The sequence below is a fragment of the Elaeis guineensis genome, chromosome 4 (assembly GCF_000442705.2).
Source record: "Elaeis guineensis isolate ETL-2024a chromosome 4, EG11, whole genome shotgun sequence".
Classification (NCBI taxonomy): Eukaryota; Viridiplantae; Streptophyta; class Magnoliopsida; order Arecales; family Arecaceae; genus Elaeis; species Elaeis guineensis.
The window spans coordinates 832,748-976,475 of record NC_025996.2 but is presented as its reverse complement, the minus strand read 5'-3'; the positions used below and the strand labels follow the sequence as shown (position 1 = coordinate 976,475).

The following is a 143,728-nucleotide window of genomic DNA, read 5'->3' as shown; positions in this document are numbered from 1 at the left end:
TCTCGGCCATAAGCAACGATTGATCGGCTGCCGAGAGATGAGCTTCGGTCGATAAAGGAACTTCGGTCGGCACCTGCTCCGGGACGGCTCCCTCCACCACGATGACGCCTCCCGACGGCTGGTCGGCCATCTCTTCCGTTCCTTCTTCTTCGGCTCCTTCCTCGGCGAACAGCGGGACGACTCGGCTGACGTCCACCTCCGGGTACAAGGCATGGACGGCATCCCGACCATCCTCGAACCCGACCCGGTAGGAGGCGAAGCCCGACTCGAGCATCTTCTCCTTGTACCGGTCGGAGGCCCGGAAGTCCTCAACCGCACGATCGGCCGACTCCCTCGCCGACCGTGCCTCGTCCTCAGTGTGGGCCAGCTCCTCCTTCGCCAACTCCGCCTCGGCCCTGGCAATTTCGGTGTCGATTTGGGCGATGGACAAATCCTCTTCGGTTTCCGCGAGCTTCCCCAGGCTGGCCCGAAGTTGCTCGCATTCCCCTTGGAGTTCGGAGGTGGCACCGTCCCGTTCGCGTCGAAGACGACGCACGACCCGACCTTTGTGCTTGGCCTCCTTCTTGGCCGACTTTAGTTCGGCCATAAGCCGGGAGACCTCGTCCGTCAACTTGGCCTCCCAGTCGATCGACTCCTGCAGTTGGTCGACCAGCCTCCCTCTCTCGGCCTCGGCCGCTGCCGACCTTTCCTTGAAGGCTGCCCGAACGTCGCCGAACCTTCGGTATCCGGCCTCCAACTCGGACATGGTGAAGATCAACTGCCGACGGAAAGAAGCTTTGTCAGAATTATGTGGCAAGCGAAAATTCTTCTAAGGAAAAAGGTGACGCGAAGCTTACCTCCACCATCGACGGGTAGAACCGCGACAGCATTTCGGTCACTTGCCGAGACCGCAACGACTGAACGTCGGTAGGGAGGAGGATCCCCTGGCACAACCTCCTCGCAAGGTTGTGGTCGGCCAAGGCCGACGCACCCTCAGGGTAGTATGCGCTGGGGGGCATTGATCTCTCCTCCTCCGAGGGCTCCATCGGGGCTTTCCCCCGATCAGCTGCCCCGACCGACGGGGCTGGCAGCGATGGGACGCTGGAGTTCGACCCGACGCCCCCGTTGCGCCAGCGGACGCCTCCGGACGATGTTCGGCTTCCCGAACGACATCCGGCTCCACCCGCGGTGGCGAAACCGCCGACACTCCTTCGGCCACTTCCTCGGTCGGCCTCTCCTCGACTCGGACGGTCGGAGCCGCGAGGGCTATAATCGGCTCCGACCCCTCGGTCGCCGACGCTTCCACGGTTGGCGGGACTGGGGCTGGTCTCTTGGAAGGGCGCGAAGGGCCTGCCCCCGGCGCTGGCCTCTTCCTCGCGGCGGCAAATTGACGAATTTCGGCATCGGTCGGCCTCATCCTCGGCGGTGTCCCTGCAAAACCGACCAGTGTCAAAGGCCGGACCAGAACTACCCTAAAGCCGAACAAAAAGAAAAGCTAGGGGATCGGGCGATACCTATTCGGGGGACCAGACTCAGGCCGGCATCATAGAGAGCTTGCTCGGTAACAAGCTCCCTCTGCTTCGGGACCGACATATCTTTGAGTCGGTGGAAGTCCTCCCGGTCGTCCACGTCGACCCGACTGTTGTCGTTGGCCTCAGTTCGGGGTACACCCCAGCGAGAAGGAAAGCCCCAAGAGGAGGAAGAGGAAACAAAGAAAAACTGGTTCTTCCATCCATGAATGGACGATGGAAGACCGGTTATGAAGGCAAGACCCTTCCGGGGATTGAAGAGCCACCACCCTCGGGCTTTAGGGTGGGGTCGGAGCACAAAGAAGGCCCGGAAGAGGGAAACGCGAGGGTTGGTCGGCAAGAGCTGACACAACAGCGCGAAAGAAATGATTAGCCGGACAGAGTTCGGCGCCAGTTGCGCCGGACAGAGTCCGTAGTAATCCAGCAGATTCCGGACGAACTCCGGAATCGGAAGTCGAAGACCCGCACGAAGGTCCTCAACATACAGCGCCAGGTCGCCAGGCGGAGGGTTGTTGACCCGACCGCCGGCCCCTGGGGCGGAGAGCCGAAACTGCTCCGGGATGCGATAGTGCTCCCGAAGCTGATCGACGTTCGGCCCCGAAAGCGAGGAGGCCTCATCTTCCGGAGCCGATCGGGTGTCGTCGGTCGGGTTCCCCGACCGAGCTCCCTGAGTCGGTTTCCTGGTCATTGTGCAGGGACCGAAAGAAGAGAAAGAAGAGAAAGAAGAGAAGAAAGCAAGAAGGGGAAGGAGGACCACGAACCCGATGGACCCTCCGGAGGTAGAGAAGAGCTCTGCCCGCGACGACCGAGAAATCGCCCGGACAGAGTTTCCCCCAGCAAATGGCAAATGTAGGTCGAGGTCCGGGAGGTCCTATATATATAGGACCGACCGACGGCCGCGATCCTTCCGCGCCGACCGAAGACCTCCAGATGCGCGACGCGTGGCGCCCGCCGGTTGGCCGAAGATTCGGCGCGCTTCGTCCCGGGACGCCCGCACCGCCCTCATTAAATGCCGGAGCGGACGCCGGCCAACCACCACGACACGCGGCGCGCGGGGGTTGGCTCCGCAGTCGGCCGCCCGCGCCGGTCCACGTTCCCGATGGGACGCTCCACCCGCGATCGGCGCCGAATGTCCGATCGACTGACGCCGTATCGTCCGGCTCTGGCACCGACGTGACGGCTGACAACGACAAGACGTGGCGTCTGACACCTGACGCCGGCGCGACTCCCGGCATCGACTAGACGTTCGGATCACTTGGGATTCGTGAGATGTCTGACGACGGATCAGCCGGCGGTACGGTCGGATCGGCACATGCGACAAATCCACTCCCAGTCGTCCGGCCTTGCTACCCGAATGAAGGCATCGGCCAGCTCTCCACCCGACTTAGGAGTGGAGGGGGGCAACTGTTGGGGGATACCCACCGGCCGACTATCGGAGGGACCGACCGGCTGGCAGCCCGACCGACCGACCGACTGTCGGAGGGCCCGACCGGCTGGCGGCCCGACCGACCGACCGACTATCGGAGGGCCCGACGGACGGCTCTGACTGGCCGATCGTAAGTCGGGCGACAGGCCGACGGACGCCATCAGCGGCTAACTGCGGCCATTCCACGGTCCATTCCCGACCGACTAAACCCAGAGGTCCGGTAGCCGACCCACATGAAGCTCGCCGACCGACGGAGGAGTCCGACGCCACTCAGCTGGCCACCGACCCTGGGTCGGCCGACTCCACCAACCGCCGTACGGCCGCCAGACGTTGTCAGCTCTGACACGGACATGCGGCACAGTTACCTAGGGGCATTGTCCCGCCGAGAGCCGGGTCAACCCTGGTGATTAGACGGCTACACGGCGACATGACATTTTCACGGCAGCTCTGACAGCCTACAGTGAGTTGACAGTTCCTCACTTGTCCGCGCCATTAATGATGGCGCCATACCGTGCTCCACTATATATACCGGGGAAGGCAACAGTGCAAGGGATCGATCCGCCCGTCTCTTCCACATACGCAGGCTCGCTCCTCTCTCTCCCTCTCCCTCTCCTTCTCAGAGCTCTCTGTCTGCATTTCACTGTTGCCCAGTCACCTCTCTGACTTGACCGTCGGAGGGTCCCCGCCGGAGCCGCCTCCGGTCAGTGCGGACTTCTTTTTGCAGGTGCACGCTTCCCGGCGATCGGGCGACGAGGCGATTGGCCGCAACAGTACTAGCTGATAGGCTCCATCCCTTCCTAGAGAATCTGATTGATCCTGCCCAAACAGCATATATTAAAGGTAGATCAATTTTAGCCAATTTTTTATGTGCCAACGAAATTATTCATCACTCTAGGCAGAGCTTGGTTGAAGGGCTGCTCTGCAAGTTGGATTTCGCTAAAGTATTTGACTGTATATCTTATGCTTATATCTTAAAGATGTTAATCAAATGCAACTTTCCTCCTAAATGGATTGGGTGGATTCAAAACATCCTCTTATCATCTAAAGTGGCTGTGTTTGTGAATGGGGAGATTGGAAATTGGATCTTCTATAGGCGGGGGCTAAAGCAAGGCGATCCTTTATCACCTTTCCTCTTCATCCTAGCAGTTGATCCACTCTACAGAATGTTAGAAAGAGCTTCCTCAAATTGTATCTTCGAAGGCCTTGAAAATCCATGGAGGAGAGGAGGAACAAAAATACTTCAATATGCAGATGACACCTTGGTTTTTGCTCATGCCAAGAAAAATTATATTGCTGTTCTCAAGATTATTCTTTTCGGTTTTGAACAATCCTCGTGGCTTACCATCAATTTTCAAAAGAGTTTAATCTCCTTCTTGGGTGAGCCTTCTCCTCTTCAAAATGAATGTGCGGCATGGCTGAATTGCAAAGTTTCATCTCTTCCTATCAAGTACCTTGGACTTCCTTTGGGCTGCAAAAGACTCTCAAAATCTGAGTGGAACATTTTGCTACAATGCATCGAATCCAAACTTTCCACTTGGAAAGCAAAATTTCTTCCTCTTGCTAACCTCTTTGCCTATTTACTATATGTCACTGTTCAGATTAACGGCATGGGTCATAAAGAAAATTGATTCATACCGGCGATCCTTCCTCTGGAGTGGGACTTTGTCCACCAATAGCCTCTCTTGCAAAGTAAATTGGAGGACAGTGTTTATGCAACTTGATGAAGGTGGGCTCGGAGTAAAAGATATTGCTTAATTAAACATCTCACTTCTCTCTAAATGGGGTTGGCGGATGCTTTCTGAAGACAAAGGTCTCTAGAGCAAATAAGTACAATTTGCTTATTATAAAAAAGTGAGGCTCTCCCCCAGCTGGAAACCAATCAAACGTTGTTCTAGTTTGTGGCGCGATGTCATTCAATCTCTACCAGCTTTTTTGCAATAGGATTCAGCACATCACTGGGAATAGCCAAAAAATTTTTTTTGGTAGAGATAAATGGCTATGTGGTGCACCACTTCAAATCATCTTTCCCAATCTTTACGCGAGTAGCGGGAACAAGAACGTGACTGTCGCTCAGCTCTTCAATCAACGGAATGGTCGTTGGAAGATAAAATTTTCTCTTAGCTCCTGCTCGACAACCAGGTTTGAATTTATGCATCTTATTTTCACCCCTTGATACGCCCACCCAAAACCTTGAAATGATCGTGTTATAGCCCAAGCCTAATTTAAAAGACCCAAGTCCATTTAAAAAAAAAAAAACCAGAAGAAACAGGAGAATCGGAAAGAAGACTCCCGGTAGGAGTCTTCTTCTTCGATTAAACCATGATCGAGAGTCCTAAGACCACCAGGAGTCCTAGGACTCTCTATAAAAAGGCCCTCCCCTTCCTTAGAAGCCCTCCACCGGTCCTATTCCCCTCTCTTCCTCCCTGATTTTTCCGATTGGAGCCGCAGATACTTGTTTCGTTCTCGCCATGATTGCTCACCGTTGGGGTCACCGGAGGCCGAAGTAAGTTTTCCTCCTCTTCCTCTCTTCTTTCTCCTTCTTCCCGTGCCTCTGTGCATGACTGCCGGCGACGGGTGTCGTCGATTTTTGGTCGGAGAAGAGACCCATATTTGGTCTCTTCTTCCTTTTGGTTTTCCGGCATCGGCGATCACAACCGACCGCCGGCCTTGCCTCTCCAAACTCGAGAGAGATTGCCCCCTCTGCCGCCGGCCTTCGCCGTGTCAGTCATGGCCTGGACGGCCGATCAAGAGAGGGGACCTGTCGGTCCCTTGTTTCGGCCAGGAAAGAGCCCGAGAGAAAAGAAAAAAAGAAGAAAAAGAGAAAAGAAAAGAAAAGAAAAAGAGAAAAGAAAAAAAAAAGAGAGAAAAAGAAAAGGGAGAGAGAAATTTTCTCTCTCTGCTCTCTCTCTTAGATTTTTAGGATTTATGAAATTAAAAAAATATAATATAATAATAATAATTAAAAGAAATATAAGAAGAGTCTCCATGGATCAATCCGAAAATCCTGGATGCTGTCGTCAAGTTGATCCGTGTGGGGACATTGGATTTTAATAAATTTTAATTTTTTAATTCAATAAAATTTTGATTAAAAATATGGTATTTGACGTATCAGGTCCGGAGAAGGATTTTCAAGATTTCTAGAATTCCTAGTTTGGATTTTTTTTTGAGGTAAGTAGTGTTCACTTTTATTGAATTTATCTGGTAAATTATAAATTCTGAATTAAATAAGTTCATGGCATGCTTGTGATTGAAAATATTTATTAAAAATAATTGTTGAAATTATTTGCGATTGAAGTTAATTGTAGAAATTATTTATGATTGAAGTTATTTGTTGAAAAATTATTATGATGATGTATGATCATAAAGAATAATATGATTGATTTGACTCGAATATCATTTATTTATATTATTTTTGAAAATAATATATGAATTGGAAGATGATATGAATTTGACAACTTGATTATGTAAAGGACCCCGCCAATGGGGCATATACGTTGGCAATTGATTGTCCTGAGGGTTTATGTTGCCAGTGAGACCAGCGACATATCGCCAGAGAGACCAGCAACAAACCGTCAGCGAGACCAGCGGTTCCAAAAGACTTGGCTGCCAAATGATTCGCAGCCTACCGCAAGCAGATACGCGGTATTATGACCCTACCACAGAGAAAATATGGTCATAGTCATGGTTGGTAAGAAGAACTTAAGAAATTGATGAATTTAAGATGATAAGCATAATTTGAAATTATGATGAATTAAATTTTATATATGATTGATAGTATGATTATGATTTCATGAAATTACATATTGATTTTATTATTATCAGTAAATCGATATGTATAGTATTATTGCCTAATTCATTCAATTAAAGGTATACACTGCTTAGTAGGCTATTTAGCTCATAATGAGTTTTATATTTTTCTTTACAGATCCAGAAAAATTAGCATGATGTGGAATTTCAGTTGGGAGAGCGATTAGAGATGGAGTTAGCTCATTTGATTTAAGATTTTCTCAGAATTGATTCAAGACTTTTATTTTAAGTGTTGACTTTGTCAGACAATTATTTTTCTTTTGGACACTGAGTTTTTGATTGTTATTTGAACTAAGATTTGATTGTTAAAAATTGAAAAATTATTTAACTTTATGTGTAAGATATCATGATGAGATGCCTTGCATGCTTATGGAAAAAGTTTTCTATGAGTATGCGGTGGTTGCTATGACCCTCGATTCAAATCTCGGATCGGGGGCGTGACAATTAATATGGTATCAAAGCATAAGTAGATAGATAAAGACATGTAGAATAGAATGAGCGAGTGATGGGTAGATATTAGAAAATTTGAGAGGTTAGTTATGACGATTTTGATCTGACCTGTCTCAAGTAAGTTTATAACCGTATTAAGGATAAGTTATTATCTCAAATTTATCATAGGTCAAAATGCCTCCACGACGAACGAAGAATACTCAAGGAGCGGTAGGAGGGATATCAAATCCACTTGGTGATAACACTCTCCAATTGAATAGCGGCACATCTCAGCATGAGGGAATCCTTGATCCTATCGAAAATACTCCGACAGTACAGGAGGAGCCGAACATGACTCAACTAATGCAAACTCTGATAGGAGTAGTTCAAATACAATAATAGTTACTTCAACAACAATATGCACAGCCACGTCAGTATTTTCCACCGACACCTGGACATGGAGAACATCCGATGCAGAGAAACAATATCGTCGAGTTTAAGAAGCTAGCCCCTCCAGCCTTCAAAGGGACCATCGAGCCACTGGAAGCAGATAACTGGATTATGAAAATAGAGAAGGCATTCGCTGTGCAAGAATGCTACGATGAAGAGAAGATTCGCTACACAACATATCTGTTACAATGCGAGGCATACAACTGGTGACGTATACTTGAGCAAAAATATGAACACGATAGGATACCACTCACTTGGGAGAGATTCTGAGATGAATTCTTTGATAAGTACTTCCCTCGAAGTGTCAGAATATAGAAAGAGCAGGAGTTCATTCATCTGAAATAGGGGAACAGATCCGTTGCAGAATATGAAGCTAAATTCACAGAGTTAGCCAAGTTTGTTCCAAGATTAGTTGAGATTGAGCAAGACAGAGTACATAAATTTGAAATGAGACTGAAGACAGAAATTAGAAAATAAGTTGTACCCTATGAGTTAACTACTTATGCCTCAATTGTGAATAAAGCTCTAATAATTGAGAGGGAAGTTAATGAAGCACATGCAGAGAGAGAACGGAATCAGAAGAAGAGAAATAGGTTTGGTGGAACTCAAGGACGAAATCAGAACAATAAGAGTCCAGCAAAGAAGTCAGCAAATGATAAGAATCGTGAGAATGAGACAGCTAGATGTTCGAGATGTGGTCGAAGAGAGCATGAGTCTTCTAATTGCCCATGGAATACTGGTTCTTATTTTAGCTGTGGGCAGAAAGGACACAAAATTGCAGATTGCCCCCAGAGGGATGAGAATAGACCCACACAAACAAAGGATGGAGGTCAAAGATCGAAAATGCAAGGAAGGATTTATGCACTCATACAATAGAATGCTCAGGCTTCTAATGCTGTGGTAACAGGTATCATTCCTGTATCTGGTATTCATACTTCAGTTTTGTTTGATTCTGGTGCTACACACTTCTTTATATCCACTACTTTTATTAGACAACATGATATAGTATGTGAACCTATGAAAACCAAATTATATGTTGAGACACCAATAGGTGGTATTTTGAGTACCGAAAGTATATGCAAGTCATGTAATATCAGAATAGGAGAAAGAGAATTACCGACAGATTTGGTGATCCTAGATATGCATGATTTCGATGTCATTCTAGGAATGGATTGGCTTGCTACTTATCATGCCTCTGTAGATTGTTATGGAAAGAGAGTGAACTTTCACATATCGAAAGATTTAACATTCAATTTTGATGGAAGTACAAGAACCACCCCTCCACGTATTATTTCATTTGTGCAATCTAGACAGATGCTAAGAAAAGGATGTAGAGGTTACCTAGTATCAATAAAGAATAAAGAACATGATGAATTGAAGTTATAGGATATTTCTATCGTAAATGAATTTTTGGATGTATTCATTGATGATTTAATCGGACTACCATCAGACAGAAAAATTAAATTTACCATTGAGTTGGCACCTAATACCGGTCCGATTTCTAAAGCTCCATACCGAATGGCTCCTATGGAGTTAAAGAAATTAAAAGATCAATTACAGAATTTGTTGGATAAAGATTTTATAAGGCCTAGTATATCTCCTTGGGAAGCTCCAGTCTTATTTGTGAAGAAGAAAGATGGCAGTATGAGGCTTTGTATCGACTATAGAGAGTTGAATAAGAACACTATCAGAAATAAGTATCCTCTACCTCGAATCGATGATTTGTTTTATTAGCTGCAAGGTGCACAAGTCTTTTCTAAAATTGATCTTCATACAGGATATCATCAGTTAAAAATCAAAATAGAGGACATACCAAAGACTGCATTTAGAACTCATTATGGACATTATGAATTTTTAGTGATGCCATTTGGGTTAACTAATGCTCCAGCAGTCTTTATGGATTTAATGAACAAAATATTCAAATCCTATCTTGATAAGTTTGTTGTCGTATTTATTGACGATATCTTGATATATTCAAGGAGCAAATTGGAGCATGAAAAATATTTACGGTGTGTACTACAAATATTGAGGAAAGAAAAGCTTTATGCCAAATTTAAGAAGTGTGAATTTTGGTTAGACAAAATAGTCTTTTTAGGACACATCATGTCTAAAGATGAAATTTCTGTGGATCCAACAAAAGTGAAAGCTGTGATGCAGTGGAACAGACCTACAAATATTTCTGAGATTTGAAGCTTTCTGAGAATGGCAGGATATTACAGACGATTTGTAGAAAGATTCTCCCGCATAGCTGCACCTTTGACTCGTCTTACTCAAAAAGGGATTAAATTCGAGTGGACCAAAGATTGTGAACAGAGTTTTCAAGAGTTAAAACAACGATTAGTTTCAGCCCCTATCCTTACTATACCAACTGGAGATGAAGGATTCACAATATATAGTGATGCATCTAAAAAGGGACTCGACTATGTATTGATGCAACATGGTAAGGTAGTGGCCTACGCCTCAAGACAATTGAAATCATATGAACAGAATTATCCGACACATGATTTGAAATTAGCTGCAGTGATTTTTGTCCTAAAAATTTGGAGACATCACTTATATGGTGCGCAGTGTGAAGTGTTTACTGATCATAAGAGTTTGAAGTATATTTTTATGCAGAAAGAATTAAACATGAGACAGAGAAGGTGGTTAGAACTATTGAAAGATTATGATTTAACAATCCATTATCATCCCGAGAAAGCTAATGTCATTGCTGATGCCCTTAGTAGAAAATCCATGAAAAATTTGACGGTTTTAATCACACATCAAAGCCAATTATTGGAGGATATAAGAAAACTGAAATTAGACATTCGAATATATGACTCAACAGTACGATTAGCCAACATGAGGGTTCAGCCAACACTCATTGAAAGAATTATAGTTGCCCAGAATGATGATCCACAACTAATGAAAATAAAGAATTCAGTGAAAGCTGGTGTTCAATCTGAATTCAAGATACATGATGATGGTTCGTTGAGGTTCGAAAATAAAATTTGCGTACCCAATGATTCAGTACTCAAGCATGAAATACTTCAGGAAGCACATCAGACCGGTTATACAGTTCATCCGGGAGGTACTAAGATGTATAGAGACTTAAAGAAAATATACTGGTGGAATAATATGAAGAGAGAGATCGCTCAATTCGTGGCTCAATGTTTGGTGTGTCAACAAGTTAAAGCTGAACATCAAAGACCTGCGGGACTACTTCAACCTCTTGATATTCTAGTATGGAAGTGGGAACATATCACTATAAATTTTGTAACTGGACTACCTAAGACTCCAAGTAAAAATAATACAGCCTGGGTGATTGTGGATCGATTGACAAAGTCTGCACACTTTCTACCAATTAGAGTTGGATTTACTTTGGAAAGACTAGCAAAATTATATATGAAAGAAATTATAAAGCTACATGGAATTTCAGTGACCATCGTATCGGATCGAGACATCAGATTTGTATCACAGTTTTGGAAGAGCTTACACAAGGCATTAGGAACAAAATTGAACTTCAGTACAGCTTTTCATCCACAGACTGATGGTCAGTCAGAGAGAACTATTCAGATCTTAGAAGATATGTTGAGAACTTGTATTTTGGATATGAAAAGTTCATGGGATGAGCATCTACCTTTGATTAAGTTCGCTTACAATAACAGTTATCAAGCTAGCATTGGTATGGCACCTTATGAAGCGTTATATGGTAGAAGATGTCGATCACTGATTCACTGGGATGATGTTGGTGAGCGGAGAATATTGGGTCCCGAACTTGTTCAACAAGCAGTCGAGAAGATTCAATTAATTAAAGAACGACTTCGGGCAGCACAAAGCAGACAGAAAAGTTATGCAGATAACAAGAGACGAAAATTAGAATTTCAAATTGGTGACCATGTATTTCTCAAAGTATCTCCTTCAAAAGGAATTTTAAGATTTGATATTCGTGGCAAATTGAATCATAGATATGTGGGTCGTTTGAGATTTTGGAAAGAATTGGTGAGGTGGCTTATAGACTTGCCTTACCACCTTCACTTGCAGGAGTACATAATATTTTTCATGTTTCTATGTTAAAGAAATATTTACCATACCCAAGTCACATCGTAGAACTTGAACCATTGCAAGCTAGAAAAGATCTATCATATGAAGAATATACGATACGGATCATGGACCGTAAAGAACAAGTGCTGAGACGTCGCAACATTCCTTATGTCAAGGTACAGTGGAGTCGACATTCGGAAAGAGAAGCTACTTAGGAACTAGAGGAAGAAATGAAGCAAAAGTATCCCCAACTCTTCGAGACCACAGGTATAAAAAATTTCGAGGACGAAATTTCTTTTAGGGGTGAAGAATGTTATAGCCCAAGCCTAATTTAAAAGACCCAAGCCCATTTAAAAAAAAAAAAATAGAAGAAACAGGAGAATCGGGAAGAAGACTCCCGGTAGGAGTCTTCTTCTCTGATTAAACCATGATCGGGAGTCCTAGGACCACCAGGAGTCCTAGGGCTCTCTATAAAAAGGCCCTCCCCTTCCTTAGAAGCCCTCCATCGATCCTATTCCCCTCTCTTCCTCCCTGATTTTCCCAATTGGAGCCATGGATACTTGTTTCATTCTCGCCGTGATTGCTCACCGGAGGTCGAAGTAAGTTTTCCTCCTCTTCCTCTCTTCTTTCTCCTTCTTTCCGTGCCTCTATGCATGACTGCCGGTGACGGGTGTCGTCGATTTTTGGTCGGAGAAGAGACCCCTGTTTGGTCTCTTCTTCCCTTTGGTTTTTCGGTGTCGGCGATCACAACCGACCGCCAGCCTTGCCTCTCCGAACTCGAGAGAGATTGCCCCCTCTGCCGTCGGCCTTCGCCATGTCGGTCGTGGCCTGGACGACCGATCAAGGGAGGGGACTTGTCGGTCCCTGTTTCGGCCAGGAAGGAGCTCGAGAGAAAAGAAAAAAAGAAGAAAAAGAGAAAAGAAAAGAAAAGAAAAAGAAGAAAAAGAAGAAAAAGAGAAAAGAAAAGAAAAAAGAAAAAGAAGAAAAAAAGAAAAGAAAAGAAAAAAGAGAGAAAAAGAAAAGGGAGAGAGAAACTTTCTTTCTCTGCTCTCTCTCTCTTAGATTTTTAGGATTTATGGAATTAAAAAAAATATAATATAATAATAATAATTAAAAGAAATATAAGAAGAGTCTCCATGGATCAATCCGAAAATTCTGGATGCTGTCGTCAAGTTGATCCATGTGGGGACATTGGATTTTAATAAATTTTAATTTTTTAATTCGATAAAATTTTGATCAAAAATATGGTATTTGACGTACCAAGTCCGGAGAAGGATTTTCAAGATTTCTAGAATTTCTAGTTTGAATTTTCTTTTGAGGTAAGTAGTGTTTATTTTTATTGAATTTATCTGGTAAATTATAAATTCTGAATTAAATAAGTTCATGGCATGCTTGTGATTGAAAATATTTATTAAAAATAATTATTAAAATTATTTGTGATTGAAGTTAATTATAGAAATTATTTATGATTGAAGTTATTTGTTGAAAAATTATTATGATGATGTATGATCATAAAAAATAATATGATTGATTTGACTCGAATATCATTTATTTATATTATTTTTGAAAATAATATATGAATTGGAAGATGATATGAATTTGACAACCTGACTATGTAAAGGATCCCGCCAATGGAGGCATATACGTTGGCAATTGATTGTCCTGAGGATTTATGTCGCCAGCGAGATCAGCGACGTGTCACCAGAGAGACCAGCGACAAACCATCAGCGAGACCAGCAGTTCCAAAGAATTTGGCTGCCAGATGATTTGCAGCCTACCGCAAGCAGATACGCGGTATTATGACCCTGCCACAGAAAAAATATGGTCATAGTCATGGTTGGTAAGAAGAACTTAAGAAATTGATGAATTTAAGATGATAAGTATAATTTGAAATTATGATGAATTGAATTTTATATATGATTGATAGTATGATTATGATTTCATGAAATTACATATTTATTTTGTTATTATCAGTAAATCGATATGTATAGTATTATTGCCTGATTCATTCAGTTAAAGGTATACACTGCTTATTGGGCTATTTAGCTCATGATGAGTTTTATATTTTTCTTTAGAGATCCAGAAAAATTAGCATTGTTGCGGCCAATCCCCTCGTCGCCTGGTCGCCGGGAACGAGCGCCTGCAAAAGAAAGTCCGCACTGACCGGAGGCGGCTCCGGCGGGGACCCTCCGACGGTCAAGTCAGAGAGGAGACTAGGCAACAGTGAAAAGAAAACAAGGAGCTCAACGAGAGAGGGAAAGAGAGAGAGGGGGCAAGCCCAAGAGTTTCGAAGGGACCTCCTCCAGCACTGTTGCCTTCCCCGATATATATAGTGGAGCGTGGTATGGCGCCGTCATTAATGGTGCGGACAATTGAAGAATTGTCAATTCACTGTAGACTGTCAGAGTCACCGTAAAGGTGTCAAATCACCGTGGGGCTGTCAAATCTTTAGGGTTGACCCGTATCCTAGGTGGGATAATGCTCCTAGGCGGCAGTGCCGCATGCTGTTGTCGGGACTAACAGTTTCTGGTAGTAGTACGGTGATTGGAGGAGCCGACCGACCCTAAGTCGGCGGCTAGCTGAGGGGGGTCGGGTGGAGATTCAGATCCCTCCGACAGTCAATCGGACGCGTCGCCGGAGTCGGGCATCGGACCTCCTGGTGCAGTCGGTCGGGAGAGCGGAAAAGGTCTGCTCGATCGACATATCTTCGGTCGGTAGAGAGCCATCGATCGGTCGGTAATGGCACCCGACTATCGATCGGTCGGTCGGTCGGTCGGTCGATCGGGCATGCCCAAAAAACTTTGACTTTGATTTCATTGAAGATCAAAATAAGTTTACAAAGTTGGGCCAAAGCCCGAGTTCAAGCCAGAGCAAAAGGAAAAACAAAAGTTCAACAGCCTCCGGGCATTCTCCGACTCTCAGCTGATCGTGGGGCAGGTCAAAGGCGAATTCGAGGCGCGAGATCCAGCCATGGCAAAATATCTCCAGAAAGTGAAGGATCTCGTGATGCGCCTCGGGTATTTTGAAATCTCCCACATCCCAGGTCGGAGAACGCCCGAGCTGACGCACTCTCCAGGCTGGCGACCTCGGCTTTCGACTCTTTGGGCCAGACGTTCGTGGAGAATCTCGAGCAACTAAGCATCGACAAGGTCGACGAGGTGCTACAACTGACGGCCGAACCAAGCTGGATGGATCCGATTGTTTGGTGCCTGACCGACGGGATCAGCCCTGAAGATCCCATGGAGGCCAGGCGGCTCCGATGGTCGGCCTCCCAATATGTGATCATGGATGGCCGACTCTACAAAAGGTCGTTCTCCCTTTCCTTGCTCAGGTGCTTGGGACCGACCGACGCAGATTACGCACTCAGGGAAGTGCACGAAGGAATCTGCGGGAGTCACTTGGGAGGCAAATCCTTAGCCGACAAGGTCCTGCGACAGGGTTACTACTGGCCCACCATGAGGAAGGACGGGCTGAGTTAGTCCGAAAGTGCGAACCATGCCAGAAGTACGTCAACGTACAACACCGATCGGCCAGCCAAATCACTCTTATTGTCGCTCCATGGCCCTTCGCTCAATGGGGGGTCGACATTCTCGATCCTTTCCCTCCAGCATCGGGCCAAAGGAAGTTCATAGTCGTCGCCATCGACTACTTCACCAAGTGGGTGGAGGCCGAGCCCCTGGCGCAGATTACCGAACGGAAGATGGAGGACTTCGTCCAAAAATCCATCATCTTCAGGTTCGGATTGCCGCATACCATTATCACCGACAATGGGCGACAGTTCGACAACCAAGACTTCAGAGACTTCTGTGCGAGGTTTCACATCATGCACCGACTGACTTCAGTCGGGCACTCACGGTCCAATGGTGAAGTCGAGGTGACCAATCGGACCATACTACACGGGCTCAAAACCTAACTAAATGAAGCCAAAGGCCTTTGGGTCGACGAGCTGGGCTCCATTCTATGGGCTTACCGAACGACCCCCCGCATTTCGACCGAGGAGTCGTCTTTCAGTTTGGCCTATAGGACGGAGGCGATGATACCACTCGAGATTGGGCTGCCATCTACCAGAGTTGAGCGGTATCAAGAGTCGGACAACTCTGATTGCCGGAGAGCCGACCTAGACCTCCTCCCCGAACTACGGAACGAGGCTCAACTTCGCATGGCTTTATACCGATAGAGGGTAGCCCGATATTACAACGCCAAGGTCAAGCCAAAGCTTTTCAGGTCTGGGGACTTAGTTCTGAGAAAGGCAGAAGTCTCGAAGCCCCTGGACCAAGGGAAGCTGGCTCTGAATTGGGAAGGGCCCTACACGGTGGCGGACACCTACGGGCCAAGGGCTTATCGACTGAAAACTCTGGAAGGGAAACCGATTCTCCGAACTTGGAACGCTGACAACCTGAAGTTGTATCACCAATGAATTTGTACTTGTTCATTCGAAATGCAAACCCAGATCCCAATTTCGGAGTCTTAACTCTTCAACTGATGATCGGCGCTCGCCAAAAAGGACGAGACCCGACGTCCTGACTCGGACTTAATGTCCATGTGGGACCGACGGCCCGACCGCCGATAATGTATCGGGCGCTCACAAGGGCCGAACCGTCCACGGTAACGGGAGTTGACACTCCTTCTACGGTCGAACTTTCGGGCCAAACGATCGGCTAACTTACCGATTGAGCCCCGACCAAAGAAAGGCGAAATGCCTCTGCGACCGCCGTCGCGACTTACCGACCAAACTACGGCCGGTCGAAGAATATTCGGCTTACCACCGTCTATCACACGAAGCGATCGCTGTCGCATTCACGACTCACCGACCGAGCTACGGTCGGTCGGAAGATATTTGGCTTACCACCGTATATCATGTGGCGCAGTGCAAATACCCGACACAAGGGTATCGGGATTCGACTTATCATCGCTCCTCCGATTAAAATGCGTCGGACGACATCCGACTGAACACGTCGGAAGAGACCCGACTGCCAAGTCTTATCCGGCGGTCGGTCGGCTTTCGACTCAACGAGCACGCCTGACTCACAACCGAGCGAAGGATGCCCGACTCACAGCCGGGCGAAGGACGCCCGACTTAGGCTCTCGACCATCGAAAGGCCGATCCAAAGTCGGGACTTGTTCTACCTTCGTGGTGGCGTGAATTACCGATCGTCCTAACTGATCTATATGGGTTAGCGACTCACGTGTTCAAATGCGTTCCACAACACATAGAAAAAAGAAAGACATGCAGAGGGAAAAAGTTCAAGTCCAAAAAACTTTGACTTTGATTTCATTGAAGATCAAAATAAGTTTACAAAGTTGGGCCAAAGCCCGAGTTCAAGCCAGAGCAAAAGGAAAAACAAAAACAGAAAACCGACTAGTCCTCGGAGTCGGCCTCCTCCACTGGATAATGATGGGGGACGGTCGGCGAACTCGCTCTGGCTTCGGCAGTCGGGGCCGCTTGATCTTCGGTGGCTGGCTCTGCGTCTTCTTCGACTTCCGCCTTGGTGGAAAGGCCTTCCGATACTGGTTCGGCCGTCTCCTCCACAGCAAGGGCCTCCGACTCTGGCAGAACTATGCTGCTAAGATCAAGCTCCGGGTACAGACTTCGAACGACTTCCCGAGCATCCTCGTACCCGATCCGGTACGAAAGGAAGCCGCTCTCCAGAAGCTCTTCTCGGTACTCTTCCGAGTCATGAAAGTCTTCGACGGCCCGACCCATGGCCTCCTTCACCGACTCCGCTTCTGCCCTCGCGATGTCCGCGTCGGCCTGGGCGACGGATAGGCCTTCCTCGGCCTTAGCAAGATTTTTGAGACTTACTCGGAGCTGCTCGCGGTCGGCCTCCAGCTCCTTGGCGAAGCTGTCCCGCTCGTGCCGAAGCCGACGGACGGTCCGGGACTTCTTCTTCGCGTCATCCCGGGTAGACTGCAGCTCCGACTCCGACGTCGCCAGGGCTCCCTTGAGTCGGGAGACCTCCTCCGTAAGTCGGGAGACCTCCCCCTCGAGTCGGCCCTCTCGTTCGACCGACTGTTGCAGCTGGTCGACCAGGACGACCTTGTCGGCTTCAACGGCGGCGACCTTGTCTCTCCAAGCCACGCGCATGTCGCCGAACTTTCAGTATCCGGCCTCTAGCTCGGATATGTTGAAGACCAGCTGCACAAAATGAAACCGACCGTCAGGAAACCGAGCTTACGAAACTACATTGAAGGCAAAGAAGAGAGAAACTCACCCGGATCATCATCGGATAGAATGAAGACAGCATGTCGGAGACACGCTGGTTCTTCATCGCCTCGATGTCGGCAGGAAGAAGGAGCGCCTGGCACAGTCTCCTGGCCAAGTCGTGGTTGGCCAGGCCTGACGCACCTTCGGGGAGTGGGAAGTCGGTTGATCCTCCACCGGCCGATCGTCCTTCGTCGCCCGACGCCATGGGGGCCTTCCCTCGACTGGACGCCCAGGCCCTGACGTCGGAGATGGACGGCAGCTTGAGCCCGACCGAGTCTCGACCGACGGTGCAGCAGCAGCGGGTGCTGGTCGCTCGGGTTCGTGAGCCTCCTCCCGATCCTCCTCTGCCGGCTGGGCGGCCGACGCACCATCGACCGACTCAGCCACCCTTCTTTCAGGCGAAGCGGCGCCCTCGCCCGACGGTCCCTCGGACGGGACTTCGACAAGCAATGTCGGCGCCGACAGTGCGATGACGGGCTCCACCCCCGACCCAGTCGGTTCGCTCGGCGGAGCTACGTGGGGCCTCTTGGGAGGCTGCGATGGTCCGGCCCCTTGCGCCGGCCTCTTTCGGACGGCGTACTGACGTACGTCGGCTGCCGTCAGTCGTGATCTCGACGGCATATCTGCAAACAACGACGAACGGTCAGCACCATGAAGAAAAAATGAAAAGAAGAAAAAGGGGAAGAAAAATGAAGAACCGACCTAAGCGAGGGACCGGACTGAGGCCGGCGTTGTACAGGGCCTGCTCGGTGACGAGCTCCCTCTGCTTCGGCACCGAGATATCTTTTAGCCGGTGGAAGTCTTCCCGATCTTCGGCTTCCACCCGACTGTTCTCATTCGGTTTGGTTCGGGGATTCCCCCAACGGACAGGGAACCCCCAAGGAGTGGAAGACGACGCAGAGAAGAACTGGTTCTTCCATCCGTGAATGGACGACGGAAGACCAGTGATGAAGGAAAGCCCCTTCCGAGGATTGAAGTACCACCACCCTCGGGCTTTAGGGTGGGGTCGGAGGACGAAGAAGGCTCGAAAGAGGGAGATCCGAGGGTCAGTCGGCAAAAGCTGACACAGAAGAGCAAAGCTGACTATTAGCCGAACTGAGTTCGACGCGAGTTGTGCTGGGCACAGCCCGTAATAGTCGAGAATGTTTCGGACAAACTTCGGGACCGAAAAATGAAGGCCGGCCCGGAGGTCCTCCACGTAGAAGGCCACCTGGCCCTCAGGCGGGCTATTAACCCGACCGTCGGCACCAGGGGCGAACAGCCGAAACTGCCCCGGGATGCGATATTGCTCCCGGAGCCGATCGACGTTCGGCCCTGAAAGTGAAGAGACCTCCACCTCCGGGGTCGATCGAGTGTCGTCAGTCGGCTCTCCCGACCAACACCTCGTGGAGACGTTCTGGCCATGGACTGAGAAAAATGGCAGAAAATGAAGAAGGAGGAGATGGTAAAGGTGATGATGACCTATAGAAGAAAAAGACGGGACTCCTAAGAAGAGGAGAAGCGGAGAAGAGTACCTGAAATGAGGGATTACGCGGGCAGAGTCTCGACAGCAAAGTAATGGGGGGGGTAAAAACTGAATAGGGACGACCTTGTATATATAGTGCCCCCCGACGGTCGAGATGAAGGCACGACCAACGAGGAGTCCCCAGATCTCACCACGTGGCATCATCCGGACCGTCCGTCGATCCGACGGTTCGACGCACCTATCCTCAGATCGAGCCACGTCACCTCCATCCGCTCCAACGAACTCGTCCCAATGGCCGCACGCCACGTGGCGCAAAGTCCGTGACGTTTCGTATCCCCGAAGGGGCGGCGGGAACGACGGTTTTCCTTCCCGATGGGACGAGACGTCTGACACCGACAGGACGTCTGACACCGACAGGGCGTCCGACACCGGCAGGACGTCCGACACCGACATGACACCTGGCACCGACAGGACGTCTGACGCCGACGGGACGGGACATCTGACATCGACTGGACATCTGACGCCAGCGAATCACTCGGCATTCATGAGATGCCTGACATCATATCAATCCGCGGTACGGTCAGAACTCGATACACAGAGGATCCACTCCTTTTCGCCCGATGCTACTGCCTAAACGAAGACATCAGCCAGCGCACCGTCCGACTCAGGAGTGGAGGGGGGCAACTGTTGAAGAATACCGACCGACCCCGCTCATGCCGACTTATAATCGGGCATGCCCGCCGACCGACCGATCGATCGTCGGGTGCCATTACCGACCGATCGATGGCTCTCTACCGACCGAAGATATGTCGGTCGGGCAGGCCTTTTCCGCTCTTCCGACCGACTGCACCAGGGGGTCCGATGCCCGACTCCGACGACGCGCCCGACTGATCGTCGGAGGGATCCGAATCTCCACCCGACCCCCCTCAGCTGGCCGCCGACCTAGGGTCGGTCGGCTCCTCCAATCGCCGTACTACTACCAGGGACTGTCAGTCCTGACAACATCATGCAGCACTGCCGCCTAAGACCATTATCCCACCTAGGGTACGGGTCAACCCTAGAGATTTGATAGCCCCACGGCGATTTGACACATTTACGGCGACTCTGACAGTCTACAGTGAATTGACAATTCTTCAATTGTCCGCGCCATTAATGACGGCGCCATACCACGCTCCACTATATATATCGGGGAAGGCAACAGTGCTGGAGGAGGACCCTTCGAAACTCTTGGCTTGCCCCCTCTCTCTCTTTCCCTCTCTTGTTGAGCTCCTTGTTTTCTTTTCACTGTTGCCTAGTCTTCTCTCTGACTTGACCGTCGGAGGGTCCCCGCCGGAGCCGCTTCCGGTCAGTGCGGACTTTCTTTTGCAGGCGCTCGTTCCCGGCGACCAGGCGACGAGGGGATTGGCCGCAACAAGCATGATGCGGGATTTCGGTTGGGAGAGCGATTAGAGATGGAGTTAGCTCATTTGATTTAAGATTTTTTCAGAATTGATTCAAGACTTTTATTTTAAGTGTTGACTTTGTCAGATAATTATTTTTCTTTTGGACACTGAGTTTTTGATTGTTATTTGAACTAAGGTTTGATTGTTAAAAATTGAAAAATTATTTAACTTTATGTGTAAGATATAATGATGAGATGCCTTGCATGCTTATGGAAAAAGTTTTCTATGAGTATGCGGCGGTTGCCATGACCTTCGATTCAAATCTTGGATCGGAGGTGTGACAGATCGAGTTCTCTAGAAAATTGAATCAAATGGTACATTCACAACCTCTTCTATGTATTTCTTTTTCAACTCCAAAGGTATCAAATGCTGCTTTGCTCCATCTCTATGGAAGATCGCAGTCCGGCCCGCTGAAAATCAAATGCTTCATGTGGTTATATTAGAGAAATAAACTCAATACTAAAGAACTTTTGGGCAAAAAGCTTGGCCAATACTTAAGAAATTGTGCAATCTGTAAAGAAGCACCGAAAACTATTGATCATTTGTTCTCAAATTGCTCTAACATTTGAAAATTATTGTGCTTGTCACTTCAAGTTCTTCATCCTCAATCGTCGTTCAACTTCCTCTGCCATGAATGGATTCTTAAAACCTTCTCCAAGAGGTATGAGCCTATCATTCTAATGCCAATGGCAGCACTAGCATGGTTATGTTGGAGAGAGCGCAATACTAGAGCCTTCCTTCACAAAACGTCTTCTCCTACTTCCGTTGCATCGAATGCTTTAAATCACTTTAATGACTGGTCTATCCTATGTAAATCTAAGAAAGTTGTTGACTTTGAAAAGATTTGGACAGCAATCAAACGAAGTAATGTTTGCCTTTTGTAATTTTTTTTTCTAATTCTGTAAACTTTCTCCACACCTATAACTTTTTCAGAATTTGTTAATCTTTTCAGAATCTGTAAACCATTTAGAACTTGTAAACCTTCTGAATTTCTTTTCAATAAAAGACTGGTGGCTATCCCTTAGCCTCCATTATCATCAAAAAAAGATTTTCTTCTCTGTAATCTGTAAGGTATAAATGTCGAAACATCATACTAATCTGCTGCCAAAGTTACATCTCAGAAGTTAAACTATATTCTTGTCAGCCAGTCCAGCTTGGAGTGCTGGATACTTAGGTCAATTGTATTTACTCTACTGGCATTTTTCAGTACATTTGAATGTCAAGTGCCGATCGTTTTACATTTGAAACAGGTTTCAAACATAATGTTTAAGTAGTTTTAAAATTTACAAGCTATATATTTGGAATCCATGCTTCTCCTTTTCTCTTGCTTCACGAGTTCATGATCTCGGTGATAATATTGATGAGGCGGTAGAGGTCTCTCAGAGTGCGGCCGCATGAAATGATGGATTCAGCAGTGTAATCCATTGATGAAGGTCGAAGACGGCCAACAATGAGTACAGTGGTTAGAGAACTTCGATTGATCTGAGACCAGAAGATGGGTCACCAACCAGCATTTAGCCCTGGGGATGGATTGGTGCTGTGACTCCTGTCAAGCGAAACCCCTTTTCCTCTGTATCATGCGTTCCCCTGATTGTGGTTACCAACTATCCTTTCACTGGATTGTTTTACCGTATAGGAGCTTATTTGAGTCGACTAAAACTAGGTAGTTTCACACTAGCCATGCTCGAGTGCTAGAAGCGAAATTGTTCGTGTCACTCCAGGCTGGAATAAGTATTCTTATTTGCATATAATCATGCCAATATATACGTTTTGGAGTGGTCGCATTTGGTTGATTGTGTTTGTGTGCTTTTATTTTAACACTAATTGACACTCAGTGAACTGGAATTTTGGACCTTTGCAAGCATCGAGCAGATTGCAACATTGGAGCTGACCCAGGATTACGTACTCTGAAAGAAATTTGTTAAAGAATGCAAGATCACATGGAGGTTCATGTGCTGTGATCCAGTTTTTGATATTGTGTGTATTGGAATTTGGAGTATTTCCTCTCTCCGTGGGTGACTAACCTCCCAAAAAGGGCTATAAGTGCCCCAAGCTCCACCGCAACAGCTCAAACCAAAAAACTAATTTTAACCTTTAGGAGTTGCCAAGATGCTGAGCCAACATATCTTTATGACATGCGGCCCTTGATTCAGCTGACAGGAGGTGAAGAAGGAAAACCCAGGAGTTAAAAAGGACTTGAAGACACTGTTTGGTTTTCCGTTTATAAAATTATTTGATTTTCATGACATAGATTTTGCAGAAAAGGGTTTTAAATTTAGCAATTAGTAAACTAGTTCTATTTAATTTTATTTTTTGATTACAATTAATATATATATATATATTATATATATATATATATATATATATATAATAATATATATATATTAAAATGAAGGCTTCTGTGAGAGTCTCTATTTCACACGTATATCTATCTCGATCTCCTCTTTGATGCAAATGCAGCAGTGATCCTTGTCTCGCTTAAGGTTGCAAACGAGTCAAGTTACTCGTGAGCTACTTGAGCTCGATTTGACTTGGTTATTATCGAACTCAAGTAGCTTTTCGAGTTGAGCTCGAGCAGAAGGTTACTTGGCTCGAAAGTTCTCGAGTCTACTTGAGTTTATAATATATATTTTTAATAATATTATTTTTATTTATAATATATATATTAATACATATATTATTACTAGACTAAAGCTCGATTTTGAGCTCGAACTCGAGCTCGAGTATGGCTCGATCGATATATGAGTTGATCTCGAGTTTTATCTATTTTTCATTGAGCCGAGCTCGAAATTGGGATATTAAAGCTCGTTAATCTCGAGTCAAATTTTAAGCTCCAGTATTTTGAGTCAAGCTAAGCACAAGCTTCCAACTACTCGACTTGGCTCGACTTAATTGTACCCCTAGTCTCTCTCACTCCCATACTCCCACCAAGCCCGCCTCCAAGCCATCTCTCGGTCATGGAATGCCTTCCTCGCCCCCCACTTCCTCCTTCCTCTTCGCTCCTGCCTCCGCATCCTGCCATGCATCTTCTTTGCCTCTTCTCAGAGAATCCCTCCCTCGTCCCGTCGTACCTCTTCGACCCCACCGCCACTGCCTGGGCGTCGCTTCCCCCACTTGCTTGCAATCTCCACCTCTACAGTCTCTCCAACTTTGTCCTTATTTCCCTCGGCCCCCACCTTTATGTCTTCAACGACTCCCACTCCTACCCTCTCGGCATCCCCACCACTTAAGTTAGACTTGGCAATAGGTCGGATTGGGTACGGATTTGGATCGATCCGAACTCGACCCGATATCTTAGTATTTTGATCCGAATCCGACCCATGATCCAGTCGGTCAACACTTGCTTTACCTATATCCTATCTGATTGGATAACAGATTATCCGATCAGGTATCCATTCTATCTAAACGAGATTTTCTAGATGAAAATAGAAGCAATGAATAATAGTCTTCTATCACTTTTCAGCCCTTAAAGCCTTAATCAAGCTTAAATACTATAAGGCCCATATTTTATACAACCAACCCACATTTGAATAATATATATAAGATCGGATCGGGTTATGGGTCGGGATAGCCACTATTCAAACTTGATCTGACTCAAGATATTAATTTATCGGATTCGGATCGGGTTGGGTCGGAATCCATCTGGATCAAGTGTAATTACCAAATCTAGTCTTAGTCGTTGCCCATTGCAAGGTGGTTTTGACTGATGTTTATTACAGGGATGCCATGGTGCTTGGGATGAGGAACGGAAAGTGAAGAGAGATGGGGGAGATGTGGGAGGAAGGGCAGAGAAGAAAGCTTGGATCGATTGTGGTCATTAATGGAGAGGATAAGCAGATATTAGGAAATTTCATGCTCGATAAAAATGATATTTTGAGGTGATTTTTTTTAAACAAAAAAAATAAAAAATGGGATCTAAGAGCCTCAGATTTTTTGGGATGTTTTTGAGAAATAAAAATCAAATTGTATAAATTTGCTTCAAAAGAATTTCTATCATTTTTCTTTTTTGGTTGAAGTAGAGACTGTATTTGATCTTTTATTTTCAAAAATATCTTCAAAATTATTAAATTTATTTATTAGAAAAGAGACCTATTTTAAATGCTAAGAAATAGTTTTAATTAATGTTAGCTTAAATATTATTCATTAATGCTTATTTTATTAATGTCATCTTTCAAAAATAGGTCTATCTTAATTGCTAAGAAATAATTTTGATTAATGACAGCTTAAATACTATTTTATTAATACTTATTCTATTCATACGTTGTTTGTTTGGCTAACCCAACCATCTCTTATAATCCTTATAGTCTTAGGCCCTTTATTAATTATTGACCATTAAAATTCTGATCAAGTCGACTCTTGATAAAATTGAGAGCATTAATTGTCGGTTCTCTTTTAAAGTTATTGTATTTGGATTATGGGATTATCCTTCTTAATGATGGTATTCAGTACTCTAATATAGATTTAATCTTGATCCATATGTACATAGAATTAATTTTTATTTTCAAAATTTAGAAAGCTTGAAATGACAAATCTATCTATTTTTATATTATAAAAATGTTCATTTTAAAAACATGAGACAATGCTAATATATCTAATATATATATTAAAATGAAGGCTTCATATTGGTAAGCTCTCCTTTTATATGTATATTAAAATAAAGGCTTTGTATTGGTAAACTTTTCTTTTGTTATCTGTATAGGCTATGCTTTCGTCAGTACTAATAATTATCTTTAAAAAAAAAGTATTTATAATCATGATAGTTTTTCATAAAATTACCATTGTAGTTTAGCATTTTTTTTTTGTTTTCTAATATAGCATGCTCCTCATTTATTAGCTTTGTATAGAGAAATATAAAATAGAAAGGAAAGTAATATCACTTTAAATATTATTCCATTAATATTACAATTATAAATAGCATAAATATTTTTTTTGCTGCAACTAATTGCTGACATAATTAAAACTGATGTCAAAACTCCTGAGAAGGAAAGTGGGCTAAATCTCTCCACCTACTATATATATAGCATTTAATTGTATTTAAAAATTTTCTTGGATGGAGAAAAATTTAAGGGAGCATACACACACACAAACCCCCTTTTGATAAAGTGTTAGCATTTACTACTACTTATTAGCATCAAATATTATTATTATTATTATTTAGAACCAATATTAATAGGTTAAGAATTATAATCAAAACTGTTAACATTGAACTATAAAAGATTTTGAACTTATCAAATTTAGTAGGACTATAGATAAATATATTATGATATTTTATAATAATAATTAAGATTAATGTGTTAATATGGTAGACATCATATTGCATTACCAATTTTATTTTCATATTCATAAAATATCAACAATAAAATTATTTAAAAAATTAAACTAATTTCATATGAAAAAATTATGTACATACGGTGATTAAGCAAATAAATCAACCATCATGGATATATATTTTGTAAGACAAAAATAAATAAAAAAAGCAAGAATAGATGGATATGAATATGAATAAGTCCAACACAAATCAGTTGAGTTCAAGTATTTTTTCAATTTTTCAATAATAATATATAAAAATATTAAAAAATTAAATTAAAAATAACATATGTTGTCTAAAAGAATGAAGGTCTGCAAAAAAAACACGACCGAAAAATCCCAAATCTAGAAAAAAATAAAATAGATATTAATAAATCAATAAAATAAAATATTTTTTTAAGAAAAAATCAAATTTCATTCATGGCATGAGATTATAAGCTAGTTTTTCTTTATATAGGTTTTAATAAGAGCATAGCAGAATTTGAAACCAAAGCACGCATAACGGAAGATAGTCCTAAACTAGATGTAAGCCCATTGTATGGTCATAATTATTATAGCATCTTAGGGTTGTTATTACGAAAGGGTGGGACAAGAAGAGGATATAGAGGATCCTTACTATAATAAATGTGAGCATAACGTATATTTAGTTCCATATCAATTATTTATAAAAATTTTTTAAATATTTATATAAAATCAATAAATTCAAATAATATATTTCGATTAATCTTTTTAGATGAGGTCCTACATTACTATAAATAGTATTAAAGTCAATTCGATCTATAACTTATATAGATCAGAGGATACTGAAGCATGAATTTATTGGAGCTAACCACTAACCGATCGTGCTATTTATGAATGGATAGATGGATTTAGACCCTTGACCTAATGAGAATGTCAGGATTTAAATGAAGAAAATATATGAAAATTTGTACAGATATGTATTTAGTTTCATGTTGATTATTTACTGAAAAGATCTTAAGTATTTACATAGGATCAAAAAAATTTAAATAATATCTTTCGACTAATTTTTTTTAGATGAAGTTATAAATTATAAATTTTTTTTTATTAATAAAAAATCTGGGCATTAAGAATTACATAAGATAAGCTGAGAGGGCAATACCGGATATGCATTTCTTGCTTTTAGGAAAAACACGGTTCCTAAGGCTTTTTATGAAGCCTGATTTTCAAGTTTTATCAGGTATCGGGATCAACAAAAAGTGGATTTGACGCCTCATCCAAATACAAGTTTTTTGTTAAAAATATACTCATATTACTAGTTATTTGCTAGTACCAACCAACCAGACAACTTGGAAGCAGTCCGAGCGTTGCAGAAATTACCTTCCAAAATGCATTTTGTATCTTTTGCATGGAAATTGCTGGAGGCCGACATTATCTATTTTCATTTATATATATATATATATATATATATTTATTTTTTTTTTTTTTTTTTTTTTTTTTTTTCTTGAGATACAAGAGGCTATTCACACCCCACCTCACCCCATTCAATTTGGAGCTTAGGTCCCGAGCAGAATGAGCCACAGCTCGTAGAATTGAGACTAAATATAATAAGCAAGAAACGACCAATGCTTACAGCTACTATAGGACTCAATACATACATGGATTCTCATATTTTTCTTCTTTAAACTCAACCATTATCGTCATGCTGCTAATGTATATTCGATCCAATCGAATCATAAGATAATGATTGGCTTGCACTCAACTTCAAAAGAACTCATATTGTAGTGTCTCGCGGTCCATAGATTATGAGTCAGATCTACTATAATACCATTTATAATAATATAAAATTTTAGCCAAAATATCAGTCATAAAGGGCAATTTTAATTACTTGAGACTATAAAATATTTGTGATATTTTCAGCATATGGTCGTGGAACTAAATGGATGCTGGCATGGCATGAGCATGCGGAACCAAATCCCTTTCCCTTGCCTAAGGTGACAAGGCAGACATGAAACCAAAGTTCATCTTCCTGATACCCTATAGGTGTCCTATAACATGGTGGCTCTCTACCTAGTTTGGGATACTTTTAACACCTCTTCCCGGGTAAAATGAGTGAGAAGTTGGATATATAATTAAATGCATTGAACATAGACAAATCTCCAAACTAAGACATCTTTTGCTCAACTAAGTGCCTATTCCAATTTTCCATCTAGTTTAATGGTTAATTCCATATCGATGCAAGCATCAAAGACATCCCCAAGGAGTCACACGAGCCTGGTGCATCTTTGGCATGAATTCGATTATGAAAAGGAATGTGATGGACCGCTTTTTGAAAAGAGGCACCCCCCGCCGCCCCCCCCCCCCCCCCTACCCCAAAAGAAAAAAAAAAAAACTGTTTGTGTATTTAGAGACGGTAGATAAAGTTTGAAGCGAGTTCGAAATAAACGGACGGTCCAACTATTCTGTACTTATCAGCGGCGAAGGAACCAATTGGGACCTATTGGTAATTTTGATTCGGATTTGTTCTCACTACTGCTATACGGAGAATAAAAGTCGGTGGATATACTTATTCGATACGCTCTCTGGTTCGAACCAGGACCAGAAACGCCAGTGCCCGACCGTACACCGTCGATTGCACCACATTCGGTCGAACTCCAATTTTTTTTTTTTTTAATTCACTGAAAAACGCGAGGAGTTCGCCTTTTTTTTTTTTTTTTAATTTTTTAATAAAAAAAAAAGGCGGTCGAACTCCATTAGTATGAAAGTATAAAGTCCCCGTCGCCGGATTCTGAACGCAAGGCCACACCCACCCCACACCACACCCCACCCCCCCAAATGCCACGCGTCCATCCGTGAGTCGTCAGATCTTCATATCTACGTCACGTGTCCAATCGCTTTTCTCCACGAATTCAACCGGTCGGGTACATTGCAAAATTGCACAAGGCGAGGTTTGCAAAGGCAAGGAAAATTTGCCACGTACCAATTGTATCAATTTACTACATTCCGCACTGTGCCCCCACCTCCCCTCCGTCCTCCTACCTTTAAATGCACCGCTCTCACTCTCGTTTCCCAGGGAAAAGGAAGAGATGGCATCGTCACGGTCTCTTCTCCTCGCCCTAGCAGTCACAGCTCTCCTTTTCTTCCATGGCGTGTCCGCGAAAGGCGGCGCCGACCCCGACCTCGAGGAAGACCTGAGCTTCCTCGAGGAAGACGAAGATGACGTCGGTGGTCACGGCTTCCCCGAATCCGATGAGGCCTTCCCGGAATATACCGGAGACGAGGCCGACGATGATGAGGGGCTGGACCACGCGGGCTTCGCCGACTCGGACCATGATGGCCTGCCGGCGGTCGACGAGACGGACGTAGTGGTGCTTACGGATGCCAATTTCAGCGACTTCGTGGGGAAGCGCCGGCACGTGATGGTGGAGTTCTACGCGCCGTGGTGCGGCCACTGCCAGGCCCTGGCGCCGGAGTATGCGGCCGCAGCGACGGCGCTCCGTGGGGAGGACGTGGCGCTTGCCAAGGTGGACGCCACTGAGGAGAACGAGCTGGCCCAGAAGTACGAGGTTCAGGGCTTCCCCACCGTACTCTTCTTCGTCGATGGCGTCCACAAGGACTATCCCGGCCAGCGGACCAAGTAAAGACGTCTTCTCTCCCTCAGATCTGAAGATATCCTCTTGCTCGATCTGTTCTGATCGGACCTGATTTGATTTTATTTTTTTATTCATTTTCATCTTCTAATTTTGTCCGCTTGTTTTATCCCTTTCCTATTTCTCGCCTTGAAAATGTTTGTTCCCCCTAGGGTTTAGGGTTTTGTGGAAACTTTGTGACTTTTGAATCTGGATTTGTGGCTGGAAAGAACTATTTAATTCGGTAGCGAGTTTTGTGGATCTCAGGATCATAGATCTCTGGCTAAAAAGGTTGGGTACTTAGGTTGCGTCCAATGTATCAAAAAGAGAAACCCTAATCTAATACTTTCCCTAATAAGAATAAAGGATTAATGATTTTGAATGTAAATTATAATGTATCATATATGCTGACTGCTCCGTGTTTTATTTCCTCTGTAGAGATGCTATTGTAACCTGGATCAAGAAGAAGATTGGGCCTGGAATCCAGAACATAACAACGGTTGAAGAGGCAGAGAATATTCTGACTGCTGAGAATAAAGTTGTTTTGGGCTTTCTCAACTCACTGACGGTAATTGTTTACTTCTTTCTCTGGCTTGCTGCAACTCATGACATTTTATCGAACAAATTGAATAAATGAAAATTCAGGACTTTCTTATGATTTAGCTATATTTTTCAGGCAACAGAAATCCACTGAGTTTATCTTTGACTCTTATTTGGAGTTTTGTAATTGAGTTTTAGTGGCCGGAACTTGAACAAAGAATTGTTAAGAAGGTTTAGATATATGTCCCTTGTCTAAAACTTTACATGTCACAGCGCACCCTAATATTTTGCTGAACTTGGTATAGCATCACAAAACCTAGAATTTTAAACAGTCAGTTCTCTTCAAAATCTAATATTTGTGTTCATCTCCTTTTGGATTACTGTAGGGTGCGGATAGTCAGGAGCTTGCTGCTGCTTCCAAACTTGAAGATGATGTGAACTTTTACCAAACTGTTAGCCCTGCAGTTGCAAAGCTTTTTCATATCAATCCCGAAGCTAAACGTCCTTCTTTGGTGTTGCTGAAGAAGGAGGCAGAAAAGCTGTCCTACTTTGGTATGGTTATAATAATTGTTCTGATTTCTGAAAGAGTAAATGTTGGAATAATGCCTAGAGGCAGTTACTGGTTTTACTTTATGCAGATGGTCAGTTTACTAAGACAGCTATTGTTGATTTTATTTTTGCGAACAAGCTTCCTCTGGTTAACACATTTACCAGAGAAACTGCTCCACTTATTTTTGATAATCCAATTAAAAAACAGGTAGGTCATGCTGGCATGATGCTGATGTGTTATCATTTAATAAAAAAATTCTGTGCACCAAATATTCAATTTTCTGATGTCTGTCTCCTCTCTCTTGTATTTTGATAGATTTTGCTTTTTGCTGTGTCAAATGACACTGAGAAAGTCATGCCAGCCTTCCAAGAGGCAGCAAAACTGTTCAAGGGAAAGGTAAGAGTTAAATATTCCTGCACGGTGTTTTGTTGAGAGACTAGTTGTTAGATAATTTTGTGGACGGTGAGCATTTATTTGCTTTAGTTGGCGTATTTTTAATCCTCTTTTTGAGGTATCTATTGTTTTAATCCTTCTACTGGAGCTAAAGCAGTTGCTTACCTTAATTGAAGCATTTTCTACTGCAAGGTTGCTATGTACTGTTTTGTATATCTGGAAGGACACGTACAAAATCAATTTTGTGTAGTTAAACAGATACCTTTGTGGCAGGATATAAGAAAAGCATTTCTCTTAGAATTGGTTTTTCTTTTTTTCTTTTTTAGCTGTTTTTGGAGATGAAGATCTATGTCTAGCTGATTGAGGTTTACTTTTCTCATGAGAACATTTGCAAACTGAAATGAATGAAATTCACATGCTCTCCAGTTTGCAGCATATACCATGCCTTACTTTGCAGACTTTTTTTATTCATTTTTTTTCCAAATATAAGAAACAAATACCTGGCCCATTGGTGATATTTTTTTTATAATTGTCTATAATGTGTTTTTGCTTTCCTTCTCATCCTTTTAGGTTTGGTTAAGTTTTCCCTTTGTGTGTGTGTGGGGGAGGGGGGGGGGGAGGAAGGCTTTGTTGCCTTTTGTAGGATTACTGTCTATGCCAAATGCTGTTTGTTCTATGGAACTTAGCCTTAACATTTCATATATTTGTTGCAGCTCATCTTTGTATATGTGGAGAGGGATAATGAGGATGTTGGTAAACCAGTTTCGGATTACTTTGGAGTGACTGAACATGGTCCAAAAGTAAGTCCTCTGATTTTTTCCCACGACTATGTATGCATTGTAGATTACTGAAGGCATTGTCTTTACAGAAAACTTTGTTCTTCTTGTTGAAGAGATGCCTAAACATTGTAATTGTGGACTTATCAATTCTGTAATCATCCAATATTGACAGGTTTTGGCATATACAGGAAATGAAGATGCTAAGAAATACATACTTGATGGTGAAGTGACACTTGACAGTGTTGAGGTTTTGTTTCCCTTCATGCATCTCTAATATGCTCGAGTGCACCCATTAGATAATTCCATGCCCAAATGATGCTTATTTGATTTCTCAGCTGAAAATCATATATTTCAGATATCAATTTGGCTAGGTGAAGTGTCTAGGTGCCTTATAAACATCATTCTTCTCTGCTTTTCTTTAAATTTGGAGTTCTTGGTCTTTTGGTCTGTGCCAAAGGAAGAAATATTGCCAAAAGCAGGAATGCATCAGTATCAGAAATCACTTGGGTATTATTAAGTGTCGACGATGTTATACTATAGAAGTTTGCATGTGCTCAAAAATCATATCCACCCCAAAGTGTTTGAATAAAACATGTAGCTTAATGTTTATCTTGTGCATGTTGACAATGCTAACAAATTGGTGGGCTTGACAATACAGTTCATTGAGTGTATGCATCATGGATACCTTTTGTAACGTATGCTCTATGGTTCTGTTCAGATGCCTCTTTGGTAGGGTCAATAATCTTCAAAGAAGATTGTAAAAGAAATAGAAAAACTCCAGACTGAAGGTCGTTGGTGTGAATATGCAAACTCATAACGATTCTGAGTTGCTTTTTTAATGTTAGCTTCTTTTTTTTTTTGGTGAGTGTGGGGGGGTATGATTTTTCCCCTTCCTTTTTGGTCACTTTCAGCTATAATTACCTAACTGAAGTAATTCTGCAGATTTAAGTATTTAGTAGTCCTGAGCATACTTATGTCTCGAAGAGTTTGTATCAATTTTTACACATTGATAGTCTGCATGGAGCATTGGTATGATTTGCACAATCTATATCGGTTTTCTTACGAATACAATCTGCATAAATTAGCAACCTGCATAAATTACTATGTAAGATTAGCAATTAGTTTTCCTGAGATTTTTCATGTTATTTGAACTTTGAAGTAGGATATCTTGAACTTTATCTTCTGATATGCAATTCTTTTGTTTCAGAAATTTGCCGAGGGTTTCTTGGAAGATAAGCTGAAGCCCTTCTATAAATCAGACCCGATACCGGAAACTGTAAGTTGCAAAATTTTCTCTTTGTTTTGCATATTTGCCCTTATATCTCTGTTCTAAGCATAGATTATGTATTTAAGCAGAACGATGGGGATGTGAAAATTGTTGTTGGAAACAATTTTGATGAGATAGTCTTGGATGAATCCAAGGATGTTCTTCTTGAGGTAAATGACTTTTCTGCAGTAACAAATTAAGCCATTCTGTATATGCAACATGATCTAATCTTCAGGTTTGGACCAGATCTATGCACCATGGTGTGGGCATTGCCAAGCACTGGAGCCAACTTACAACAAGCTTGCCAAACATCTACGTGGGATTGAGTCTCTAGTCATAGCGAAAATGGATGGAACCTCGAATGAACACCCTCGGGCCAAGGTCTTGTTTCTGATTAATATTTGCTATAATAAGCTAGATACTTGGATCAATTGGAAATTGTTTTTGAATTTCCATTTCTTAGCCCTGAAAGCAATATACTTGTTCTAAGGTTGTGCGGTTGACTTGTTGCAAGTTAGTGGACCATCATTTAAATTTTGATTCCCAATTTCGTTGATTTATGCTAGCCTAGACTTGATTGAGTCAATGAACTTTCTTGGTGTATTTCATGGTCATGGTCAAATGATCTTTCTTTTCATCATTCGAAACTAGGCTCTGGCTTTCAAGCCGCACTGAGCTGATTTGACTGTTCTAATCTATTATGAGTTTAGGAGCTGAATTCTTTTTCTTTTCTTTCTTTTTTTTTTTTTTTTGCCGTTTATGTGTTTCAGGTTGATGGTTTTCCTACACTGCTCTTCTTTCCGGCGGGGAACAAGAGTTTTGATCCGGTTAGTGATGCATCCGCTTTCAATGTTCAGTGATATGATCTTTATGTGATTTTCTATGGATTCACATCCTTGCGTTTTTTCAACTCTATTATGGCATTTATTTCTCTTTTCTCTGGAATTGCATAGGTCACTGTTGATACAGACCGAACAGTGGTGGCATTCTACAAATTCATCAAAAAGCACGCTGCGATCCCTTTCAAGCTCCAGAGACCAGCCTCAGCAGCAAAAACTGACAGTGCTACTGATGGATCTGCTCCTGTGGGGGAGAAGAGCGCCAGCACAGGTGTGAAAGACGAATTGTAGAACCATGCATATGTTTAAACCTTTTGTTCTAATCCAGCAAATTGGTAGAGCTTATAATCCATTTCAGGATAGGCATCTCAGAAGCAACGTAGTGCCTGGCCTTTTGTTGGCATAGGTTTTTCGTTAGATGTCCCGAGCTTAAGATACCCGTGTAAGATTAGAGTGCATCTCATAAGAATAAAAGTCCTACCTTGAACCAATGGCTGACCCGGTGCAACTTGTTCCATTTCATGTTGTTTGTTAAACTAGCTAAAACTTGTTTTAATCAGTCCAGTGTTTGCCATCCACTCTGTGTGGCTAGAATTTGATCCTGTCTCTCTACTGTTTCTTTTTCTCTTTTTTTTTCTCCCTGTAAAATATTATTTTTTTGGTTTGCTTTATGGTGAGGGCTGGAAGTAGGATTGGGCTGACTTTAGGTCGGGGTAGGGTTAGGTTTGTAAGGTTTTAGGCTGAATTTGGGTTTAAATTGGGAGCTTATTTATTTTTCAGGGCGAGCGTCGGTACGTTATTGGCCTGGCTTGGGTTCAGCTCCAAATAGAGTCTGAACAAGTGTCAAACCTTTGGTCATTTTTTTTTTATATCTTGGAGTTCACAATCATTGAATATTAGTGTTTTCAAGCTTTTACAGAATCTTTTGAAGGCTTACGATTCAAGAAATGATTAGATTTTTGAATAATTAATGGGAGAATCGTTTGTGATTCAATGAATCTACTCCATAAATTTGGGACGGCCCAATCAGGTTCAGGTTGGGCTCAGGCCTAGGATCGGGCTAGGATTTTTCAAAAGCTTTAACATCTGAAACCAGGCACGGTCTAGTCTGGCCCATTTTCAGTCTTATTTACAATCTTTGACCGTGTTGTATGGGAAAGTGGTGAGCAGCCAACACCTGCTTCGCGTGAGACACAACACCTGCATGCTCTGGAATTATAAATTTCTTGTGAACGGAGGCTTTGCAGTTAAATCCCTTGGTCCAGATATCTTTCTTATGCAGCCTGGTATCAATTCGTTGACGATAGCTTCTTTTCGTTTTTAGTGAAACCTAGGCGATAGCTTCGACTTATATAACCAGTGATGAGCCTTTTAACTTCATTGATCATGTTTTTCTTTTTGAAAAAACAATGAAATAAAAAATATTTTGGAGATCTCTTGTTCATATAGACATAATTTGTTGTTTTTAGTGGAATTTGAATGCACAATTCGGACAGATAATTCAACTGTAATTAATGGTGGAATGGGTCCATTTGTCCGTCTGGGGGTTCCGGTTGTATAATTTCCCACATGATAGGGCGAAAAGGGTGGGGGGGAAAGGCCAAAATGGGTGTTATGGATCAAATCTCCTTTGAAAAGGATGATACTGCATGTTGACGGCAAAGATATCTAAGTTGGAACAGTGAATGTCGCAACGCTTTTGAATTAATGTTCTGCGGGTGTACATACATATACACGCACATTTGAGAGAAGAATAACATCTAACTGTTATTAACGGCTCCATTATTTGATGTACACGGTTGAGAGGCCTAGGGATCCTCGTCCGATTCGCACGAGATCCCACAACTTACTTTTATTATTATTATTATTAAAAATTAAAAGTCAAATGGCAATCGACCTCCGCAGTCCAAGTCCCTAGCTGGACATCAACACCACGCTCCATGGCAAGATTTCAATGCTGCCCGGAATTTTAAATAAAATAATGATTAATATACCAGCCATTGTTAACTTGTTGAGATTTCGGTAATACTATAGAAACTCAGGTTCAAATTTAGGTTGCGTTTGGTTAATTACGAAAAAATATATATATATTTTTTAATTTTTTAATTTTTTTAAAAATAAAAATTAGAAAGTAATGTTTGGTAACACCATAAAAAGTAAAAAATCAAAATCAAAAAATAAAAAATAATTACTTTTTATAGAAAGTAAATATTTTTTATTTTTTAAAATTTATTTTTATTTTAAAAAAATGAGTGAAAAATCCCGCGCCTTCTCCCTCTACTACGACCCCTCCTCCCAAGCGCTTGTCTGCCTCGCCTCCTTCGCCGCTCAGATCGCTCTCCAGGAGTCCTCCGCCACCTCTGTCGTTGCCCCTGCCACCATGGATCGCCTCTCCTACCTCCTCTCCATGTCCCTCCCCCGATCTCTTCCTCTCCGCGTCATCTTTTGAATGTGGAAGAAACTCGGCCTTCTCGACGACATTGAGGGTTCAATCATCGTTCGGAATTCTACTATCTTCTCACTTCGGGACAACCCACGGGAGCCCAATACCCATCCGTTGGAGCTCACCAAGGAAAACCCCAACCCTAATTTCACACCAATGGTGGAAGAGTGGCGGCACCAGGAGATGACCAGGGAGGGATCTAAGGGGGATGAGATGGAGCTCAGGTTTGGATTCAAGTACGAATTTTCTCTCAAGATGCAGCTCATGCGTCGGCGGGGATTGGAGGGAGGGCAGCTGGGAGTGGAACCGGCAGTGGAGCAGGAGGAGAAGTCTGATTCAGCTGCTGACAATGTCTAAGTGGTGGTTCAAAAAATGGGTGGAGATGCAGAGTATGGTAACAGCCAAAGCAATATCCGATAAAAAGGTACGTAGTTAATGAGTCACTCATTTTTTTTTAAGTTACATAATTTTTTAAAAAGTTAGATAACAACTAGTTACCAAACATATTTTTTACTTTTGCTCTTTAGCAAAAATCAAAAAAATAAAAAACAAATAGTGTAACCAAATATATTAGAAAAATAAAAAAGAAAAAAAAAGAAGAAAGAAGCAGCCCGGCTCGGCTCTAAGGACCATAACGCACAGTCGGCTTGAGCACAAAGAAGCCTCTCTCCTGCCCCAGCAACAGTTGTCACCTAGGTGGCAAAAGGTGGCGAGCGGAGACATATCCTGCATTACCCCTTCCTCACCTCTCCTCCCATTTATTGTGCTCACGATTCTCTAGTTTAGAATCCAGGGAGATCCGAATCTAGTCTTCTCCTTCTCCTTCTCCTCCACCCGCATCTTCCTTCTCCACCTGCATCTTCCAGATCTAGACTCTTCTCCTTCTCCTTCAAAACGAGGTCAGAAAAAGTCACGCTAAGGCCATAAAAATTCTGACCAAATTAGGACAACCTGATGTCAAACACCAGATCTTCAGATTAGATCTTACCAAAGAATGTGAGACACTCTATCTCCAGATTAGACCTCACCAAAGAATGTGAGATATCCGATCTCTGGATTGGACCTCACCAAAAGATGTGAGATATCCGATCTCTGAATTGGACCTCACCAAAGAATATGAGACATCCGATCTCCAAATTGGACTTCACCAAAAGATGTAAAACATCCAATTTTTGGATTGGACCTCCCAAAAGATGTGAGATATCCGATCTCTGAATTGGACCTCGCTAAAAGATACGAGACACATGATCTCCGAATTAGATCTCATCAAAAGATGTGAGACACCTGATCTCCGGATTGAATCTTATCAAAAATTGTAGGATACTTGATCTTCGAAGTGAATCTCACCAAGCAACTCGAGATGCTCGATCTTCAAATTGGACCTTATCAGATACTATGAAGGGGCGACATGGATCACAAATCTATAGATAATAAAATCCAATCTGCCGCCTTGACTTCGATTAAAGGTATTTTTGAACCTTTACAGTGGATTATTAAAGATTGATTTATATCCAAATTACGTGATTTGATTCAATTTAGTTCAATAATGAAGATTACTTCTTAAAGTTAGTCACATCGGCTTACTTTATTTCTCTGATCTGAGAACAGTCATTTGATCTATCTGATTAATCGATCTTAAATTGTATACAATCATCGTCATTTGATCGATGTCAGAAAATAACTTGTGTATTTCAAAACAAATGAAGACTCAGATCGGATTATCTGGGATCGGCTAAAAGAAACAAATAGAGACATTTAGCAAAAAAAGTTCTATTTCATTAATATGAAAACAATAATTACAAAAGCCCACATCAGGCTGATACAAAAGTTAAAAAGAAAAGAAGAAAATCAAATTCAGACTTTAGCCTGAGAATCTTCTGCTGGAGGAGCTGAGCTAGATTCTTAGCTTTTTCCTCTGGAGAGCTTCCGTGGCAACAACCTCAATCAGACTGGCTAGGACTTCGATCAGAGGGATCTCGAGAGAAGGAGTTGATGGAAGTTGGATGGCAGTGGTTTCAGAAGTCACCTCGGCTACTGCTTCCAAAGCTGTCTCTATTGTGACCTTGCTGAGGTCTAAGTTGGAAAATTGTTTGATAATCAAGCATCGATAGCTCTTGAAGCCACTATTGAAGGCTCCCTCTGAGGCTTCTATCACCTCATTTTGAAAAGTGTCTAAATTTTTATAATCTTCGATAATTCGAGACATCCACTCCTTATCCTTATCGAGCTGACATCAGTATGAGACCAAAATTTCATCACGCTTTTCAATTGTTTTTTCAACCTCCTTCAGCTTGCTCTATAGCTTGGAGATCTTCTTAACATTTTTCCATAGCTAGTTATCTTTTTCGATCAACGGATCATCCTTTTCATTGAGCTGATGCCGATTCTCTAGCAACTACTTATTTTTATCTTTTATTGAATCTATTTTTTCTTGTAGCTGCTTCTTCAGCCCCTCCGTCGTTTTCTTCTCTTGGGTAGCCTTCTTTTTTCCTGCCTTTTTAGCCTCCTTTTCGGCCTTGAGCCCCTCTTTCAGGGACTTTTTATTCTCATAAAATCATGCCATATGTTCATGCAGTAGCCTAAAGTACATGGTAGACTGCAAAAAGAATAGAAAAGAAAGATGGTTAAGTCGGCAAAAGCTGATGTAAAAAAAAAGAAAAAGAGAGATAAAAAAGAAAACAGAAGAAAGAAAAGAAAAACAGGATGAAAACATACGTCAATAATGCTATTGAACCCATAGTTCACCAGCTGATCCAAAGAAAAATCTCTTATCCAGGAGTCAAGATCTCTCTGAGGCATGATGATGCGGGACAACCCTAAAGAAGAGAGAAAAAGAAAATCAATCCTAATGATCAAGCTTTCTTCTGTTCATCAACAACAAATCACGTCTAGCCAGAGACTCATTATTCCTAGGACAGACAGTATAGTTGCCTATACTCTACTCAAGAGACGTGATTGATTAATACGAGACTAAAGTGAGGTCAATCTAAATGATACAGACGAATGCCATTCGAGAGATCAGTAAATAACTATCAATAGAGAATTTCATAAACAGATAGCAGAAATTAAACATGCTCACGAGTAAATGCAAAAAAAAAATGAATGGAACGAGAGAAAATAAAATATTAAACCTGTGAGAAATATCCAAGAAGATGATAAGAATCTGGATCGTGGTAGTTAAGAAACTACTCTGATTAGGACTCTTAATCTTTTAACCAAACAGATCCATCGATAAAGAACTAGGTCTTTACCAATATCGAATTAAAAAAAAAAATCAAAGATTAACTGATAAGGAACGAAGGTCTTTAACAGCATATAATCTGTAGAATAAGAAATCACTCCTTCTCTCAGCACGATAGATGAAAATTCTGGAGGAGACAAATTTTTTCTTGGCGGGATAGGCTTGCATGGGTAGATGGTAGAGTCGAATCAGAGTCGCAGGAACACTGGATCTTAAGTAGAAAGAGTAGGATAGAAAGTGAGCCTCACACCCTCCCCTTGTGGGATGATTTTGGGTCTCACACCCTCTCCCTCTCGGAGCGATTGATACAAGTATTTGTGGAGTTTGTAAAATCATTCATTGTCCTCTTCATGGAAGATACAAAGATTTATATAGGACTCTAAGGGTCTGTTTCTTTAGGAATCTCTTATCTTTTATAAAGAAAAAATCAGCCCTCCACAAAAAAATAAAGTATTATATGTGATAAAATAATCTATCATGAAAAAGAAATCAGCCTTCAACAAAATAAGTAGCCAAGAACTCTTAAAAAATTCTAGGAAAGAAATGGAACTCTATTTGGGTGCTTGATGTTGACACAATTTGGCATGAGCACAGCATATGCTGGCATGCATATTTCTTCTTTTGGCATGTGAAGAGTGGTGGCTCCAAAGATGACGTGGACATATCCAAGTATGGCCTATGGACACAAAGCTAAATGCATTAAAAATTTATCGACTAAAAATAAATAACTGAAGTAGAATCAATCTAATGAGGCTTCTTCGATCCAAATGAATTTAAATCATGTTGTCGATTTTTGATGGCTCTGGTGTCCACACCAATTCTTCCGAGGTGGGAAAAACTCGATCCTGTCGAATGTGGATCGATTTCGCTCTGGTGACGCTCAAGTAGATCGGGATCAATGCATTGCAGCTCTTCTCGAGTGATCAAATATTTTCAAACTCCGGTTGACCTCGCCATCTGATCAGATACCACTGATAGCCTCGACTCTGGGTGGAGAGGATCTACTCATGCAAAATTTTCTCAATCTGATCGTGTTTTGTTGACATTTTGGCTGGTGGACACTCAGGGATAGGTTCGCTCTCAAAGATTGGTTCAGGCTCAAATGGCTCACTAGGTATCCGAGTTGGTTCTTTATAGGCGACAAGATCTGTAATGTTAAAAGTAGAGCTAATCTCAAAATCAAAAGGTAGGTCCATAACATACGCATTTGATCCGATTTTATTTATGATCTTAAACGGACCTGCTCCTCGGGCATGTAACTTCTTCACAGTTTCGGATGGAAACCGTTCAGGTCTCAATCGAACCATCACATAGTCTCCCTCTGTAAACTCTTGAACACGTCGATGAGAATCTACATTCTGTTTATAAACTTTATTGCTCATACTAATTTTTTTACTGATCTCTTTATGCAGAGTCTTGACATGCTGTGCAAATGATTTGCAGATTCGAAAATCCTAGCATGCGTGGGTAGTGGGATGAGGTCTATTGATTTTCTAGGTTGATATCCATGAACTATTTCAAAAAGACTCATGCCAATGGACCTATTAACAAAGCTATTATATGCAAATTCGACTCGAGATAGCAAAAGATCCCAGTTACCCATATGTTCCCCAATCAAGCAACGCAAAAGATTTTCAGGACTCCTATTAACCACTTCGGTCTAACCGTCGGTTTGCAGATGATAGGTAGAAGAAAATTTTAGTTTTGTGCCTAAAAGGTGCCATAGGATTTTTCAAAAGTAGCTCATAAATCTAACATCCCTATCAGAAATAATGATTTTAAGCAATCCATGTAGTCTAACAATCTCATCAAAGTATATCCTTGCAACTTTTGACGCATCAGACGTTTAGCAACAGGACAAGAAATGAATCATTTTTGAAAATCTATCTACAACCACTAGAATAGAATCATGCTTCCTAGCTGTCCTAGGTAATCCCAAAACAAAATCCATACTAACATCTTGCCAAGGACAGTCTAGTATAGGTAAGGGTGTATATAGGCCGGTGTTTTATTTTCTCTGCTTGGCCACGGTACATGTTCTATATTGGACAACAATTCGGGTGACATCTCTTTTCAAACTTGGCCAAAAGAACTGGGCTTCTACCAACTCTATAGTTTTATTCCTACCAAAGTGTCCAGCTAATCCTCCAGCATGTAATTTTCAAACTAAAAAATCTCTTAAAGATGTACGGAGGATACACAGCCTAGTTTCTCTAAATAGGTAACCATCCTGAAGGGTATATTCACTATATTCTCTAGATGGCCCCTTACGTAAAACGGTAAGTATATCACCAAAATTTGGGCACTCCTCATAATTTTCTTTAACCTTATCAAAACTAACAACTTCTATACTAACGGTGGACAGCAAAGTATGACGATGACTCAGGACATCAGCAGCATGATTCTCTACACCTGCACGATCTTTTTGGGTGCAGCAGCAGGAGCAGGTTGATTGGCTTGGGTTTGCTTTCTTTTCTTGGCATCCGCCATCCTCTGCAGATTGAACTTCATTGTTTTTGTTACATAAAAGCAGAAGTTGTTCGTAGATGAAAATACTAATAGAAAATGATAAAATTTTAAAATAAATTGACATCAGACTTACTCTGAGGAGAGATCTGACTGATGTCGACTTTAAGCAGAGATTGGTCTGTCACCAGTAAGCTTATCTTGGATACTTTCATATCCAAAAGCTCTATAAAAGCCTCCTCATCCTGAGAAAGTACTTCGTTATGCGAGTTTCATTTGGTTTCGGAGTTACGCCATTTGCAGCTGAAACCTTATGGAACGTCGGAGGAAACAAAAAAGAAATGATTTTTCCAATTGTGGATAGAAGAAGGATAAGACCAAATTTACATTTCAACTAAGGTAAAAAATACCACCGGTCTTTTTCATATGGGTATTTCTTTAGGATAAAGAGTGCTCTAAAGAGAGAGATCTTAAGTTCTATGATGAAAAATTTACAGCAGATGATGAAAACTATGATTGCCCTAATAGCATTGGGGGTGACTTGAGCTGGATTGATTCAATAAAAGTTAAAAATATTATTGAAAAAAGGATGTAAAAAAAACCAAACATCAGACCGAAGTACCTCATTATAAAATACGACAGCTATCTGAAAGTTTAGTTATTCTACCATCTCGATCTGACTCTATCAGTTGGAATTCTTCAGAAATCGAGTATTTCTTCCTAAATTTTTGAATATTGAGATTGATCAGAATAGATTGTTCGGTGGTCAGTCCGAGATAATCCATGAGTCCCCCTATAGGAGACTCTGGGTCATTCCGATTTGAAGTGCCGACCTCAGCTGCTATCCGAGGTGAACTTTCTACCTCAAAATCGAGTAGCGACTGGGTCGACTGAGGTATCCGACTGCTCTGACACGTCTCGTTACCATTATTGAAAGATATTTTGATGAAAAAGAAAGCAAAAAAAAAAAAATCCAATAAAGAGCAGAAATGGAGAGGGAAAACTATCTGAAAGAAAGGAAGGCTTCAAAAACCCTAAAACCTAGATCCTTATGGAATGAGGATGGAAATGAATACCTAATGAATGGAGGATTTGAGGAAACTTTTGAAGAGCTTTTTCTCCGGCTCTGATGGTGTTGGGGGACTTTCTTCTTCGGCACCAACGGTGGAATAGCTTTGAAAAATTTTTTGATAGAGTTTCAGCAGAGGAAGAACAGTAAAGTGATTTTTAACTGCAGGACAGGCCTTTTTATAAAGCTATTCAATGATCAGAATCAATCTGGTATATCGTCAAATTGGTAACACTTGTCGGCCATCCAATGTTTTTACAGGAAGCTGTTTCGACGTACCTCTTTCTGATTCAACCATGTAAGCGAGATCTGCATGATAACTGAAGCCACCAATCATGTTTTGACACATGGCACGCACATCTCAGATGTCAGCTGCTTAGGCAATGATGGAATCCCAATTTTTTAGGCACCTATCATTACTCCATACGGCGGGTTATTTTTGAAGGACAGCGTACAACATCAAATGATTAAAAAATTAATATTTGTAGCTATTGACAGTATCAGGCATTTATTGTGACAATATAGATTGGATGAGGTCTCTGAAAGACTTTCCACACCGATGTGAAGCATTTCACTTCGGTCTAAAAACTTGAGGATATTTGTTGGTACATACTATCCGACCTCATCACTGTTTGGACAAGTGGTAATAGATTTTATCTGAGTTAACTGTTCCCTCATGATCACATCGGCTTATGACCGATCTACTTCTTCAGTACTATTTGTTAGTCGGCTTAATTCAGAACTGATGATAAGCAAGATCTTTACCTCGGTTTGTGACTGATCTGTGACATCTTACCTCGATTATCATCCGACATGATTATTGATACTAAAGATATGATACCTAATTCAGACGGTCACCGATATCAGCTATTTTACATCGATCTGTTACCGATGTGCTATCAAAAATACAAACGATTATCCAGCAGCTGTCATCTAGCTCAGCAATAGCTATCTTCTAGCTACGTGGGCAACCACCTCACGTTCTTTACACAGCTGGCTATTCTGTTATAACAACCTAATGGCCTAATAAATCTCTAACAACCTAACAAGATTTTTAACGGCCTAACAGATTTTTCTTAAGGCCTAAACAAGCTTCCTCTATATAAAGGGGGACAGGATACTCTCGGAGATAAGTCTGTATTTACAGGGATAAAACTCTATTACAATTTTCACTGAGAAAATCAGAATTCTCTTTACTTTTTTCTACTTTCAAACTCATACTTCTTGCTTTCTATTTCTCGATTCTCACTATTTGTTCTCAAGACTCCGGCTAACTTAAGCATCAGAGGATCCTAAATTGGAGGATACCCCATGATTTTAGGACTTCATTTGCAGGTTTGATCGCGGGCTACACCGGCTCAGCTCAGCTCTTCAGCTTGGTTCGAGGCCGAGATCATCCACTTCCCTCCAGAGCCTTGCAGCAACACCCACAAATATCAAGTGATCCGAGATCCCTGAGGTCCAATGATACTTAAATTACCAAAACCCAATTAATGCCACATTTATAAGTGTGATTAGCAGTCTAATCTGCGCCCTCGATCATTAATTCGCTTCTCTATGTGTACAGCATATCTTTGTTTGAGATCTTCAAATCCATCCATCAAATTAATACGAGTCACCAAGCAAGTTTTGGTATTGGGAAGGAAAGGACTCACCTCAGTCAAAAACATATGGCAATTTGACTTTCAGTGAAAAATCTCTTCTAGTTGCCTTTGGGAAGAGACTTGGAGGAGAGCCCTTGGCGTTGGTATATAGGTCAGGCTGATAGATGGGTGATCGCGCGGTCTTCTTTTTTCTGGCTTTGACGGAAGATGAAAAAGGAAACATGGGTAGTCTGATAGGCAAGGGATGGGAGATGGGGTTTGTCCAGGACTCCTATATTTACAGTTTTTCTTATTTCTGGTCGGACTTCAGAGGCTCTCCTAATTAAGCCGTAACACCTGTACTGCTATAAATACAACTCAGAAAAGCGTCTTTTCTCCCCATCTCTCTCTTGTTATTTCGGCGGTTCAGCCATGCATGGCATTGGCATCCAATTCTGAAAGAAGAGAAGAAAAACAACAATGGTCCAATTCCCCAGCAGACCTTTTAGAGCTTATTTTCAACAAGTTACGTCTCATCTCCGACTGCATCCGCTTCGGCGCCGTCTGCAAGTCATGGCGATTGGCCTCACAGCCGACCGCTGCCGGTAGTACTCTCCATCCTCAACTCCCACTTCTCTTACTCTCCTACCACCCCTTCACCGACTTCCGCTCCTTCTTCAGCCTCTCCACCAACAGCATCCGCACCCTCTCCCTCCCTGAGGCTCGCCGCAAGAAAATCCTCGCGTCATCCCACGGTTGGCTGCTGCTGGCCGATGTTACAACCAAGGTAATCTCCATCTCCTCGTTGAACCCCATAACCGAGGCACAAATTCAGCTTCCTCCACTACCAAAACACCCCACCGAAATTGATGGTAGAAGTTTACCCGTGGTCGTACCTGTTAAAGTTATCATATCCTCAAGCCCAATTTCAGATGAGCACGATTGCATCGTGATGATGATTATGTGCCGTCGATGGACATCTGGTACTAGTGATGCGAGACCGGGCCGAGATAATGACTGGACAAAGCTGAAAACATCTTCTATCCTTGATTCTAGGGGCGATATTATATGCTGAACCTCTTTGGAGTCGTTACTGTCTATGATGCTGCTAATCCTTCCGTGGAGATCCTTTCGCTGCCTAAACCTGCTTTCGCTCCCGAATATTAATTTCTTAGCGAAGGCATCAGAAAGAAACAGAGCTGTTTGTTCTCCGCCCATTCCGCTGGAATGCTTTTGCGACTTTTTAAGAGGACTTGAGTGGACGGCTGCTTGAATGGTCCGAGATAGACCGTATATATAGGTGATAAAGCAGTGATTTTGACACGAGAAAATTGCTAATGGTCTGTGCTAAGCGACATTCCCTGGATGCAAAGAAGATTGCATTTATTAAGAAACTCCTTTCGATGATGATGACGCACGCTGGAGAAGCCCCCAAAACGTCTATCAATTGCTCCTGTCTGGTTTGCCCGTAGCCTCTATTGAGGTTCCTTGCTGGCTCCAAAATTTATTACAATTATATTTTTGTGGCTCCTATCTAGTTTACTCCGAGCCTCTATTGAGGTACGTTGCTGGATCCAAAATTTATCACAACTACCTTATTACCCCGTGCTACACAGGGGGTATAATTTTTTTATCAAAAAATATTTTATTTTATTAATTTATAAATATTTATTATACATATATTTTAAAAATAATTAAAATAATAACAAATATATTATATATATAATATAGATTATAAGTTATTTTATTTTTTCTAAATTTAAGATCTTTTTCTTTATATATATATATATATATATATTTTTTTTTTCTTGATGGTACGGGCATAATGCAGTCGGTCCAGATCGGATGCGGGTCAATACCTGACCCATTAACATCACAGTCCAGTATTTACACGGGTAACGCTACTGAGCGGTGATCAGATCTCCGTCCCCCATGAGCTTTCCAGTGTCATGGGCGAAAACTTCCAAAATCTGAAAACAACTACAAAGAAGATCGATTCTTTCTCAGAATCTCTCTCCGTGATGGAGGAAGAGAAGAACGAAGTCCTCTCTCACATCATTTTCAAGCTCTAAGCCCTCCACCGTGACAACCCCAACACCTCTTCCTTTTTCTCCGAGTCCTTCCTTTTTTGACCTCCTCTCGCCCCTTGACGGTGGCGGCGACAGTGACGACGATAACCTATTAAAGTATAAGCTTGTTTATTATAATTTTTTTAATTTTTTTTATTAAAAAATTATATCTTTTCGTAAAATTATGTCCTTTAGATTAAAGGTACGTCACTTTTTAGGATTGTGTCCTTGATATATCTTTTCCTCGGTGATTTGCGTGAAGCGATGTATCTCTTTGTTCACTGTAAGAGTATGTATTTTTTATTTTATATTAAGATATCTTGTATTTGGGTTCGTTTCATATTAAAATAAATTTTATTTTTTTCAAATTATTATATTTAATAGTTTGGAAGCCCACCAACAGATGACCGCTCCTTTTTGAGACCACCTTGCCACCGGGAAGCTCCTTCTTGTCTCTCTCCTCAGCCCCCTCTCCGGCCGCTTCGCGATGCCGTCGGTTCACCGGTGGACCAACAATCGGATGCCAGAGATTTGTAACCTCAAGTTCTCCGCCGCAACCAGCAACGACTGAAACGCTGCCATTCGCGGCCTCACCGTCGGCCCCGACCCTGCCTCTGCCCTCCTCCTCTTCGCCCGTGAGATGCTCCCCCTCTCCCCCCTCGCCCCAACGCCCTTACCCTCCTCCACCTCAGCCTCACCGTCGGTGTCCGCCTCGCCACCACCCTCCTCGACGCCTATGCTAAGGCCCCCGACCTCCCCTCCGCCCATCAGATCTTCTCCGAGATGCCCCTCCCCGATATCGCCATCTGGAACGTCCTCAACTTAGGCCTCGCCCTCTCCGACCGATCGTCCGACGCCCTCGTCCTCTTCCGCCACCTCTCTTCCTCTCCCGATCCCTCCCACTCCACCCCCAATGATGGCACCATCGTCGCTGTCCTCTCCGCTTGCGCCCAGCTCGGCTCCCTCCGCAATGGCGTCGCCGTCCAAGACTATGCTCGCGCCCGCGGCCTCGATGCCGACATCCGCAACGTCCTCGTCGACGCATACGCTCGAACGAATGAACCAACAGGAAATTTGGTGATGTTTTTTTTTTTTTTTTTTTTCTGCATGCGCTTCTTCTCCTTTCCTTGAACCACGCATTAAACGGAGCTCCACCCATGTGGTGCCTCCATTTATATTATATATTAGATTAAATTAGATTATATTTTTGCTTACGTATGACTACACCGTGAGTCCCAGTTTTATTAGGATATATTGAGTTTTAGGATCATTAACTCAAATGTACGTGGGTTGTTTTGAACTTGTTGCATAGCACTTCACTCCTACATTGACTATCGTGTCCTCATTTTTTTTCTTGGGTATCTTTATGGTGTTCGGCTCTATGCAAAGTCTTGTTTTTTTTTTTATTAATAAAATTTATATTAGTAGAATGTTACCTATCAAAAGTTCATGCAGGTCCCCTGCGATCAATCGCAAAGCACTGATGATTCAGCATCACAGAATGTTGAAAAATAGATTATGTTTCTCTAATTAGATATTCTAATTAGAAATGATGATTATGGACTATAATATATTTTTCTAATTAGCTATTCTAATTAAAGATAGTTAAAGTAGCTATGAGCTGTGATATTTTTTTGTAAAAGATAAAATTATTGTATATAATGGAAACTACTCTACTCCATATAATATATGAAAAATAAAAATTCTTCTTCTTCTCTCTACTTTCAATATGGTACCAGCGCACCCAGGTTCTGATCCATGAATCTTTTTTTAGATTTTTAATTTTTTTCTTCTCTCCCTATCTTTCTCACCATTCCTCATCTCACCACCTCGGCACCACCCTGGCATCCGATTGTTCTCAATACCCGCCCATTCTATCCACCCATCCGCCTGTTCCTGGCACCACCTCAGCACCCGCGCATCATCCACCCCTCCGATCACGCCGTCTCCATCTCCATGCACGTCGCCACCGCTTCGATTCAGCACCCGAGCATCATCCGGCGCCCGTTCCCCTCCGCCGCTGTACATGCCATCATCCGCCCCTCCGATCACGCCGTTTCCACCTCCGTGCATGCTGTCGCCACTTCGATTCAACACCCGAGCATCATCCGTGCACGCCGCCGCTGCCACCGCTATCTCCGTGCACGCTGACATCTCCATACACGTCCTATCTCTGTGCACGCCATCTCCTACGCCGCATCTTTGTGCACACTGCCGCTGCCATCGCTGCCATCTCTACCGCCGCCGCTACCTCTATCCACACCGCTACCGCCGCCCCAACACCACCCTGTTCCCCATCCACCACCCATGGAATTAGTCCATGAAAGAGGAAAGGTCAGCTCTTTCCTCTTCCATTGATTCTTTTTTCCAAAAAAAAAACAAAAAAAAAAGCAAAAAAAAAAAAAAAAAAAAAAAAAGATTATTATCATTCAGTGATCTTTTTCTTGAGCTCTTTTGAAGATGTCAGACGGTTTCACTAAGGAGGAGTTGGAGAAAGCAATAAGTAAGGTGGTGACTCGTATCTCTACCTCTCGATTTGAAATGGATAATCCTTCTTTTCAAATCAGTTCTGTTCGATTGGATGGACCTTTCACTTATCTTTCGTGGGTCAAAAATGTACAGCTGTTCATCAAAGCCCACAGTTTGGAAGGTTTCCTCACCGGGGCTAAACCACAGCCACCAACAGGAGATACTGCTTTTGTACAGTGGGAGTCGGAGAACTCGCTTGTGATGGCCTGGCTAATCAACTCCATGGTGCTCTTAGTTGCTCAAGGCATGTTATTCTTTGAAGCCGCTCAAGAAATTTGGGAGACTGTTACCCGAACTTATTTCCAGTAGGGTAACACAACTCAAACTTTTGAGCTCAAACGTAAGTACGTACACTCAGGCAGGGCGAACTTTCTGTCACCATTTATATGGCAGAACTTTAACATTTATGGTTAGAGCTGAATTTTTATCGTCCCTTTAAAATCAGTTGTGCTACTGATGCTGCTGAATTCAAAAAATTTACAGATGTGGAGCGAATCTTTAATTTTCTTGCCGGCCTCAATGAAGAATTCGACCCAATTAGAGTTTAAATTTTGGGTCAAATTCTGATCTGCCTTCTCTCAATCAAGTCTTCTCACTAATTTTAAGTGAGGAAACTTGTCGACGTTTGATGATTGCCTCCTCTATTGATATAGTCCATTTTGCGATGATCGCTTAGCCACAATCGCAATCGTATAGTAGAGGTGATCGAGATACATGGATATCCTCCTATTGCAACAAATCGAGGCACATCCATGATATATGTTGGTAGTTACATGATCGTCCTTCATCTGACTAGGGACGTGGTAGAGGAGGCCGGCAAGGAGGTGGGCGCTCTGGAGGAGCAATCGGTCATGGTCAAGCTAATTTTTCTGATATCCACGATGCTACTTCATCTGTTACAACTCCTCTGTCTATTATGATTTTGTCTACTTCTGCTACTCCAACGACTGATGCTGGAGGTTCTTTGTCTATGGAGGAACTACAGACCTTACGTCACATTCTGACCAAGCTGAACACTTCTTCTAGCACTATCTCTTCATTTGCTACGAGTTTGCTTAGTGATTCTTCCAGTCTTTCTTCTATTTTTCATTCTTATTTTGCACAAACTAATTATTACACTTTTGATAGTAGTAGTGCACTTACTGCTTTAGATACTTCTCAATATTGGATTCTAAACTCAGGAGCTACTAGTCACGTGACAGGACAATCCAAATCTTTCATGTCATATTCACCTTACTCTGGTCGAAATAAAGTACGTATAGTTGATGGATTCTTTTCCACCGTATCAGGAAAAGAATCTGTCAACTGTACACCGACCATAACATTGTCCTCAGTTTTACATGTTCCTAATTTTTCCACTAATCTCCTCTCTATAAGCTCCATTACAGTTGCTTTAAATTGCAAAGTAACATTTTTTCCTACCTATTGTGTTTTGACAATAGGGGAGATGATTGGGTATGGTAGAATGCATGATGGGCTCTATTATCTGACTGGAAGAGGATAGAAAGGTAATTTGAAAACTGGCTTGATTGTATCTTCTTCTGAGAATGCTGTGCATGAACTCTAGTTACAACATCGTAGGCTTGGGCATCTATTTTTCTCTGTGTTAGCAAGACTCTTTTAGTTTATATAAAATTTATGACAAGCATAAATTGGTTTGTGATGCATGTGAGTTTGCTAAACACACACGAACTATTTATCCTATTTCTGGCACTCGAAGTATTAAGATCTTTGATGTTATTCACTCTGATGTGTGGGGACCGTGTAGTACTATTTCTCTTTTTGAACATCAGTACTTTATTACATTTATTGACTGTCATAGTAGAGTGATCTGGGTTTATCTGCTAAAGATGAAGGATGAGGTTTTCAGGTGTTTTAAGGAGTTCCACAAGTTTGTAAATACTCAATTTAATGCCACAATCAAAACTCTGAGATCTAACAATGGCACTGAGTACATGAATAGAAAATTTTGTGACTATTTAGCTGCTCATGGGATTGTCCATCAAACTACATATGTTGATACGCCTGCTCAGAATGATGTGGCTGAACGTAAAAATTGATATTTATTGGAAGTAGCTCGATCTTTGTCTTTCACTATGAGAGTTCCTAAGTACCTTTGGGGTGAGGCAGTTCTTACTGCAGCTTATCTTATTAACCGGATGTTTCTCCGAGCTTTAGAATATCGCATGCCACTTGAGTGCCTACAAGGAGTACCTTCTTTTATTATACATCTTCGGATATTTGGATGTGTGTGTTTTGTCCGAGATCATCGATCTATGATTGGTAAACTTGATCCTTGGGCTCTCAAATGTATTTTTGTTGGCTATTGTTACTCAGAAAGGATATAAATGCTATTACCCTTCCGAGTGACGTATGTTGGTCAGTATGGATGTGACATTCCGAGAGTCTGAGGCATTCTTTAGCAGTGATCCTATGGATGTGCCCATCAATCAACCTACTATGGTATCTGACTTTCTCTTCTCTCAGTGTTTCGTCTGATTTCAGCAATCGTGAGGGGGTCTAAAGAGAAGGAGCAATCAGATAGTAATTCTGTAGATAGTAGTTCTAATTGATAGGGAGAGCAGCAGTCTTCTCCATTTATTACAGAGCCTATTATAGAGCCTGATATGCATTCTCCTTTACCCAATAGTCTCCTTTAGAGTCGGCTCAGATATCTTCCTCCTCCAATAATAATGACGGTAACATTCCTTTAAGTAATTTACATCTTTTTATTACTCATAAAAAAGCTTCTCGTCCACATATTATTCCTTCTTGTTATCATCATGATATTACTAATTTTGTTTCCTATGAGTCTCTTTCACCTTCATATAGATCTTTTATTGCATCTCTGACTTCTATCTCTGTTCCCTCGCACTGGAAGGATGCTATAGTAGATCCAAAATGGAAGGAGGCAATGCTTGAGGAGATGAAAACCTTGGCCAAGAATAATACATGGGAGCTTGTTCCATTACCTGCTGAAAAACAAGCTGTTGGCTGCAGATGGATTTTTACAACGAAACAAACTCCAGAAGGGACTGTTGATCACTATAAAGCACGACTGATAGCAAAAGGTTATATTCAGATATATGGAATAGACTATGATGAAACTTTTGCTCCAGTTGCAAAGATTAACTCTGTGAGGACCCGTATTTCTTGTGCTGCTAATCTTGACAGGTGTCTTTTTCAATTAGATGTTAAGAACACCTTTTTACATAGGGATCTTCAGGAGGAGATGTACATGAAAATTTCTCTAGGTTTCTCTAGTGCTGCAACTGCTGGAAAGGTGTGTCGGCTACATCGCTCACTATATGGCTTGAAACAGTCACCTCGGGCTTGGTTTGATCGGTTCCGACGTGCAGTACTAGAAATGGATTATCAGCAAAGTACTGTTGATCATACCATATTTTTTCAACATAACAGTGGGAAAGTTGCAATTTTAATAGTATACGTTAATGATATAATTCTGACGGATGATGATCTTCCAGAGATTAATTGTCTAAAGACTCATTTAGCTCAATCATTTAAAGTCAAGAATCTTAATCCTTTGAGATACTTTCTTGGGATTGAAGTTGCTAGATCATCTCATGATATTTTTCTTTCTCAGCAAAAGTATGTGCTTGACTTACTAACAGAAACAGGCATATTGGGTTGTAGACCTGCGGCTCCTCTCATTGAGCAGAACCATCATCTTATGGCAAATGGTGGTACTCCAGTTGATCGGGAGAGGTATCAATGCCTATTGGGACGACTGATTTATCTTTCTCATACTCGTCCTGACATCATCTTTGTTGCTAGTGTCGTAAGTCAGTATATGCATGATCCTCGTAAGAGACATCAGGAAGCTGCCTATCGAATTGTGCGTTATCTTAAAGGGTGTCCTGGACGTGATCTTCTGATTTCTCATCATGGACACCTTAAGATCGAGGGATATACTGATGCTGACTGGACTGGAGCTTTGGGTGATAGAAAGTCTACCTCAGGTTATTGTACTTTCTTAGGTTGTAATCTTGTGATATGGTGCAGCAAAAAGTAGGATGTGGTTACTCGTTCTAGTACTGAAGCTGAATATCGAGCCTTAGCTCAAGGAGTCTGTGAAGTTATATATTTAAAACAACTCCTGACTAATAGGGCTGGAACTGGGCTGGGCCGGGCCGAGTTCTACCTCGGCCTGAGCCCTGCACGAAAAAATATTTCGAGCTTCAGGACGGGCCTAGGCCTGATTTTTTTGAAAAAATACAAGCCCGAGCCTGGGCCCGAGACCGGCCTGAACCCAATTAGACTGACCCGATTCCAAATTGGTATAAGGTGTAAGGTCCGAACCCAATCGGGCCTAGGTGAGACTGTTGCCATCCTTGCGGAGAAAGGGGATGAGCAGGGGAGGGGACAGTCGGAGGCAAAGGAGAGGAGGGAGGAGCGGAAGGGGGAGGTCGGCGGGGGGAATGGAGGAGTACCGGAGAACGCCGCCTACCAGAAGGCTCCCACTATCGTGCCGCCGAGCATCCCCTTCGTCGAGAGCTCCTACAGCGGCATCGCGGCTGACGACTTCGAATCGCCGCCCAACATGCTGACGAAGCCCATCTGAGACACCGTCCGACGGATCTGTCGCGGATCGCCAGCAATCTGAAGTGGATCGTCTTTTCGAACCCCTTCCGGGAGGATTCAGACAAAGTGCTCCGAGATTGGGACCTTTAGGGCTGATGATCGAAGAGCTCCGCCACCATCAATGCCTTCGACTCCCCTCCACCGCAGCCGCCATCTCCTGCAGCCAAGTCCGCCACCGCCTCCACCTCCGGAATCGGTGCGTCGTCTTTTTCCGACAGCGGCTCCCTCCGATCAAGAGGAAGACTTCCCACTCCATCAATTCTGATTTGATTGTACCAGAGTCCAGGCAAAGGTGGAGGAGGGGCTGGAGGGCGAAAGAAATATCGGGCTTGATTCGGGCTTGGGCCCGGGCCGGGCCAAAGGTCTGCCCGAGCCCGACCCGAAAGTAAATCGGGCCTAGTTTTTTGGGCCCGAGCCCAGCCCAAATAGTTTTGAGCCGAGACCGAAGCCTGGCCCGAAGCCGATCTGGCCCGATGGGCCTCGGGCCGGCCCGAGCCCACTTCCAGCCCTACTGACTGAGTTGCATTTTTTTCGGACTTCTCCTATGACTCTCTTCTGTGATAATAAGACATCCATTAATATTGCTAATAATCCTGTTTAGCATGATCAGATGAAGCATATTGAGATTGATCAATATTTTATTAAAAGAAAAGCTATATCAGCATATTATCTGCCTTTCATTTATCAAATCCTTCGAACAACTAGTTGATATTCATACGAAAAGGCTTAGCACTTCAGTTTTTATATTTATCTGTAACAAGATGAAACTCCATGATATCTTCGTCCCATCTTGAGGGGGAGTGTTGGAAAATAGATTGTGTTTCCTTAATTTTAGATACTCTAATTAGGGATGGTGACTATGAGCTGTAATATATTTTTCTAATTAGCTACTCTAATTAAGGATAGTTAAGGTGGCTATGAGCTGTGATATTTTTTTGTAAAAGACAAAATTATTATCTATAATGGAGACTACTACACCCTATACAATAGATAAAAAATAAAAATTCTTCTTCTTCTCTCTACTTTCAACACAGAGGGAATGGAACAGTGCACTAGAAGCTTGCCTATGGACAGGATTCAACATTAAGTTGTACATTGGGTGTTAAAATGTGTTGATGTTGCATGTCATGGGACCAGTGTGGAGATTGAATTCTGTGAGCTGGTGTTAAAGTGGAGGAGGACAGTATGTCACGCAAAAATGCAACTAGTCTGCCATCCCTGGTGAGCAAGAATTCTTCCCCTGTTTTAGCCTATTAGACTAATATGTTTGGTATGGAAGTATAGAAGACTGATCTAGCTTGTTCTCGAGAGGTTTTCTTTTCATATCTTTAGAGAGAAAGGGAAGGAGATCCATCAGCACTACAAGTATGCAGGTCCAGATTCCTGAAAATACATCATTCAGATATTGAATCCAAAGGTTTTGGTTGGTAAGTAGAGGGCTATTGCTGCTAGGGCAAGTGCCCAGATTCATAAGCATCAGCCATACCTTCGAACAAGCTGGCTTCCTTCCCTGCCAGTCTCTTCTAGACTAGCAAATGGGTCCAACTTGATTAGTCCAAGTCTAATTTGGGTTTTCATATCTTTTGTTTTGGTTTTGGAGCACACCTACCTGCATGATGCTTGTCCTTGTTCAAATCCAACTTAGCTACACAACGGTTCTCCTTTTAGCTTCTTGTTGCTGCTTGTTTTGGTTGAGATCGAAAAACGAGCAACTGGACCTTGCGCACTGGTGCTAGAGTGACCTGTAAAACAAAGTCAAGATCAAAAATTTTCGCTTCGACGAGAATCCTCCGATGCTCAAATCAGAAATCAGAGAATAATAAAAACGACAACTGATTCTCTGAGATAGATCATCTATCTCGATCTTCCTTTAATTATTTGTAGAGAATATGGCCTAACAATCATGAAAACGCGGTTCTGAAATTGTCGGATTGTTGGACGTGCCGTTAGTGGATGAGAAATTCTAGTTCTTATTTACTTCCACGAGATATAGGGAGTCGATTACATCCGAACTTATCTACTCAGGGTGGAAAGCTACTGCACGCGTCAGGAAACTAGTAGGCCGAGGTAATGGAGAAAGTTCATAAGATAGACAGATCGCACAGCAGACTGGGTGCAAATAGTTCAGCTCCACATACCTTAGCTCGATGCTTGAGTCGGCAATCACGATGATAGTTTGCTGGCCTGAGGTATTTCATGATAACACGCCATAACATTTCTTTTGCTTTTGACCTGGTTTCAAGTTGATAATGAATGTGACCAAACCCAGTGACTGAAGAACATTATCCATCCATTTGGGGGTTATAAAATAATTTTAATAGCCTGTTGACTTTATATACTATGCTTACTTATATAGTATGGTGCAACATAGGATCGAAAAATAATAGCAACTAGTATATAATTTACCTGATGCATAGGATACACTTTTTTTCTCCTCTCTTCAATTATTATCAAAATATAAAATAAATATAATAAAATAAATAATATAAATAGAATATAATATAAATAATATTAGACCATATTTATTTTCAAAAATAAGTCATTGATTTAATATCATGATATACTATTACTATAAAAAATTCTAATATTATATGTATATCGATATAATAAACTAATATATTTTAATAAAAATAAAATTGTGATTTAACTTGCATATAATAAGAAAGATAAAATATTGCATCCAAGGGAGTTTTAAATGCAGTACAGTGAGGTCATTAGCGGTTGCACATGTCACTTTTAAGTACGATAATAATCAAAAAAATATCATAAAATTAATAAAATATTAGTATAATATAATGACTCTCGTGAGATATGGATAGGATACAGTGCTAATGAAAAATATTTTCATTAATATTAGTATACATTAAGCAAATATAGTTATTAACAATGTGATTGATTTATATTTTATTTAGTAGTACCAATAAAAAGTTCTTTATTGTACCAATAAAAAGTTCTTTATTTAATACTGTTTAACAAGCTAATAAGCTCTTTATTAATAATATTATATCATTCTATTTTGGTAAAGAATCATATTAAATAAGAGTCCTATTTATCATCGAAATAAAGAGCTGTATGAAGAGCGTTATTAACAGAGTTTCTATTTTAATGGGCGTGTGTTTGTCTCTACACACACACACACACACACACATATTTAGAGATTCATAAAATAACTACAGGAATCTATCTAACTTATCCAAGCATTGAAGATAAAAAATTTATTAAGAAAAACCCACGGTCATAGAACATATTCTGTTCTAAACCGTATGTTGTAATGGTACAATAATCATAAAATATAATATCCTGACAAATATGTTTGAAAGGCTGACAACTAGATTGATATTTCAAAACATACTTGCTCAAAAACATTAACAATCTTCTGACTGAAGGTAAAATTACATATAATTCCATCAGATAAGCAATGCTTATAAATATATTCATTGCATCGATATACACATTACTCTTTCTAAATATTATTATATTTGATTTGTTTAGTGTTTGAAAAGATTAGAATCAAGTTTAGATTGTTAGATCTAACAAGATTTGCTCTACCACTAACCCACAAGAAAATAATCCTACTCCAACTAATAGAGGCTTAGCATTAGATAGTATCATCTGTCCATAATCACCTTTGAAACTTTTATCTTCATGGAGGTCAGCATCACCATCAGATAATCCAAAATGCATCGCCCATGCCATTGTTGGTGGAAGGACTCCATACAATATTATCATGCAATAACCACCCTTGGATGCAATAAATTATGATATTGTTAAAAAAACAATAAAATGATATATGTCGAGTGACAACTTTCACAAAGATAAACCAATGCAAAGCATACAACAAATTATGCAAAACAGTTATTGAACTAAACTCGTAATGACTTATGCAATCATAAAAGAGGAGACAAACATTATAACATCTAGTCATTTCATTAAATGTGTCAAAACTGATGATACTATCAGATCCATGTGCGTGCCATATCGTTCTAGAGCTGCACTAGTTAGTTTCTGTTGATCTTAAATTTTATCCACAGCCTGTGGAGATTACATTCATTGACTTTTATCTAATTATGAAGGCCCCTTTTTTTTAATCATAGATGATTTTTTCCCCTTTTAATTTTGAAAAGCATACAATCAAAAGATCTGACACTTCAAAATTCTTAACCATGCAAAATAGCAGTTGTTCTATCGGATGAAAGATTCCTGATGGAGAAGGAACTCTTAGTTATTAGAAAAACTATGCACTTAGTCACTTACATGGAAATTACTGATATCAGTTCGATATACAAAACATAAAAAATAGGGATTGTGCTTCATTCTTGATACATGCTATGGCATTGTAGTGAACAGGAACTATACAGTAAGAATTTTATGAAGGATATGCCTAACATATTGAAGGTAAAAATATCAAACGGCAAGGAATCAAAACATGTATAATGTTGATAATGAATGTAAGTTTGGGTGAGATTAATGCTTATCGCAAGTTTAAGAATTCACATAGGTGACCAAATTAAATTGCTTCACCAATGGTACTTCCTGAACACTTACTGCAATGTCAGTCGCTACTGAAAATGATTAATCCTTCTTTATCAAAAAAATAAAGATTAATCCTTATTGCAAGTTTAAGAATTCATATAGGCTATAAAATTAAATTGCTTCACAAATGGTACTTATAGAGCACTTACTGCAATATCAGTCGCTACTGAAAATGCATCTGGCACTATTATGGAGATGAGCATTGATGGGAAAATCACTAGTGAGGTTGCCAAAAGACTAAGCTTGCTGTTCTCCCACCATCTTCTTGCGTTACAATTTCCAGTCTTAGCAGCTTTTAGCTCATCCTAACACCATCAATGCCAACAAACTTCATCAAAGAAGAGCTATAAGTGCAAAATCTTTTAAGGTCACTCTGAATGTTGTTTACAAGCTTGAAACCATGGTATAACATTTCTCTAGAAATGAATAGGCAAAAGCACAGGAACGAGAATTTGCTTGTGAAATCAACAGAACAACAGTATATGGGATACATGCAAAACATTATAAACATAAAAGAGGTCATTTGGATGATTTAGCAACCAGTGTTTGTAATCTTATGATGCCTTTGAGTTTAATTGCTACTGTTTTTAAAGTTCCAGCCAGTCAATTCATAGTTTGGCCAGAAAAAAAGAGGAACGTTCAACTTACTTTTGTTTGAGCTGAAGTGAAAACAGAGAGATCGATGAGTTGCTCGATAAAGAATTGAGTGAATCCAAGGAGAGTGCCAATTAGTGACGTCCCAACTGCAAGAAGTGAGAATGTCTCTACCATAGGCAACATGCTGCTCCATTTTCCACTAAAACAATTTATCACTTTTAGCATCTTTAAGTATCAAGCACCAAAGAAATAGAAATCAACTACATGTAGCTTTTCAAATTACATACATAGTGGTGAATTGCTCTAGTTGTGGATAAAATTTGTGCATTCTAGAACGTTGAAATCTCATTTTTTGCTTTTTCCTAGCTACCGATGCAGCATATAAATATCTTATGCATTGAAAACATAGCAATTAGATCATGTTAAGTTTTAGGATAAGTTACTAAATATTTTATGCAATACTAGACTAGAGCATGGAACTTGAAGCCATGCTCGAGTGAGCTCCCTAGTAATTTTTGATTCAAGCAAGCCCACGTAGAACCTCAGACAAGTTGCACTTTTCTGAATAAGGAAAAGAAACCTAATACCAAAGACAGAATAGATGAAAAAAGTTAAAATTAGTAAGACAAATTATAAGTTTTAGATATCTGTCAATAAGTAGAAGCTTAAATATAGCTCATGACCTGACATACTCGTTTCAATCCTTCATGCCAGCTGAACTTTTTGATGATTAAAGTTGGATGTGTTTTTAATCAACAACCAGATGTTTAAATACTTTCCTACATAGAAGTATTCACCTAAAAAACAGTTGACTAAATTAAAACTATCTCATCAAATTCAAGAGCATATTATTTAATGACATCAAGAATAACAAGTTAGGAAAATACCTAACTACCTGACATAAATAATGACTACCATACCTCTAAGGGAGGATAATATTTCGAACACACAAAGGTAGTTTAGTAGAAATTTATATTTTTCACGTATAATATTTTTATTCTAATAACGATATAATATGGAAGCATGGGAAATAAAATTTACTTGAGTTGCATGCTCTGTAATTTGAATAGGCCATGAATTTTTTGTAAGGTAAGTCCTGGTCTGAATCATTATAAACTTGTTATTAATCAATAAAGAATCAAGGTCGAGCCTATCGGCTGCCTCAACATGACTTTCACTCAATTGGACATCTTTTTGGTGACTTTTTATTTTTCTGCTGTAGCTTTTGTCTGAGTGAATTGCTGCCTCCGTTAAGATTTGTGATGGCTGTAAAGTCTAATGTGTTCTGATAAATATTTTCTTATGAGATAATAAGCTATGCAAAAGTGGTCCAGATCATTCTTTGGTTTTCCATGCAATCTGTGGATCTCATTAACGACCACAAATGGAGAAAAATGGTTGGTACCTTGTAAGCAAGTCCACGGGGTCAGCACCATCAAAATGGGAGGAGAGGCTGAGCGCAATATCATCCCAAACAAGTAAAGCGAGCAATGGCACAAGACTGCCTAATATTATTGAGAACCTCACTCGTGGAAGATCACCACCAAGATATGCACAAATAACTGTGGAATCAAAAGTCACCATTGGCTCATGTACGTACTGACTGCGGTCACTAGCTATTGCATGTTTAAACCATTCTTAGTTACCAGGTGCGATGTCATGATACACGAGTGAGAAGATGATCACCGGGATTGTTGGTGGAACCTTTTCCCAGTTGGATATCTCCATAATTGGATATGATCCACCACCAAACGAGATGGCCACAACCTCAATAGTCACCAATAAACCTGCAAACGTGTGCCTTGAAACATAAGAATGAATGAATAGATCTTTCTCGGGAAAAAAGAAACAAAAAAAAAAAAAAAAAGCGTTAACCTATCATGGAAGCTGTCAACCAACGATTTACTTGATCCGTTATGCGAGTCCCCCCGAGCAATATGAGGAGTGCCATGAGGAGAGTGAAAAGGTTTCCTGAGATGGAAGGAGGGAGGTCGACCACGCGAGAAAGGACTTCCCCTGATTTGGACGTGTAGGCCACCATGGAGGTATAAGCCAAGAAAAGGTAGGTGATGGTGGCCAAGTTCCCTCCCCACTCTCCCAGCGTGTCTTGGGCCATCGTCCTAAGAGACAGGACCTCCAGATCACCCCCTCGCCCCTCCTCATCTTTCCTCTCCTTCTTCCTCAGTTGGATGTTCGTTTCGGCCAGCAGCAGGGCCTCGATCACCAGAAAGACCCAGCATACGATCATGGATGCCGCACTGGGAATGAAACCCTGCATCGTATATATTGCCCACAATTTGACGGCACCGAGCAAATTAGGCTATTTGGCGCGTCTTGACAAACCAGTATAGGTTTATAATCAAAGATATCCAAGGATCAATCGAATACATTTCTCGAAGGAACAAGAAAAAAAGGGTTCTTGATCAATCTCATTCGTTATTGGCCTTGGACTGAGCTTTAAATCCTGTCAATTTTGTTTCTGTAGGTCTGTGAAAACCTCTAATCATGATTTGTTTCAAAAAATGTTTCCAAAAATGATACTTTTCTCTTTCTGGATCTTTTATACCCACATAATTGTTTTCAACGTATTTTTTATTTTTTTGGATATATTAGGGGAGGAATATCATCAAATTAAATTACTTAAATTGTCAGATCTGGATGGCAATGTTAGCAATTTTAATCCATTATGCTAGATCATGCTCCTATGTTCATGCAAAACTAAAATCACAGAAGATTAAATCTTGCGTCATTGTCTATCCAATACATGATCACGTAATCTGTGGACCGTCTGATCTTCTCTCTCCTCACCCTCCTCTTTTACGTCGATGATCGATGCGAATCGTTCACACCTTTCGTGAGAGTTAGAAAAAGAGATCAGACTATCTTTATATTTATACCTGTACTTGTCTTTCCCATCGTAAGACTATCTCGAATTAGAGTTGACTTCAATCTAGTCTAATTAGGAATAGACCATTCTAATTAACTGGCCTCACTATAATTGAACCAGTACACGTGGTTGACCCAATGAGTTAAACATGACTAAGTAATAATTAAACCACAATAGGAGTCAAATCCAACATTCTCCGACTTAGATTATATTATCACTTAAAAATAATTTTTTTTGATCTCCCAAAATATTTCACTTTAAAAAATAAAATATTTCAATTTTCAAAAATAACAATTCTGAATCAAAATTTTTGAAAATGACCCAACGAGTGTGCACTCATTTTTAAAAAAAATTACCCAATTATCTATTCCTTGAAAAAATTTTATATTTTGATTAAGCAAAAAATATTAATACAAATCATGATGGTTATACATCTCAATTGACATACTCCCTTCCATGCATCATGACATCAACAATTCTTACTTAACCCAGTCTTATATACTAGAGTACATAGGCTATTAAAATCATAATGCTTATGATAATGATCCCTCTGTTATATCATATGAATGACACTTTTGTTTACTTTAATTTAGACAAAGGTCAACCATAACGTATATAAATAATAATTAAATAAAAGTAATAGTAGTCATTAAGTTAGTAAGAGATCTCAAAATAAATATCTATTACAAACTAAATATCCGAATGATAGATGCCCATAATTTTTATATGCTCTTTGAAAACTTTGAGCACTGAACCTTTAGTCAAAGGATCAGCTATCATACGAGCGGTATCAATAAAATCAATAAACACCCGATGGCTACTAATTCTCTCATTCATAGCAAGATACTTAATATCAATGTGTTTATTTATATTGGTGATCTTGCCACTATTGGAGAAAGAAACTGCAGCATAATTACCACAATAAATTTTCAGTGGCTTGAAAATAGAAACCATAACTCCGAGCCCTGAGATAAATTTTTTCAGCCATAGAGCATGTGAAGAAGCATTGTAGCAGCTTATATATTCAGCTTCCATAGTAGAGCAAGCAACAATACGCAGTTTTGCATGCCTCCATGAAATTGCTCTATTAGCTAGCAGAAAAATATAATTTGTTATGGACTTCCTACTATCGAGGCAACCGACATAATCTGCATCTGAATAATCTATCACCTCTAACTAATAGTCATCCTATAAGTGAGATGTAGTCTTTAGTCCTTTGAAGATAGCGCATTATCTTCTTGGCAGCTTTCCAGTGGTCCATACCTGGATCACTCTAATATCTACCAAGTATTTTCAAGTCAAAACTAATATCAGAACGAGTACATACTTAGCATACATTAGACTACCCATTTTGGATGTATAGGATATATTTCTCATCTGATTTCTCTCAATCTCGTTCCTAGGATATTGAAATTTACTAAATTTATCATCCTTAACAATTGAAACTTTACTTAATAAGTAGCTCGACGTTCTAAATCTTTCTAACATCTTAGTAATGTAACTCCTCTGAGATAAACTAAGCAATCTCTTTCTTCTATCACGATAGATATCTATACCAAGAACATAAGAAGAGCATCTTTCATATCTTTCATGTCAAAATATTCAAAAAAAAAAACTTTTAGTTTTATACAAGAAATCCAAATCACTGCTGGCTAGTAAGATATCATCTATATATAGAACCAAAAGTATAAACTTACTCTCACTCATCTTCAGATATATACATTGATCAACAATATTTTTCTTAAATCTGAAGAAAATAATGATATGATTAAACTTTAAGTACCATTGCCTAGAAGCTTATTTAAGACCATATATGAATTTCTTTAATTTACATACCAGCCCTTTATTTTCTTGCACTAAAAATTCTTTAGGTTGTTCCATATACATCTCTTCCTTTAAATATCCATTCAAGATGCAATCTTAACATCCATTTGGTATAGTTCTAAGTCAAAATAAGCTACAATGCCATAATGATTCTAAATGAATCCTTTCCAGAAATAGAAAAAAAATTTCATAATAATCGATGCTCTCTTTTTGAGTGAATTTCTTTGCTACAAATCTAGTCTTATATCTTTTGATATTGCTTTTAGAGTTTCATTTGATTTTAAAAATCTACTTACAATCAACATGCTTAGATCCTTCATGCAATTTGACAAGTTTTCATATTTGATTTTTACTCATAGATTCTATCTTATCTTTCATGGTATCTAACCAAAGTTCAGAATCATAGCTATTTATCGCATCCTAAAATGAGGCTGGATCATCCTTCATGCTAATATGATAATCATATTCTTGTAAGTAAACAATACAACCATCTGGAATGGCTAATCTTTTAATTTTAGTAGATCTCCATAATACTCCAGGTTCAGTATCATTATTGTGATTATTTTCAATCGAATCAGGTTCATTTACAGACTGTTCAGAAAATAATGTATCCACCACCTATTGATATTCCACAATCTCAAGTTAAATAGATTCATGTAAAACATCTCTAGGTGTTACTGTAATAGGAAAAGATTCACTTATTTTTTCTAACATCGCATTATATGGTTCACCACTCTCACTGTTTTCACCATTCTCAATTAGACATGGACACTGAACCAAGCCACCCATGACACGGCCCGACCCTACACAAAGCAGATCGTGCCAGGCACCGCCCACTTATTATAGTAACAGGTCGTGCCAAGCACGGCCCATATAAGGGGGCTGGGCTGGAGGTTTTGTGGCCCACGGCCTACGCCTGGCACAGTCGATAAGGGCCTTGGTTGGCACGACCCATGGACCAAGCATGGCACAGCCCGCGTGCCAGCTCGGTCCCTTAAGATTGGCACAGTCTGTTTATAACTATTATGGGCTATGCTAGGCACGATCTGTAATGATTTTTTTGAATTTACAAAATATTTTTTTTATAAAGTAAAAAATGGATTAGAGAGTAAATATAAAAAAAGATGAGAGGATGTTGAATTTTTTGTTTATAAAAATAAAAAGTCATCTTATAATGGATCAGCGGTGGGGGGTTTGGCGTGGACTCCTATCGGTTTACTAATAAAAATTAAAATGATACAAAAGAGGGAGGGGGCTAAACCTGACCTCCAAAATACAGTAAGGGAGAAAAGAAATTGAGGTGACTCATCTTAACAATTAAAAAATAAAAAGATATAATTATAAAAAATTAAGAATTAAAAATAAATAATAAAAATCTTACTAATCATCAGTAGTGTTTGTGTCGTCCCCATCGGATATTGTATTTATAAAAATTCAAATATTTTTACTTCTCCAAATTACCCTTAAAGCTAGTGGTTTTATGGTGGGGGGGGGGGGATAAAATTGTACATATTTTCACTTTCCCAAATAATCCCTAAAATTAGTCATTGGGAGGGGGTAAAATGGTAAAAATACAAAAATGACTGTTTATGGTTGTTGGTGGGCCTAACGGGCCATGGGCCATGCCGGTCGCATGCCGTGCTATGCTTGGCACGATCGCCCAGCCCCTGGGCCACTAGCTGGGCCGAGTCAATGGGTTGGGTTAAACATATCGTGCTAGACATGGCCCACTGTCCAAGTCTATCCTCAATGAACCTAGCAGTTTTAGTTTTAACAATTCTAGTGGTGTGCAATGTACAATAAAATTTAAAAATCTTTGACCTTTCTATATATCCAATAAAATAATAACTAACAGTTTTGGAATCGAATTTCTTTTTTTATAGATTATATAATCAAGCTTCTGTAGGACAACCCCAAATATGTAGATACGTTAAACATGATTTTTTATCCGTCCATAACTCAAAAGGAGTTTTAGGAACGACCACCCTAGATACTTGATTTAGGATATATATGGCAATTTTCAAGGCTTCTTCTCATAAATTCAAGGGTAACGAAGAATTACTAATCATACTCTTCACGATGCCTATCAAGGTGCGACTATGCCTTTCAGCCACACTATTTTATTGAAATTTTTTTGGTATAGTATACTATGCTATAACACCATGCAATTCAAAGAATTTTACAAAAGATTCAAGATTACGATCAGATTCATCATATCTACCATAGTATTCACCACTCTTATCAGATCTAATAATCTTAAATTTTCTATCCAATTAATTTTCTACTTCAATTTTGTACATCTTAAAAGCTTTCAAAATTTCAGACTTTTTATATAACAAAAAAATATAACTATAATATGAGAAATCATTAATAAAGATAATAAAATATCTTTGCCCTCCAAAATAAGATAAAAAATAGCCATAAATATCGCTGTGCATCAATTCTAAGAGTTCTTAGCTTCTAGTGGCATGTCTTTTATGATTTTTAATTTATTTTTTTAATACAATCGATATACATACCAAAATTATTAAAATCTAAATTTGATAAAATACTTTTCTTAACCAATCTAGTTATCCTTTTTTTTTATATATAATCCAATCGTCAATGCACAATATTGAAGAACTCTCATTCATAATACCACGTTTCATTCCAACATTGACATTCAAAATAAGTAAAAATTGTGCAAAAGAAGAATCCAAATTTATTTTATATAATCCATTGGATAATATTTCAGTACCAATCAAAATAAAATTTTTCATAAATCTAAAACTTGAATTCACAAAAGTAAATGAAAAACCTTCTAAATCAAGCTTTGTTAAAGAAATTAAATTCCTAAATACTGAAGAAACATAAAGACATCATGTAAATTTAATTAGAATCCAATGTCTATAATAAGTCTGCAAGTTCTGACTGAAATGATCTTAGACTTCATCAGATTTTTCATAAAGATCCATCGCGCTCTATCATTTGACTTCTAACTTGAAAGAAATTCTTGCAATAAATTAGAAACATGAATTGCAGCACCTATATCAATCCACCAAGTATTAGAAGTAACATCAATGAAATTGGTTTCAAAATAAACAAGTGATAAGGGAATATCTTTCTTTTCAAACTATTTTCTTTTTTTCTCACTATTCTTCTTGATGTATCCCTCCTTGTTACAGAAGAAATATTTCAATTTATGAAAAAATTTTTTGATAGATTGCTCAATCTTTTATTTTCTTTCTTCACCTTTTTTCTTTTAGGATGCTCCTCTGAAATTATGTGAATAACTGGAACCTCTTTCTGTTTCAATCTCTCTTCCTCTTGTACATATTGAAGATAAGTTCATTTATTGACCATAATTTTTTATGTATGTTGTAGTAAATTTTAAATTAGATAAACTATAATGGAAGAGAATTGAGAACAAATTAGACAAAAAATTTTTAGATATTATCAAGCCATTCAATTTTTTTAGCTCTATCATACATTTCCATAATGTGCTTTTGTACATCAGAAATTCCATCATATTTTATAGAGGTTAACTTGTTTATTTGGATACCAGCCAAGGCTTTATTTGATTTAGTAAACTGTTGTTTTATAGAGGAAAGATACCCAGAGACTAATTCGTTATTAAGAATATATCCCCTAATATCTCTTGCTATGGAGCTCTTAATAAACATGAGAGACAATCTATTAGAATGCTTCAACTTTTTATATAATTTCTTCTGATCTGAAGAACCAGTAAGAGTTGGTGGATTAGGCTGAGGCTTATGAAGAGCAAAATCTAAATCTAGGCATCTTAAAATAATGAAAAGCTGCTTGTGCCAATCAGGATAATTAGATCCATTCAGTGTGGGAATATTAGATAGATACAATGAGAGTGAAACAGAGGTCAAAGCTATAAATAAAAGATCATGCTTACAATTACGATCATGACGTAGATTTCAAAACACAATTCTGTTACTAACGCTTATTATATAACTATAAAATATCTTTACATAAAAATCATAGTATATAATAAGTGTCACAACTAATTTAATCATAAATCTAAACATAATAATCAATGTTAAAGCATGTATTACATAAATCACAAATATAAAAATTTTCATAACCAATAATAATATGAAATATATAAGTAAGAACAATAATATGGCATGAACACATAATTTATGTTTAAACTGTGATCCATCATATTAGTTATATTTTCAATGGTTTAACTAACTATAATTACAAAAATTCAAGGTTATTCTCATTTTTGAGTGTAGAACTTTCTATCTTTATGCAATTCAAGTTAATCGATCTATAGCTGTCAATTTTTGTATCTAATTACAGTCAACTGTAACAGATACACTTTTATATAATTCTAAATTATAATAAGAGAGAAAATCATTAGCCCTCAATATCTCAGCTACCCAAGATCTATAGAGTGCTTCGAATCCTTTGGGACATGTGAAAACACACTTAAACAATGTAATAGTGAGTGAAATTATCAAATAAATAATCTATAAATTATTTAAATATTTTATTATGCATGAAAAACTCAATCAAAATATTTCTCAAACCATCATGAGTCTAACGGTTCAAAAATCACTCAAATCAGATAAAAAACAAGCAAGACTTTACCAAAAACTTTAACAATAGAAGACTTAACTATAAATATTAGACAAAAAAAAGGGGCTTTTCTATAAAACAATTGTTTTAAAACAAAGCCCGTGAGAAAACGACATGGACCTTAATGTAGTAAAATATTCTTCAGAGTGTTGTTTGCAAAATTGGTTGAATAAAATCGGATTCAGGTATGATCCTGAGTCTTAATGGATCAAATCCAAAATCTGAAATCTGAATCCGATAGCCATAATGGGTGGAACTTAAATAAGAATGAATTTGGATCTTGATCTGTTAGGATCCGAACCCAATATCCAAAAAAAAAAACTTCATCTCTATTTGTGAGAAACCCTAATTAGGGTCTCTTCCATGATGCATGAGCGGCCGAATGGCCGCCCCTATCCACCTCGGCCATCGGAGAGGAAAATAGGGAGGACGGCAGACAGTCGCTGTCACTGGAGCGGTAGCAGAAGATCCACCGTCATTGTCTATCCCATATAATGATGATATGACTCATAGAGCACCTGATCTTTTGTCTCCTCACCCTCCTCCTTTAATATGGATGATCGATGGGGAATCATTCATACCTTTTGCGAGAGTTAGAGAAAGAGATTAAACCATCTCTATATTTATACATGTATTTATCTTTCCTATCCCGAATTAGAGTTTACTTCAATCTAGTCTGATTAAGAATAGATTACTTTAATTAATTGGGCTCACTATAATTGATTCATTACATGTGGTTGATCCAATAAATTAAATCTGGCTAAGTGATAATTAGACCACATTAGTAATCAAATCCAACGGCAAAACAGAAAAAAATACTATAATATTCTTATTATCCATGAGAGAGAGAGAGAGAGAGAGAGAGAGAGAGAGAGTACAGCAGGAGAGGTTCTCTGAGGGAGAGCAAGGATTCCCGAGCCAATGCTGGTTCCGACGATCAACGACACTGCACCAACGATGGTTCCCTTCTTTTCCGTGCTTTTGGCACTCGATGTCTCCGGCGGACCATCTGAGCTTGCTTTGGCCTTCGCTATGAACAGCTTCCTCTGGGTCACGACCGTCAAATTCTCGCAACGAAGCTTGATCATAGAGCAGACGCAGTGGCTGCCAAAGAAAGAGCTCATAAACCAGCTACGATCAATAGAGAGTGGATAAGTTACATGCAGGGGGAACGGGAACGTACGTACTGCTTCACGTCGATGTACGTTGTTGCGCTTTGCCGGTTAATTGGTGTCCTAAATGGACTAGGGTTGGAGAAGATTTGATTGCTCTTGGAATAAGAGCAAGCCATGGATCCGATGCCCATCCGGGACCATGAGAGAAGAAAGAGGAGAGGTTTGGGGGAGGTTTGGGGGTGTGGGGTGGGGATATTCATAAGAGGTTCTGTTGTATGTACGTGGGACTTGCAGAATCCTTGATAGATAAATATCTACGGAGGTGGGTCCGCAGGACAGAAGAAAAAGGTGAGTGATTGTAGAAATTTTTGGGAAGAACAGATATATTCATTAAATATTTCATTTGAAGTGATAACGTGTAGGATAGGAGGCTTATAGATGTCCACTCATCATTACTGAATGAAGCTTTTTTTTTTTTTTTTGGATAAAGACTGAATGAAGCGTTTTAAACGGCTGATGTAGTGATATGTTTTGTTTTACGTACATCTTTATACAACTCCTCTTACATTCAAAATAGCTTTCATTTTCTTCGCTTCATTTTATTTAGGATGTTCAACCATATACTTTTTTTTTTAAAAGGAAAATCACGTTTGAGATGTTTAACGAATTCCTTCTACCTCATATTTACAGTGATATTCGGATGCCTAGGGAATAGATTTAAGTAGATCGTGAAGCATCAAAAAGGAGGACTCAAAGAAGGAACTGTTTGATTGTGGACTACTTGAACCTTATCAGGATTAAAGAAGCGTTTGATGTCTAAATAACCTTTTCTCAAAAAAAAAAAAAAAGGGGTAAAAAACCGTTTCCGACAACACTACTTCTGGAGAGGATGGCTTGGAGATTTCAGCAAATAACAATCTAGCACTGGAGTTTGGACGAGCTAGGCACGGTGTCACAAGAGCTATAGCTCAAACCATCAATTCCACAGCAGCTGTCCAAGTCCTGCTTAAAACTCCTGTAGGATTCCACACCAATGTGTTTCATGTCTGAAGAGCAGCACAAAGTTCTACTTACATATGGCTCAAAGTATTGAAGAATCATATATATATATATATATATATATATATATATATATATATATATATATCAGAACAGCGAAGTAGAGATAAAATAATTACAAATATGCTATCACACCATGTAAGGTAGATGAACGAAGAATAATAACACTCGAGCAATGGCGTTGGTCCACTTAAAGACGGTGTAATAGGAGAACGAGCAAGGTTTAGAGCAGAGATTTAAGCAGGGGAATGTACGGAGAAATGCTTGCATTTTTTGTAAAATGTTTGAAAAACAACAACAACAGGACAAAAACAAAAACAACAACAACAACAGACCGCAAGAACTAAAATAATTCAATCCTACCGGTAGCATACTTCCAACATACGGTTGACAAATCAGCACAAGGCTACTAGAAAACTGTTTGTTATATTGGAGAACAAAACCAACAACAGATGGCAAGAACCCAAGTAATTCAATTTTACTGGTAGCATACTTATAATATACAACTGAGTGAGGCATCAACACGGTCCCAGGCATTAACTTCATAAAACAGCAGTCCAACACCAACAATGGCATTTGAAAAAGCAGTCAAAAAGAAGCAAACCAAATTGAAATCGATCCAGTTGATTTTTTTGCCCAAAAAAACAGACGGCCATCTTGTCATTTAATATTAAGAATTCTTACAAACCTAATGCCTGCTGCCACTCAGGCCTGAGACATGACTGGAATTTCAATATTAACTCCATCTAGTTCAGCAGTTGGATGTGGATGGTTGGTGCTTGTCACTGGTCGAGGAGTTGGCCCCGTCCCTTGAGATCTACGATGGTTTTCTGAGCCAGCCAGCCATCTTCTCCTCCATCTCAATAACTCAACAACAAGAGAACTCACACTCATTGCAACGCCAAATCCAGCAAACGTGGCAAGGATGATAGATATGACAGTTTGCATATGAAACTGCACTTGCAAATGCAAAATGGATTGTAAAGGATCCAAATCATCCATATGGATTTAACGAAGAGCATATTGGGGGATTCTCCCACTTACATATGAGTAGAAAAGATGAGCAAAGAAAACAACCAGCAGAAACTGAACTGCTGCATAGACCCAAATATATCGCTTCATCACTGCATATTCCAATCACAAAAGAAACCATCAGAAAATATCTGGCAAATTTTTATGTCTCTTGCTGTAGAAGCATTGTAATCTTCTAGTGAACTATAGTTTTGCTTAGTACCCATTGTGGATGAAGTCAGAGATGCAAAAAGACCCAAGATGCAAGAAAAAGGCAAAGAGATGGCTAGAGCAGCAGTACCATTGTCTGCAACCTGCCAACAACAGTAGTCATGATGATGCTAGTTTAACAGAAATAAAGAAGCCTTGCAACTTGTGTATCTTACCAACAGTTGTTCGAGGAAGCAAAAGTAGGCAAGCATGCTTACAATTACGAGGATAGGCATGTCATGCCAGAACCTAACAACAAAATGCAGAATAAATCATTACAAGCATACACCAGAGCAACTTGTGGAACAAGCATTGCTGAGTTGATTTAATTTCATAATGAAACCTTGTGAGGTTTACAGTTGATGGTAGAGAACTATCTTCGATCCTTGACTCATGATGCTCGAACTAGGGTGACATTAAGTTTAACTAATTCGGAAATTTGACAAGTTTGTTGAATGCAAAATGTTTGAAGCAATTATCATAAGGAGTCATCTGGAAAAGAAAGGTCAAACCTCATAAATTATTAAATTGTTAGGTCTCACATGGTTTTAAAAATTTTGAGTCTGCTAGAGGAAAGGCACTCTGGAAACACAGAATTGAGAGTTGAGATTGTGACCTTATCCTCAACCTGATGACAAAATTGGAGAAGAAAGCATAGCTAGATTGCCATACAGCATCAATTAACACCACTATTACTTACTGAATTTACCAACGCTGAAGTACAGGTTCTCATTAAATAGAATATTGATGGAGATTGCCAGTACATAGACTAAAGAACACACATAGGCTTTACGAACTCGCGGAAACACTCTTATACATATGGTAGCAAGATTTTCATCTTGACTGAGATATCGATATATATTGGTATTAGGCAACCATTGATATGATCTATGTTATAATATCAGTTGACATAAACAAATATAACCTAAGATATCAGCCAATAAGATGTCAATATATCCACAAAGATTCTCCAATCACTTTTTTAAGCATCTTAAAAGCAGTTTATAATATAAATTTTACCATATTAGTGAAGATTTCAATATATCAATTTTCACATATCTGCTGAGATCTTGGAAAATATTGGGCTTATCCAAAACGTGGCCACCTTCCACATCAGCCAATATAAAGTAGATCTATACATACAAACATACAGAGAGAGAGAGAGAGAGAGAGAGAGAGTAGAGCTAATATATGGGCATCCACACAAAAGTCCTAATAAGGTCAGTCCTGACCACCGAGGGCCCAACGCTAATGATCCAAGCCATTAGATATAATCTACTGTATCTAGACTTCTTCCCATCCAAAAAAAATTGATTTGGAGATCCCTAGTCCATACATATAGTAGTCAAAAAAACATCCATTGTTTTGTATTTTTCAACTGTCCAGTTTTATCATTGGACGCATGAATTGATGACAGGCTAAGAATCTCCAATTACATGATTTTTCTTTTTTTTGGTAGTAAGCAGTTTAGAAATAATAGATCATATCTAAAGGCTCGGACCATTGATGGCTAGACCACCGGTTTTCCAATCAAAACCGACATTATTAAAAAAGTTGTGTGGGTGTTCACATATTATACATATACATACATACATACATACATAAAATCACTAGTGGATATTTGGCTATCTTTAGCTTAAAAATTTTACCTGAAAATATGACAAAAGAAAAAGGTTGAGAGGTAGATGAGCAGGTGACTAATGCATGCAATGGTTCTGATGCCCTACCAAAAGTTCTTATGTCAGCTTCCCAATTACACGGTGATTACTTTCTTGCCTCGCAGAGAATATTCTATCTCTATCATCTAGTCATTCCTTGGTATTTCACTCATCAGCCTCTCTCTCTCTCTCTCATATATGAACATTCCAATTTTTGGAGATTAGTAGGGGCTAATACCCACCTTTCCATCCTATACCTACTCGACCCCTTGAGATTTATTCCAACCAGAATCAGAACCCCACCTGCTTGTTCAAAGTCAAAGTTGATTCCATTTGAGCAAGCACTCAATGGTCATATGCACACAATCTTTTTTATGAAAATTTGAAGATTTTAGATGTGAAGCCTATGGGAAGCATGAACCTGAATTGCTAGATGAGATTCAAGAAATATCTTTTACCAAATGGAGGTACTCCCATCATAAAGTTACAACCAATAATTAACTTGTGCTTTCTGTTATTCGCCCATCTAAATTTACCATCATATTCTGATTGTGATTCCACTAGCATATATTTCATATATGCACATTTTATCTTGCTCTTTACTACAATATCCTTTTTCCCAGGGATGCACTCAAGACCTTTGGAAAACAAAGTCTTTGTTTTCCTAAAGCAACTCTTTTATATGTAAGGCCCAGAAGGGGCCTTAAATGACAAGCCATAAGGGCCTAATTAGACGCCCGGTAGGCTGTCCACCAAATATACCATTTATGCTGATGGTTTGGGACTAGTTTATCTAGAGGGAGAGGTGGTTTATCCACATAGGAACTTTGGCCATGCATCTAAATAATAAGTTAGATTACCTTTTCAGATCAGTAGGTTGTCCAAGAAATACAGGAACTAGTTACCAACATCAGCTCCCCTTTTACTGTTCCAATCTCATTCAACAACTTTATTTTCAGCTGTATCTCTAAGGGGAAGCCTTGCTGGAATATCTCCCAGGACTGATAAGATCTTCCAGAATCCAAGCAGGAAGTAAAGATAATCATATGTTTTAAAAGATACAATATGATTTCTATCTTAAAATTCAGGTCCTGATTTTCCTAAAAGTGAAGAAATGTTCCAAATACAATGAGTTTAAACTTCCAAAGATGAGGTTCCTATATTCCCAAAAGACAAGACTTCATTAATGCTTTAAGGTGTTACGACAGAATTCTAAGCGGTCTTCGAACATTTACGATACCAAATTCAGCACACAATTAGCAATTTCGGGGCTAGAATTTTTAGTTCATGGAAAAGTGAAGAACCACATATTGATTATGATGAATGTTAATAAAACAGAATACTCGTTTCTCCAATACATAGTTTACTTATAACAGCATCCTCAAGTTGCATGTGTCTGTGTAAACAAAAGAAAACTTATACATCCTAAAAAGGAAACACAAGAAGTTTGCAATTACTTGCCTGTATCTATACACCGTTGTTTGATTTGAGGTATTACCAGTGCGTGTAGCAGATGTCTGAACACTTCGTATCCGTAACAGGGTAACAGGTAGGTTCTGAACCTCTTGCTTACAAACTTCACAATTTCTATTACCCTTGATGCTAAACCACTTCATAGCACATTCTTGATGGGCTAGAGCAAGGTCACCCTTGCAGTTACATTCCAATTTAAGAGTATCACTTCCCTCACTCAGCTCAATCATACAAATTCGACAAACAGCCTCTTCCTCAGGTATATCCTCACCATCATCACCAATTTCTGAATTATGAAACTAGACAAAACATAGGTTGGTTATCGATGATAAAGAGCAACTATGACAATGAAAAGCAAATGAACCAAGAAACTATGCAAAAAAACCACTGGTGTTTCCATCTTTTTCAATTTGCTAGTTGTTCAAAACTATAGGCTGAGAGCAACTGCAAGAGGATTTAAACCTAATAATGCACAATAGAAACATCCATAAAACTATAATATTTTCTTCTTCAGATATTGTTACTGTGATGAATATTCTAATGTCACATATTATGACAAAAAGAATGTGTGACATACCACAATCTACAGCAGTGATGACCTCTGGCACAGCAGCACTGGTGCCCACTACTTGTGGCGTAGAAGGAATTACTCGAAGTACACCGCCTAAAGAATCCATCCTTTTAATACTCCTTGTTTTGATACTTTTAGCATTTGAGGGTAGCGAAAGTGAACGAGAAATATGCCGTTGAAATTCTTTTTTCTGCCAAGGTGAAAAGGTTCTGTCAATGTTCAATAAAGTAACATTCAGTATGCGGATGCATTTCAAACAATCCTCAAGTTGGTGTCTTGGCATGCTCAGATGCATAAACATCTATGTCAAGGTGGCTCACATGCAGATGTTTGTGTGCATTTTACAAGATCCTGATGTATCACATTTAATGTTTATATGTTCTTTAAACATGTATTATACTCATATAAAAGGATTCAAGTGCCCCTGCATAATGCATTGCTTATTTGCGGTTAGTTGGAACTTTTTCCTTTATAGGTTTGCTCAATTTGACTTCTTCCAGTGATCAAATCAAGAAAAGCTGAATCAATTCCTTGCCTATTTTCCCTTTTGCAGCTAGTGTATGGTCTTTTTACCCACTTGTTGCTTGGACCTTTGCTTCTTTACGGAGTCAGTCTGATGGTGTTGGCCACCATGGAGTCTCAATTGCTCTCCTTTGTGTCATGAACAGCCCAATCTCCAAGTACGTCAGGTATTTTTCATTGTACACAAGAATAATACATACATTACATAAGGTACTTTACATTGTAGACAAGAAGAATTAATGCCCATACAATAGGCTTTCTTACAACATGGTTCATGAATAAAAGCTACATGGTCCTTTCTCATGCTCAATTTAGTTTTATATTTCTTACCTGACAACTATATCTGATGAGAAAGCATGCAGGATAAAAGCTTTAAAGAATTTAACCTCTTTGAAATATGTAAGCTGACCAAGCCTGAGTAATTTTAGGGTATATAAAGAAAGTGTGGTGATTTCTCATAAACAGCGCATCTGTAAGAAAAACTAAACAAAAAGAAAAGATAGTGTGCATGCACAGACATACACAAGTACTCAAGCACAAATGCACATTGCATAATATAACTTGTCAAATTTCATTCAAAATGCTTAAATTTGTATAACAAAGAACACACTCCTCATGGATGGGAAATGACTTACTTCCAAGGAGATGCTATCATTTACACTAGCTTCATGGAAAGTATTGTCATCTAGAACTTCGGGTGGGTCAGTTGGTAGGGACGATGTTCTTCTCACAGTAGGGCTGAATATCTTTGTAAAAGAAAATGACCTCAGGACAGAAGGTTTCTCTCGCCTTCCTCCAGATGATGCCTCCAGAACTTGAACATCATCTTTCTCAATTTCCAAAGCTGAACTGCGAAACTTGAAGCTTAATCCTGGGAGGAGATTTTTTATGGAGGGTCTAGCTTTAGATGAAGATGAACATGGTGAAGCCTGTATTCTTGCAGATGCAGGACTGCATGTGGGGAGATTATTCACTCTAGTGGAAACAGAACCAGGTGTTGAAGGTATATATTTTTTCACTAAATTCATAGAGGAAACTCCCATACTTCTTGGGGGTATCTCAATGGAAAGGTTAGGTCGTTTTCCTTGGTGAACAGATGTAAGATCTTCAATTACTCCGCTCATTGCACCACCATCCTGGAAAAAGAAGAAGAAGAAGAGAAAGAAAAGGATATAAGTATCCTCCTCCAATAGTAGTACTACAAGAACATAATTCCCAGAAAAGGGACATCTTTAGATACATTATACATGCTGCAAATTTCTGGTGGAAAAACAATGATGGAAGCAACTTCCACATGAAATTGCAGAAATTTTTAGCAGTGAGTTAAAAAGGATCCAAAAAAACATTAGAACTACAAAAAATGGCATCGTCCTTTTTTTTAAAAAAAAAAAAAAAAAGGAAGAAGAAACCATTCCATTCTTCATAATCCGAAGGTATATGCTTATTTCAATATTAGTGATGCAAATGATGCAACACACCAAAAAAATACTATATTAGATATCAGGGAAGACCAGATACAAAGGGGAGAGGGAGGAGAGAATCAGAAAGAGTGACTATCCTAATAGCACATGAAATCCAAGTTTCCTCAAACTCTTCCTCGCAACTGGATCCTGTTTTATTTCATACTGTTTACAAATCATAACTTGATTCATTTTATTTCATACATATGTCATTAAACAATAATAGTGTAAAGGTAAAGGACTGAAACATGAAAATAAGTTAACAGAATTAGCTGATATGACTCAAGGGAGGATATATAATTCTGAAAGTCCTCTAATCAAAGGATGGGAAAGAAAGGACAAAATTCATCAGATTACCAGGAGTGAGGTGGCCCCACCCTGAAACAGAGGTATACATACACAGAGCGACTGAGTATGTCAGCCTTCTTTCCTTCTTTAGTGACAAGAGGCTGGGAAACAGGAGGCTCTAGCAGAAGCCATGCATACACTTCCTTACTTTGAGAAATCACCAACCATGATGCTAGAGTGAGGCTCCATCCAAGAAAAGCCTAAGGACCAAAGAGCAAGGGAGTGTTTTAGCAGCACATGCTACCATCATTGGTTTGGACTACAAGATTCAGTTGATTCTCTCCCTCTCAATCATTCCTCTAGCATAAAGAGGGCAAATTTTGTTCTGATGCCCCCAATATAACATCAATATTTGTGAAAATGATTATTTCTTTTTCATGAGTTGGCTGGTGTAAGAAGAAATGATATTAGTGAAGGATCGGATAGCGCACCGGATTGGTTCGGATCAGATGCAGCGGAATTCAAAAATTTTTTATCCGATCCGACGTGCGAGACTTAGATCCAAATCAGATAAAATCATAATAAATAGCATATTAAATAATAGAAATCAGCATGCATAAGAGATAAGAGGTGATCTCATCACCGTGCACAAGTAGACGATCTCTGCGATTGATGATCCGATGATCTCTGAGGTTCGCTGTGGAGCCGCGCACATGCCCGACCTCTACAGATATCCACTTGGACTTGATCTAGAATGCCTTCTCCTTGACCAATCCGCCTACTCCTAGGCAGAATTGCAAGATCCTTGATCAGATTCAAATCTGATCTCTGACAGGACTCCGATCAGCCTCTGATCGCAACTTTTTTGACTCTTCACATAGAACTGATGGCGTTCGATATCTTGAACCCACCAGATGGCTCATCCAACACCCTTGGACATGGAAGAGGGATAGATATCAGAGATAGAAGAGGGAGGAGGTGTGGAAAGAAGGGAGGCGCGGGAAATGATCTGTGCTGTGACCTCTCTGGTTGATCAAAAAAAACCCCTTTTTATAGGAATCTGATCAGATCAAACACCTTAAAATAGGACTCTCCTAGGCCCGCCCCAATCTGATTTCTCCCTTATTTTGTCGCATAAAACCAATGAGAAATTCAGATTGGCGTGGAGATAGGATAAAGTTGTTGTCGTCTCATTCTAATCCACATCCGATTCGAATTCAAACGGTTTAAATTCGAAGTTGAATTCAAATCTGAATTTAAATTCAAAAGAGATCAAATCTCTTATCCTCATCCACTAGTGGATGAGGCTTATCCCTCTTATTCTCCCTTATCTGATTTGGACGACACACATATGGATCCAATCCATGTGGGTGCGCCCCATCACTTGGCTGAACAACATTGAGTGGCACCAACATTTGACGCCCATATAAATCTAACCTAATTAGGTCAAATTCGAACTTGGATGAACCAACATTTGGAACCCAATTGGAAGTTGCACCAAATTGATTAAATCCTATCTAATAGGACTCAAAATTAAGGAGGAAAAAATAGATTTAACCATATGCTAGCATGATTTTTTTAAACCCAAAGCTAGAACTCAATAGCTCCTAACCCAATTAGACTACACTTAGCCTAATTGTACAATCAAGACCAAAATCCTTATTTGTGTGATCCCATAGGTCCAATTCTGCCTGATAGTGAGATATATTGTGATCTCTACCATCAACATCATCGAAACTCTTTTAGATAGATCGAAACTCTTTTCAATTCAACCAATTAGAATTATTGATCATCGAAATAATTCTAATTAGTCCCGCAATCCATTAAATGACATCTAGCAGTATGTAGTGGCAACCCAGCAGAACTGAAGGATGAACCTCTAGATACAATTATCGTATGATTCGGTTCTTCTATCATGAGTCCCAACAGAACCGAGGTCAAGGTAAATTCATCAAACCTCATATCTGTCATATGATAGAATCAATCGATTCGAGTCCGATGTGAAACCCAATAGGAACTCTTTTCTATCCTTCACATTTCCATGGCCATGGGCTTTTGGACTCAATCTCATGATTTACATCGGACTGCTCCTCTACCGAGGTCGATAGATCCCATCTTGATGCAATCCAATTCCTACAATGAAATACTGCAGCCAACATACACCTCAAGACTCCGTATGGCTAGAAATCGAGTTATGATGTAGTCAAACTATAGCACCCTCAAGGTGAACTGTCGATGCATCTCAGGTTAGAGAACTAAACACACAACCGCAGCTATAAATATGTCACTGATGAGAAGGTAGATATCCTTGTGACTGTTCGTAAATGGTCACGCTCAGTATCTTTGTTTTTAACAAGCACCTATACTTTCGCTCTGGTGTCTTCATACCGTAAATTCAACACTCATCTATCCAAAAAAAATGATCATACACCAATCTTTCAGATCAATCACCGTCCTCATCATGATCCTATGATTGAGAGCAATTTATGAGTTAACAAAGATTAGCACATGTCTCAAATTCTCAATTCTGGAGAATATATGTTATCTTGTCCATTAATCTAATGGATGATTCACAGAAACTATTAAACACACATGTGAATGAAAAAAATTCAATTTTATTAATATCAAAATAAAATTATAAATTATGTCCTAAAAATATTTTACAAGTGTCAGCCAATCTGACTTTTAGGACATACATCTAACAAACTTTCACTTGATCTAAAGTCAATTGACCACAAATCTAAGTCCCATTTTCTCAATATGGGCTTCAGTCTTTTACTGGCTCAACAGCTTCGTCAGTGGATCAGTCATGCTATCCGTAGTGTCGACTCTCATCACCTTGATGCATCCTTTCTCGAGGTAATCGCGGACGAGGTGAAATCGCCGCTTGATGTGCATAAATTTCTGATGAGACTTCAGCTCCTTAGCTAGGACTATGGCACCGTTGTTGTCGCAGCAGAGAGGGATGGCATCTGATGGCATCACTCCAAGCTTTGCAACAAACCTTTTGAACCAGAACGCCTCCTTCACAGCCTCCGATGCAGCGATGTATTCTACTTCCATGGTGGAGTCTGCTATCACAATCTGCTTGAAACTCTTCCAGTTGACAGCGCCACCATTGTACAAAAAAATATTTTCTGATGTCAACTTCCGATCATCGATATCAGACATGAAGTCTGAATCAATATACCGCTGCACCTTCAGTTCTCCATTCTCAAAGATCAGAAACATATCCTTAGTCCTTCTCAAGTACTTAAAGATACACTTCACAGAAGTCCAGTGTTTTTCTCTGGATTTGACTAATATCTACTTGTAACACTCGTAGTATGAGCGATATTAGGTTGTGTACAAAGCATGACGTACATGAGGCTCCCTATAGCCGAAGCATAAGAGATATGGCTCATGCGTTCAATCTCTTCCGGTGTGTTGGGGCACATCTTTTTGGAGAGTTGAATGCCATGTCTGAAGGGTACAGGACCCCTCTTGGAGTTCTCCATGCTGAACCTTTTCAGCACCTCAATTTACATCTTTTGTGATAGTCTCAACATCCTCCTAGATCTATCTCTACAGACCTTTATTTTCAAAATGAAGGATGCCTCTCCTAGATCTTTCATAGAAAACTCTTTAAATAACCACACTTTGACCGAGGTCAACATGAGAATATCATTCCCAATCAGGAGAATGTCAACCATGTACAATACGAAAAAAATAACAGCGCTCTCACTGACCTTCTTGAATATAACGGCTCCTCGTTCTTGATGAAACCAAACGATTTGATTACATCATTGAACCGAGCAATCCAGCTCCGAGATGCTTGCTTTAGTCCATAAATGAATCTAGGCAATTTGCAAACCTTATATCACCATCACTGAAAGTGAAACCAAACGGCTGTTCTATATAGATACCTTCCTCAAGATACCTATTCAGATAAGCCATTTTTACATCCATTTTCCATATTTCGTAATCAAAAATGCTGCAACAGCAAGTGCGGATGAACTTAAGTATGGCAACAAACGAGAAGATTTTCTGATAGTTAACATCTTCACACTGACTATACCCTTTTGCCACGAGCCTAGCCTTAAAAATCTCTACCTTTCCATCTGCATCTATCTTTCTCTTGAAGATCCATTTACACCCAATAAGTATAATATCTTTAGATAGATCTTCCAAGATCCAGACTAGATTTGAGTATATTAAGTCAATTTCTAACTTCATTGCCTCTAACCACTTCTCGAAGTCGATATCTGATATCGCCTCGTTATAGGTTTTGGGGTCATCTCCATGTATCCCATTTTCTGTGAGCAACATTTTTTTTACATCCTCTGAGATAATACCTAAGTACCTCTCAAGAGGATGAAAAATCCTACTAAACTTATGAGGTGGAGGTGCGTGGATCGGCTCAGACTGAATTGGTTCCTCAGGTTTCAAGGCTCGCTGCTCTTTGAAGACTTTCTTTTCGAGTCTAATGTCTTCCCATGTCTCTATCTTGAATAAATTATTTTTCAAAAAAAACTGTATGTCGACTTACAATCACATTATGATCTTTCGGAAGATAGAAATAATATCCTAACGACTCTTTAGGATATCTGATAAAACGAGCCTAAAGGACCTAGATTTTAACTTATCCATCTGTTGTCGTTTGACATGGGCCGGATAACCTCAAATCTTGAGATGACTCGATTTCTTACCATGCCATATCTTATATGGTGTGGTAAGAACGGTTTTAGATAGAACCCTATTCAGTACATATATTGCAGTCAAAATACAATATCCCCAAAGAAAATCAAGAAAATCTGTGAAACTCATCATGGAACGGACCATAACTAATAAGGTCCGATTTCTCCATTCTGAAACCCTATTGAGTTGAGGCATTCCAGATGAAGTCCACTATGAGATAATTCTATGTTCCTTAAGATAATCCAAAAATTTTTCACTAAGATACTCACCTCCTCGATCTGATCGAAGAGCCTTAAGGGCTTTCCGATTTATTTTTTCACTTCATATTTGAATTCTTTGAACTTTTCAAAGACCTCAGACTTGTGTCGCATAAAGTACACATACCCATACCGTAAAAAATCATCGATAAATGTAATAAAGTAGACAAAACCTCCTCTGACCGACACATCGAATGGACCGCAAACATTAGAATGCACCAAAGCAAGTAACTCTGTGGTCCTTTCTCCATATCCTACAAAGGACAGCTTGATCATTTTGCCTTGAAGGTATGATTCACAGACCGAATATGACTTGAAAGTCAACGGACTCAATAATCCGATTTTCTTCAATCTGTTAATCCTGTCTTCTGCAATGTGACCTAGCCTTAGGTACCATAAATACTTTTCATTTACATTATCTCTAAAACGTTTGGAACCTATAGCATTTATATTTTACTCGATACAGTAAACAGAAACATCAATATGTAACTGAAAAAGACCATTGATAAAAAATCATTTTCAACTTTATTATTTCTCAAATAAATAGTACAATAGTCCTTAAAAAAATTAATTACATAATCTTTCTGTGTTAAACAAGATACAGAAATCAGATTTATGCTAGCGACAGGTACAAAATAACAGTTTCTCAAAATCAAAATATTCTCCAATGATAATCATAGAGGATAGGTTTTCCCAGCCACAGCAGCAATTTTTGCTCCATTCTCAATGTGTAGGATCATTTCTCCATCCCTCAACCTCCTGTTATCCTCAAGATCCTGCAAAAAAATGCATAAATGAGCATTAGATCCAGAGTCAAGCACCAAACTGCATGCAGAAAAACCTGTCAGATTTGTTTCTATGACGAGTATACATCCAGAAGGTCCATCCTTCTTATTCTTCAGGGTCGCCAGATAAGTTGGACAGTTCCGCTTCCAATGGCCGTCTTTATCACAGTAGAAATACTTTCTCTTCTCGACAGCCTTTTTCTTCGAAACCTCCTTATTCTCCTTCTTCTTGCTCTCCACTTTTTGCTTCTTTACGGACTTTTTCTTCTTCCCAGTAAACTTTCTCTTGGAAGAAGTCTGCTCCACAGCAAATACAAAACCCCTTGAACTCTTTATGGTACTTTCAGTTGTAACCAGCATGTTGACCAACTCGTAGATGGTGCATTGGATCTTATTCATATGAAAGTTTATAATAAACTTCCTATACGAATCAGTCAAGGACTGCAGAATGAGATCAACCTGCAAATCCTTATGCATAGACAACTTGAGCTTCTCAAACTCCTCGAGGTCCTTGATCATTGTCAGACAATGATCGTGGACCGACTGTCCATCACACATCTTCATCTCGAAGAGTCGCTTGAATACTTCAAAGTGAGCTGCGCGACTCTGCTCACCATACAACTCTTGTAGGTGAGTCAGCATCTGTCTGACAGTAGTCATATCCTCATGTTGGCGTTGCAATTCATTAGACATTGACGCCAACACGTAGCACCTAACTTTGTTGTCATCGTCCAACTACTCATGAGACGCTCTCTGATCAGCGATTGGACGGGCTGAAAGAGGAGAAAGGTCCTGGTCAAGAGCATAGGCCAATTTTTCAAAACTCAAAATAATTTTTAAGTTTCAGAGTCAATCCTTAAAATTTGGTCCAATAAACCTATTGATTTATAAGATACAAGCTAGGATATTAGAAGCAGATATTGTTCCTACAGAGAGTCAAAATTTCTAATTAGATTTTGTAATTGACTTAATCAATTTATTTTAAAAATTTTATTTTTAAAATAAAATAGAGCTCACACTATTTTTTCGATTTCCCACTCTCTTGGAAGAGAAGCGATGACCTCCATGATTAAGAGTCTTAAGTCAGTGCTACGGTCTCACCAATTGACTCATCATCTCACCTAAAAATTATTGATATTAGATCAATTGATAAGTGGACAACTCTTGTCCAGTGTTTCTCCAAACACATTGCAGCCAACTTCGGTCTCTAATTCATAGGCCTCACCATATCCGAAATATTGATCCATTTCTTAGTTAAGTCAGACCCACTGTTTGCGCGAAATAGATCCATCATTGGGACTCTCACCGTATCTGAAATATTAAGCCTAACCCCTCTCCAATTCGCAGCATCTCATGCCTAATAGTTATAGTTGCATCTTCTCAGTGCAACTGAATCACTGTATCCAGCCGAGAATAATCAACCCCGAAAAGAGCTCGCACAACTACAACGACGGAAGACCGCTAAACTTAATATTTTATTAAAAAAATTTGATTTAGATCTTTTCTTTAATTAGTCATAATGATTATGACTAATCTAGTGGCATGAACTAGCTCGAGTTCAACAAGTTGACTTAATACAGAAACTAACCTTCCAAAATGGCCACATAAGTTAAGATGTATGAGGATCCCCCTATTGCTTTCCTTAGACACCAACGTAGTTGACCAAATCAGACAACGAAATCAATTAAAGAACCACAATCTATGTATTTATCTTAGACATCAAATTGGTTGATTAAAATCGATCAAGTTAACCTATTGACCCAGACTTGAACCACTGAGTCGAATTAGGTCTTAAATTGATCGATAACATATGACTGTTAATCGATCTGACCAAACTTACAACTATTGGGTTGATCTGAAGCACTCTTGACCTAAACCTAGTCAACTCTTGAGTCGGTTTGATCAACCACTCCCAATAGACCTAATTGACCTACCCACACCCTTAAACCCATGATTTATGAAATTGTGTCAGATCTAAATTCCCAATTAGATCTTTTGATTTCATCTTTAATTTCTAATTAAGTCCATGGGTCTTATATCTAAACAATTTAGGTTATAGATTGTATCATATACAAATTCTGTACACAGGACTAGGTCGACTCACCCTGGAATTAAGTCAGCTCAGTGAACTTAGTCGGCTCAGTTCAAGGACTAAATCGACTAACCTGTGACAAATAGAAATCCTATTGGCCTCAGCATGAAAACTTAGTCGGCTCAGTTGGAAACTGAGCTGACCCTCCAGGGTTCTGGATTGACTCAAACAAGGACTGAGTCGACCCAACAGGCATGCCAGCAGCAGATTTCAGGATTTCATCATTTTCTTGTAATCCATGCATAACAAAAGTTCTAATTTAGTAATTAAAATAATTTTAATAACTAAATAACTTAATCATGCATCAAAACTTAGGATTTTTGGATCTAGAGTTTTGTAAGAAAATAAGTTTTTCCTTTTCGCGGTTCTTCTTAATGGATGTATTCACATGGCATCCCTATACGTCATAAGAGCACCCTATCGAATAGAAAGAGAGGATCTTTAAACCCTACTTACTTCTATAACCGAACGGCTTAATAATACATTCATTCCGAGTACTAGACTACTCAGACAATAAAATAGGTCTGAACATATATCATATATATTAAAAAAGATCTAGTCTACCACATGCTGAATTTAAATCTAAAATAATTTTAGATCTAACTAAACATGCAATATTCAGATCTAATCTAAATATTTTCAAATCTAATCATTCTTTAGATCACATCTGAATTAGATCTGATCTAATTTAAATCTAAGATCCAACTAATCTGGTTCTGATACTAGTTGAAGAATCGGATAGCGCATCGGATCGATTCGGATCAGACGCAGCGGAATTCAAAAATTTTTTATTCGATCCGACATGCAAGACTTAGATCCAAATGAGATAAAATCATAATAAACAGCATATTAAATAATAAAAATCAGCATACATAAAAGATAAGAGATGATCTCATCACCGTGCATAGGTAGACGATCTTCACGATTGATGATCCAATGATCTTCGAAGTTCACCGTGGAGCTGCGCACGTGCCCGACCTCTACAGGTATCCACTCGGACTTGATCTAGGATACCTTCTCCTCGACCAATCTGCCTACTCCTAGACGGAATTGCAAGCTTCTTGATCAGATTCAAATCTAATCTCCGACAGAACTCTGATCAGCCCCTAATCGCAGCCTTTTCGACTCTTCACGTAGAACTAAAGGCGTTCAACATCTTGAACCCACCAGATGGCTCATCCAACACCCTTGGACGTGGAAGAGGGATGGATATCAAAGATAGAAGAGAGAAGAGGCGTGGAAAATGATCTATGTGCCGTAACCCCTCTGGTTGATCAAAAAGAATCCCTTTTTATAGGAATCTGATCCGATCAGATTCCTTAAAATAGAAGGACTCTCCTAGATCCGTCCCAATTTGATTTCTCTCTTGTTTTGTCGCACAAAACCAACGAGAAATTCAGATTGGCATGGAGATAGGATAAGGTTGTTATCGCCTCATTTCAATCCACCTCCGATTCGAATTCAAACGGTTTAAATTCAAAGTTGAATTCAAATCTGAATTTGAATTCAAAGTAAATTCAAATCTCTTATCCTCATCCACTAGTGGATGAGGCTTATCCCTCTCATTCTCCCTTATCTGATTTGGGCGACACACATGGATCCAATCCATATGGGTGCGCCCCATCACTTGGCCGAACAACATTGGGTGGCGCCAACATTTGGCACCCCCACAAACCTAATCTAATTAGATCAAATTCGAACTTGGATGAACCAACATTTGGAATCCAATTGGAGCTTGCACCAAATTGATTAAATCCTATCTAACATGACTCAAAATTAAGGAGAAAAAAATAGATTTAACCATGTGCTAGCATGATATCCTTAAATCCAAAGCTAGGACTCAATAGCTCCTAACCCAATTAGACTACACTTAACCTAATTGTGCAATCCAAGACCAAAACCCTTGTTTGTGTTACTCCATATGTCCAATTCTGTCTGGTAATGAGATATGTTGTAATCTCTATCATCAGCATCATCGAAACTCTTTTAGATAGACCGAAACTCTTTTCAATTCAGTCAATTAGAATTATTGATCATCGAAATAATTCTAATTAGTCCCACAATCCACTAGTGACACCTAACAGTATGTACTGACAACCCAGCAGAACTAAAGGATGAACCTCTAATGCAGTTACTATGTGATTCGATTTTTCTATCATGAGTCTCGACAGAATCGAGATCAAGATAAACTCGTCAAACCTCATATCTGTCATATGATAGGATCAATCGATTCGAATCCAATGTAAAACCCAATAGAAACTCTTTTCTATCTTTCACATTGCCATGATCATGGACTTTTGGACTCAATCTCATGATTTACATAGGACTGCTTCTCCTCTACCGAGGTCGATAGATCCCATTTTGATGCAATCCAATTCCTACAATAAACATACTACAGCCAACATACACCTCAAAGCTCCGTATGGCTAGAAGATCGAGTTACGGTGTAGTCAAACTATAGCACCCTTAAGATCAACTGCCGATGTATTTCAGATCAGAGAACTGAACACACAACCGCAGCTATGAACATGTTACTAACAAAAAAGTAGATATCCTTGTGACTGTTCGTAAATGGTCACACTCAGTACCCTTGTTCTTAACAAGCATCTGTATTTTCGCTCCGGTGTCTCCACACCGTAGATTGAAGACTCATCTATCCGAAGAAAACAATCGTACATCAATCTTCCGGATCGATCACCATCTCCGTGATGATCCTATGATTGAGAGCAATTTATGAGTTAACTAAAATTAGCACATATCTCAAATTTTCAACTCTTGAGAATATGTGTTATCTTATCCATTAACCCAATGGACGATTCAAAGACACTATTAAACACAATGTGAATGAAAAAAATTCAATTTTACTAATATCAAAGTTAAATTATAAATTATACCCTAAAAGTATTTTACAAGTATCAGCCAATCTGACTTCTAGGATATACATCTAACAATTAGTGATATTAAAAGCAATAATATAAGAAAAGGTAAGTATGTACATATTTGTATGTATGTATGTACATTTATATGTCTGTATCCATATGTATGTATCTTTATATATGTGCTGCAACGAAGATGGCAAGAACAACCACCATACAAAGCTCTGGTATAAGTACAGCTAAAAGCATCGGCATCTAGCAGATGGGCGGGCAGAGTGGGAATGCCATTATACAGCTTCCTCAACTGCTTCCCAACTCCACTATATGATTGTGAAGCTCTTATATGATGGTAATATTCGGAGAAGATTCAAAACCTCCTCAAAGATGCAAGACTACTCAAGATAGTGAAAAGTGAAGAAAGTTCTAATACTATTGCTCCATATAAAACTTGTATAGGTGCATATTGGTTCTATACACATTGATATAATCCAACATTCACCTATGCGGATTGATATGGATGATACATAGGCATGCAATCCTGTATCATGTTCCCAACCTGCCGACATGGTAGTGAACGCAGACAAGCACTTAAAACCGTTGAGTGCATCAAAATAAAATATGATATATCAGTATCTCTCAACAATTACGTTTAAGAAATGCTTGTATATGTCGCCTAAGGATCCAGGATAATACATCGCACAAAGTTTTCACTCATTTAATCAATTTCTTGCAGAAAACTACTAATTGCAGTACAAAATAATTGGATTTGAACAAGTCTACGTGGCACTGTTGTAACCATTTGGGATTGACAAGGCCATACTTGATATGACAGAGAAGCCCGGTATAAGCCGAGCAAACATGTAGACCCAGTTATCTTGGGGTCGATTTATTATCAGTCTATATTAATCGAACCTCAACTTCAATTGATATCGCACGGGCTGCCATTGGTAAGGGAGAGGCGCATAAACTAACACGTGTAATCGAATTATTTTTAAATAATACTTTTTTTTTTTTTTCTTGAAAACTAATTCCAAGAGACCCAGCTCTTTAATTAGAGGATCGAGTCGTCCTAAAAATATATTAAGAAAATTAAAAAGATAAAAGGCAAAAGCAACATTGTCAAAGTAGAGTATACAAACAACCAAAAAGAAAAAAAAAGGAAAGAATAAGAAATGGAAGAGAGCACCAGGAAACCCTATTCTTTATGCATCACAAAATCATGCGTCCATGTCCAGAGGGAAAAGCAGAAGGTAAAATATATCCAGAGGAATTCTATGCACGAAAAGTGAAAGAACATTAACGGAAAAAAAAGGAAGACAGGAAAATAGAGCACTTCTTCATCATAGTTACCTGTTCTCGGGAATCCATGGAAATCAAGAAACCGAGCGCCCGACGAGATTATAGCAGCAGCCGCTAAGAACCAGAACCGAACAGAATAGAGCTCTAATGAGTTTTCTCAGAAGACGAAGATCGTGACTGAAATTTCAAGTGCCACCATCCCCTATCCGCTCCTCCCCTCTCTCTCTCCTCTCCCCGTCCGCTGGCCGCTTTACGCTACCAGTGTGATGGTGCAGGGAAAAAGAAGGAGCGGTGAGAAAGGGAAAAAGACAGAGGATGTTCGGAGGTGGTCGTCCCATCTGACAGCTCCATCAATCATCTTCTCACTGTTGAGTGTTGACATCTGCTCCCCACCCACCCTGATGATACGCATCACAAATATGGTCAGTTTACCCACTTACCATATTTTTTTCACAAAAAAGAGAGAGGGAGGGAGAGAGAGAGAGAGAGAGAATTCGAATAGGTGGAAAACAAGGGAAACGGCCGGTAAAATTTTGCGGCTGGGGCGGGAAACGAGGGGGTTTTCCGAACCGGATTGGGATGGATCTTCTTTCGCGACTTCGATCGTTCGATCGCGCGCCTCACATCTCTCAAAGCACTCCAACTCGGTGGACTCGCGCGAAGGAAGGAGGGTCGGTCTCCCATTACAACCCCGGTCCTTGTGAACGGTTGGCATTTTGGAGTAGTCTGCACCGAGAACTAAACAGCATTACAGTGGTTGTCGTGTCTTTACAGGAACAAGTATCTCGCATGGTGTTTGTTGGTACACATACCGGGGATTCGGATTTAACGATGCCCGGTTATTTACTTGTTATCATACCATGATAGCTATTATATATCCAGGACAATGGTAATTGCTGGTGTCATCAGATTAAAATAATATTTTACCCATTTACTTAATAGTTCTCAACAATTCAAGTTTTCATATCGATTACCTATATATTTTGTTCTGTAAGTAGTTCAACTACGTATGTCTCTCTTATAAATAGAAAAGTAAGCAAAATAATGTTGTTATTTCTTTTTCCCTGTTGCAATGACATACAACAATCTCTATACAAGTCATTATTTAGTTTCAAGATTTTCGGTCTAATGGTTGCTAAGCTAATACCACTCCTTATTTCTTTTATAAAGTTAGATGCGGGTTTTTAACTGGGATCTGTTATTTGGAGATATCATCACTAATTCAACATTTAAATCTTCAGCAATGTAGGGGACACAATTCATAGAGGGAGCTCCTTAGTAGAAATTTAATCACAAATTTGTGAAGGAACTTCTCGAAAGAAGTGCCACGGAATTTCCTGATCAAGTCACGTATATACATTGTTCAATTATAGCCGCACGTCTAAATTTCGTTTTTATTTGAATTCAATCCACTTTTTTCGCTGAAATGCAGTTGCGATTGCGATTGAAAGAATTAACTTAAAAGCTGAAGATTTCATAGTCCTGGCAACAATATTACATGGAGAGCGAATGACATCATCTTTTGCTCAGAGATGCTTTCTGCCTCCGCTCAAGAGACCGCTGAAGGGTTTACTAGAAGAGGTGGTCACGTTGCGAAGTCACATGACAAGACTCGGCATCGTCCATTGGATCATAGACCTCATTATTTTCGGGATGCGCCAGACATAGCCTTTCAAATTAAATTTAATAAATAGAAAAATTGGGTGGGTATTATTCCAAACACTTGCATTTCAAGAATAGATTTTTTTTTTTTTTGTTTTTTGATAAATGAAGAATAGAGTTGATATATGGCATAGGAACATAAGTTATCCGCACTCTCGAAAGCGTGTCTCGAGTAGTGTTGATGTTAGTCGGTGTTCATATCTGGCGCGACCAAATTTCTCAACCACAAGTTTAAGAAGTTTCTCCGTCCATTTATGTTTATGCTGCAACTTGGATTCCGTGATCAGCGACATTGCAGACGACCTGAATCATTAACAAAATAATTTAGGCTCTGTCTCTCGGTTGTGTACCTACAAAGCGGACTTTAACATGGTTGGAAGCAAGTTGAACAAATGAAGGAATGACGGATGATCCACCCCGCCACATAACGAACAAGACACATGGGAAGTGACTATGTCATAAAACTGGTAGTGGATGGTATGCAAGTTCAGCTTCCCAACCACTCTGAGTGGGTTAAAAACGATGATAATCTGATGGAAATGGGCACGGACCAAGCTTCACGATGATCCTAACCTCTCAATAACCGAAGCTCTAGATCATTTAAAAGCGGATAAGAAATTTCAGAATCTACAGCAAAGTTTATATTAGATCTGATGAAGCTGATACCAGGAACTACTGAAACACCAGACATGGCTCCCTAGTTATCAGCCTTCTTGAAATAAGAATTCTAGACAAACTGACTGGACCATACATATAAAAGGACTGGATCTTGCCTCTGTATGCTCTGGAGGAAGGTGAGAACTCTATTTACAAGTGAAAGAGATGGCTTATGACTGCAAGCACCGAGCGCTCCATTATTACGCTTTGAATGGGAACACATTAAGTATCAATTAAATTCCTTCATATGCCAAACACGCTATAATATGTTATCGCATCCCTTCAGGAAACACCGGAGCCAAAGGTAGTAGAGCCACAAACTTCGACCAAAAGCGTAAAGGAGAATATTTTATCTTCTAGTGTCTGCTTTAATGAGTGATAGTGCCTTCCATGTAAGAGAGGGCATGTGGTTTCATGCAGTCCGTCCATAGTGGTAACACGCGGACCTCCCACTACTAAAAAGCGGAGGGTGCCATAAGCTCTACGAAACTCATCTCTCCGAAACCTAACAATCACATGGCATAGGCAGGGTCCAGATAAACATGATATCAATGTTTCCAATTTACTACCACTATAATTGCTAGCCCTGCATTACCAATGGTTCCGGAGATTCCTCTGATGTCATGGACAGAAAGAATCCTTGAATATTTTGACAAGGCATAAGACGCTACTGTTTGGCAAAGGCAACGCAAATCATATAAAAAATGTGAATTTGAATTATAAAAATAAAACCTTTTAATAAATATAAAATGCCAGTATAACCTGATAGAGAGTGTCGGTCAGTTGCAATGATTTTCCAGCAATACAAAGACATGGAGCAGCTGTGCTTGAATAATCATACCATAAGATTCATCAACAGAAAACTTGGGGAAAAAAAAAATCAATTCATATCCTTTATAATCGTTAGCGACAATCTATTCCTGAGACTGCATTTTCAGGAGGCAAAATCAAGCATGTAATGCTCAAGAAATCTTTTAACAAAAGAACTAAATATACTCTTGGACGTTGATCAATGCAGAGTATATAACATCACAGACATCCAACAATTGTTTGCTACCACTATTACTGCAACTGATTCCAGCCACGACTTCCTCACATTAATTTATAAGCTTAGATGCAGATCAGTATCTGAATATTTATTAATAAATCATTTTTTGAAAGAAAAAGAAAATCATCTCTCAAAAAGCATCACCATCTCACAGTGTGGAGTGTGTGGAAATAAATCAACAGCCATTGCCCTGACTGGTCGGAATGGCTCAGAGTTGGGCATGGATTTTACCCGATACCTTGCTAGACCAGCACTACTCATGTTTCTCCAACTTCTATTGCCTTTTCCTTTCTCTGGCTTATCGGTAGTTGGGGTGCAAAGCTCAATTGCATTAGCCACCAAGCTTTCCGGATTGCAAGAAATGTAGCTGATAGAAGACAAGAAAGAATTGTGTACATATATATATATATATAGAGAGAGAGAGAGAAAGAGAGAGAGAGAATTAAGGTACATGAGAATCATGCGTTGGGAAACAGCCTATACACAAGCATAGAAATATTACAGATTGGAAGAAAGATTGATAGAGGACTTACACAAGACGCCGTATACGTGGATGAGTTCTTAAAGATTTAATAACCTGCAAGTCATACAAAGCATCAGATCAGTCATCTACATTTATGATAATCTGAACACGACAAACATTTTGATGGTTAAAAGAAAATGAAGACCGGCGGCAAAAATCATGTAGGAATTTGGTAGTCACATGAACATGGTTCACAGGTTCAGGGAAAAGATTGAAAATGCCTGCAGTTTTTCCCAATTCAGTTGATTCTCATTATTCAAAAAAATAACATAACACTTTGCTCTCATGGACGACTTGTGAGAAAGAATTGCAGGATATGAAAAAATTCACAATGAAAACCGAACTTCAGAATTAGACTAAGTTATGCAGATTAAATATCACGCCTTTGACCAAAAGGACTGAACGAGCGGCTTTGAGAAATATTCTAATTACATAAAGAAAGGGATGCTAGAGAGTCTCTAACAAAGCTGTTTCAAATTTAATCACTACCTTCCATAAAAAGAAAGAGGATTCCAATATACAAGTACATAGAGGAGTGTTACTTACAATTGGATGAAGGCCAACCCGTGGTGGATCAACAATAGCAACTACATCTGTAAATTGACGAATAGCTTCAGCTTTCCCTTTTTCTGATTCAGAGATGCAGTTATTTTGAATCATTTCAATGCGCTCTGGATTTTCATGAGTTGTCTCTTCGCATCCTGCCGTGCAATTCTTCAAAGTTCCTGACAAGTCGTTGGCATCATTGTTTGAGCCCTTATTTGCCAATGAGCCATGACCATTGTCTTTGCCATGATCTATGCAACTTTCTTCATGGGTGGTATTTCCATCAAAGTTCTGCTCAGGAGCCACCAAGGTATCCAACTTTTCATCAGTTCTCTCTTCCGGCAACATCAGGATCTCCTTAGCGCTTGCATTAGCTAGAAGATCATCAGCAGATGTACTTGTGTCAGACTGGAGAGTTAATCCATCACTGTTGTCATTTTTTACATTATCATCTTGATTTGTGCCATTGCTTTCCAAGAAATCAGAGACTATACCATGCTGCTGAGGCATGTCAAGATACTGCTTAAGTAGAGTCCCCATCACATCCTCAGCCTGTCACCTCCCAAATAGGAAGGTACAAAGAATTACATAGAGCATTGCCATTTGAAAAAAATCTCAAATGCAATCAAGAACCAAAAAACAGTTATAGTTTTTAACATAACAAACTTTAGATTGTCGTGAAAAGCAGAAGTCCTTTAGGCATAAACAAGTCATCAGAGAACCTCCTCCCTATTTTCTAAAAGCATTTATCTTTTAATGTCATATGATTTAACATTTTCAAAGAAAAGGTAGAAGAAATTATTTATGATGTCATTACATTATGGTGAATATAATCGACGAGATCCTGATCTAAGTCAGAATCTGAGACATAAAAAAATACTAGACCAAAGCTGCAAGTGTTAAAAAAATTTAAAAATCAGCAGAACAGAAGCACCATCTCATAAAGGATTAAAATGAAAAGAAGAAGAAGAAGAAGAGCTATTTGGTGAAAACTGAAAAGTTCAGTGTCAAACCTTGCAAGTGAGTGAAAGTATTTGAAAAAATAGAAAGGTTTTAAAAATATTAAAATTAAAAGAAAAGGAACGTATCAAGCGATTGCTCACTTTCTAGAGTGGTAAACACAATTGAGGGTCATCTATCCGAGATAACTTCGTGTAGTTGACAATTACTAAAAAAATGGTCTGGTAAAAAGTACAGATCCACAAGTCCTCATTTTGGTTTTAATTTGTCGATGCTCTTAAAGGGTATTTCAATCTCTTTGCCAGATTAGTTCTGCGGTAACGCAATGGCACATGCAAATTTATGGACCATATAAAAATAAAACATCTAACTATGTGCACATGGGAGATCTTAGATTCACTCAGCTTCACTTTGGCACATAACTTGGGTCACTTATATAATCTGATAAAAGAGAATAAATATAATGTAGAATTGCTGATTGACTATTGGTTTCTAATTAGTGTTACCTAGTTGGCACAGATGCCAAGTGTCCAAGTGTCAGACATGGCAACTTTGAAAAATCTAGGCACAGGTGTGTGTGCGTGCGTGCATGCGTGTGTGTGTGTGTGTGCGTGTACATATATATGTGTGCATGCATGCATACATGTATGTGATAGTGTGTGGGAGTCCTATATCCCACGGAACATAGAAGAATTAGAAGCAGGAAGAGACATAATTTTGAACTTGAATATGGACAAAGTGGTTAATGCAACTATGATTAAGGAAAACCACAACCCACGGGTTCTTCACAAGATTCTAGTCCAAATGCAATAAGGACTCCAAGAACAGATGGGAGACCAAGAAACAAAGTCAGAATGCTTGCTCACTACAATGACTATAACTATTTATTTTTATTACTTAACTTTTTGTGCGCAAGTCCCACTAGAACTAGTCTATAGTTAATTCTTTTAGTTATCTTATTCTAAACAGTTTATGATTGTTGTCTTTAAGTTTTGGATATAAATACTTGCATTGGAGAGTGGAACAGAAAGCCTATTTTATTGCTGTGAAGTGAGATGTTGGATAAAGCAATATTTGCCTATTCTTTGGCTTTGGCCGATTCTTCCATAGTTGCTTGTAATTGCTTCTTTGTTCAATCTCATGCCATGAGTGAAACTTAGTGTTGAGTTTCCATTGATTTGGTGTTAGAGCGGGTTCTCTTCCTTGGAGTTTTATGAAGCTGCAAAGGTTCCATGGTGGGCACTTGAAAGGGAGGACCAATGGCAATGGCAGTGACGCACCAGTTCCCACATTGAGATGAACAAACTAAGAATGCAAATCCAATGGCTCACGAAGTGTCATGAGCACTTTGATACTCAGGACCGGGATGATGACAGTCATGATTCTATGAAAGAAGACATCAATCCTTGAGCTCCATAGAGAGAGGGGGAAAAGTGCATCATCAGCCAGCTGAGCATGTAGATTATCACCACAGGAATGTTGACCTAAAGGTTGATATTCCAAACCTTGAAAGACACATTAGACCTGACAAGTTTATGGTTTGTAGGTTGTTAAACGAAATAAAGACACAATTGGTCTAAAAAAACACAATTTGATGTCATGTTCTGTTAATTTCTTCCATTGGATTTATGCTAGCTTATCTCCAGGGACTAGTCTTTTCCCTCCTCAAATTTTAGACTTCCGATAGGTACATGCAAGCTTAATACCTTGTGAAAGGCTTAATGTTTACATGTGCGTGTAGGATATTAGATCCCACAAGGATATCAAAGCAATATGGAGATTAAACCTTCCAGAACATATTAGGAATAACAAACTCGTGGAATTCATATTAGTTATTTTTTTACAGATAATTTCTTTTACAGATAACACAATATCAATTATATCAACTTGAAAAAATTGGAATATAAAAAGATCAGGATGCAAGCAGATTAATATATATGCGTAACAGAATAAATACCTAATGTAAGATGAGCAAACTTTTTTAGTTGCATAGATCATGGTAGTTGAACATCCAGGATTGTCTCTATTGCCTTTTTCTTTTCATATTCCATATTCATTTCCCCCTCATAAACAAAATAGTGATACTATAACAAGAATATGCTAATATAACTTTGCCAGCACCTAAACATTTGACACTCTGTAAAGATTGTATAAATCCCAACACTAGTTTAATCTGTATACATGGAACACAGCAATCAGAAATGACAGACAACTCTGTCAATACATCTTTCAAATGCCTTGGCACATCCAATGCGGTAGCATAGATAAGATGTGCAAATAGTGGTGACACCATTTTCAGAGCCATCAACAACAAATATTGGAAGTAAAGAAAGAAAAATTTATCCAAGTCTCACCTTTCCACAGACAAACCTGCAATTTTCTATGCCATTAATTACTGCATTTCTCTGAGCATCTGAAACCGCAGACTCATTCATTTCAATGCCAACAACCTGGAGAATTTAAAAGTCAAAATAAGAAACAAAAAAGTCAGGAGAAAGTAGATGGTGAGAACAAATGAAACAAGATCTTGCAACTTTTTTTAAGTCCACATCTCAAGAGCAGACAATCCTGAATTATTTGGTAATAAACTGTAAATAAATAAATTATACCAAGTAAATCGAAATAGCCAACAGTTGTCATCTCACACATCTGAAGATTAGTGCCAGCTTATATAGCCAAGGCTAGTTCAATGTTCTTAGATATAATACCAAGCAAGTATAAGGTGTTAAACATGTGGCACCAGCAAAGACTACAGGTACGAAACATGGAAAGAGCCTTTCCACATGCAGGGTTAAGGCAGAGTGCATTGACCCTCCCTAGACCCTATAGTGGCGGGAGCATCATGTATTTGGCCACCCTTTTTTACCAGCAAAGATAGAAATACTGCCATGTTTTTGAATTAAAACACAAGAAACAATAATAACCGTTTCTACATTTTAAGCAGTCAACCACTACTTAGAACATTCTCAAAGAGCTTAGATTAGGAAGAACACAAGGCCACTGGAGGAAATCTAGGAATCACAATGTTCAGATGCTGCACAAGTAAATTAAAGTCGAAAAGATCAAGTGGTAAAAGAATATCAGAGATAGTATTGTAACGTAGACAAAGATCAAAGAACAAACCAGCAAGAAGAAACACTTGGATGTCTTATAATCTATGAAAGAGAGTTAATATCCTCTGATGGGATTTATGTGATAGAATTTGGGAACCGTGTTTTTAAAGAATCAATAGCCCACATTAGAAACACATGGCAAAGAAAGACACAGAGCCATTCCAAAATAGTACAACAAATTATACTGGTCATGGTCATGTTTTGTGGTAGCTTTAAACAGACTTAAGAATTCAGAAACTTTCGACATAGGAATTGGACATGAAATTTAATTTTTTGGAAATTACCATGCCGACACGATGCGCTAAAGTGAGGCCAATTGTTCCTGTCCCACAACAAATGTCAAAAAGTAATGTATCTGAATTTAGATCTGCCCAGTCACCAGCAAGGGAGTACAACCTCTCTGCAGCAAGAGTGTTAACCTGTAATCTCATGAACCATAAATCAAGTAACCATTCTAAACAAGAAGGGTGAAAAGGTAAGCAACAGTTGAGATTCTAACCTGGAAAAATGCTGTTGGTGATATCGAGAAGCGAAGATTGCTTATATAGTCATGAATTCTTGCTTCACCGACATATGGCCTTTCCAAACCAGATTGGTCTTCCACCTTTGGTATTAGAAGCGGGAGCAATGGACAATCAGCTGGTGCAGCATTTGATATTCCTTTATGATCCTGCTTAAACTCATTTCTTTTAATAAGCGAGGAACATATAAAACAAACAGCGTATATGTTGTGCTGGCAAGACCAGACCACAGATGATTCAGAACTTCACCTGCATTGCTGATGCCTTGGTCCAAGCTCAGCCTGCCTGTCTTTGGCCAACATATCACAGCCAAAGCACAAGACAACAATGTGTGAGCTTAGCTCAAATAGACTGAGCGGGCCTAGCTTCAGCAGAAAACCAACCCAAAACAGTTCAAATTTGGGATGGCCAATTTGAATATTTAAATTATTTTTTAATAAAAGAGATAATAGCAAACAAATAGTCACATAACTACTCTTTTACTCACCAAAATACAAATTTCAACCCATCACATTCTTCTTTTACTATGACATCTGTTTGCCATGCACATACAAGATATTTGCACATGAGAACACATGCCATGTCATACTTAGGCTAAGCCAGGTTACCAAGTTCACAAACTAAAGTCAAACAAGAAATTTTCGAGCCCATGTCAGCCCAAAACCAATGTATATTGCTGATAGTAGTTTACATAAGCTCATCCATTACTCAACAAATGGTATGACCGAAGAACAAAAAGGATGAGAAAAAAGAACAACTTAGTTTTTTCTGGGACAGCATACTCTAGGTTGAAATCAATAGCACCAACAATTAAATTGTCATATTTCCATAATGCAGAAATATTTCCTTTAAAATCTGTTTTGAAGAAGTTAAGAAGCCAGACGACCTACTCTCAAAAATCTTAAAAGAAAAATGGACTTAAGTCACATGACATCAAAGTAACAGAGATACATAGCTGCTGATCTACTTCATAACAGAGATGAATGGATTTGAAAGCATAGGAAGACTTGGTAACAATGAGAAAAATTTAGTCATTCAAAGAAATATAAATTTCTTTGTAAGCAAATCCTGAAATGAATTATTTCATTCCCATCCAGCATGCTAAACTTATGATCTCACATGAAAACATGATTGAAGCTAGTCTCATTCCAAGCATTCCAGTACCCAGATATCAATATACAATGCAGAAGAGACGAATGTTCCCAAAGCTGGAGAACTTACCTGCACTACAATTGTTGTGAGAGGTAGTAGAGGCGAACATGCAGTTGCTTCCTGTGTCAGAACCTGAGTCATCCTCCTGAATTCATTTTTAATCAGTTCTTCATCAACACCTGATGAGCAAACCTGCAGATCAGGTTATCAACTTAACATTAAGTCTCGCTCGATAAAGAGACATGTTAAATCAATGAAAAATCTTTGATTGAGCACACTGTACATGCTAAGTAATTGATCAAATATTTTCTTAATTAGCAAGTAATAAAAGGAGAGAGACTAATGTTGCATAGATAAGGATCACTCTTCAAGGCTAAATTGACCAAGTATTAGCATGTGGAATATTTTTCTCTGCATGAAAGGTATGCATGTGCATGCACAAGTTAACATGCTTTATTATCAAAAATAAAGCAATGTATTCCCCCAGATGTATGAATGATTTCTAAGAGAAGCAAACCTGAACAATAAGCATTACTTCTGTGATTTGGTTATCTAGATTTTCAGCTGCAGCTTGACCTGGACGTCTTCCCTCTCGGACCTAGTATGAAATGTCAAAAGTACAATTTCATCCATTTTCTGTTGATAAGCACAAAATAATCACATACATGCAACAAAATCTAGAGTAATATTAATATTTAAACCAATGAACATATCCTGCACAATGCTAGCGAGACAAAAATGGTAATTTATATTAAGTGTCCAAAGTGAATGATGCAAATGGTTTGTGCCTTGAAAATTACAAGATACATAATCAAAATTACTAGGAGTGGTACCGTGAATTGACGCCAAAACCCAGTGTTATTAATTCTGTTCCATACAGGTAAGACTGAAGATTGGAGGAAATCTTGAAAGATTGAAGCATATTTACAGGAGATTCTAGAGATATTTGGACAGTTGACAGGTTCCTCAACTGCTGTGATGCCCTCCCTGATATCTCAAGATTTAAAACACTTTTAATTAGATGCAAATTTTTCAGTTCACAAAGACATCATCCAACAAACTGACCTGAAATTACCCAGCATGAACCCCACAGTTCTTTTTCCCTGTAGTGAACAGCCCACAGAAAACTCACATTTGTTTCGATAACCATTGATTACTGGTGAATCTAATACGCCTTCAAATTTGCATGGAAGACCACCTACATGTAATGAAGAGGAAGGTCATTCTGATGCATTATCAAAAACACAAAAAAATAAAAACAATAATTAAACGATATTCATAATGCAAATATGCAATATGGAACCACAAATTGGGCCCTATGTGAGATATGCTTCAACATGGCAAAGAAGCTTGTTGTCTCTAAAATTGTCAAGATACTGCCAAACAAGGAGTTACTTTATCAAGCTGTCTTGCTCACCATGGTACAGTATTTCTGAGTACATGAGTCCTAGAAGTTGATTCAATTAAGCATCTATCCTCTTACAAAGCAGGTGGCAGCCGGCCACCAAGCTGGTCCAGCTTACTTGAACCAGCTCATCAGGGGGCAAAACTTGGACTGAGCTTGTGAACCCACTAATCCCGACTCCACAAACTGCCACAGCACACAGGCCCAAACAGCATGACATACAATATAAGATTGTAATCCACACATTTATTTGCTACTTTTGACCAGTTTCAGGCTGAAATCAAGCTTGGCCCACCAAATTAGAACAATGCCAGGTCAAAAATTGGATAAAACAGAGCTTGATGAATTCCAGGAGGAGCTCTTGCTAAAGTAGCCTGGACAAGGCCCATGGGTCAATTTGGATGAGCTCAGCCCCCCAAATCTGCACCCTAAAAACAGTCAGATCCTTGTATCCTACAGGCCTTGTCATTACTGGAAAAGAAAGGGTCGATTGAAACAAAAGGTCCCAGTCTCCAGTAAGGTCCCACAACTACTTCAATCTTCTGATCTGAATAATAGGAAAGTGAAGGAATGGGAGAAAGGTTGGGGATATACAAGAAAAGAATCCATCAACTCTAAGATATTATGATGGGAACAGGGTTCTTTTTAAGTACCAAATTCAAAGATATGCTTATATAAAAATATACCTTTTTATATTGAAATACACCAGGAAGTCTAGGCTTTAGCAAAAGAATTCTTGAAAAATTATGCCCAAGGTTATAATGAGCAAAAATATTACCTATTTCCCTTGATGTATTAATCCACTCTGGAAGTGGAACAGCATCTGGACAAGCCTTGCGTGCATTCCGAGTCTACAATGAGAGGGCTAACACTCAATAAGACATAAAATGCAACATCAAATTTTTCAAAGAGAGTAGACAAAATTGCTGACCACAACTAGTTTTGGATTGAGGCTTAGTTGAGTTGATATTAGACAAAAATGATGGTTAATCTCTGAGAATATAAGCTAAGATATAGCAGCAGTAAACAGTATATTATCAAAAGAACATATGGGCATTACAAGTCGTTTTAATATTTGTAGAAGTGAGCTCTTCTTGTGCTCTAACTGATCGTTGTAGGGCATGTGAGCAAGTGGAGTGACCACATCACGAGCATTTCTTGTCTTTGAAACCAAACCCTCCACTACAGATGTGTCCTTTTCAACAGCATCAGCATCATCGATCAAAGTCGATGACGTTGAAAGAGTGGGATCATCACTGCCTAGGTGACTTTCAGTATTTTGCTCTTTACTTTGATCAGAAGAAACATCCACTAAAGGTTTCTTCTCATGAAGTCTACGAACAGCATCTGCAACCTTTATTTGCTTCCCACCGGCAGAATTTTCATTTAAAACCTATCAGTTTAAGAACTGTTAGTAGAAAGATTGAAGGCTGTTGTAAGCAAATGAACTGCTGAAAGTATCACTTCATATTGGGATTACCTCAATAGCGCTTTTAACCTGTTCAATATTCTCAAAACCCACAAAACCTACAGACATACCCTTCTTCTTTTTCGCCATTTTATAGAGGATACCCTGAAAATGAAATAAATTTATAACTTCACAAAACTGACTAAATATTCTACCTAGATGTTGTTATGTTAGAGTAGGAGGTGGGGGAGGGTTGGGGAAGCTTCATACGTAAAGCAGCGAAAGTGAAGCAGGAGCAGAAAATTTCAATGAAGAGACTTAAGACCAACGAGCTTTTAAAAAATAGAGTATCCAACAGCCTTGACAAGTTCCAAAATGTAAACCAAAATTGTACTGATGAGAGGCTATGCAGGATACCAAAGAGTTGGCATCCAGAACTTAAGCACAACATAATGTTCACCTGGAACTCCTTTCCATACATAACTAACATGTGCATGCAAACTAACAAGAGTCACAGCCAAAAAAGGAAAAATCATAAATTAAACAAAAATAACAAGTGCGCATCAACAAGATTTACAAGCATTGGAAAGGGTAAACAATATTTAGTGATAACAAAAGAAAGGAGTCAGTACATCTCTAATTGGGGATAGATGATGAGAAAGAAAACAGAGAAAGAAAGATCAACAATCAATTCTTTCAAATGGAACTGAAAACTCAAAACTATGCCTGCAGCAACATGATTACCTTATCACTTATCTCGAAAAAGCATCAATCTCTTAAAGTAGCATAGGTTGCCAGAATAGTTACCTTACGTATTACTTGTAACTTACACGCTTAGTCATTTACAATTTACACATTTACCATTCTACATCATAATGATGGACTTTCTTTCTATGATGACAAGATAAATAAACCTTTTAGCAAAGTTTGGCATGTCCTTGTAATTCACAAGAAGGCATCTAATCTGATTGCATGAGCGGAGTTGATCAGTTATGGAGACAATTACATTGCAACCTATACATTGAAGGTTGCCACAAAAACCATCTAGAACAACTGTGGCAAAACTTGAGATATGGCACTATTTCCTGAATTGTCAATCTTTCATTTCCAAATGCATGATCTCTGCCACATATAAAGCCATAGTAAAGCTAAAACCATCCAACTTGTCTCCACGCTTAAAATATATATATACTAAACCATGTATCTATTTTACTCTTCTGAGTGTATGATCCACCTCAGAGGCCATTGCTTGGTGCAACGTAAAGGATTGGGCTGACAAGTGCAATGTTGTGGGTTCAAGACCTAGGGGAGCTATTTTGCACAAAAAAGGTCAAACGTTAGGTATCTCCTGGTCCACTCCTCCCTCTAGGACCTTGGATTTCTGAGACCATAATTGGAAATTTGCCTTTTCTACATGTATGATCCATCTCCTCAACTTTCCAAACAACAAGATTCTCTGAGGAAGAAAAATCCTAATCATCCTAATCTTAACCTTCACAACCAGATATCCTAAGCTACAAGGTTGGCAGCCTAGTTTTTGAAATTCTGGTATCCTTATTAAATTAGACTTTGCTTCCTAACTCACTCTACCATCTGTCTCAAGATATTCTCTAAAAAGCCACCAAACTTCTCAATTCTAAAAGTTATATAAAAAATCATATCAAAAACAAAAATCTTGGAGACCCTTAATATCCCTATTCACCTTGATCACATCACGACTCCTCCATTCTACACTTAAAAAACCAAGTAGAACTCATTTTCTCATTTAAAAAGTTGCCCATTTTTCAAAGCCAAACCTTGAGAGTTGAGAAAGTAGAGAGGAAGGAACCCCACACCTACACAAGTTGGTCTAGTGCGATAAGAATGCTCCCAAGAACATTTGAGTTCCCAGCCCAGTATTCCAGCAAAAATTTTTATTGGACGTGTTGGGGAGGGATACTGCACCTAGACCGAAGCATGTCCCCACCGATGTCAGGACAGAACCGATCCCCATGGAATCTGCATCACCTCAATTTACCCGATCCTTGCGGCGGATGTGCCACCCAAGGGTTCAAGGATTGCCCGACACCCGTGCCGTGGTCCGAACTCCCCCTCGGGATCTAGCCGATCTTAGCTTTCAAATCCTAATTTGATAACCAGTCCCAGTGGCTAATGGGCCTCGAACGGACTTCCGTGATTCGACTGATCCCCTTCTTTGGCCGACCTCCAGCTACTTACTTCGGAAGAGGATCGAGCATCGGATAGCCATTCCCCACCTAAGGTCTAAGCTAGAGGACGCTCTAATCATTCCTCTTTGTACAATCCTATCAGGCCATACTGTCTGGCTGCACCACTCCACTTATCAGCAGCGCGCCAGCTAAGCCCGTCACATCACCATCCCCTCCACAGTCGATTGCGCGCCAACTAAGGGAATGTCCGTCATCGGGGCCATTTAAAGACACCCCATGTAGTACGAGAGGCGCGCATACTAGACCACCTGATCATCGAGCACCAAGTTAAGGGAAACCCCAACTTCGGCATCTTCCTTGGGAGTCTTGAGCCGATCCTTACTCCTAATCAGTCTTTAAGTCATTCACCATTACAACTTATCACGTCAGAGAGATCGGCCCTTGCCATCCCGAACCCCTGGGGCGGACCGAACCAGTCCTCGAGACAAGCCAGGCCTCACCTCTCCAACTCTCTACAATCTTCGGGTGGGACCTCCTGAAAGACCCTCCGATGTCCTCGCTTCGGCCACTGATCCCAGCTACTATTAGTTAATGGATGGGCGAACCTGGGCAAGTCGGCCGATTCTCCATCCTGGCCAATGCCCTCCATTTAGCAACAGGGGCATCTATTGGTCCTCGGACTTCGGTATCGAGAGAAGGACCCGGTATTAGACAACGGCCTTCTATCTAAAGTGAAGGTCAGAGGCCACTAATTAAAGTTTATCTAATCATATCAAGTCAAAATACATCACCTTACTACACCATACAACTTGCCGGCTGCGCACCGACTACGCCCATGTCATGTCACCTTCCTTGCCGATTATGCACCGAGTAAAAGCACGCTCGCCGCCAAGACGCGTGACATGGTCCGTACGGCTCAAGTGGCCCAGAATGACTTTCTGTCTTTTCACTCTCGGCCTCGATCCCTTTATAAATAGAGATAAGAGAAAACCCTCCGGGTACGCGTGTGCTCACCATTCTCGTGTTCTTTGAGAATTCTCTCCCCTTCTCCTATGTTGCATCAGATTCCTAACTTGACCGTCGGAGGATCCACGCTGAAGCCAACTCCGATCGGAACTTGTTTTATAGGAACGCCACTCCGGTGGTCTCTGACCTGCTCCAACTATCTTCGATCACGATCGAAAATCTTCTGCAACAGATTGGTGCTAGAGAAAGGGTGGCCCTGCCCGCATCGAGAAGGGGGAGAGACCGTGCAGCACCATGGCGCCACGCAAAGGAACATCTTGCCGTTCGAATGCCGTCAACTCTCGTCCAGTGGAGAACCAGCCTAACCAACAGACTCAGACATCACCCCTCGAGGCCCCGACTTGGCTCCCTCAGCCAAGAGCGGTGGTCGGAGCTGATCAGTTCAGCCTGCTGGTTCGCAAGCTCGAGACTTGACCGCTGCAGTCCATATGATGCAGCAGAATGGCCCTGCGCAACCGGTGGCTCCACCGGCAGAGTGTCCTCAGATTCCCCCATAGGGACAAACTCACAAAAGTCACTGAGGGGGTCGGAGCATAGGATGGGGCCGGAGCATAGGATACAACGGCCCCCGAGCTTGTGCTCTAAGTGTGATTCGACTCCGGGCCGACCTTGCTCACCCGCTCCAAGGCTTTTACTACGTATGTGGAGATTGACTGCAGGCTTCGAGATATGAACCAAAGAATCGAAGCGCAGCAGAATCAGGCTCTGACCAGGAGTGGTAACTACAACATCGATCCCCCCTTTAATGTCGAAATCATGCAAGAGCTGCTCTCCCGTCACTTCAAAATGCCCTAGCTTGAGAGCTACGAGGGATCGATCGATCCGATGGACCACCTTGAAGGCTTTAAGGCGGTCATGCTCCTCCACAGCGCCACCGATGTCGTTCTCTGTAGGGCTTTCCCCTCTACCTTGATGGATGTGGCCCGCCACTGGTATTCCAGTCTAAAGCCCAAGACAATCCACTCATTTGACCAAATGAGCCATCTCTTTGTGACTCATTTTGTCTGCAATAGAAGGTAAAGGAAAGGTTCGAACTCTCTGATCAACATCAAGCAAAAGGAAGGGGAGTCACTTCGATCCTACCTCAACCATTTTAACATGACCGTATTGAAAGTACACGACCTAGATCATGCGATCGCAATGACCGCTCTGAAGGACGGACTTTTGAGAAATAACCTCCGGTATTCCCTGGAGAAGTATCCCATGATTTTGTCGAGATGTTGACCCGAGCTGAAAAATATGCTCGGACAGATGAGGCATTTCAAGACGAGCCTGTGAAGAGTACGGGCGTCACAGGGTTGGCAAAGGAAGAACCCAAGAAACCCCAACGAGAGGAAAACTCTGAGAAGAACCAGGGCTGTCCTTGATCGCCTCCAAAGCGACGGAGATCCTGAACTCCGCCCAGAGGGCAACGACAGAGGAGCCCTATCAAGGAGATTTACGAATTATACTCCTTTGAGCGCGCCCCGAGCTCAGGTTCTCATTGAGATGCGCGGGCAGATCCCCGAAGCTCGAAAGTTGAGGACGAGGCCAGCCCATCGGGACCTGAATAAGTTCTACCTGTATCATCGCGACCATGGCCACGATATGGAGGATTGTATCCAACTCCGAGATGAGATTAAGGAGCTCATTTGACGCGAATGCCTAGATTGGTTCATCAGGCGTCATGCGGGGCAGCATGATGAACGCCTGAGGGAGCCTCAGCAGCAACAACAACAATCAGAAGTCCTCAACAATCGACCTCCAATGGGGGTTATCAACATGATAGCCGAGGGGCATCAACCCAGAGCAGAAGGAAGTGCCGAGCCTTCCAAAAGGCAAAGAACTGGAGAACCCATCGCCTTTACTGAAGAAGATGCTCAAGGATCTAGCTCCCGCATAATGACGAGGTGGTTATGACCCTCAAGATAGAAAATTATGATGTATACCGCATACTTATTGATAATGAAAGTTCGGCTGATATGTTGTTTTATGATGCTTTCTCCAAATAGGGATATTCCCAGAGCGTTTGGGGCAGTTGGATTCTCCCTTGGTAGGATTTACCGACGACGCCATGCCCGTTGAAGGGGTCATCACCTTGCCGGTAATCGTCGGACAGGCTCTCAAGCGGTTGAGGGCATAGGTTAACTTCCTTGTGGTTCGGATGTCGTCCGCCTACAATGCCGTCCTCGGGCGTCCGAGGCTCAACACCCTCCAGACCGCGGTGTCCACTTACCACCTTAAGATGAAGTCTCCGACCAGCCACAGGGTCGGTGAGGTTCGGAGAAATCAAGCCCTAGCACACCAATGCTACACCATCGCAATCCAAGGCCCCAGCCTGCCCATGGTCTACCCCGTAGATGGACTAGACACCCGTGACGAACTGACTGACAAGCACGGAGAGCTGATGGAGGATCTTGAGACGATCCCTTTGAATGATGAGAATCGGGACCACAAGGTACAAATCAGGTCGAAGTTAGATCAGGCAACAAAAAGACGGCTCGCATCCTTCTTGCAGGAGAACAAGGATGTGTTCGCGTGGACCCCAACGAATATGCCGGGAATTGATCCCGTCGTGATGGTGCATCGACTGAATGTCAAGCCAACCTATCGACCTGTCAAACAAAAGAAGAGGAGCTTCGCCCCAGAGCAGCAAAAAGCAATAGCCAAAGAAGTAGAGAAACTGCTTTAGACTGACTTCGTCCGGAAAGTAACTTATCCTGATTGGATTGCAAATGTTGTTTTGATAAAAAAGGCGAATGACAAATGGCAGATCTGTATCGATTTCACAGATCTGAATAAAATATGTCCGAAGGACAGTTATCTGCTATCACTAATCAATCAATTGATGGATGCAACTTCGAGACATGAGCTCCTCACCTTCATGGACGCCTTCTTCGGATATAACCAAATTCGGATGGCACCAGAAAATAAGAAAAACCGTCTTTGTTACTAATCAGAGTCTCTTCTGTTACAAGGTCATGTCTTTTGGCCTAAAAAATGTAGGTGCAACCTATCAGCACCTCGTGAATAAAGTCTTCGAGTACCAAATCGATCGAAATATGAAGATCTACGTGGATGACATGTTTGTCAAAAGCAGAACTTCATGCGACCACATCGATGATTTCAGAGAAAACTTTGCCACACTTTGGGAGTACCAGATGAAGCTGAACCCTGCGAAGTGTGCATTCGGGGTAACATCGGAAAGTTCCTGGGCTTCCTGGTGTCGTTTTGAGGTATAGAGGCGAACCCGAAGAAGATCAAAGCCATTCAAGACACGACCCCCTTTGAAAACTATGAAGAAAGTCCAGCGCCTCACAAGGAGAATAGCGGCTCTGAACCGGTTTGTCTTTAGATTGGCCGAACGGCGCCTCCCATTCTTTAAGATCCTGAAGCAGCCAAGGAACTTCCAATGGATGGAAGAGTGCAACCAAGCCTTTGAAAAGCTGAAAAGCTATCTAAGTTCTCCTCCACTTCTTAGTAAGCCGGTGGCGGGCGAAGAGCTTTATTTGTACTTGGCCATTTCCCCGATCGCTGTAAGTGCGATCCTAGTGCAGGAGCAAGAAAAGATTCAAAAGCCTGTGTATTGTGTCAGCCAGACCCTCCATGATGCTGAGACCCAGTACATCAAGATAGAGAAGCTTATCTTCACTCTTATCATTGCCGTCCGAAGGCTTAGACCTTATTTTCAGGCACATCCGATTGTGATCCTGACCGATCAGCCCCTGAAGTTGGCCTTGCATTTCACCGACACGTCAGAAGATTAGCTAAGTGGGCCATTGAACTCACTGAGTTCGGGTTGGAATTCAAACCTCGGCAATCCATCAAAGCCCAGGCCTTGGCCGATTTCATTGTTGAATGCACCATCCCCAAAGATCCAGAAAGGCCTGATTTGGCTGAAGAAAAGTCTGAAGCACCTATCTTTGATCTGTCCATAGGATCGGATGGGTTCTGGGTGGTGGATGTCAATGGATCCTCCAGCTCTGCGTGATCTGGCGAAGGTTTGCTGCTCTTCGGGCCCGAGGGGTTCATCGTAGAGTACACCCTGCGGTTTAATTTTTCTGCTACCAATGATGAAGCCGAATATAAAGCCCTTATTGTCGAGCTGAAGATTGCGAAGGAGCTCGGAGCGCAGAAGCTAAAGATCCATACCGACTCCCAGTTGGTGGTCGGCCAAGTCAAGGGAGACTACAAGGCACAGGGAGAGAACATGAAGAAATACCTTCTGAAGGTAAAGGATCTTGTTTCGGCCTTCTCTGACTTCAATATTCTGCAGGTGCCCCAATCTGAGAACTCGAGGGCCGATTTACTCTCCAAGTTGGTGACTTCAGCACCGAACGGTCAGCCCCGGAGTTCTTTCTTTGAGGTCCTCGAAAAGCCTAGTATCGAGGAGCCACTACTCGTGTTGCAGATCGATGATGAGCCCAGTTGGATGGACCCATTCATCCGATTCCTGCGGAATGGGATCCTACCACCGGACTCTAAGGAGGCTCGGAAGATCAGGTATCAAGCCCCTCGGTACATTCTCCACGAGGAAAAACTGTATAAGTGATCCTTCTCCCTTCCACTCCTCAAGTGTCTTCGCCCCTCCAAAGCGGCTATGCCCTACGAGAAGTGCACGAAGGCATATGTGGAAATCACCTGGCATTAGCATATAAAATACTTCGACAAGGATACTACTGGCCTACAATGCAGGATGTGACTGATTTCGTCCAGCGCTGCGATCGGTGCCAACAAAATGCCAATATTCAGCACCAACCTGCCATCCCTTTGACGCCAATTAGCGCTCTTTGATCGTTCGCCCAATGGGGGATGGACATCTTGAGCCCGCTCCCGCAAGCTTCAAGACAAAAAATTCTTGCTGGTCGCCATCGATTACTTTACCAAGTGGATAGAAGCCGAACTACTGGCTACAATTACCGAAGCCAAAGTAAAGGACTTCGTTTAGAAGTTCATCATTTGCCGTTTCGGCCTCCCATGAGTTTTGATTACAGATAATAGCCACCAATTCTCCGGCTTAAAGTTGCCCGAATTTTGCCAAAGTTTCGAAATGTCTCATCACTTTACATCGATCGCTCACCCCCAGGCTAATGAGGAAGCGGAGGTAATGAATCGAATTCTCTTGCAGGGACTGAAGACCCGTCTAGACCGATCCAAAAGAGCATGGGTAGATGAATTGCACAACGTCCTATGGGCTTATCGCACCACTCAAAAGACGCCCACAGGAGAAACCCCTTTCAACATTTCTTTTGGAATGGAGGCAGTTATCCCTGTGGAGGTCGGACTCTCTTCCCCGCAGGTCGAGAACTACAATGATTAAGACAATGCAGGGTCGCTCCGAGCCAATCTGGATCTACTTGAAGAAACTCAAGAGAAGATATGGGTAAGAATGACGGCATACCAACGCCAAGTGGCCCGCTACTATAACTCCCATGTTCAAAGCAAGGAGTTCAAAATCGATGACCTAGTTTTGCGGCACGCCAAAGTTTCTCAACCTGCGGAGCGGAGAAAGTTATCCCCAAAATGGGAAGGCTCCTGTCTCGTGGTTGAGGTCGTCCGACCTGGAACCTATCACCTGAAGCAACTTGACGGCACTCCTTTACCCCATCCTTGAAATTCCGAAAACCTTCGAATATATTATCAATGATGTATTAATTATTCATCAATAAAATCCTCTTTTTTCAGGACATCGCTGCTCCTATCTCGATTCTCGACGAAAACTCGATTTCGATACGAGGACTAGCCTAACTTACAGGCCCACCAGATAAAAGGGAGCGGGAATATCCCCAGGACAGCAGCCTAGTAGCTTTGTGGCATAGCTTCGGGAATTTCAAAAAAAAAAGAAGAAAAGAAGAAAGGGAGAAAAATTGCAGCCATAAAGGAGAGCACATCCACAGAAGAGGTATATATGAAAACCCCTTTTATTTCTTTTAATATTTACAAAAACGACACTAGAAGAGCGTCATACAAAAAAAAGGGGGGCATCCCAGCATATCCAAAATGAAAAGGGCCTAATCCTCATCTGAGGAAAATGCCCCAACTTCCTCATCGCTGTTCTCAGGACAAAGGTGGTGTAGATCTAGCTGCGGCATTAGGTATTTTATGCGGACCTTGTAATTCTCAAAGCCCTGGATGAACCCGACAGTCGAGACATCGAGAACGTCCCTCTTGAAGGCCTCTGAGGCCTTGTACTCCGCAACGCACCGGAGTCGAACCTCGACAAATGCCCTATCAGCAGTGCCCGAATGGGCTACTCCCACGGGTGGAAGACTCCTCACCTGTGACCCTCGATGGAGGGGCTGCACGACCGGCGCTGGGAGGCTCTGACGATGCACCTTTGCTCGCTGGGGCCAGACCTTCCCCCTCAGGAATTCGGCCTTTTTCTTGGCCGCTTCCTTCACTTGTCGAGTGGGTTCCATTACTGCAGGTTGCTGAGGGGGAAGACAAGTTCCCTGACGAATGTATCAGCCATGAAGGGAAACATCTATTTATACAGATTTTAAGCAGCGTGCATCCAACCAACCAGCAATTGGATTGCACCATGCGTCCGATTATGAAACACCGATCATCGCAGCCATTTACTGCACATTTCCATTACCAAAGAATAACCGGCAAGATGCCTCAAGGATCGCTTAGGCCTGCCATATGGCAATCAAAAATTGACTCAGAACAAATCCCCACTCCACCCCTTTGGAAAGTCTCACTTGCCATTATGGCAAATGAAGTTCCAAGGCATATCATAGATGGATGCTTGGGTTCCCGATAAGCGGACTGATAGATTTTGACCAGCATAAAGCCAACTACTGGAACTCCTCGAACTTATCTAGAAGAAACTTCGGGACATGACCGCTCTTCTTCCAATCTTAAGTGAAGCCCTCGGCGACTAAGTAGCGGGGGATAACCGATTTAGACCTCCAAAGGCCGAACTTTACTTTTCAGCGAGTCAACGCCCGTGAAGACCTTAGACATCTAGGATGCCAAGACCTCGCTCTTCAGCGAGAAACCAAAGTAGGACGAAATCCTTCGGACCTCGATAGAGCAAAGATGCCATCGAGCTTCGATAGAGCAAAGATGTCGTCGAGCCCCAAAGGTATTGAAGTCAGACCTCGATAGAACAAAGATGCCGTCGAACTTCGGTAGAGTAAAGATGCTGTCGAACCCCAAAGGTACCGAATCGGACCTCGATAGAGCAAAGATGCCGGCGAGCTTCGATAGAGCAAAAATGCCACCGAACCCCAAAGGTATCGAAGTCGAGCTTCGATAGAGCAAAGATACCGTCGAATCCCGAAGATGTCGAAGTCAGACCTCGATAAAGTAAAGATGCCATCGAGCTTTGGCCCCAAAGGTATCGAAATCGAACTTCGATAGAGCAAAGATGCCGCCAAGCCCCGAAGGTACCAAAGTCAGACTTCAATAGAGCAAAGATGCCGTCGAGCTCCGAAGGTACCGAAGTTGGACCTCGATAGAGCAAAGATACCGTCAAGTTTCAGTAGAGCAAAGATGCCGTCAAGTTTCAGTAGAGGTACCAAAGTCAGGCCTCAATAGAGCAAAAATACCGTCAAACTTCGACATAGCAAAGATGCCGCCGAGCTCTGAAGGTACCAAAGTCAAGCTTCGATAGAGCAAAGATGCCGTCGAGCCCCGAAGATGCCGAAGTCGGACCTCGATATAGCAAAAGATGCCGTCGAGCTTCGGTAGAACAAAGATGCTATCGAGCTCCAAAGGTACTGAAGTCGAACTTCGATAAAGCAAAGATGCCGCCAAGTCCCGAAGGTACCGAAGTCGAGCTTCGATAAAGCAAAAATGCCGTCGAGTCCCAAAGGAATCGAAGACAAGCCGAGCCCCCCATCAGAGACCAAAGTAGCCACCCATATCAACCAGGCCCAACCGAATCCATGGGCCGGAGTACATCACGTGGAAATCCAAGGGCTGGAGTAGGCCATGGTCGACGATGCCCCTAACCCCTGAAGCCCTCCGAGAGGTGCTTGAGGATCGTTGAGACTACAGCGAGTCAAAACCTTTTAAGGACCTCCGAACCCTTGATCGAGCCGTCTCGACATCCCTTAATTGGAGGCACCCCCTCAAGTCACCTTGGTCAGGCCCAAAGATGGGGGGTAGGCAATCCAAGTTGAAGAGGAAAACAAGTTCTACAAGGCCCGCAAAACTCTCATTGGCAAAGCCGAAGTCAAGGACAATGTCAGACTAAAGTAAGGATTAAGACCCAACCGAAGTTAGATTGAAGCCGAACAAAAACCTAAAATGAGGCGATCCTTAAGATCAAACCGAGGTTGACGAATTTTACGAAGCCAATCTCCAAGGTTCTATTCCCCCCAAAGCCAAGCATCGGAAGGCTTAACTAGAACCAAATCGGCAAATTCTTGTCTCATGTGTGCAGGGTTGATAATAAAGACCCCGCTTCTCAACGGAAAGTCCGAAGACCTAAGACCCTACCTTTTCGAAGGCTGAGGGTCCCTCCTTTCGGTAGGAGGATTTGGGACAGACAGTGTTCCTAATAATTATGCCTAATCAACATGAGATTACTAAATACGATTCCAAGGTAAAGCTACGAGGGATCAAACGAACACAAAGGTCCATTCCAAATGAAGTATTTCACTCATAATAATTATAGGAAAAGGATCGCAGCAAATGCGATCATACAAAAGAAGAATAAAAAGAGAAGCAAGTTTGGCTTTGGCCATAAAAATTACAAAATCGGGATCCTTTCTAGCAAAACCTCGAGACTAGGGACAATTACTATGGCCGAACTCTCCCACTTTTCAGACCCAATCTCCGAAATTTCAAGAAAGCTGATGTCTACTTTGGGAAAAAGCTCGAAGACTTGCGCTTCGCATTCTCCAAACCCAGCTATGAAGGCTTGGCGAGACACGCTAGCAATCCGAACCGCCGCCTCCTTCTAGGCGGCTTCGAGTAAAACTGTCTAGTTCTTAACTTTACTTTCGATGACCTTCGTAGCAGCCTCACTCTCCGCCAACTTAATCCGAAGCTCCGTCGTCTCTAATCTCTTTTTCACGATGATCTCGCGAAGCTCATCATTGGCCTTCTCGGACGAAGCAAAAACATATTGGAGTTCGACCGACATCCGCCGTTGATTTCCCACCATCCGATCGAGATTGGCGACTGTCAACCGCTCCGAATGAAGTTCGTCCCTAAACTGCCTTATTTTTGCAGTCGATCTCCATCGAGCATTGCTTGCCGCTTTAGCAACCGCGTCCCTCTCTTCCACCACCTCTCACTTCCTGGCAATGTAATGGCAAAGATTCTATCAAGAGCCTTCACGAAGGCGATTCACTTCGATCGAAGCATCCTCGTACTTCTTCCTCATTATCAACAGCTCCAGTTCAGCTTTGGTCGCTATCCTTTTTGCCCTCTCGATCCCCTTCTGTAGCGCCCGATCCATGGTCGAAGCAATAATGCCGTCATTATGGCTGAGTTAATCTGCTGCTTATGTCGGTCCGGCTAAAAGCAGACAACAAACATCAGACAAGGTAATCCATGGAAAGAAAAGACAACATCGACAAAGGAAAAGATAAATTTTCTTTTCTTTAATTTGAGAAGTTGTTTACATCACTTTCAAATTCAAAACAAAAATACAAAATAAGACCCTAGGCATTTCTAACCTCGGCCTGGGCTTCGACGGAAGGTCTCGAAGCCCCTTCGATTGGCAACATCTTGGCCAAAATTTGGGGTTCGATGGGTGCTACCAGGGTAGGGACCCTTTCGCCTGCGCCTCTAGCAGGCAGGGGGGCATCCGCAATAGTCCCTTTGGGCTCCCTCGCCCCCTCAGCTTCAAGAAAAATAGGTGCCAGACCCCCTTCGGCTTCTCCTTTCGGCTCTTCCTCCCCCAGGAAGGTCAGGTCTATACCAGGGAAGTGCTCCGCAACCTTCCTTCGCCAGTCCCTCTTGCCTGCATTGTAGGCCTCAAGGCCGAAGTCCACTTTGATTTTGGAGAATTCCGTGGACTCCCGAAAAGCTTCCACGACCAGTCGCCCAGCTTTGGCGACTTGATTCTCCATCTTTTTCTCGACCTCGAGAGCTTCGACTTGCGTCGCTCAACGCCTTTTCTCTACGGCTAAGTCACCCTCGACCTTTATTTTTTCCTCCTTCGTCCTGACCTTGTCTGCCTCTGCCTTCTCCAGCACCTTCAAATGCTTGATTTCGGCTTCGACTGACTCAGCCTAGACTCGGGCATTGGCCTCCACAGTCCTCAGCCTTTCTTGAGCTTCGACGAGCTTCATCTCCGCTGTCCTTGCCGAATTGATGAAGACTACAAAATGATGCCCCAGCTGAGTCAACAGAATCAAGTGAGCACTAATACAAGGAAGACAAAAAAGGACATTTCAGAAAAACTTACTCGAACAAAAGAAGATACAGATTCCTTCTGCCGTGCCCCAAGGCTTTGCTGCTCGATCCTAGAGAGATCGGACTGGAGCAGCATCCCTTCCATGAAACTTCGGGCAGTTTTGTAGTCCTCGATGGTGACATTCTTGGGGACTTCAGCCGAACACCCCCATCGGCCCGACAGATCAGGAGAGCGGGCCGATGCCCCCCTTCTTGGGGGACTGGAAGAGCCACCAGTGTAGGGGCAATAACCTCTCCAGGTGGTGCTGAGGGGACATCAATATGTGCGGAAGGTGCCAAAGGCATGCCTTTGGTGCTCGCTTCGACAGGCCGCTACTTCGCGCCCCCAATGGCCGTCGAGGGGACCACCTTTCTTTTCTGTTGAGCACTCCTTAGGGGTGCCTCGAGCTCTTCCGGCTTCATCCCTGTATCACACCAAAGTCAACAAATTAAAAATTTGATAAAAAGTAGAAGAAAAAAGAAAAAAAGCTATGGTCGGCCGAACTGACCTCCTGGATCAGCCGAACTCAACCCGATGCGGAAGAGAGCTTGCTCTAATAACAAATCCTTCATGGGAGGAATCTTATGCTCCCGCAACAGCATAGAGCTACAAAGGTCCTCCCTCTCCAGCTTTCGGATCCGAAACACAGCATCCCTCGATCGGCCCCAGCTCGGTAGCGCTAATGATTCGAGGGAAGAATCTAAAACAAAGGAGAATCGGCCCTTCTATCCATGAACCGAAGAAAGGGCCCCTTAATCAAGATAGGGGCATCCTTCGAAGGAGAGACGTACCACCAATCCGTGGTATGCCTCTTCAAGATGAAGAAAGATCAAAAGAGAGGGATGGACGGATGGACCCCGACCAAGAAACAAGCGGCCACAAATTCGATGATGAAATGAAAGGAATTGAGAACAAGGAAGCAAAGAGAGGTTAAAGAAGCGAAAAACCTCCACAACAAAGGGATGCACAAGCAACCGTAGCCCAGCCCGAAACGACTCTTCATAAAGGCCGATTTGTCCAGCAAGAGGATCGCCAATCTTACCACCGGTTCCTGAGAGCTCCAATTCGAATGCGGCTGGGATCCTGTATTGAGCCCAAATCGAACCCAAATCCCTCGAGTTCAATACGGATCCAATGGTGTCAGGCATGAAAGTCGATTCGACCTCACACCCGGCACCTTCCCCCTCGATACTTCCTCCCGATGCCAAGGAACGATCTGAAGACCAGCTCCCATCGGAGCCCTCAATGTCGGCCATTAAGAATAAAAAAGGGGAGGGGCAGAAAATCGAGTGAGAAAAAAGAAAAGACAGAAATCAAAGAAGAAAGAAAAATGGTGGGAGGAAATGAGAACCCATCTGTCTGTCGGAGGGGAGGAACGGAGGAAGAGAAGACAGCTGTCGGAGAAGATGACCGACGAACTAAGGAAGCAGGGACAAAGGACCTCTAGGAGCAAGAGTCGGTAAAAAATACCCAAAAAAGCATTAAGAAGAAAATCGGATGCCCTAAACCCTTTTTTTTATAGGTGCAGGGATCTGGTGCGGCTCAAGTTTGAGATGACCGACAGCCGATGAATAAACAACATTTGACATTCCTTTATTGACCAGTGCGAATCGAAAGGGAACCTATTACGAGGGCTCCGAAAATGAAGTGCGCCTCCCTTCGAACCCCACAAAAATCGATCCCTTCCCCTCCGACCATTAATGGCCAGATGATGCAACAGCCCTCTTTTTTGTAAAGATGCCACTTCGATTTCAAATAGATACATACCCTCAATTTGCCGCCTGTTATACTCCCATCCTCCGAACCATCTGAGCTTCGGACTCGAGAGTAGGGGGCATATATTGGAGAGGGATACTGCACCTGGACCGAAGCATGTCCACGCTGATGTCAAGACAGAACTGATCCCCATAGAATCTGCATCACCCTAGTTTATCTGATCCTTACGGTGGATGTGCCACCCAAGGGTCAAGGGTTGCCCGACACCCGTGCCATGGTCCGAACTCCCCCTCGAGATCGAGTCAATCCCAGCTTTCGAATCCTAATCTGATAACCAATCCCAGCGGCTAATGGGCCTCGGACGGACTTCAGTAATTCGATGGATCCCCTTCTTTGGCCAACCTTCGACTGCTTACTTTGGAAGAGGATCGAGCATCGGATAGCCATTTTTCGCCTAAGGTCCAAGCTAGAGGATGCTCTAACATTCCTCTTTGTACAATCCTATCAGGCCATACTGTCTGGCTGTGCCACTCCACTTATTAGCTGTGCACCAGCTGAGCCCATCACATCACCATCCCCTCCACAGTCAATTGCGCACCGGCTAAAGGAATGTCTACAACTGGGGCCATTTAAAGACGCCCCAAGCGGTTCCATGCAATGGGACACAGTCCGAAAGACCCTCCGTCCTTCCACGTTTGACCTTACTCTCTATAAATAAAGATAAAGAGGGGAACCACGGGAGACGCACGCATACCGAACCACTCAGTCATCGGGCACCAAGCTAAGGAAAACCCCAAGTTTGGCATCTTCCTTGGGAGTCTGAAGCCGATCTTTACTCCTAACCGGTCTCTAAGTCATTTACTATTAGAACTTATCACTTCGGGGAGATCGGCCCTTGCCATCCCGAATCCCATGAGGCGGACCAAACCAATCCTCGGGATATGTCGGGCCTCACCTCTCTGACTCTCCACAGTCTTCGGGTGGGACCTCCTGAAGGACCCTCTGGTGTCCTCACTCCGGCCACCGATCCCAACTACTATTAGTTAATGGATGGGCAAACCCGGGCAAGCCGGCTGATCCTCTCTCCTGGCCGACGCCCTCCATTTAGCAACAAGGGCATCCGTTGGTCCCCAGACTTTGGTATCGAGAGAAGAACCCGACATTAGACAACGGCCTTCCATCTAAAGTGAAGGTCAGAGGCCACTAATTAAAGTTTGTCTAATCATGTCAAGTCAGGATACGTCGCCTTACTGCGCCATGCAACTTGCCGGCTGTGCGTCGACTACGCCCATGTCACATCGCCTTCCCTATTGATTGCACGCCGAGTAAAAGCACGCTAGCCGTCAAAACGCGTGATATGGTCCGTACGACTCAAGTGGCCCAGAATGACTTTCTATCTTTTCACTTTCTGCCTCAATCCCTCTATAAATAGAGATAAGGGGGAAACCCTCCGAGTACGCATGTGTGCTCACCATTCTTGTGCTCTCTGAGAATTCTCCCCCTTCTCCTCTATTGTGCGAGATTTCTGACTTGACCATCGGAGGATCCACACCGAAATCAACTCCGATCAAGACTTGTTTGCAGGGACACTGCTCCGGTGGTCTCTGACCTACTCCAGTCGTCTCCATCCGCGGTCCGGAATCTTCTGCAACAGGATGCATCAACATCAGAAGAATTACCAAAGCTTTTACACCTTCAGTCTAGTTACTCTTGCACTGGCACTCGTTGTTTAGCTTTCTTCACCATGCATTAGCATTGAACAGCACTTCTGGTCCTTTTGCGCTATGACCAGTTAATAACCTCCTCCAAATAAAAATCTTGAACGACAAATGGGTAATGGACCCCCATAGAAATCCATTCTTACTATTTTCCACACAAGTCCCATGGATTATTTGAACTAGTTTTTCTTGAAAAGCTTTTGCAGGCTACAACTCAGTTTATAGGATATAGCAACCAACATCACTAGAAAGAACCCAAGAACGCAGATGGGAGACATTTTCTAATAGATAGCAATCTTAATCGTCAAGAACCGTCAAAGAATGGCACTTGCCTGAGCGTCAAGGAAGTTCTTCAAATTGTCGGACGTCCACTTCCTCGGAAGGCCGATGAGGCACTTGTCGAGCGAGGTAGCGTCGATGGACACCGGCAGCGAGTCCTCCTCCTCGGCCGCCAAAGCTTCGGACTTGAGGAGCTTCTTGGCCCGTTGGGAGGTGGGGTCCCACGTGTTGTCGGGGCGAGGACGGAGCTCCGCCTCCCCGTGGGCGTACTGGCATGCATCGCCGTGGCTGCAGCCCCCGCCGCCCGGTTGCCGCCGGTAGTACGAACACAGGCTCGTCTTCCACAGCGCCTTCCGTCTCCCTCCTTCCTCTTTATCCTCCCTCTTGCGCTTCTCGGCGGCGCCGTCTCCGGCCTCCTCCTCTACGGATACGAGATCAGATGGCTGGAATTCTTCGTTGCTGGTAGGGCTGGCGTCCACATCCATCACGCTCTCGCTCTCCATCGCTGCTGCCGTCCCTCGGCAAACCGACTCGGGAAACGAAACCTAAACCCTTGTTCCACTCCGAGTCGAACAAGGATCGGTTACAAAAACCCAAGCTATAACCGCATCAAGCCCAATTTGCAAATCCGCCCAAGCCAATCCATCCAGGCGCAGACTCTTACTATTATAATATGGGCCAGGCTTGAACTTGTGGCTCGATAACACCTTGGCCTATTTAGAGAAACAATCGCTGAAATGTCATGCATGGTGGATTATGGAAGACCTATTTCGAAAAGTTCGGCCAATGTTGTGATCCTTGCCATAATTTGTTTAGATTTACAGATGCTGAGATGAGTTTACTTTGGAAGACGAGTTACGAATCTCTCACTGGATCGAAATTTTTGGATATGTGCCGCTTATGCTATGCATGTTATACAAAGCCCTCTTATTCTACGGTTATGTGTGCGTGTTATACCACAGCCTTCCTATTCTCTTAGATAGTGTTTGGTTGGATAATTTCGAATAGAATAAAGATTTATTCCATCTTATTCTCCTAAATAGATGAAAAAATAATGGTGGGCCATCTTGATTTAGCAATTTCGATCAACTTTCTCTAATTCTAGATCATTTTATTCCCAGGCCCCCTCCCCCCACCCCTTGGGGTATTTAGTGTCATTAGCAAAAAAAGTAAAAAAGTGGGTGAAATCCTACCTATCCCTCTCTTTTTACCTCTTCGTCTTCACGTCACGGCCATTGCTCACATCCTCTCACCTTCTCAATGACTTGAAATCCTCCGCAGACCTCTTCTCCTCCATCCCCTCCACCACTCCAATATCCTCCTTCATTCGATTTGGATTCCATGATCGTCGATCGCTGCTGCACTCGCCTCACACCTTCTTAGTCTCTTTGCAAGTAGGTCTCCTCCCTTCTACACACGATTATCGTCCCTCCTGCTGGCTTCCATAGTGTGTGTTGCTGCATCCCTTGTTGCCTCTATCATTTTCTCGTTCGCGGTCATCAGTGGGTAAAGTAATTTTAATTTGCTCCTTTTTTATTGTGCAGCTATTTCGTTATGTTTAATGTTATAATTTGCTAAGAGAATTTCGTTATTTTGCATGTTCCTGTGGGCTGGTATACTAGAGGAAGCCATTGGTGCCACCTTTTATTTTTACTTCAATCTGACGATCCTTTTGTTCTATTGCTCCTACCTTCGGTATAGTCTTAGAACTTCTTGATGGTCATACGATTTTGTTATCAGTTGATGCTGCCTTATGTCTGTCAATAAGATCTATGAATATTGTCTTACATTTACTTTTTGATTGTTATGTTATTTTGTTATCGTCATTGCCTTATGGTGTCGTCTGTGGATGTGCCTTAAGTTTGAGAATGATACCTGTGAATATTACCTTATATTTATGGATTTTTTCTATTTATTATGTGTAATGTTGATAAGTTCATATTTATACTATATTTTCTTACCCTTATTTATCAAGTTTTGATTCATTTTTTATTATGTTGCTGAAAATTGTACTCTAATGTGGGTGTATTTTGTATTTCAGAAAAAGAAGTAAAAAATAAACAAAAACCAAGCAAAATAATCAAAAAATCATTGAAAAATAGCCTTCGGTGCATCATGGACTGGCCGTTCGATCCACGAGTGGTTCACAGCTACAGTGTGGGGTCTATACGCGATCCATGAGCCGCGCAATGTCGGGTCTACGTGCTGTCTATGGAAATAATAAAACTCAATTTTTATCACGGTGCACGAGATGAATTCAGGCTGAAGCGCGTTTGCACCATCAGACAGTCGAAAATCGATCTTCACACACGATCGGATGGTGAGCAGCGGGTTTTGCACGATCCAATGGTTGTGGTCATTGTCAGTTGGAAAAACTAAACAGAGAAAAAATTTTGAGGCGCGATCCGATGATCCAGATTTGGTCTAATGCAAGATCCAATGGCTGATATTCGATTCGATTGAGATAAGGAGTTGATCAAATGAATCTGGGGCGTTTAAATCCAATCTGATGATTAGAAATAGTTTCACTTGGGACATACATTTGGGATATGATTTTGAGATGTTTTGAGACTCCTTACACTATGAGGATGTGGAAGAATTATACAGATATAAAGAGGGGAGACCTGAGATGCAGAACAGAACAGAGAGATCAAAAAATAAATCAGAAAACGCCCTCTTCTCTTCCCTTTTCTCTCTTTCCACATCCAGCCTTTTTCTATCAATTTTCTTCACACCAAGAGCAAGAAATTGAAGTAAAATTCAGCAACAAGCAGTATACTATTTGAAGTTTATAATATTTTTTATTTTATTTACTATTTTTATTTTTTTATCATGAATTAATTTTATTTTGCTAAGGCTAAGGTGTAGCCACTCTTTTAATACAATATTCAGTATGATTGGATTCTAGAATTATTTTTGTTCATGAGGAGTATATAAATCCATTCTTAATACTTTTAGATTACTGACTATCTTCTAATTATTTTGATGGGCATAGATGATACAGACCAAGTACTTCTATATCAATACTTCTTGATTTGTATGCCTTGTATTTGAATCGGATTAAGATTCCTATGCATGCGGTAATTTTAGTACGTTTTGGACGTACCGTATTTTAATTAGTGGATTTCATAGAAATTAATGCATCATTGCTTATTTAAATTATGCCTGTACCAAAGGATAGTTAATAAGTAGTAATAGTTTTGCAATGTTTGGACCAAAGGATAGTGAATATTTCAAGAAACTCCACCATCACATAAAGTAAAAATTAATCTAGTATGCATGATTACTTGAATATTACATTGAATGAGTTGGTGAATCGATTGCCTTAGTGTTTCTCTGATTTTGATTTTAATCCTAAAAATCACATCCTTTTTGTTCTCTTACAATTTTTTAATTTTTTTTAATTTTTTTAATTTTTTTATTTTCTTATAAATCAATTTTCTAAATAAAGTATAAGAAAGTGCTTTTCAGTAATTATTTTTCAATCCTCGTGGGATGATATTCTACTCATACACTATATTATTTGATCGATTGATACACTTACCATAGCAATAGATTTGCACGCATCAAGTTTTTGGCCTCGTTGTCGGAGATTGTATCTAAAACAATATTGAATTTACGATCCTTGTTTTATTTTAAAATTTTATTTTTAAGTTTAATTTTTTATTTTATTTGCAGGTGTGTTCAGTGTATGACATGTGCTGGACATAGTGACTTGGTGCCACTTGATCCAAAAATAGAGAGAATAATCCGTAGATTAAATTGCACTCAAGGAAGAAACATGACAACTGAAAATCCTAACAATGTCAATCCGAGACTAGATATGGTGACCGAGGAAAGGGCAAGAGGCTATTCGAGCAGCACATCGTTCATTAAACGATTATATCACACCATCGATAGTTGATGCAGTTTCAAGCATTAGGAGATCGCCCGTACGAGCAAACAATTTCGAGATAAAATCGACGACGATCCAGATGATTCAAGCAACTGTCAAATTTAGTGGACATATTCAGGATGACCCGGATGCCCATATTTCTAATTTTTTTGAACTCTATGATGCTTTTAAAATTAATAGGATGTCGGATGATGCTACTAGATTGAGACTATTTTCTTTTTCTTTACGTGATAAGGCTAAAAGTTAGCTTGATTCTCTTCCTGCAGATTCTATCACCACATGGGATACTCTAGCTCAGAAATTCTTAGCTAAGTACTTTCCACCTTCCAAGACTGTAAAGATGCATAATGATATCACTTCTTTTGTACAAATGGAGATAGAGTCACTGTATGAGGCTTAGGAGCATTTTAAGGAGCTGCTAAGGAGATGTCCACATCATCAATTATCCATTTGACTTCAGGTATAAATTTTTTACAATGGTTTATCTCCTACTAATCATTCTATGATTGATGCAACTGTAGGAGGTACCATTATCAGAAGATAGAAGAGGAAGTCTTTGATCTGATTGATGAGATGGCATCAAATAGTTATCAGTAACAAATAGATCGGGTGATATCAAGAAGACCAGCGGCTGTGCATAGAGTAGACAGCATTCCAACATTATTAGCTAAAATTGCTGCTCTTCGAGTTGAATTCAATAAAATGAAGGGAGCAGCTATGCATGTGCAGAGTATCACTTGTGAGCTATGTGGAGGACATGATACAAGTAACTGCCAAACAGATAATCTCTTTGCTAAAGCCTTGGATATCGCTAACTATCTTGGTAGTTTTTATCAAACCATAGCAGAACAATCCTTACTCCAGCACCTACAATCAAGGGTGGAGGCAGCATCCAAACTTCTCGTGGAGTAATAAATCTGCAGCACATCAACCACCCCTACGATTCCAAATATATGAGAAGAAGCCTGACATGGAAGAGCTGATGGTTAAATTTATGCAAAACCAAGAAGCAGCCATGAGGAACTTAGAAACTAAATTCATGCAAAATCAAGAAGCAGCTAAGCGAAATTTGGAGACCAAGCTCAGGCAGGATCAAGTAGCAGCCATTCGAAACTTGAAGATGCAAGTGGGTCAAATGGCCAAGATGATCTCTAGGAGAACACAAGGATCCTTGCCCAGCAACATTGAGAGCAATTCGAGAGAGCAAATCAATGCTATCACGTTAAGAAGTGATAAAGAGTTGGAGGAGCCTCATCAAAAAGAAGAGTCTGAGGAGGAAACAACGAATAAGGAGCCGACTACCAGCAAGGAACAAGCGACTAAAGTCCGTCGATCACCTAAACAACCAGCAGATGGGTGGTCTCCGGGTATAAAATTTGCTGATCCAAATTTGAAGCCTTATGAGCCGCCACTACCATTCCCTGAGAGACAGATACAACATCCAGATAAGTAGTTTTCAAATTTTTTCAGTATCTTAAAAGACTTACATATTAATATTCCTTTTATGGATGCTATCACTCAAATGCCTAGGTATGCTAAGTTTCTTAAAAAAATACTGGCTAATAAAAAGAAGTGGAAGGAGTATGAGACAGTGAATTTGAATAAAGAATGCTTAGCAATACTTTAAAATAAATTGCCACAGAATTGAAGGATCCAGAGAGTTTTACTATCCCTTGCATTATTAGTGATTGTAGTTTTGATAAGATTTTATGTGATTTAGGAGCAAGTATTAATTTCATATTTTTTTTTTTATTTTTAAGAAGCTAGGATTAGAAGAACCACAGCCCACCACCATCACTCTTCAGCTAGCCGACAGATCCATCAAGTATCTAAAAGGTATAGTGGAGGATATCTTGGTAAAGGTAAACAAGTTTATTTTTCCTATTGATTTTATTATTCTAGACATGAAAGAAGATTATGAGGTACCCCTTATCTTAGAGAGACCCTTTTAGCTACTGGAGGGGTTTTAATTGATGTTCAACAAGAAAAATTGATTCTTAGAGTCTAAGAGGAACAAGTCACTTTCAATATTTTTAAGGCTATGAAACATCCCAATGATAATCAAACTTATTTTTGAATTAATGATATTGATAAATTGGTTCATGAGTATTTCATAGAAAATAGGTCTGAGGATCCTATTGAGGCTTGCATTATCCAATCAAAAAAGGGTTCGGCTAAAGATGAAAGATAATTGGAGTGCATAAGATTGTTGGAGGTCAGGTCACACATTCTACGAGCATACAGACCATGCTCTTAGGACTTAGAAAGATCATTTACTCCTCTCCCAAAGTCATCACCTACTCTTAAACTTAAACCTCTTCCTTCTTATTTAAAATATGTTTTCTTAGAAGGTTCTTTATATTTACCTATTATTATTTCTTCTTTGATAGATTTGATGGAAGAGAGGCTATTGAGAGTATTGAAAAAATACAAGAGGGCATTTGGATGGACTATAGCAAATATTAAAGGAATTAGTCCCTCAATTTGCATGTACAAAATTCTCATGGAGGACAACTATGAGCCTACAGTCCAGCCCCAAAGAAGACTCAATCCAAGAATGCAAGAAGTGGTCAACAAGGAGGAAGGCATAGTGCTCAGCCACAAGGTCTATCATAGATGGAAAAGAAGAAATTTTGAGGGGGAGAAGACAATCCTCCGGTTGCAAGATCCAACTTAGAGCCCTATGAAAGTCAAGTTAACGACTATAAATCAGAACTACTATATAAGTTATTTCTTTCCCTTTTACTCTTTTAGTTTGATTCTTTTATTTTAATTCTCAGTAGTGTCTTGTTGCCCTTTTACTGCTTTGGTATATTTTAATTTTTACAGAGAAGAAAAAACTCATGCTAGTTTGGGGGTACAAGGATCATATTACATCAGTTGGACACATACCTACAAAGAGAGAAGCTTTCATTTTCCCCTTTGCTCTTTATTTATTTATAATATTGAGAACAATATTACTTTTAGTTTGGGGGGTGGAGAATTATTCTAATCCTCGATTTGACATGATTCAAAAAAAAACTCAAAAAATCAAAAAATATGTGGAAATCCTAGAGCAAAAGGAGATGAATTGATGTTTTAAGTTTCAGATTTGTATTTTCTTTTCTCAATTTGAACATCACTGATATGTGAATAGGATTATCATAGATTTTTTATTAAAAAAATGTGAAGAACCCACACTTGAAAAATTACATGATTCTTTTGTTAATTCTATCTAGTTCATGAATGATGGGATTCTTTAAGCACATATAACCATGATCTTATGAATTAATTGTTATTTGATAATTGATTGTGTGAACTCTATGATTATGATAAAACACTCTAGAACTTGTTTTCTTGTACTCAAGATAAAATCCTAGACAATCTGTTAATTTAGAAATGATTTAAGCATTCTTTGACATGCTTGAGCTAAAAAGCCTACTTTATTATATTGTCACTAGTTACCCCCTTTGAGCCTTAAATGAAAAGAATAGACATGTGCCAAGAGCATAGGGAAGACCACCATTCATTTTTATTTCTTTAGCCTCATTAACTTATCCTGTAGCCTAAAAAATAAATAAATTAACCTTTAAGAGAGCTACAATGTACAATTATGAGTTTCTTGGAGAATGGTATATGAAGAGAGGTATAGTTATGATGCATTATTATGATAGAGCAGATGAAAAGAGGCAAAAAAGAGTCAAAGGGCATTATTTCAGCAAGAAAAGAGAGAGAGAGAGAGAGAGAGAGAGAGAAGTTCAATAACAATTTGCCACAATCCCAAGAATATCAAAAAGAATTAGTTTGGGGGTTGTGGTAAGCAAAGTGACATGGAGATAACAAGAATGAGAAAATTCTAAACAAAAAAAAGGAGAAATAGAAGAAGAATGTTGTATTTTTCATGCTCATCGATTTTGTTAGCTCTCTTGCTTTTGATTTTTTTTTAACCCCTTCTTTGGCAGCCAATATCATAACCCCATTATAACCTAATAAAGATCTTTTGATCTAAGTTAGTAAGATTATCTACATTAGTGGAGAGTTATGAGAAAAGCAAGCATATAAAGTATTCGTATTTATTATTCATGAGTTTATATGATTATAACTGAATGCATGAGAGGTACTTGAGATTGGTTATTTATACACACACCTCAGATTACATGAGTAGATATTATTAACACTTGAATTATGAAAATTCTTAGATGAGTTCTACATATTCTCTTGAATTATATCTGTATACTATCTTTAAAGCATGGAAGTGAATATTATATTGAGACTAAGATGTATAAATATGAGTTTATCTGTTGGTTTATCATTCTTTTTGCTCAAGAACGGTCAAAGCTTAGTTTGGAGGTATTTGATAAAATCATATTTATATTATATTTTCTTATCCTTATTTACTAAGTTTTGATTCATTTTTTATTTATGTTGCTAAAATTGCATTCTAATATGGGTATATTTTGTATTCCCAAAAATAATGAAAAAGAAGCAAAAACCAAGCAAAATAACCCAAAAATTATTGAAAAATAGCTTTCAATGCATCATAGACCGGCCGTTCGATCCACGAGCGATTCACAGCTACAGCGCGGGGTCTATATGCGGTCCATGAGATGCGTAATACCGGATCCATGCATGGTCTATGGAAGTAGTAAAACTTGATTTTTATCATGACACACGGGATGAATTCGAGCAGAATCACGTTTGCACCATCAGACGATCGAAAATCGATCTTCACATGCGATCGGATGGTGGGCAGCGGGTTTTGCACGATCCAATGATTGTGGTTGTTGCCAGTCGAAAAAATTAAACAGAGAAAAAATTATGAGGCACGATTTGATGGTCCAGATTTGGTCTAATGCGAGATCCGATGGCTGATATTCGATCCAACTAAGATAAGGAGTTGATCAAGTGAATTCGGGGCGTTTAAATCCAATCCGATGGTTAGAAATAGTTTCACCGGGGATATGCATTTGGGATATGATTTTGAGATGTTTTGAGACTCCTTACACTATCAGGATGTGGAAAAATTATGCAGATATAAAGAGGGGAGACCTGAGATGCAGAACAAAATAGAGAGACTAGAAAACATATCAAAAAACACCCTCTTCTCTTCCCTTTTCTCTCTTTCCACATCCAGCTTTTTTCTATCAATTTTTTTCACATCAAGAATAAGAAATTGAAGCAAAATTAGCAACAAGCAGTACCCTATTTAAAGTTTATAATATTCTTTATTTTATTTGTTAATTTTTTTTTCAACATGAACTAATTTTATTTTGTTAAGACTAAGGTGTGGCCACTCTTTTAATATAATATTCAGTATGATTGGATTTTAGAATTATTTTTGTTCATAAGGAGTATATAAATCTGTTCTTAATATTTTTAGATTACTGATCATCTTTTAATTATTTTGATGGATATAGATGATATAGACTAAGTACTTCTATGTCAATGCTTCTTGATTTGCATACTTTGTATTTGAATTGGATTAAGATTTCTATGCATGTGGTAATTTTAGTACGCTTTGGATGCAGCATGTTTTAATTAGAGGATTTCATAGAAATTAATGCATCATTATTTATTTAAATTATATCTAGACCAAAGGGTAGTTAATAAGTAGTAATAATTTTGCTATGTCTGGATCAAAGGATAATGAATATCTCAGAAAACTTTGCCGTCATATGAAACAAAAATTAATCTAATTTGCATGATTATTTGAATATTGTATTGATTGAGTTGGTGAACCAATTACCTTAGTATTTCTCTAATCTTAGTTTCAATCCTAAAAATCACATCCTTTTTGTTCTCTTACAATTTCTTAATTATTTTTTTTATTTTTTTTATTTTTTTATAAATTAATTTTTAAATAAAATATAGAAAAATACTTTTCAGTACTTATTTTTCAATCCTCGTGGGATGATACTCTACTCATACACTATATTACTTGATCGACTGGTGTACTTGCCATAGCGATAGATTTGTACTCATTAAATGTCGCCTGTAAATACTGCCTATGAATGCTTTGTACTTCATATAATCCATGCATCAAAACTATTCAATATGGTTATGATTATTAGTATAATTTTGTTAAGTAGCTTATGTTTTATGTTTACTTTTCTATTGTGTTAGTGTCTATTATAAGGACTTGCTGCCTTGTTGATACTATGATTAGGAGTCTATTTTTCGAGACAATTAGGTTCTCTAATGAGGGCTAATATGATATTTTCCTTTTAAATAGATTTTTTTGGAATGTTGTTTTTTTTTTTTTTTTTTGTGCTATCCTCTACTTGCATGGTGTTAATTCCTTCTTGCCTTTTAACTATTATGTGATGTACCTATTTTTTAATCTTTAGTAAGTTTTATATTCATTTATATTTTATTTTTCTATGCCCTCTCTTTTTCTTATATATTTTTGTTGTATTTTGTTAATTTTTTGGTGGCATAATTTTCCTCCATAGTTTTCATTCCTTCTTGCTTTTGAACTATTGTATTATGTACCTATTTTTCTTCTTTAGTAAGTTTTATATTAATTTACATTTTAGTTTTTCAAGCCCTCCTTTTTTTCTGTGAGGACTAATGTGATATTTTATTTAAATATATTTATTTTTATATTGTTAATTTATTGGTGGCATCCGTTTCCTCCATCATTTTAATTCCTTCTTGATTTTGAACTTTTGTGTTATGTACCTATTTTATATCTATATTAAGTTTTATATTATTTTTTTATTTTATTTTGATAATGATGATGGGCTGTCTTAAGATTGAGCATGACTGGGAGACAAATGTTTAACTATATAACTAGTTTTGAGCCCGCACGTTGCATACAAATTCTAGGTCAGATAATGGATCATTTTTTAAAAAATATTTATAAATAAAAAAATAATATCCATCCAAATTTTTGATGTCCATCCATATTCTCAACTACTGAACTTTTATTGCAAGAAGATAATAATATCAGATTTTAAAAACATCATTTAAGTCATATAAGTAGATTTTAATTTAGTCTTTTAATACCATCATGCTTAAATTCAATACTTTAAGAATTATTAGGTAGAAGAGTCTAGAACGTAGCATATTATAGGTTGATTTTGATCCAAATGACATTCATAGATGATAATGTGTTGCTTATATAGACAACCTAAATGACTAATCTATTTTCTCTCAGTTTCTACTTCCATATATATAAATATATATATATATATATATATATATATATATAATATATATATATATATATATATATATATATATTATATATTAGTTTTTGTATCTTATGGCCACGATGCTCTATTGACTTTAACTTTGCATGTCCAGAGCCATCTTTCAATATTTTTCTTATACTTAAATGTTTATTATTTATCTTATACAATCAAATTACAAAATGTTAAGTAGTGCAGCCTAGTTTATGCTAACAATTGATTGTCTCATATTTTTTGATATTTTTATATTTGTCTTCTTCTTCTTGTATAATGATTTATACTTAATTTTTTTATGTCCTTTTATCCTTGCCATAGATTGGCTTTTTGCAATTGATTGTCTCATAATTTTTCGATGAAGAATATTTTCGTATCGAATGTAAATTGTTATTATATGTTTTATATAGTTAGTTTTTGGTAGAACTGAGTGCAGATCGAGTTTGGTCGGATTGAGAAAAAAATTTTATTTAACTAAACCTAATCAAGTTGAAGAAAATTCAATCCGTTATCAACTGTTTATCATGTATAAACCATTTGAAACCGATGTGAACAGTTTGTAGCGGGTTCGGATGGGTTGCATTAGTTTGGGTATCAATATTGACCTAATATTGATTTAAGTCCAATGTTGGTCCATTTAAGCTTATTTATTTATTTATTTGATCAATTTAATACAAAAAAGATATAAATTTTATAAGTTACAAATTTTAGACTTATTCTTGAATCTATATAAAATAAAAAAAAAAAGATTTACTCATATGAAAGCAACTATATCTGAAAGCTTTCACTTTAAAATTATCTAAAATTGATGTACTTCTATTAATAATTTAATATTAATATTTTTATAAATTCAAATGGATAACAGAGTATTTTATAGAATGAAGTATTGAAATATAAATGATGCTGTCCTAAAATAAAAATGAGTTTATGAAATACTACATCGGTTGGGTTTGGTTTCATACGGATTAAATGTGCAGAAACCGAATCCGACCATAAATAACCAATTTTTTTATCAATCCCAACCCGATTCCATCTGATTTATGTTTTTCAACTGATCGAAACCAATGTTTATTAGGTCGGATTGGGTGAATTTCTTCAGATTTCGATTATTTGCTCAGCTCTAATTTTTGGTTACGCAACTTGGTTGCTTCTAATTAAAGATGTCGTTGGATTTTGTATGCACGATTAGACAGTCCTAAATTGCAATCAATTGTGCCTTATTCTTATATTTGCAAAGTTTGTATTCATATAGCTAACATGCTGAAAGCCCATACAATCGATAATTTTGAACATGCGAGGGTAGGATCATCATGTAGGAGGGCACCAAATTAGACTGATGCCCTTGAACATACAAGTACAAGTTATACTACTTCTTCTTCTTTTTTGCGGGTATAAGTTCTACTCATTTTATACTTCTTTCATGCATCAACTATTATCAGGTTTTGACATTCAGGATTCATGAACTTGGTGAGTGCCATAAGCTCCCCGAGATGTCTAGAACTAGTACTAAATTTTAAATTGTGAGAACTGAAGTATTTTCTAGAGTAAAAACCCAGAGTTGCAGTCCAACACTTCATTCATGGACATGCTCGATCCTTCTAGAAAATTACTTAACAAGAAGGAATATTCTATGGATTCAGAGCTTTTATTATTCCTTCCATAATTCTGTTTTGGGAGTATCGAGTCTGCTGATCATATCTTCTTTTACGTACCCCTCTCCAAGTAAGTATTTGGAGACCCTTCCATGGAGGAGTTCCGAAGCTCTCCAATCCAAGAGTGGACTGGAGAGGACCACTCGGGCCCATGGCCAACGTGGCCTTTGCCCCATACATGGTGGGCCTTGGTGGGTCGACCGGCCCATTATAGTCCATTCTCAGATTTTTCTGGTGCTCGGGACATGCTTATCATGCATGGGAGTTTAGGGAGAAAATCTATGCAGTGACATACTATTGTAATTCTTTCAGATAATAATCCACGAGTCTAACAAAGATCAGCGCATGCCTCCCGATGGATGCGATTATTATTGCGGGCAGCATCCGACATCTTTATGGGTTCAGATCATCCTTGCTGACTTCATCAGAAGGTGCAAACATGTCTTCCCTTCCTTAAGTGTGACACGTAATTGCGTCGGTCCATTAGACATGTCTAATTTTTGTTTGAGAACAACCCAGGGTAGAAGGACGCTTCCTTGTTTGCCTAACCCAGGTCTTAATTCTTAAGTGCAGATACACATATTTTAAAATGTGCCTGCGTCATCGCTCCGCGCCATAAATTAATCGGTCCACCGAACATAAGTTGATCGAACTCGAATCAGATTAGTCCTTCCTTGTTTCACTTACCATTTTTTTAAGCCACCCAAGAAGTTTCAAATGCCAGATTAGTATGGACCGATCACCATCCTCATCTCTTAAATTACAAATAAACGTCGGAATATAAGAAGAAGACAAACCACCCGTGCACTTCTCGCGTGCAAGGGAGACATGCGTGGTTGGCATGTTTTTCGGTATTAAACTCCCCCAAGGCCAAGAGTTAGGTGCTGTGTGGTATCGGTAGCTCGAAAAACACAGCCCACGGGTCTTTTTCTACCACACATGTTGCGATGGAGCAATAATTGTTGATGTGGTGCTTGTCTTTGCAAGCCCTCTGAATCATCCTTCCTCGTCGCACCCTCTGACTGTCTCTGCCACCACCGGCAGCTTGGCCCGTACCATCGAACCAACGAATAGACCACCCACCACACCAAATTATGGAGATGGTCATAACACGTATATGCTTCAACATTCCGCCGTTTCACTTATTGGCCTTGACAAGTTAAAACTATGTTAAAATAGAGGGATCACATATGTTTCTCATACAATAATAGGTTTGCTCGAAGCATCACGAGCTACAGTTTGTATTAGGGCGTCAACATGGATCCTCAAGGTCAAATGAACTTTCCACAAATTCGAATAACTTAATTGCCAGTATGATGTTGTATCAATCATCACAACAGTTTTGGAGTTTTTTGGTTTTTTTTTTTTTCCTTTTACTGCTGCCCGTGTTACATATATTTCCTAAAGGGGTTTTAAACAACAGTCGTTGGTTAGCCAACAGCTGTTGTTTGACATTTTAAACATTTATCAAAGAAAAAAGTAATATTTTATTCAAGATTTCATATTTCCTGAAAAAACAATATCGGTTAATATTCTTATTCTGTAGTTATAAGTTTTCATCTCCCCACAATATATATATGTATATCGCCGTTATAGCTAAAAATAGATGTTCAAGCTGTTAGTTTTGTAACTTGGCTAGGCTAAAAAAGGGCCTTCTGTTATAAATGGTCGTTGAAGCCCATATGAATGGTGAATGAAAAATATTATCAATAAAAAATATTATTTCTTTATAAATGAGTGAAAAATATTATTTTTTTATAAATAAATAAAAAATATTATTTTTTTTATAATTTGGATTAAAATCTATAAAATGATATGAAATGGAATGAGAACAATAATTACCGTGAAAAAAAATTTCTTCTCTCTCTCCCTTTCTCTCTCATTCTCTCGTTATATCCCTCTCATTTCATTATATATTATATTATTTCACAACACATTATCAGCACGAGAAGCTTTCCAATCTAGTGGTGCAAGGCATCTCCAAGTAGAAGGAAGTCCCAAGTTTGAATCCACTTTAGTTTGTTCTTGAAGATATATTTTAAGTTTTAATTACATTCTTTTTGAAAATATTAAATTCTCATAAACTATTGGGTTAATCCCCCTCCTCAAACTCTATTAAAGGAATCTTGAAGATTACTTCCAAAAGCCTTCACAGGCTATTTGGTTATAGAATAGATTTATAAAAGACATAGTTATTAATATTTATTTACTTTATAATTTTTAGTTTAAATATATCAAATTTGGCAAATTTGCAATTCACTGCTCTTGATATTACGGGCATGAATTACTTATCTTGGATTTTAGATGCTGAAATGCATCTTAATGCCATGAATCTTGAAACTACGATTTAAGAAGAAAATACTGCATCCCTGCAGGATCATGCAAAATTTTTAATTTTTCTTCAGCATCATATTGATAAAGGTTTTAAGGTTAAATACCTTACTGTGAAAGATTCATTAGTATTGTGGAATAACCTAAAAGAAAGATACGACCCCCAGAAGACGGTCATTCTTCCAAAAGCACGATATGATTGGATGCACCTGAGATTGCAAGATTTTAAAATCGTATCTGAATATAATTTTGATCTATTCCGAATCAGCTCACAGTTAAAACTATATGGAGAGAATACAACAGATGAGGATATATTGGAAAAGACATTCTCTACCTTGCACGCCTCAAATGTGCTCCTGCAGCAGTAATATTGAGAACACAGATTTAAAAGATATTTTGAACTGATTTCATTCCTTCTAATAGTTGAGCAGAATATTGAATTATTATTAAAGAATTATGTATCTCGTCCTACCGGCTCCACACCATTCCCTAAAATGAATGCTGTGTTGTTCTAAAATAATAAGCAAGGGCATGGATGAGGTCGTGGGCATGACCATGGTCCTGGTCATAGTGGTTTTAAGAATACTGGGGCAAGCTACTCGAAGTGGCAGAATCCAAAAACATATACAAGTTCTGATCAAGGGAAAAAGATACAGCCTGGAGAGAATGTTTGTTATAAATGTGGATGAAGAGTCACTAATCACGTACCTATCGTATGCCAAAATATCTGACAGATCTATATCAAGCTTCCATGAAAGAAAAAAAAAAAAAGTTGAAAACAAACTTTGCAGATTTGTTTAATGATGATGATGGATATCCAAATGTGCCTTCTTTTAATGTCTTCGATTTTTTTACCCATCCTAAAGAAAAAATTGACCACATGATCATTGATAGAGAAATAGTTAAAGAATAATTTTTATTATATTTTTTTTATTTCAATAAAATATTTTGTCTATGTATTTATATTTTAAAATTAATAAATAAATTATTTTATAAAATTAATATCTTATTTATTCTCTAGATTAATCCAAAAATGAATACGAAAGAATTTTGCATAGCTGATAGTGCTACAACTCATAGAATACTTCGGGATCAAAAATATTTTTCACAATTAACCTTTACAAATGAAAATGTAAGTACAATTTTTGATACTTCTAATATAATTGAAGGCTCCGAAAGAGCAACTATAATACTATCAGGTGGAACAAATTTAGAAATCAGGAAAGCTCTTCACTCAGCACAGTCTAGAAGAGCTTTAAGGATATCCATCAGAATAGGTATTATATTGAGATAAAAAATGAACATGATAAAAAAAATTTGTGCATCATTTCTTATGATTCAAAAAAAAACTTGAGTTAGAAAAACTTCCTGCTCTTTCATCTGAATTGTATTATATGAAGATTCGTGCAATTGAAACAAATATAGTATTGAACCAGAAGTTCACTAAAAAAGAAATATTTATTCATTGGCATGAATGACTTGATCATTCTGGATCAACAATGATGCACAAAATTATTAAAAACTCAAATGGACATCCATTAAAGAATCAAAAGATTCTTCTAACTAGTGATTACCATTGTTCTGCATGTTTACTTGGAAAATTGATACATAAACCTTCATTCACAAAGTTAGCGATTGAATCTCCTACATTCTTGGAAAGGATTCAAAGAGATATATGTGGCCTAATTCATCTTCCTTCTAGACCATTTAGATATTTTATGATCCTAATTGATACTTCCATAAGGTGGTCCCATATTTCATTATTGTCTACTCGAAACAGTGTATTTGCTAAATTACTTGCTTGGATAATATGATTACGAGCATAATTTTTTGATTTTTCTATAAAATCTATTTGATTAGATAATGCAGCTTGTTGGGACAAACCGACTGACCCCCAAATATCGATCAATCTCCAGTTAAATCCGACCAACACTCGACTCTGTCGATCAAACAGACGGACGACTTTGAAAGCGACTACCGACTGAGTTTCAACCAAGCAGACTGACCGACCGTCTTCATGGCCGACTCACCATGACCAACATACCATCTTCATGGCCGACTCACCATGGCCGACTTACCATCTTCATAGTTGACTCACCATGGCCGACTTACCATCTTCATAGCCGATCGTCAAACGGCTGACTACCAAATATATAAACACGATACCATAATCGACACAGGCGGTTATTAGTCGCATATCGCGGCCCAATTAATGGGTATTAACAATCCACACCCAATTATGGCCCGATGATTTAGTGCCATAAAATATGGGACCACGTCCGACGGTTACAATAATCTCATCTATAAAAGGGGGTAAGATAATAGCATCGGTAAGCCATTTTTGGCCTGAGCTCTACTACTCAAATGATTCAAACTTACTATTGCCCAGTCTTCCTTTCTGACTTAAGCATCGGAGGGTCTCCATCGAAGGTAACTCCGATCAGCATGGATTTCGTTTTGCTGGTGCTCGTTCCTAACGAATAGGCGATGAGAAATTTGACCGCAACAGATTGATGCATCAGGTAGGGGAGAAAACAACTCGCAATGATAAAAACTAGAGCTCAACGATCAACAGCAACTAGATCGATGAGACACTCTTTCCATCGGGAAGAGGTTCCTCCCCTCCCTCCGATAGCAGAGCCCAGTTCTCCGCGCTCCGTGCTCACCATGGACATCCAGATTGCTGCAATCATGCAACAAATGAATATTCTCACGGAGGCGGTCAAAAGCCTCTAGCAGCAACAGACCCAGCCACTACAACCGCCGGTGGAGCAACCGATGGCACTTTCAGTGCCTTCTAGGCACAGCTGCCATCATCTGCGGTGATCTCCGTCTCCTCCATCAGAGTGGCCATCTCGGCTCTCTCAGCAGGATGAGCAGCGGCAATCGCGGCGCTCTCGATGTGCCACCCACCGGGAGATTCAACCCATGGAGTCTCCCACCACCAGTGGCTCAACGACTATGAACGTAAGTTTGAGAAAATCGACTGTCAACTTGTCCAGCTTCAGATGAACGGTCAGAAGTCTTCAAATGATTTTGATTTTCATGCCGCCCAACCTCTCTCCTAACTTATCCTGGATGAATCGATCCCAACTTGATTCAAGATGCCGCATGTGGAGCCCTATGACGGTTCTACCAATCCAATTAATCACCTTGAGAGCTACAAGGCTCTTATGATGATCTGGGGGGGCAACCGATGTCCTCCTATGCATCGGCTTCCTGACTACACTTCGGAAGGTTGCTCGGGCCTAGTACTCCGAACTTCGATTGGAAAGCATTCACTCCTTCGGGCAGCTGGAACATCCCTTCGTGGCACACTTCAGCACTAGCCGAAGGCCACCACGAACCTTGTATGGTCTCTTCTCCATCAAGCAGGAAGAGACCGAAATACTTCAAGATTTCGTGGCCCGATTCAATGCGGCCACACTTGGGGTTAAGGACCTCAATGAAGACATGGCCATATTGGCCATGAAAAGAGGTCTGAGGGGGTCTCGATTCACGTACTCTTTGGACAAGATTTTTCATCGGACTTATGCCAAACTTCTGGAGTGTGCATACAAGTATATGTGCACGGATGAAAGAGCTTCTGATCGATGCCAAATAGAAGATAACGGTCAGAAGATGAAGAAACAAAAGAAGGGAGAAGCTTCGACTGAATCAAATTGGCCACCTTCCAATGAGCGAGCTTCACCTCGATGACAGAGTCCAAGGCCGAACTACAACAAGTATGACTCCTATACTCCTCTCTCTACTCCTCGTGCACAGATCCTCCTAGAGATCGAACAAGTAGGATATTTACGACAACTCCCACCAATGAAATTGCCATCGAGAAGCCACAATCAAAAGAAATACTGTCAGTTCCATCCAACTTAGGGACGAGATAGAAGCTCTGATTCAATGAGGCTATCTCAAAAAGTATCAGAGAGATCCATCGGATCAACCTCCTGTCGATCGACGATCTTAGCCGTAGACTGAGAAAGTTATAAATAATCAGCCGACTGCAGGGATGATCAACATGATCTCCAGATGACTGAACAGAGGGATAACTCTTGAAGAAGAGTTGGCAAAATGATAACAACTTAATGTAATAACTTTCTCGAAAGAGGATGTTCGGAGAATTCAAACTCCTCACGATGATGCTGTTGTTGTTCTGACAATTAGCTAATAAAAGCACGACGAATGTTTTGTTCTACTCGACTTCCTTCTGAATGCAACTACTCAGAAAATTCAATATATTGCATCACTCTTTAGGTTCTGCTGACTATTAAATGATGGATAGTTAATTTCTATCAACATCAATATTTTGGCTTTCACTGTAAAAGCTAGAAGATCGATTATCCCGACTCCGAATATACTTCGACTTTTACTGTAAAAGCTAGAAAATTGTCTATCTCGACTCTGAATATACTTCGGCTTTCACTGTAAAAGTTAGAAGATCGACTATCTCAACTCCGAATATACTTCGGCTTTCACTATAAAAGCCAGAAGATCGACTATCTCGATACCGAATATATTTTGGCTTTCACTGTAAAAGTCAGAAGATCGACTATTTCGACACCGAACATGTTTTGGCTTTCACTGTAAAAATCAAATAATCGACTTTACTCGATGCAGAATATATTTTGCTTTCACTGTAAAAGTCAAAAAATTGACTATCTCGATGTAGAATATATTTCGGCTTTCATTGTAAAAGTCAGAGAACCAACCTATCGACTACAACTGGAGGCCAGCACAGACGATGCAGACTTTCTCCACAAAAGCCATGCTGCCCTCATAGTCGGCCGTCCATCGAAGCAGCTGGCTAATTTTCCGACTTAGCACCAGCTAAGAAAGATAAAATACCAAGATGACCAAGGATGGATTGGAATCATACCGACTCGACCACGGTCAGTCGAGGGATATTCGACTTGCTACCGTTTATCATAACAATACGACGTATAAGTCCGATCAAGGTCTGGACAATGGATATCCGACTTGCCATCATTATCTTAACTAAATACGTTGAAAACTACACGACTAGTAGAATTTGAAGTCTGTGAAATAGTCAGATCTACAATCTACAAGTTCGAATTAAAATGCATGATGCCAGTTCGCCTTCTCGATGTAACGACTGGCACTGGCTCATCTTTCGTAAATGACGCATGACACCAGATCTCCTTGCTGATATGATAGCTCGAGGATGAAAAAGTGGATGATCGATCGTATTTCGAAGAATGTGACGGTAGAGTTGAAACTCGACATAACAGATAACAACTCCTTTCATCCAAAGCAACTGACCACATGACTGCACATGTGACAACTCGCCATTGGACTCAGGAGTGGGGGGGCAACTGTTGGGACAAATCGACTGACCCCCAAATATCGATCAATCTCCAGCCAAATCCGACCAACACCCGACTCTGTCCATCAAACAGATGGACGACCTTGAAAGTGACTACCGACTGAGTTTCGATCAAGCAGGCTGACCGACCGTCTTCATGGCTGACTCATCGTGGCCAACTTACCATCTTCATGGCTGACTCACTATGGCCGACGGACCGTCTTCATGACCGACCGACCGTCTTCATGGCCGACTCACCATGGCCGACTTACCATCTTCATGGCCGACTCACCATGACCGACTTACCATCTTTATGGTCGACTCACTATGGCCGACTTACCATCTTCATGGCCGACCGTCAAACGACCGACTGCCAAATATATAAACACGATACCATAACCGTCACAGGCAGTTATTAGTTGTATATCGCGACATAATTAATGGGTATTAACAATCCACATGCAATTATGGCCTGATGATTTAGTGCCATAAAATGCGGGACTACATTCGACAGTCACAACAATCTCATCTATAAAAGAGGATAAGGCAACAGCATCAGTAAGCCACTTTTGGCCTAAGCTCTGCTACTCAAATGATTCAAACTTACTGTTGCCCAGTCTCCCTCTCTGACTTAAGCATCGAAGGATCCCCACCGGAGGCAACTCCAGTTAGCATGGACTTCATTTTGCAGGTGCTCGTTCCCAGCAAACAGATGATGAGAAAATTGGCTGCAACACTGCTGACTTTATTTCAAAAATCTTTGATGACTTTTGCATGTCTGTTGGAATCAATGTTAAGCATCCCGTTGCTCGTGTGCATACTCAAAATGGCCTAGCAAAGTCATTTATTAAAAGGTTATAGCTTATTGCTCGACCATTATTGATGAAAATTTAGTTATCTATATCTGTTTGGAGGTATATTATTTTACATGCTGCATCACTGATTTGAATTAGACCAACTGCTTACCACAAATATTCTAAACTACAACTTATAGTTGGTCAACAACCAAACATTTCACATTTATCGTTTTTTGGTTGTGTTATGTACATTCTAATTGCTTCACCCCAAAGATCTAAGATAGGATCTCGATGTAAACTTGGAGTTTATGTTGGTTTTGATAGTCCATCTATCATTAGGTATTTTGAACCTCTGACAAGTGATGTATTCACTGCTCGATTTGTAAATTATCAATTTGATGAAATAGTATTTCATCAATAGAGGGAGATAAAAAGGTGCCAGAAGCATAACACAAGTTATCATGGAATATACCAAACTTATCATTTCTTGATCAAGAATGAATCAGTGTGAACTAGAAGTTCAAAGGATTCTTCATTTGCAAAGTATAGCAAATAATTTACCTGATGTATTTACAGATACAAGAAGCGTATGCAAATCTCATATTCTAGCTGAAAATACTCCAGCTCGGATAGAAGTCCCTGCAGGACAATCGGTCCTAATGGCTGCAGAACAACCTGCACCATGCTTGAAGCCTGGAAGACCACTTGGTGCAAAAGATAAAGTTTCAAGAAAAAGAAATTCAAGTAAAGTGGTCTATGAGAGAAATAAAATTTCTGAAACAAGATAAATTATTGATGATATAGCTTTTATGGATAACCAAATTGTTAGAAATAAAGAAGTTTTCATTGAGGCTCCTGAAGCAGTCCAAGTGCAAAAAAAATAATGAAATTTCAATTAGCTATACATCAAAAGATGAAATATGAGATCGAAAGGAAATTATTGTTGATAATGTATTTGCTTATGCAATAGCATCTAGTATTGCTTATGATGATCACGAGCTAAAAAGCATTAATGAATGCCAACAACGAGATGGTTGGACAAAATAAAAAAAAGTAATTCGAGCAGAATTAAATTCTCTCTACAAACATAAGGTTTTTGGATCTACAGTTTTAACTCCAAAGGACGTTAAGTTAGTTGGTTATAAATGGGTATTCACAAGAAAGCGAAATGAATTAAATGAAATCGTGAGATATAAAGCACGATTAGTTGCACAAGACTTCTCGCAAAGATCTAGAATTAAATTTAATGAGATATATGCTCCTATAATGGATGCCATAACTTTTAGATTTTTAATAAGTTTAACAGCAAAAGAAAGGCTTGATATGCGCCTTATGGATGTAGTCACAGCATACTTGTATAGATTGTTAGATTGCGATGTGTACATGAAAGTTCTTGAGGGATTTAAAATATTTCGAGTAAAAGATTTAAATTCTCGCAATATGTACTCAGTCAAATTATAATGATTCTTGTACAGATTGAAATAATCTGATAAAATATGGTATAATAGATTCAGTGAATATTTATTAAAAATGAGATACTCTAATGATTTAATATATTCATATGTTTTTATCAAGAAATTTAATACTGAGTTTGCTATCATTGCTGTATATGTAGATGATTTGAATATCATCAAAACTCCGAAAGAAGTTCAAAAAGCTGTAACTTATTTGAAAGAAGAATTTAAAATGAAAGACTTGGGTAAGACAAAATATTATCTTAACCTTCAAATAGAATATATGTCAAGTGAAATTTTCATCCATCAATCAGCATATACCAAAAAGATTCTAAAGCATTTTTATATGGATATAGCTCACCCACTTAGTTCTCCCATGGTTGTGAGATCACTTGATTTGAAAAATTTTCCTCTTCGACCCAAGGAAGAGGAAAAAAAACTTTTTGGTCCTGAAGCACCATATCTAAGTGCAATTGGGGCACTTATGTATCTTGCTAATTATACTCGATTTGATATTGCTTTTGCAGTAAATTTATTAGCAATATTTAGTTCTGCTTCTACTCGGAGGCATTGGAATGGTATTAAGCATATCATGTGTTATTTACAGGGTACTGTTGACATGGATTTATTTTACCCATATAATTCTGAATGTTAATTATTCAGATATGCTGATGCTAGTTATTTATCAGATCCTCATAATGAAAAGTCACAGACTAAATATGTTTTTACTCATGGTGACTGTGCTGTATCATGAAAATCTGCAAAACAGACAATGATTGTAACTTTATCCAACTATTCAGAAATTCTTGCGCTCCATGAGACAAGTCGTGAATGTGTTTGGTTGAAAACCATGATTCAACATATTTGAGAATTATGTGGATTATTTTCTATAAAAAATATCCTATCGGTAATATATGAAGATAATGCTACATGTATTGCATAAGTTAAAAGAAGATTTATTAAAGGAGATACAACTAAATATATTTTATCAAAGTTCTTCTATTCTCTTGAGCTTCAGAAAAAGGGTGAGATTAATGTGCACCAAATTTGTTCTTATGAAAATTTA

General features: G+C 40.1%; 5 protein-coding genes and 1 non-coding gene across 15 annotated transcripts; 2 read left to right on the top strand and 4 right to left on the bottom strand.

The window, feature by feature from the left end:
- The first annotated feature begins 29,075 nt into the window (after positions 1-29,075).
- Positions 29,076-34,611, top strand: LOC105044281 (protein disulfide isomerase-like 1-4). The gene is made up of 12 exons (XM_010922100.4): positions 29,076-29,657; positions 30,088-30,217; positions 30,576-30,741; positions 30,828-30,946; positions 31,055-31,135; positions 31,846-31,932; positions 32,084-32,158; positions 33,119-33,187; positions 33,268-33,348; positions 33,425-33,559; positions 33,949-34,005; positions 34,132-34,611. Exons 1-12 carry the CDS (start codon positions 29,107-29,109, stop codon positions 34,306-34,308), a joined length of 1,728 nt encoding a protein of 575 aa, XP_010920402.1. The 5' UTR covers positions 29,076-29,106; the 3' UTR covers positions 34,309-34,611.
- A 10,644-nt stretch (positions 34,612-45,255) lies between these two features.
- On the top strand, positions 45,256-45,894 carry LOC140856969 (F-box protein SKIP23-like). The gene has a single exon (XM_073255170.1). It carries the CDS (start codon positions 45,256-45,258, stop codon positions 45,892-45,894), a length of 639 nt encoding a protein of 212 aa, XP_073111271.1.
- Positions 45,895-48,576: 2,682 nt separating this feature from the next.
- Positions 48,577-69,822, bottom strand: LOC105044326 (uncharacterized). Of its 9 annotated transcripts, none has more exons than XM_073255245.1 (10): positions 69,641-69,822; positions 69,332-69,557; positions 61,025-61,421; positions 60,796-60,936; positions 60,555-60,711; positions 59,201-59,348; positions 58,702-58,857; positions 57,646-57,760; positions 55,629-55,761; positions 48,577-49,175 (listed from the first exon to the last, which is right to left on the bottom strand). In XM_073255245.1, exons 1-9 carry the CDS (start codon positions 69,757-69,759, stop codon positions 55,661-55,663), a joined length of 1,560 nt encoding a protein of 519 aa, XP_073111346.1. In that variant the 5' UTR covers positions 69,760-69,822; the 3' UTR covers positions 48,577-49,175; positions 55,629-55,660. The 9 variants fall into 9 exon arrangements, 4 of the variants coding, with proteins under 4 accessions (XP_073111346.1, XP_073111347.1, XP_010920482.2 ...); XR_012140513.1 differs by lacking the exon at positions 48,577-49,175 and adding an exon at positions 55,318-55,402 and having other exon boundaries at positions 55,506-55,761; positions 56,158-57,760; positions 69,641-69,821; XM_073255246.1 differs by lacking the exon at positions 48,577-49,175 and adding an exon at positions 55,318-55,402.
- A 1,258-nt stretch (positions 69,823-71,080) lies between these two features.
- LOC105044280 (uncharacterized) lies at positions 71,081-90,504 on the bottom strand. The gene is made up of 9 exons (XM_010922099.4): positions 90,377-90,504; positions 89,858-90,204; positions 76,708-77,208; positions 75,557-75,740; positions 74,968-75,265; positions 72,025-72,097; positions 71,862-71,952; positions 71,672-71,751; positions 71,081-71,581 (listed from the first exon to the last, which is right to left on the bottom strand). Exons 2-9 carry the CDS (start codon positions 89,873-89,875, stop codon positions 71,333-71,335), a joined length of 1,494 nt encoding a protein of 497 aa, XP_010920401.1. The 5' UTR covers positions 89,876-90,204; positions 90,377-90,504; the 3' UTR covers positions 71,081-71,332.
- Positions 90,505-93,097: 2,593 nt separating this feature from the next.
- LOC105044278 (zinc finger CCCH domain-containing protein 24) lies at positions 93,098-120,620 on the bottom strand. 2 transcript variants are annotated; one of them, XM_010922098.4, is made up of 15 exons: positions 120,101-120,620; positions 102,874-102,966; positions 102,454-102,786; positions 102,172-102,244; positions 101,054-101,186; positions 100,822-100,975; positions 100,506-100,586; positions 100,058-100,180; positions 98,815-98,985; positions 98,600-98,734; positions 97,557-97,652; positions 94,737-94,794; positions 94,243-94,616; positions 93,707-93,750; positions 93,098-93,540 (listed from the first exon to the last, which is right to left on the bottom strand). In XM_010922098.4, the coding sequence occupies exons 1-15, from the start codon at positions 120,548-120,550 to the stop codon at positions 93,297-93,299; spliced, it is 2,562 nt and encodes an 853-aa protein (XP_010920400.2). In that variant the 5' UTR covers positions 120,551-120,620; the 3' UTR covers positions 93,098-93,296. The 2 variants fall into 2 exon arrangements, with proteins under 2 accessions (XP_010920400.2, XP_010920398.2); XM_010922096.4 differs by having other exon boundaries at positions 94,243-94,794.
- Positions 120,621-124,279: 3,659 nt separating this feature from the next.
- On the bottom strand, positions 124,280-124,386 carry LOC114914159 (small nucleolar RNA R71). The gene has a single exon (XR_003800778.1). It is a non-coding gene; the product is annotated as a small nucleolar RNA R71 (small nucleolar RNA).
- Positions 124,387-143,728: the final 19,342 nt, after the last annotated feature.

Coding starts and splice junctions, on each gene's coding strand:
- LOC105044281 (XM_010922100.4), top strand. CDS start 29,107: ATGGCATCGTCACGGTCTCTTCTCCTCGCCCTAGCAGTCACAGCTCTC. Junction 31,933..32,083: donor TGACTGAACATGGTCCAAAA/GTAAGTCCTCTG, acceptor CAATATTGACAG/GTTTTGGCATATACAGGAAA. Junction 34,006..34,131: donor GGAACAAGAGTTTTGATCCG/GTTAGTGATGCA, acceptor GGAATTGCATAG/GTCACTGTTGATACAGACCG.
- LOC105044280 (XM_010922099.4), bottom strand. Junction 72,098..74,967: donor ACAACGGTGTATAGATACAG/GCAAGTAATTGC, acceptor TTTTGTTGTTAG/GTTCTGGCATGACATGCCTA. Junction 71,953..72,024: donor GCTTCCTCGAACAACTGTTG/GTAAGATACACA, acceptor TGTTGTTGGCAG/GTTGCAGACAATGGTACTGC.
- LOC140856969 (XM_073255170.1), top strand. CDS start 45,256: ATGGCATTGGCATCCAATTCTGAAAGAAGAGAAGAAAAACAACAATGG.
- LOC105044278 (XM_010922096.4), bottom strand. CDS start 120,550: ATGGAGAGCGAGAGCGTGATGGATGTGGACGCCAGCCCTACCAGCAAC. Junction 102,245..102,453: donor TACAAATATTAAAACGACTT/GTAATGCCCATA, acceptor CTCTCATTGTAG/ACTCGGAATGCACGCAAGGC. Junction 93,751..94,242: donor GGGTTGGCCTTCATCCAATT/GTAAGTAACACT, acceptor TATGACTTGCAG/GTTATTAAATCTTTAAGAAC.
- LOC105044326 (XM_073255245.1), bottom strand. CDS start 69,759: ATGGGCATCGGATCCATGGCTTGCTCTTATTCCAAGAGCAATCAAATC. Junction 61,422..69,331: donor CTCAGAGAACCTCTCCTGCT/GTACTCTCTCTC, acceptor TATACGATGCAG/GGTTTCATTCCCAGTGCGGC. Junction 55,762..57,645: donor TGAAGATAAAAGTTTCAAAG/GTGATTATGGAC, acceptor TTTGTTTTACAG/GTCACTCTAGCACCAGTGCG.